Source organism: Acomys russatus, chromosome 4 (genome assembly GCF_903995435.1).
Source record: "Acomys russatus chromosome 4, mAcoRus1.1, whole genome shotgun sequence".
Lineage (NCBI taxonomy): Eukaryota > Metazoa > Chordata > Mammalia > Rodentia > Muridae > Acomys > Acomys russatus.
In genome coordinates, this window is record NC_067140.1 from 74,988,820 (window position 1) to 75,132,169 (window position 143,350).

Consider the following 143,350-nt stretch of genomic DNA (forward strand, 5'->3'; position numbering starts at 1 on the left):
GTAAGGTAACAGACCTAGAAAGACACACATGGTATATACTCACTTACAAGTGGACATTAGCCAGATAATACAGGATAACCACACTACAATACAGAGACTGATGCACCAACCAAGGACCATGAATGATGTAGACCTAGACCCTCCCTTCAGAATATAGTCGATAGGCAGCATAGTCTCCTTGTGGGTTCCACAATACGGGGAAGATGGACTACTTCTTACATGGACTCTGCCACCCTTCATTGATCACTTTCCCCTTCTGGGGTGGCCTTGCCTGGCCACAGAGGAAGAGGATACAGGTAGCACAGATGAGATTTGATAGGGTGAGATCAGATGTTATGGGAGGAGTGCTCCCCTTTCTGAGGACTAAAGGAGAGAGGGAAGTGGTATGATGGAGGAAGGGTATGAGGGTAGGGGCTATAATCAAGATGTAAATTGAACAAATTTTTTAAAAATAATTTTTTAAAAAGAAAAAAATTTCTAACCTACAGAAGGGCATGCCTATAAAGGTAAAAGAAGCATACAGGACACCAAATAAATTGGACCAGAAAGCAAAGTCCCTTGGCTACATAATAATCAAAACATTAAACATACAGAACAAAGATAGAATATTAAAATATTCAAGGTTAAAAATATAGAGAGACCAAGTAAAATATAAAAGCAGACCTATTAGAATTACACCGTCTTCTCAATGGAGATGATAAAAACCTGAAGTGTCTGGAGAGATAAGCAGCAGACTCTAAGGGAACACAGATATCAGCCCATACCCCTACACCCAGCAAAACTTTCAATAAATGTAGATGGAAAAAATAAGATATTATATGATAAAATTCAGATTTAAATAATATTTGTCTACTCATCCAGCCCTACAAAAGGAGCTAAAAGGAAAACTGCAGCATAAGGAGGTTAATGGTACCCACAAAAACACAAGAAATAATACTCTCACACCAGCAAAGTGAAAGGAAGAAAAGCACACACACACACTCACACACACACATACCATGACCACCACCACCACCACCACAAACGTCAACAATATAACAGAAATCAATAATCATAAGTCTTTGATATATCTCGGTATCAATGGTCTTAATAACCCAATAAAAAGACACAAACTAAGAGATTCAATGTGGAAGCAGACTCCATCCTTGTGCTACATCCAAGAAACATCAACATCAAGGATAAACATTACCTCAGGGTAAAAATGTTGGAAAAAGGAATTCCAAGCTAGTGAACTTAAGAAGCAAGCTGGTGTGGCAATTTTAATATCTAACAAATTAGATCTTCTTCTTCTCCTTCTTCCTTCTTCTTCTTCTTCTTCTTCTTGGTTTTTTGTTTTTTGAGAAAGCATCTCTCTGTGTTAGCCTTGACTGTCCTGGATTCGCTTTGTAGACCAGGCTAGACCTCAAACCAAAACCAATCAGAAAAGATGAGGAAGGAAACTATATACTCCTCAAAGGAAAAATCCCCCAAGATAACATTTCAATTCTTGACATCTATGCCCTAAACATATGATCACCCTAATTTGTAAAGGAAACACTACTACAATTTAAGTCACATATTGACCCTCACACACTGATAGTGAGAGACTTCAGTACCCAACTCTCATCAATGGACACATCATCCAGACAAAAAGTAAACAGAGAAATACTGGACTTAAATACCATATAAAGCAAGTAGACTTAACAGATATTTGCAAAATATTTCACCCAAACACAAAGGAATATATCTTCTTCTCTGTAGCTCATGGAACTTTCTCCAAAACTGACCACATTCTCAGATACAAAACACATCTCAACAGATAAAAGAAAACTGAAATAACTCCATGTTTTCTATCAGACCTTCATGGATTAAAGCTGGAAATCAACAACAACAGAAATAACAAGAAGCTTTAAAACTCATGGACATTGAATAATTCTCTACTAAATTATAACTGTCAAGACAAAAATAAAACAATGAAAGAATTTCTAGCCATAAAAATGAGTACACAGCATACCCAAACTTAATGGTCACAATGAAAATGATTGTAAGAGTAAAGTTCATGGCACTAAGTGCCTACTTTTTTTAAAATGGAGAAATCTCATATTAGCAACTTAATAGGACACCTTAAAGCTCAGGAACATAAAGAAGTAAATGCACCCAAGAAAAATAGAGGGCAAGAAATGATCAAACTGAGGGCTTAAATCAATAAAAAACAGAAACAAAAAGAACAATACAAAGAACCAATGAAACAAATAATTGATTTTTGAGAAAAATCAACAAGATATACAAACCCTTATCCAAACTAACTAAAAGACATAGAGTGACTATCCAAAGTAACAAAATCAGAAGAAAAAAGAAGAACATTAACAACAGACACTAAAGAAATACAGAATCATGAGAACATACTTTAAAAATCTGTACTGCACAAAATTGGAAAATCTAAAATAAATGGATAATTTTCTTGATAACTACTACTTACCACAGTTAAATCAAAATGAGATAAACAGTTTAAATAGAGCAATAACCCCTAGGGAAATAGAAGCCACATTAACATTTTCCCAACTGAGAAGGAAAAAAGGGGTGGGGGCAGATGGTTTTAGTACAGATTCTACCAGACTTTCAAAGAAGAGTTAATGCCAATACTCCTTAAATTATTCCACAAAATAGAAACAGAAAGAACATTGCCCAATTCATTTTATAAAACCATGCTTACCATGATATATAAACTATATAAAAGTTCAACAAAGAAAGAGAATTTCAGACAAATATTCCTTATGAACATAGATGAAAAAACTCAATAAAATAGTTGCAGACTGAATCCAAGAGTACAGCAAAAATAAAATTGACCATAATAAAGTAGCCTTCATGTAAGACATGCAGGGATGGCTCAATATAAGAAAAAACAATAAGATGATCTACCATATAAATAAACTAAAAGAAAAAGCACATGGTCATCTCATTAGATGCATAAAAGGTCTTTGGGCAAAATTTAACATCCCTTCCTATTAAAAAAAAAATCATGGAAATATTAGGGATACAAGGGAGATACCTAAACTTAATAAAACTAATTTGTAACAATCCTGAAGCCAACATCAAGTTAAATGGGAAAAAATTCCAAGCAATTCCACTAAAATCAGGAATGAGATAACATTGCCTACTCTCTCCATATCTGGTCAATGTAGTACTTGAAGTTTTATCTAGATGAATAAGACAAGCAAAAGAGGCCAAGGGCATACAAAATGGAAAGGAAGGCCAGGCGTGGTGGCACACATCTTTAATCCCAGCACTCGGGAGGCAGAGGAAGGAGAATCAATGTGAGTTTGAGGCCAGCCTGGTCTACAAAGTGTGACACAGAGAAAACCTGTCTCAAAAAGCAAACAAGAACATGGAAAGGAAGAAGTCAAAGAATTGCTATTTATAGATATATGATAGTATATGTAAGTGACACTAAAATTTCACTTGGGAATTCCTACAGCTGATAAACACTTTCCGTGATGTGGCAGATTACAAGATTAGCTCAGAAAAATTAATCACTCATTTAAGTAAGAATGGCAAATGGACTGAGGCGGGGAAAACAACACCTTTCATGCTATCGTCAAATAACAAAATATCTTGTGCTTAATTCTTTCCAACCAAGTGAAATACTTATATAATAAATCTTTATGTGTTTGAAGAAGATATAAGAAGATGGAAAGCTCTCCCATACTCACGGATTGCTGGGTAAACATAATAAGAATAGCTATCTTACCAAAAGCAATCTAAAGATTCAACACAATCCTCATCAAAATTTCAACACAATACTTTACAGCTTTGGAAAAGACAATACTCAGTTCCATATGAAAAACAAGCCAGGATAGCTGAAACAACCCTGAATAATAAAAGAAGTGCTAGAGGCCCCACTATTCCTAATTTCAAGTTGTACTCAGAGTGATAGTAAGCACAACAACTACAACAAGAAAACACAATATTAAATTGAAGACCCAGACATAAATTCACACACAGATGGACACCTGACTTTTTTTTAATAAAGAAGCCAGAGAAACACACCGGGGAAGAAAACAGAATCTTAAACAAATGGTGTTGGTCAAACTGGCTGTCTGCATATAGAAGAATGCACATAGACCAAAAGGTACTACACTACACAAAACTCAAGTCCAAGTAGATCAAAGATTTCAAATAAAACCGGATATACTAAACCTGTTAAAGGGAAATCAGGGAATAGCTTTGAACACACTGGCACAGGAGGCAACTTCCTGAATAGAATGCTGATATCACAGGCACTCAGATCAACAATTCAAGAAATAAGACCTCATGAAACTAAAAAGCTTTGGTAAGGCAAAGGGCACCATCAAGCAGATAAAGGAGGGGCCTACAGAATGGAAAAACATCTTTTTACCAACTCTAAATCTGATAGGATACTAATATCTAAAATATATAAATAATTAAATATTATAGATATCAAAAAAGCAAATAAACTAATTTAAAACTGAAGGAGAGAGTCTCGAGCTCATTAGCATAGGAGGAGACAACTTACTGAACAGAATGGTAAGAGCTTGCGCTCTAAGATCAACAATTAATAATGGGGCCTCATGAAATTGAAAAGCATTTGTACAGCAAAGGACACTATCGACAGTACAAAATGACAGACTACAGACTGGGAGAATATTTTCACTAACCCTATCACCAACAAAAGGCTAATATTCAAAATATATAAAGAATTCAAGAAATTAAACACCACCAAACCAAACAATCCAAATAAAAATGGAGGACAGAGTTAAACAGAGAATTCCCAACAAAGAAATATCGAATGGCTGAGAAACACGTAAAGAAATGCACATCGTACCTAGTCATCAGAGAAATGCAAATCAAAATGACTTTGAGATTCCATCATACACCTATCAGAATGGCTAAGATAAAAAATTCGAGTGACAACACATGCTGCCTAGGATGCGGAGAAAGGGGAACACTCCTCCATTGCTGGTGGGAGTGCAAATTTGTACAACCTCTTTGGAAATTTGGGACTTTCTCAGAAAATTTAGAAGAGTTCTACCTCAGGAACCAGCTATAGCACTTCTGGGCATATACCCAAAAGATCTTCGACCACACAACAAAGGCACTTGCTCAACTATGTTTATAACAGCTTTATTCATAATTTCCAGAATCTAGAAACAACCTAGATGTCCCTCAACTGAAGAATGGATAAATAAACTGAGGTACAATCGAATACTACTCAGCTTTTAAAAACAAGGAAATCTTGACATTTGCAGGCAAATGGATGGATCTTGAAAATGTCATCCTGACCCAGACCCAGAAAGACAAGCATGGCATATACTCGCTTATAAGCAGATACTAGCCACATAATACAGGATAACCACAGTACAATTCACAGACCCTAAAAAAAAAAAAAAAAAAAAAAAAAAAAAAAAAAAGATAAACAATAAGGAGGACCCTAGGGAGAATACTTAATTTTCATATGGAAGGGCAAATAGAATAGATACTGGAAGCAATTGAAGAGCAGGAACAAGATGGGAGCCTACCATAGAGATCCTCTGAAAGACTCCACCCATCGTGGATCAAAGCAGATGCTGAGATTCGCAGCCAAAATTCAGGGTGGAGTGCAGGAAGTTTGAAAGAAGAGTTGATAGATATAAAGACCTGGAAGAGTCAGGAGCTCCACAAGGAGACCAATGGTGCCAACAAATGTGGGTGGAGGGGTGGAGTGCTACAGAGACTGATGAACCAACCAAGGACCATGCATGGTGAGGACCTAGACCCTCTGCTCAGATGTACTAGATAAACAGTACAGTCCCCTTGTGGATCCCATAAAATGGGGAATAGGGACGATTTCTGATATGGACTCTGGTGCCCACTTTTTTATCACTTCTTCCTGGCACGGTGGCCTTCCCAGGGCACAGAAAAAGAGGATACAGGCAGTCCAGATGAGATTTGATAGGTTGGTGTCAGATGTTAAGGGAGGAGGGCACCCCTTTTTTGGGGCCAGGGGAGATGGAAGAGTGAGCAATGAGGGATTAAGGGTGGGACAGGGAAACGACGAGGGATAGAGCTACAATTAGGATGTAAAGTGAACAGTTTTTAAGTGCTATGATAAAACTAACTTTTAAAATAAAATAAAATGAGGGAGAGATATAAACAGAAAATTCTCAATACAGTAATCTCAAATGCCTGGGAAACAATTAAAGAAATATTCAATATCTTTTGCCATTAGGGAAATGTAAATCAAAACTGCTTTGAGATTCTATCTTAACCCTGTCAGAATGGCTAAGATCAATACCACAAGAGACGGCTCATACTGCAGAGGATTGGCACACTGGGAACACTCTTCCACTGCTGATGACAGTGAAAACATATACGGACACTATGGAAATCAATGTGGTAGAATATTGAGAATAAACCTACTTCAAGAATCAGCTATGCCACCCTTGAGCATATATATTCAAAGGATATTCCAGTCTGCCACAAGGATACTTGCTCAATCATGTTCATTGTGGTTTTACTCATAATAGCCAGAAGCTGGAAACACCCTAGATGTCACTCAGCAGAAGAATGGGTTATAGACATTTGGAACATTTACACAATTAAGCATTGCTTGGTGTTCAAAAATGGTATCATGAAATTTGCAGGCAAATGCTGGCACTAGAAAAATTTATCCTGAGTGAGGTAACCCAAACTCAGACAAATATGGGATGTATTCACTTATAAGTGGATATTAATCATTAAGAAAATGATAATCAAGATACAGTCCATAAACCTAGAGAGGTTAGGTAAAGACGAAGGGTGTGGGGGCAACACATGAACCTCCCTGGGAAGGGGAAATAAAATAGATTTTACATGTGGACTGCAGGCTGCTGGAGACAGGAGCGGGAAGGATCAGGTATGTGGTTATGTGTATGTGTGTGCTTGTGTGTGTGTGTGTGTGTGTGTGTGTGTGTGTGTGTGTGTGTGTGTGTGTGTGTGATGGAGAAAGAAAGTGCAAGGAAAGATGACTAAAATTGGGAGGGGAATTTGGGGTGATAGTTTAGGAACCTAGTGCAGTGCAAACTTCCTGGCTCTATGACAGTGGTCCCAATGCAGACAGCTAGCGAAGGGAGACATGGAGTATCAACTAGCCTACTCTCATAGCAGGTTGTGGCTTCTAGTAGAAGGACTGAGTTGCCCCACATATTAATAATGGGACTCTTCAACACCCCAGTCTCCACAATAGAGAGATCATCAAGACAGAAACCAAATGGAGAAATAGTGAAACTAATAGCCATCGTGAATCAAATAGACTTAACTGATATATACAGAATATTTCACCCAAATGCAAAAGAATACACCTTCTTCTCAGCATCTCACAGAACCTTCTCCAAAACTGGCCATATGCTTGGTCACAAAGCACACCCCAACAGATACAAGAAGATCAAAATAATCCCTTGCACCTTATCAGACCACCATGCATTAACACCAAGCACTTCTTGTTGTAATTCTGTCATAGATTCTTTGGTTTTGGTGGTGGAGAAATGCACAAAATATTTAATAATAATGAAGTGTAAAATTTAATGTGAAGCTTCAAATCTTCATTGAGTTGTATAGATTTTGGTCTACTTAATTTTGCTATATGTTTTTTATTTATTTGCAATATTTTTATAATAATGTATATTTTAAAATAAAATTAAATAAGTAAATATAAAAATATGCATTTTCAAACATCCCTAATAAAGATGATAGACTAAAGAGACCCTTTGTTACTCTTCGCATATCTAAAATTAATTGAAATAATAATGTGGTCAGCAGATTAGCTGTTCCCTTTATTTTCTATATCCCAAAAACTGGATCTTGTGAATATATTACCTTAACATGGCTTTTTAAAGTGTTGAACAAATGACACAAAAAAAGTAGTTAGATTTGGATGTTTGATAGATACAATCCAATGTGAAGCTATAGCTAGAAACAATGTACAGCATGCTTGCCAATCACTGAAAGACTAGCTCTTAAGTGTTGCCCCACACAGAAAGAAAGTAAGTGTGGTTAGACAACATATGTCAAATATCCTTCTAAGCCATTCCAGTGATGAGTATGTTACAAGACCCATCATGATGCACACTATAAATGGTGGTTAATTTTTATTTTATTTTATTTTAAGATTTATTTATTACAAATACATGCCAGAAGAGGGCATCAGATCTCATTATAGATGTGTATATTCCACATGTGGTTGCTGGGAATTGAACTCAGGACCTTTAGAAGAGCAGACAGTGCACTTACCTCTGAGCTAACTCTCCAGCCCCTACAGTTTATTTTTAAAGGGGGAACTAACTCTGTTGATAAAACTGTGACCATAATAGATTATTGACACAATTACACACTTCAGGCTTTTCCAAAGTATTCGACATTATCTTGTAGCATCAACCAGAGTTTGTCATTGAAGAAAAAAAAATTAAATGTGGCATTGCTCATTCGAAGGCTCGAGGAAGGCGCAGTAGCTAAGTGAGTTGAATGGCCCCTTAAAGGTGGAAAACCCAGGAAATCCGATTCTCCCTGGAGTCTCCAGAAGAAAGGAGAATCCTGTTGGGGTGTTGTTCCTAGGACAGTGAGCTTCATGGACATTCAGATCAGACACATCTGTCCCTGAAGAAAGGAGTAACCATTTCACTCCTGCCTACCATGCCTTGCTACTAGAACAGAAACCATTTCTTTCCTTGTTTTACTTACCCACTCTTCTTGAACAACTCCCAAGGAAATCCTTGTGCCCACATCTTTGTCTCAGACTATGTCTACAAACCGAAGTTAGAACAAATGTACTGCAGACAGTATATCAGAAGTGTTGATCCGAGGTCAAACTGATTTTTTAAGTGACCAATACTAGCTTATCCTGAAGATTAATAGAGAGGTATGAGTGGGAATTTTTATTAAAAAAACAAAATTTATAAAACTTATAAATTTATTATAAAAAGAAAAAACTATGAAAAAACAATTAATTTGTTTCATTTTTTTCTGTATACAAAACTTTCTCTAGAAGATGTTTCAGGACCTATGCCTCATTCCAATTGTAGGTTTCTATATGATGACTTTGTACATGTTCAGTTTACAGTTCTGCTTTATGGGAGATCAATAGAACTTTTTGTTTCCAAATTCTCAGAGAGTACATTCAAAGAATGCATAAAATTATCCACTCAACCCTCTCTGTTTAATCTTCAGGATAAGATAGTATTGATCATTCTCTGGTGCCTCATATTTGTCCACGTCCCCTGGATGGGGAGACCTGGTGGCACTCAGAGGAAGGATAGCAGGCTACCAAGAAGAGACTTGATACCCTATGAGCATATACAGGGGGAGGAAGTCCCCTTCAGTCACAGTCATAGGGATAGGGAGTAAGGGAAAAATGGGAGAGAGGGAGGAATGGGAGGATATAAGGGAGGGGATAACCACTGAGATGTAATATGAATAAATTAATAAAATAAAATTTTTTTTTAAAACTCAGTTCTATCTTGGATCACCACCTCTGATAGAATGTCTGGAGCACATTTGTTCTAATTCAGGTGCATGTGCATAGTCTGAGACAAAGATTTGGGCTCAAGGATTTTCTTGGGAGCTGTTCAAGAAAAATGGGTAAGTAAAACAAGAAAAGTGCACAAGCTGATAACAATTTCACAAAATTGCTATTGCTGAGGGCAACTGGCTGACTATTACAGGAACACACGTCAGAACAGAGAAAAGAAAAGGGGTACTTTGTTCATGAATCCTGTGCCTTTTTAGCACAAGTTGATGCCATGAATGTAAAATCCTCAGTACACATGGCCCACATGGCATAACAGAGGGCATTTGTGGTCACATAATCTGTTCCAGATACAGAGAGAAACAGAGAGCAAATGACACATAATTAACTGTCTCTCAAGGACCTCCAACTAAGCCAATGGGATCTGAGCAAGATGCTGGTGAAGCCTGCAGTTGCATGTACTTCGGGGCAAAGCTGTGAGATGGATATGTAGTGAGCATAATCTTCCTAATCTCAGTAGTCCACAGAACCTGAAGATATGAAAACTAAATCTATCTTGATCTTGATTAAGAGCTCTAAACCTAAGCTGATTAAACACTATAATTTCTGAGTGATAACAGATAGGTTGATAGGGTTACATTGTTTCCCCATCAGATAATTTAAGTGACTTCTTGAACAATGCAGATTTGATATTTGCTCACATATAGTTGGCATTTCTATGCCACTGTGTGTAAATCTTGGTGTTGAGGCTGTTCTTGCAATGAAATTATCTACACTAATGACAGTTTTTCCAGACTTGGTTTTTTCAGGAAAATTAAGTTCTATGTAGTTTTATTAGTCAACACTGAGGTGTCATTAATTATTCTAACTACTTAAGGGACTGCAAGACTTTGCTGTATCAGAAAGGCAAAATAAAGTATTTATTCATTGTTTTGTCACAAGTGAAATATTTAGGCTCTAACAGTCTTTATTATTTCTTTTCTTGCCGGCTAAGTCTATATCTGAAGGAGAGATATCATGGCACACACACTGGTATCTCTCACCTTGGACCCAGATATTTTTGAGTTCGTGAACTACTTTTATTGCATATTATTCCCATGACTTTGCAAAGTCATATAACTTGTTGAAACATTAATTTTCATATCAGCCTTACTCTATCAAGTAGATTAAAAATTTTTTAAATAGATAAAAGTTGAATGACAGATAAGCAATAGATTTCCATTGACTCAAGTCTATACAATTCTAACCATTTATTTTGCTCTCTTCCTGACTAGTCTCATATATCTAAGAGCTTCCTCAGAACATACTGAGAAGCCTCTGAGCATCTCTTTGTTGTCTGTTTGCATTCTGCTATCCTCCCTTCTGTCTGTCTCATTAACAGAGTTTCCTAGAAGCAGACATCTGGGCACAACAAAAAGCTACCAGAGAGAATAAGACTATCACTGACTGGCTTCGTTTTTACTGTGCACCACTCAATGCTATGTTTATTTTGATCTTCAACATGAGAATTATCTTAAATAGTGGATATAAAGACACTCCTAAGTCTTAGATCTTAAAGAGAAGGCAACTAAGGGAGTTTCATTGGTTGCTGTATCTGAAGACACAGAAAAAAAAAATGTACACTGGCTATTCAAACCATTATCAAGTGTACTGATTAAGTTGAAAAACATTTATTAAGTTAAAAACACTAAAGCCTTGCAAAATACTTACTCTACTTTTACTGTTAAGCCAGAAGCATCTGTTCACTTTAACAGAACTTTGCATTTACTTAGATAGATGATACAAAGCTATGACCCACTACTGACTGAACTCCTGGAAATAACACAGAGCAGTGGTGAGCTAAGCAGGTGGTGAGCATGCAGCAATGTGTATGCATTGCAATGTGACACTTACAAAAGTTCAAGTGTAAGGCTGGGCGGGCGGGGGGGGGGGAAGCTCAGTCAGCAAAGTGCTTGCTGTACTCAGATGCTGGTTACTTACATAAAAAGTCAACACTGGGGAGGTAAAGACAGGAGATTATTGAAACTCTATAAAAAAAAAAACAAAACAAGCAAAAACAAAACACCCAGAAACATCAACAACAGATATATCAAGGTAGATCAGGGAGAGCTCACAGGGACTTAACCCTGCACAAAGAACTGTGGCCAACTAAGGAATACAAAGAGCAGAAAAACTCAACGTCTAGGGAAGAGCACACCAATTGATATTCCAATACAAAGTGGGCAGCCCTGAAAACATATGAGCAACAATGTACAGGCTGAGCAGGTTACATTTAGAAATACATATGCATAAGCATATACATATGTGCATGTGGCAATTAGTGATTTGGAAAGGAGTAAGGAATTTACACTATGGAATACTACTCAGCTATTAAAAACAAGGAATTCACGAAATTTGCGGACAAATGGATTGAACTAAAAATGGTCATAATGAGTGAGTTCACCCAGAAGCAGACAGAGTCAAATTATATATACTCACCCAAGGGGCATGTCCCATGAAAGTCTTTACTTACCAGGAAAGTGAGACGGAGGGGAGGACATCCTACTGGGATTCTAGGTGAGAGAAGTAAGGGAGAATGGGGAAATAGAAGGATCCAGAGGGTCCTAGAAACCTACAAGAAGAACATTATGATGAGAAGATCTGGGCCCAGGGGTCCTGCTCAAACTATGGCACCAGCCAAGGACAATACACGCAGTAAACATTGAACTTCTACCCAGATCTAGCCAATGGACAGGACATTCTCCACAGTTGAGTGGAGAGTGGGGACTGACTTTCGCGTGAACTCTGGTGCCCCATATTTGACCACTTCCCCTGGATGGAGATGCCTTGTGGCACTCAGAGGAAGGATAGCAGGCTACCAAGAGACTTGATGCCTTATGAGCATATACAGGCGGAGAAGGTCCCCCTGAGTCACAGTCATAAGGGAGGGGAGTAGGGGGAAAGCAGGAGGGAGGGAGGAATGGGAGGATACAAAGGATGTGATAACAAATGAGATGTAATATGAATGAACTAATAAGATAAAAAAAAATTAAGAAAGAGTAAGGAAAGAGGTATGTGAGAATGCATGGAGGAGAGATTGCAAAGGAGAAATGACATAATTAGAATCTCAAAGAAAAAAACTCTAAGCTGGAAAGAGTGAAGACACCTGATACTCACCTGGCTGCTTCGCATGCACCTGCTCACACATTAAGACATATAAACATGTACATACATGCTCCACATGCAAACATGCAGGCTCAAGACTGAGGCCTTCTAGTACACCTCTTTTTAAATTTGATAGATGGGAATAGAAAGAAACTTAATGTGCATTTGAAATGTTTTTTTTTATATACAGCTTTTGTCTCCTTATAGAAAGAAAATGAAGACAAAAATATGAAGATGAAGGAAAGAAAAATATAAATAAAATAGAAAACATGTACAAGAGAATAGGAAAGAAGTGAGAACCTGCTCAGTGAGTTGTTAATTTTATCTTGATACACATTCAAAGTGTAGATTTAGAGGCTGTGGGCAGAGCCTCACGGTATTCACAGCATGAACACAGGCCAGCTCAAGGCTCAAGACTAAAATACTATTACCAATTCTGTACAGGAAAATGGAACTCAGTCAAAACAACACAAAGCCTCCACATCATCATCCTTCAACTGTGAGGCAGTCAGTCCGGCCAACAATAAGCAGTACTTTCCTCCTACTTCTTTATCTCTCTATTGTGCAACCCTTAGTAGGAAATAAGCCAGCAAAGATTTAATACCCAACACCCACTGTAACAGCCTCAGAAGAAAGAAACCAGTAAAAAGTTCATTCTGCTCTTAAGACAGAGGCTGGGGCAGATACGATAAAAACTCTGAGGTGGAAACAAACAAGACTGAACATACATTTAGAATTAATTCAGGATCATGATTTTGCTCCAGACTTTGTCTTACTCACCTGGGGATAAGAAAAATGGAGAACTCTTCCATGAGAACTATGGTCACAATATCATTACAATCACCATTTCCTGGAGTCCCTTTATTTCGGAAAGAAACAAACTATCTTATTCAGTGCTATAAGGCTTTGGCAAAAGATGCCATTTTCTGTTGTTTTTGTTTGATTTTTTGCTTGTTTCTTCATTCACTTGTACTATTGACCCATTTCTAGGTACCTAGTATCAAAATGCCTTGATTCTGTGTAAGGACAGGAAAAGGAACAATCTCCTCCGTGTTCATATAGATTCGTGACTCATATCTATATATCAAAAGACAGAGGCATGGTAAATTAACAAAAAAATATGACAAATGTATTAAATTATAGCTTTATAGGACATAGTGACAGTCAAATGGATAACTCAGAGACTCAAAGTGGATTGCCCAGGTTTTTGCTATCCATCTGATACTCAGTTAAACTCAGACCCTTCTTAGTCTCTCAATAGAGCCTCATTCCTCCCACATATGGGACAGGACACCTGAAAAAGAGGCACGTGCCTACTACCAGAGTATGCCAGAGAACTTTATGAGGAACTCCAAAGCATCAAACATAGAAAGGAGGGCTTAATTTCTATGGCTTTTCTCATGACCAGAAAGTTCACTTTTACACACATTCAGGAGAGGAATCAGATTGGGGTACTGAGATGGGATGAGGAGACACAAACATAAAAGAAGTTGAGAGAGGGCCTTGATATGTAGCTCAGTCTAGCCTGGAACTCAATGTGTTCTCCAAACTGCCACACTGGCTCCCAAGTAGCAATCAACATGCTCTTAGCTCCCCAGTAGTGAGATTGCAAGAGTGCACCACCATAACCTAGTAAGAACACTACTTCAAAGGCCTTTGATTTCAGATATGATTTTCTGATATTGAAAGAGGAAAACCACAATGATCGGCTCAGAAATATCAACAGGTTGTAATTTATTGGTATCACACAAGAGACCACAGTGTCCTTTAATGAAAAGTGGGAAGGAACAGACGTTTAATGGTTGTCAAATTGAAAAAATAAGAGGTAACAAGTAAACAAAGCTATTTGTGGACTAGGACCCTATGGTCACTATAATCCTCACAATAGAGTCAGTGGCAAAAAAGTTCAAATGTTATTTCTTACTGTCCTGCAGAGCATGTTTCATTTTATAGGCAGAAAACTGAAACATAGAAAAGGAAATGATTCCTTTAAAGTTATATGATTTAAAATGATGCATTCCTGGCAAGAAAGAAAGTGTTCTGATAGAGAATAGCTCCTATAAGGCTATATGATAAACTATGATGCATTCTGGGTAAGAAGTAGAATGTTCTGTTTCATAGATTTCTGTCTGTCCTAAATTTTTGATGTCCTGGGACCTTTCATCATTTCATTGTTTTGCATGTTGTATGGTATATATGTTTGTATATGGGCTATGAAAATGGCTGTTGTGGTTTTAACATTTACCATAGCAGATGATAAAATATTGACCATTGGAATCACATTACTTATACAACTCAATGGCCTTACTTATGTATATACTCATCCATGTTCAGTAACCCATGACTACAAGTTTCTCTCTCGTTCCAATTAAGATTCTGTACCATTAAACAACACTTACTAATTTGTTGACTCTTCAGTCCCTACCAGTCACTTGTAAATGTTATTTTCTGGTGCAAAGAAACCTTGACTGTTTTAAATCTTAGTTCACTATGAGAAAAGAGCTTTAATTAGTATATTAAAAGGGGAGAGGATACAAGAAAGAGAAAACTTTGTAGCTAGCCCTTCAGTACTTTGAACTCTGTGAGTGTGCCGTGTGTGCTGTGTGTGCCTTTAAAAGTCTCTCTGCCTCTCCATGTACCTCCTCGGTACTTGCCCCTGGAATTTTTTGTCCTCACGTTTCCTCAGCCTTAAAAAGCAGCTAGCAAGGCAGATTCCCTTTGTAGTTTCAGCAACAGCTTTGTTGCCATGGAACCCACAAAGCCAAGGGAGTATACTAGTAAAAGGTAACTGCTAAAGATCTGGTCAATAGATAAGTTGTCCTTCTGGAAAAGCCTGACTGGTAGGATTCCTTTCAGGGCTCTGCCCCAAAGTGATTTATGTCACTACTTAAAAACTGAAGCTTCAGGAGGCCTCTGTAAGAGAACTTGCCTTGGCCCCAGGACTTCTCACCAATGGCCAGTGCGACAGGTAGTAATACTATTAATGGGACTCTACAGAATTCCAAGACCCGAAATGGCAAATGGCAGAGCCCTGACCACGTGAAAAATGGAATCCCAAAAGAAGCCCAGGTAAGAAGGGATCTCTTACATCCTTAATCTGCACACCCAAAATAATTCTATATTTCTTTGCAATGCTGTTTAAGGCAGTCTTTACTCAAAAAAAAAAAAAAAAAAAAAAAAAAAAAAAAAAGTTTCTTTTGTGAGATAGTGTGCTGACTCTACACTTCAGCTAATCTTTTGTTAGGTGTGGCTGCCAGAAGCTTAGAATTGATGTAATGGACTTTCTTCTCTAGACTTCTCTAGAGAAGTCACAGTGTCCTCGATTGTCTAAAACACAGACTTTGCACACTTTTCATTCATTCTTGAGCATTTTGGGGTAAGAGATTGTGAAAGATCAAACTCTCTGTCTCACCAAACAAGCTGCTGCATTCAGGATGCTTCAGAAGAAAAGGAGGCGTGATGGTAAAACTTGCTGAGATTACATGGTAGATAACGCTTGTCCCTGGTTGCACATGAAATGCCTCTCTGGTTGGAAGGATCTTTTTGGTTTTTAACAGAGCATTGTCACAGCCCATAGCCTGATTACAGTCTGGTGTCTCTCTTTGAAATTTGACTCTGCCCTCTCCCACTCCTCCTGCCCACCCGCACCCCCACCTGAGGACTCTTTTCTAAGATCCACTTCAGGAAGTGGCTTAGCTGCTCTGAGCACTGAAAGCAGCACAGCATCTTTAAAACAGCCTTTCCAGTTATATCACACTTTTCCCTTTCATTTTTGGCCCCTGATGTTACAAAATATTTGAGGGGTTGGGCTAGTAACAAGAACTTAAGAAAATACTCAAAATAATGTTTCAAATCTGCGAGGCTCTTGAACAAAAGCAATTGTGTATGTCATATGTCATGCCAGGTCTGAGGCACAAGGTGAGCAAATCTGCCTTAAGGACAATCTTGAGTAGACAGGTAGGCAATCTCACTAAGGTGAATTGGGAAAGCTATGTGTAGAACTCCCTGTAACTCTTCTTTTGTTAAGTCATCCTAGGGAGCCAGCCTCTGCCAAGGGGAAAGGTCAGGTTATACCAAGCACCCAGATCAGAGGTGCAAGGGGCATGCACTCAAGAACCTGGCTAGTGTAGTAAATGGTATGGTCATCCAAATGGATTCCTCTCTTACAAAAAAGAAAGAAGAGAAATAAAAAAGAAAGAAAGAGAGAAATAAAAAAGAAAGGATGAATGAAAGAAAGACAGACAGAAAGAAAGAAAGAAAGAAAGAAAGAAAGAAAGAAAGAAAGAAAGAAAGAAAGACTGGGAAGCATCTACCAGAAATCCCTGGCTGGAGCAGGATGAAGGAAGGTGGCATAAGAGAACTTGTGGCACTGTGCGCCATCCACTCAGATCACTGCTAAGATGCCTCTTGTCCCTGAAGTACCTGTTTCTCTGGCCACTGTTTACCTTCTAGGTTAGTCTGATTCTTGGATACCTTATTTGAGCATAGATATCTTCAGAACAAGATTTTCTTTTCTTTACTTATCTTGGTTTCATAACTGTAGTGAATGGAAACATGTTTTCATTTTGATCCCAAGCGTGGGATGGAGAACAGGCTTATGAGAGAACAGGTGATGTTTATCCACTTAGAAGTCGAGCTGCTTCGTAGGGGGCTTGGTTTTTGTCAGATGAAAAACATCCTATTAGAGACTCTGAGAGGATGTGAGAAGAGATATAGATAGATAGATAGATAGATAGATAGATAGATAGATAGATACATACATACATACATACATACATACATACATACATACATACGTACGTACATACTTACATACATACATATGCCCAAAACAGGAGGCTGGGGCTTTTGGGGACTTGGTATTGTTGGGCTGTTCATCGATCCTAGAGAGAACTGCTCCAGCTCAGGGCTCCAACTGATGTGGCAGGTTCCAGCAGTAACCTTGGTGGAATTGCTAGTCTGTTGAAATCCTGCTGACTGCACAAAGGGAATCGCTCCCAGGAATGGAATTCGACAAGGTCTAGTCTCCTGATCCAGTTAACCTCCTTTATCTCCTATCTAGGGTAGCTGGGCTGGAAGGGAGGTAAAAGCTTTAAAGAACCCCAAATAAAGTTGGTTTGGAAAAGGTGAAGCCTACACATAACTATATTCTAGTGTTTGAAATTGAAAGAGTAAACAGACAGGACAGCAATTGGTATGTAAGGGAAGGACCACAGAGGTCCATAAGTGTAACTATTCAAGACTACAACACCCTCTGTCATGTAAGCTTCTTTAGAAATATCTGAGAGTGTCACTGCTATTGACTTTCTTGATAGCTCTTTCTGACAAGCCATCCAGATCTTGTTAGCTAAGATACATTTAGATGTTTCTAAGTTGAAATTGGCTTCTACCGAGAGCCTAAGTTATGTCTTAATAAATATTTACTGGAAAATAATCTCTAGTGAGATCATTACAGAATGAAGCAAACAAGAACTTATTTTCTCCACCCAAAGGATGAATACAGTTGTGTTTAATACTATGATCCTCATGCAGAAGTTTTACCCTATGTGCCCCTTAACAAGCTATGTCTTGACCAACCACCTGCCTATTGGCAAAAGCCATCTGTGAGAGCTTTTAAGTGCCTGAGATCACTGATCTTTCTAATGTTTGGCTGGGACTAAGGTTCTGCGGGACAGTCCCTCAAACTCTACCAGCTTCAATGATGATCTGTTTAACTTTTCTTTTCCTGCTTCCTTGCACTCACACAGAAATACAGTTACCTCTTGTGCGCACTGGTTACTCTGTAAGAATCTCTTGGCAAAAGATTTCCCAGCAGAGTAACAAAAAGTAACACTTTTGGGCAGTTTCTTGGGAATGTCCTTCATTTTCTCCCAGGGTAGCTTGATGTGAACTCTCTGGTCCCAACATGTGGGCTCAGTAGCCAAACCTCACTACCAACCAGGAGCCAGCACTTTTCCCTTTTGTCAGTTATCTAGTTTCCTTCTAGAGCTTTTCTAATCCTTAATCCAATTTCATTTCCTTTCTTTTAAAGCCCCATATGTCCTAGGGATGAACTGAAACAGGCTTTCACCCCTGATTAAGTCCATTCTTTGTTTAAAAGGTATTGAAGGAATCAGAGGAACTGCTACCACTATCTTAGGAAAAAGTACATATCCACTGTGATATGTAGACCATAGTTTACATAGTCATAGGCTAAACCACAGAAAACTAGATTATGCTATTAAGCAATGTAAAAACAACAACAGAAAAAAAAAAAAAAAAAAAAAAAAAAAAAAAAAAAAACCAAAGCAAAACAAAACCCAACCCACTGAATTTAGTAAAGAAGAGAACATATCAAATTCAAAATAATTTTCATGGATTTTTACCTTTGCACTCAAGCAGAAGAAATAGATAATATGAAAAGATCAAAATTTAAAACATAACACAGCAGCCTTTAATAATAAGGCACTGCGCTGTGGACAGAGACCTTCTCCAGCCTACTGGTTGAGTAAGGAGTATGGCATTTGCATAATAAAGAACTGGGGCAGGAAGTATGGGCAGGGCTTCGAGGTTGAGGGAGATACAGAGTCAGAGTCAGAAGGGAGCTGGGATCCTAGGCCAAAAGTGTAAGTGAGAACTGGTACTCAAGTTTCTTCACATGGTTCTCATTTCCTGCTTCAAGCAGGATGCCCATTGCAATAAATTTCCCTACAAAAAGTCACCTGTACAGAATTATAAAGCATCAATAATGTTTTAGACATTTTTCTAAAGCAAAGGTTCTCAATTTGTGGGTTGGGACCCCTTTGGGGGTTATATATCACATATCTTGCATATCAGCTATTTATATTATGGCTCATAACAGTAACTGTGGAATCCCAGCCACTGTAGCTCCATCTGATTGCTAGACTTCATCTTAGGCCTGTCCTCAGGGTCACCCCAGTTACTGTAAAAACCGCAAACTGTTGCAGGAAAAGGACCACCCTAGGCCTGCGTCAATCAGGGGACAGCAGGAAAGTACCTAAAGTCTCCAGATGTTTAGCATTTGGAGATCAGACTTGACCAATCCCTTAGCACCAACCCAACCTTGCTAAATGTCAACCAAACCTGTAACTGCCAAACTGGAAACTCCCACACTGTCATAACCATGATTTTAAAAAACCCTGCCTAATGGCAGTTCAGGGCCCTCTTACTAACCTGCTGCTTCAGTGAGGTTCTCGAGCCCTTGGGCTCAAGTTTAAATAAAGACCCCTTGCTTTTGTATATGGCTTTGGACTCCTGGTGGTCTTTGACGATCTAGCGCATCTTGCCTTACTTTTAGAGGCTGCTGAGGAAGTTAAATTTACATATCCTGCTAGCCAGGCATTTCCAGCTTCTGTAACAATTAAGAACACACTTTTTCATAGCCAGAAAACACAATATCTGTGGGTCATTCCAACATCAATTGACCAAATTTTATTGTGAAAGAACCTTGTTGTCTCTTTAAAACTAACCTTTTTCTTTAAAGGAAAAAAAAATGTTAATTGTTTTTATGTTAATTAAATTGTTTCAATGTGTACATGATGTTAAAATATTTATAAATTATTGTCAAGTGAAAATAAATGTCCTATATCATTGTTTCCTCAAAAAAATAAAATAAAACATAACACAGCATCATAAAGGATATTGAACAATTCAAACTAAATATAAATGAAGGGATGGTTATAGAGCATTTGTGGTTCTTTCAGAGGACCAGGGTTCAAGTCTCAGTACCAGTAAGGTAGTGCACAGTACCCCATAATAAATTTCCAGAGGTTTGGCACCTTCTTCTGGTCTCCACAGGCACCATGCTTATGTGCTGTACACTTAAGCACACATAAAAGCAAAACTTTCATACACGTAAAATAAAAATAAATAAATCTTTAAAATATGTCTAATTGAAGAGAAAAGGCCTTTTAAAACAGCACCAAAATAAAAAAGGGCATGTGAATAGATTTTTAATTTTAAAAAAAGAATAATTTAGAGGTGGTGATAAGATACTGTTGCAAGGCATGAAATAAATCTAGAATAAAAATAAATACATTAGCCAAATAATACAGGATAACCACACTACAATGCACAGACCTAAAGAAACTAAATAACAAGGAGGACCCTAGAAAGAAGGTTTAATTCTCATTGAGAACAACACATAGAATAGACACCAGAAGAAATTGAAGATAAGGAACAGAAAGGGAGCCTACCATAGAGGTACTTTGAAAGACTCCACACAGCAGCGGATCCAAGCAGATGCTGAGACTCAAAGTCAAACTCCACGTGGAGCACAAGAAGAGCTGAGGGACAAGAAAGACTTAGAGAAGTCAAAAGCTCCACAAGAAGACCAAGGGAGCCAACAAATCCAGGTGGAGCTGGGGATGCTGCAGAGACTGATGCACCAACCAAGGACCATGCATGGTATGGACCTAGACCCGCTGCTCAGTCTCCTTGTGGGTCCCATAATATGAGGAGTAGAGACTGCTTCTGTCATGGACTCTGGCCCCCCACGTTTATCACTTCCCCATGGCAGGGTGGCCTGAAGAGGATGCAGGCAGTCCAGATGAGACTTGATAGGCTGAGGTCAGATGTTAGGGGCGGAGGGCTCCCCTTTCTGAGGTCTAGGGGAAGGAGAGAGAGGGTATGAGGAAGGGAAGGTAGGATCTGGAGGGCGTGAGAGAAGGGGCTACAATGGACATGTAAAGTGAACAAAGTAAAAATTTAAAAATTAAAGAAATAAAAAATTAAAAAAGAATAAATGCATAAAATATTGACAGAAATAATAAGATGAAAATTTGCCAATTCTGTTCTATCATGGCTTATAGATTTCATGGGAGTAGCCCATCTCTTAAGATAGTCAAATAACTTTAAAAGTATATAGAAAATTAACAAGGGAAATTAAATAAGTTATTTGAAGAGACAATAATGAAGGACAATAAGCATTATGTTAACATGAAATAACTAGAGCCTTTTATATTAACAAATGAATATACAGTGGATATTAGAGGTGATTATAAATCTTTACATAAAAATAATGAAAAATATAGATTTAAAAAATAGATTTACATAAATTCATTATCATTATAGCATAAAAAAGATCAACAGAAGAAGAGGTTAAAAATTTATTCTCATAAAAATCAAATATTTCTTTCTGATTGACAAAACAAAAATTAAAAAAACAATCCCATAAAATGTCAAAAAGGCATATTATGGGCCAGGAAAATATTTTAAGTTCACAGCATAAAATAAAAATAATCAATCTATATAGACATTTTAGAACTCAACATTGAAAAAGTCTAAATCCAGAAATAAAAATGGGAAAATACATATAAATAAAGTAGGTGAGAGGGCACTCGAGGAGGAATTATCATAGAATCACAAAGAAATAAAGATCTACTTTCTCTCTTGTATCTACAACGTGCAAAATCAGGATGGAACATAGTTTGAAGAATCTAGTTATTCAGATCAATACAGCACCAATGGTAAAGCTCATAAATACAATTGTCAGTCAGTTCTTGATGTCAGTCATTTAAGATAATTTGCCTCACTTGATTCTTAGAACAATACTGCTAAATGATATTTATTTCCATTTTCTATAGATAAGGGAACTGAGGTGCTCAGAAAATGTCATTTTTCAAGGCCATAAGAGCTAGAAAGAAACTGTGCCATAAGGCCATTCACCTGAAAGGGTTTGGGCTCTCATTGTAAGCACAGACTCCAAGAACACCCTGCTGTCCTTCCTACTGCACACAATTCTGTAACTGAAAGTGTCGATGGTAACCAAAAAAATAATAGCTATTATTATTATAATTTTCTCTAACACGTATTGAGCTCTTTCAAAGTACTGGGCATTTTAAGTGTCTTACATCCACCATCTCACTACAGTGCTATTTGACTTGCTTCAGCAGTGAGGAAACAAAAAGTTTAAGCAAGGTCACCAGCTTATAGTAACCAAAACAAAGTTTTGGAAGTTAGGTTTGCCTAATCCCTGATCACAAGGCTTTGTTCCCTAATTCACATCTCTTCTCTAAACACACAAAACAGTGTTAGGAATGAGATGTACTGCTACCACTATGAAGGGGCCCATGGCACTTAACATTAAAGGACCGTATACGTATGGATTGCGGGTGTTATGGGTTGTTTTTTCCTTGTTATTTGGTTCTTAATAAAAATGTGAGGTCATTTTCACAAATAATTCTAAACTCACATATTAAAGCTTTGTATATACAGCACTGCCCAACCACAGACAACACCACTGCAGTAAACTATTTCCCTCCGTGCTTCATTCTAAACTATTTTGAGTTAAAGAACATGGATACCTTTGTGACCTTGAGTCATATGGACCCAGAGATAAGCACATAGGGAGCCCTAGAGGTTAAGTTGCCTGGTACTTTAGAATGCCTGCCCCTTTCAGAAGTTTGCTGCAGGCAGCATAGCTTCCCTGGATACACGGCTCAGTGTATGCAATATTTTCTGAAAAGATTGGTATCAGTAAACGATGGGTGACAAAATAAATGAACGGTGAGTATAAATTCTTTATGACATTTCTCATTCGCATTGAATTTAGACTTGACCTAATGGTTTACAGAGCTAATACGATATGACAAAGAGCATCCTGGGAATTCTGAGACTCAGCTCGAGAAGCCTTAAAGCATGAACCCAGTCTTTTTTTTTTTTTTTTTTTAATTTATTCTTGTTACATCTCAATGTTTATCCCATCCCTTGTATCCTCCCATTCCTCCCCCCCCCCCCCATTTTCCCATTATTCCCCTCCCCTATGACTGTTCCTGAGGGGGATTACCTCCCCCTGTATATTCTCATAGGGTATCAAGTCTCTTCTTGGCTACTTGCTGTCCTTCCTCTGAGTGCCACCAGGTCTCCCCCTCCAGGGGACATGGTCAAATGTGAGGCACCAGAGTACGTGAGAAAGTCGTATCACACTCTCCACTCAACTGTGGAGAATGTTCTGACCGTTGGCTAGATCTGGGTAGGGGTTTAAAGTTTACCTCCTGTATTGTCCTTGGCTGGTGCCTTAGTTTGAGTGGGACCCCTGGGCCCAAATCTGCCTATCATAATGTTCTACTTGTAGATTTCTAGGACACTCTGGATCCTTTTATTTTGCTGTTCTCCCATGCGTCTCTCATTTAGAGTCCCAATAGGAGGCCTTCCCCTCTGTCCCAGTTTCCTGGTAAGTGAAGGCTTTTGTGGGACATGCCCCTTGGGCTAGTATGCAGATATAAGTGAGTATATACCATTTGATTCTTTCTGCTTCTGGGTTAACTCACTCATTATGATCATTTCTAGCTCAATCCATTTATCCACAAATTTCGGGAATTCCTTGTTTTTAATAGCTGAGTAGTATTCCATAGTGTATATGTACCACAGTTTCTTTATCCACTCTTCTAGTGAGGGACACTTAGGCTGTTTCCATGTTCTGGCTATTATGAATAAGACTGCTATGAACATGGTTGAGCAAATTTTCTTGTTGTGTGCTGGAGCATCTTCTGGGTATATTCCAAGGAGTGGAATAGCTGGGTCTTGAGGAAGCCCTATTCCCATTTTTCTGAGATAGCACCAGATAGATTTCCAAAGTGGCTGTACTAGTTTGCATTCCCACCAGCAATGAAGGAGTGTTCCTCTCTCCCCACATCCTCTGAACCCAGTCTTAATAGAACAGTTACTCTTGGAACTTGGAGTTTTGGGGCAGGAACCCATGTAGATAAGGTGAAGCCCAAGTAGAAAGAAGAAAGTGTCTGCAGTGTGTTCTTAGCTGAGAAGTCTTACCAACTTGCCCACCATACAACTGAGCTACCTTCATGGTGGTCCCACTCTCCTTTGGGGCCTGTCTGTTCCAATTGATTCTTGTGTCCCATCTGAGCTCTGCCAAATGACATATTTCCAAATGATGCTTGCTTTAAGTGTGGTGGTGCTTTATGACTCAGCAATAGGAACTTACATATGGGTATTCTGTTGGTTTGAAATGCATAGAGAAGTCATTCTTTCATAACCATTTTCTGTACCTACACTTAAATTTTGAGGTGTTTGTTTTCATCATTCATTGCTCTCGAGTTTCGGCCATGATGCATTTCCCCAGGCTGTAAACAAACATGTATCTTATTTTGTTCTATTTTGCTTTGCTTGGTAGAAAGAATTGTGTGTTTAAACTAGATTCGTATCTGGCTGCAAGATCCAAATATATCAACTCAAATATCTTCCGCACAAAATCAAAACCATTTGCATAAATTATTAAACCTGGTAAGACGATAAATGATATGTCCATCTTCACCTTCTTGGGTTGTGGTACTAACATCTGGTGCTGGAACACAGAAGCTACAAGAACTATTGCAACTGTCTCCAGAGAGTGCATCTAGTGAGATGCACTAAGTAAATTCATTTCTTTTTACTATCTATGGAGACCTCAATAATATCTATTAAACTTAGCCACCAAACCTTTTCCCTCCATTGTAGGAGAGTACTCAACAATGTATATAGTAGGAGCTCAGTAATTCTAGACATAAGCTCTGAATTACTTTATCCAATGGAAACTTCCCAATCTTTACATTGTCCAGCTTACCAGCAGTATTAGTCACGAATATTCACTCTCCCTTTCTATTGTCTGAATAGTGACCGTTTCCTCCAAGAGTCCACAGGTTAAAACTTGGTACTGAGTATGGTAGCACTGAGGTAATAGGACTTTCAAGAGCTAAGCTTAAAGAAAGGTCATTAGGTGACTAGAGACTGCCATTGGAGATAACAAAAGTAATTCTTGTGGGGCCCTGAGTTAATTCTCATGAGATGGAGTACAAGTGTGAATCCACTCCCTGAGTCACTCTGCCTCTTTGTCTATATGTGATCTCTTGCCCTTTGTCACAAGGCAGTACAGTCAATGACATCCTTGCTAGGAACAACACTCTACTGTTTGGAGACTCAGTCTCCAAGCATGTCCGTTAAATAAACCTCTTTGTAAATTACTCAACTTCAGGTTTGCAATAAGCAATGAAAAGCAATGATATACTTAAGACATCCTTCTCTTGGTTTTTAGGGTGTGACAGTCTTGATTTTCCTCCTTTATCAATAAGTATTCCTTTCAGGCTTATGTTCATGTTCCTTGCTCATGTGTTTGGCCTACAAACAATGGCAACCTAAGGTTCAACTCTTGTATCTTTTCTTTTCCAATGGCATTGGCTCTCACAGTGCTATGTATCTTTCATGATGATCTGACCTTGTCTCCTCACTATACCTGCAGAAGGTATTTACAAACAGCTATTACGTGTACACACACACAAACACACACACACACACATACACACACACACACACTTGATTTCCTACTTAATCTCTGACCTTGGATATTCAAAAGGTTCTTAAACATAACATAAACAACTGAGTTTCTGCTACTCCTCTTTCCATTGCTCAAACATGCTCTGCATATGGCCCATCTCTTCTCAGGAAACAACAACTCTGTCCTTCTTGTGGCTCAGACCAAAAACCTAGGCATCATTCATGACTTTTCTTATTTCTTTTTACCCTTTTTACATTCGTGTTAGTTTGATTCTCCCTGCCTCTTAAAAGAAAAGAAAATATGCCTGAATAGAAAGAAGCTAACTAATCCCTCAGAAATCTGGGCTTGTCATCGGATGCTAATAAATTCTGCATTCCTCAGAATCTGATATCTAAGAAAAGGTAGTTCAATCCGTTTTCCTGTCAATTACCTCATACACAAAATAACTTTCTAAAAGTTTAACTAATAAGCTTTTACATTGCTCCATAGTTAAGAGCTTTACAAACACTAACGTGTTCAGTCCTCAAATAACCACATGTGGTTACATTTTTCTGCCCATTTTATAGATGAATAAATAGAGTCTTAACCTGGTTAAGTTACCTGTTTAAATATCTAGTTACTCATATAGGCTGGTCCCTTTGTCTAAATTTTTTGGCACTAGACAAAAAGCCTTTTAATATAACATTTTATTATAAATATTTGCGAACTTGCAAATTTATTTTACTTCTACAAGAAAAGCTCAGGTATCTGTCACTTACATCCCACGCTGATATTTCTATATTCTGTTGTATGTCTACTCATTTATGTCTACCTCTGCTCATGGAGCTGTAGAGCCATGACACTTTGTCCCTAAGTCACCCACCATGCATATCCCTAACGGGGCTTTAACATTTGCCCATACTTCTTTTTATTTGAGGTAAAATTTACAGTAAAATATACAAACATAACTTATTTCTTTCAGTGGATTTTGACCTACACTGTCTTCTAATTAATTTTACTGGATAGATTTTCCTCATCCCATTCGACTTTGAACACTTTTCTTTCTTTCTTTCTTTCTTTTTTTTTTTTTTTTTTTTTTTTTGCTATTTTTTTTATTAATTTATTCTTGTTACATCTCAATGTTTATCCCATCCCTTGTATCCTCCCATTCCTCCCCCCCCCCATTTTCCCATTATTCCCCTCCCCTATGACTGTTCCTGAGGGGATTACGTCCCCCTATATATTCTCATAGGGTATCAAGTCTCTTCTTGGCTACTTGCTGTCCTTCCTCTGAGTGCCACCAGGTCTCCCCCTCCAGGGGACATGGTCAAATGTGAGGTACCAGAGTACGTGAGAAAGTCGTATCACACTCTCCACTCAACTGTGGAGAATATTCTGACCATTGGCTAGATCTGGGAAGGGGTTTAAAGTTTACCTCCTGTATTGTCCTTGGCTGGTGCCTTAGTTTGAGCGGGACCCCTGGGCCCAAATCTGCCTATCATATTGTTCTACTTGTAGATTTCTAGGACACTCTGGATCCTTTTATTTTGCTGTTCTCCCATGCGTCTCTCATTTAGAGTCCCAATAGGATGCCTTCCCCTCTGTCCCAGTTTCCTGGTAAGTGAAGGCTTTTGTGGGACATGCCCCTTGGGCTAGTATGCAGATATAAGTGAGTATATACCATTTGATTCTTTCTGCTTCTGGGTTAACTCACTCATTATGATCATTTCTAGCTCAATCCATTTATCCACAAATTTCGGGAATTCCTTGTTTTTAATAGCTGAGTAGTATTCCATAGTGTATATGTACCACAGTTTCTTTATCCACTCTTCTAGTGAGGGACACGTAGGCTGTTTCCATGTTTTGGCTATTATTAATAAGGCTGCTATGAACATGGTTGAGCAAAGTTTCTTGTTGTGTGCTGGAGCATCTTCTGGGTATATTCCAAGGAGTGGAATAGCTGGGTCTTGAGGAAGCCCTATTCCCATTTTTTCTGAGATAGCACCAGATAGATTTCCAAAGTGGCTGTACTAGTTTGCATTCCCACCAGCAATGAAGGAGTGTTCCTCTCTCCCCACATCCTCGCCAGCATGTGGTGTCGCTTGAATTTTTGATCTTAGCCATTCTGATGGGTGTAAGATGGAATCTCAGAGTTGTTTTGATTTGCATTTCCCTGATGACTAAGGAGGTTGAGCATTTCTTTAAGTGTTTCTCAGCCATTTGATACTCCTCTGTTGAAAATTCTCTGTTTAGTTCCAAGCCCCATTTCTCAATTGGGTTATTCGGTTTGGTGGTGTTTAATTTCTTGAGTTCTTTATATATTTTGGATATTAGACCTTTGTCAGATGTAGGGTTGGTGAAGATTTTTTCCCAGTCTGTAGGCTGTCGCTTTGTTCTCTTGACAGTGTCTCCTGCCTTACAGAAGCTTCTCAGCCTCATGAGGTCCCATTTATTAATGGTTGACATTAAGGCCTGGGCCGTTGGTGTTCTGTTCAGGAAGTTGTCTCCTGTGCCAATATGTTCCAGGCTCTTTCCCACTTTTTCCTCTAAGTGGCTTAGTGTCTCTGGTTTTATGTTGAGGTCTTTAATCCACTTGGATTTGAGTTTTGTGCAAGGTGACAAATATGGGTCCAGTTTCATTTTTTTACACATAGACCTCCAGTTAGACCAGCACCATTTGTTGAAGATGCTATCCTTTTTCCATTGAATGGATTTGGCTTCTTTGTCAAAAATCAAGTGACCATATGTGTGTGTATTCATATCTGGGTCTTCGATTTGATTCCACTGATCAACCAGCCTGTTGCTGTGCCAGTACCATGCTGTTTTAAGTACTATTGCTTTATAGTACAGTTTGAGATCAGGTATGGAGATTCCTCCGGAGCATCTTTTATTGTACAAGATTGTTTTAGCTATTCTGGGTTTTTTGTTTTTCCATATGAAGTTCAGAATTGAACTTTCAATGTCTTTAAAAAATTGTGTAGTTATTTTGATAGGGATTGCATTGAATCTGTAGATTGCTTTTGGTAGGATGGCCATTTTTACTATGTTAATTCTCCCGATCCATGAGCAAGGAAGATCACGCCATCTTCTCAGGTCATCTTCAATCTCTTTCTTCAGAGTTTTGAAATTTTTTTCATACAAGTCCTTCACTTGCTTAGTTAGGGTAACTCCTAGATATTTTATATTGCTTGTGGCTAATGTGAAGGGTGTGGTTTTCCTAATTTCTTCCTCTGCAAGCTTGTCATTTGTGTATAGGAAGGCTACAGACTTTTTTGAGTTAATTTTGTATCCAGCCAATTTGCTGAAGGTGTTTATCAGCTTTAGGAGTTCTCTGGTGGAGTTTTGAGGGTCACTTATGTACACTATCATATCATCTGCAAAGAGGGATAATTTGACTTCCTCCTTTCCCATTTGGATACCCTTGATCTCCTTTTGTTGTCTTATTGCTCTGGCTAGAACTTCGAGTACTATATTGAAGAGATATGGAGAGAGTGGGCAGCCTTGCCTTGTTCCCGATTTGAGAGGAATTTCCTTGAGTATCTCATCATTTACTTTGATTTTGGCTATTGGCTTGCTGTATATAGCCTTTATTATGTTGAGGAAAGTGCCTTGTATCCCCGATCTCTCTAAAACTTTAAACATGAATGGGTGTTGAATTTTATCAAATGCTTTCTCTGCATCCAAGGAGATGATCATGTGGTTTTTTATTTTCAGTTTGTTTATATGGTGGATTACATTGATGGATTTCCGTATATTAAACCATCCCTGTTGCTATTTTTTTTTAATTAATTTATTCTTGTTACATCTCAATGGTTATCCCATCCCTTGTATCCTCCCATTCTTCCCTCCCTCCCATTTTCCCATTATTCCCCTCCCCTATGACTGTTCCTGAGGGGGATTTCCTCCCCCTGTATCTGCTCATAGGGTATCAAGTCTCTTCTTGGTAACCTGTTGTTCTTCCTCTGATTGCCACCTGGTCTCCCCCTCCAGGGGACATGGTCAAATGTGAGGCACCAGAGTGAGAAAATCATAATCCACTCTCCACTCAACTGTGGAGAATATTCTGACCATTGGCTAGATCTGGGTAGGGGTTTAAAGTTTACCTCCTGTATTGTCCTTGGCTGGTGCCTTAGTTTGAGCGGGACCCCTGGGCCCAAATCTGCCTATCATAATGTTCTACTTGTAGGTTTCTAGGACCCTCTGGATCTTTCTACTTTGCTATTCTCCCATGCTTCTCTCGTCTAGAGTCCCAATAGGATGTCCTCCCTTCTGTCCAAAGGGGCATGTCCCATGAAAGCCTTCACTTACCAGGAAACTGGGACAGAGGGGTGAACACTTTTCTTAACATAGAAATATTTAATCTCTAACATGAGAATCAAAATACAGATTAGCATCTGGTTAAGTACAGGAAGGGCTCACCTGTCAGCTTTCAACTAGAAAAACAACCCTGCTGAAGAGTCATAGTCCTAGTGGAACCAAGAGCTACTTTTAGTTTTGTCTTTAAAACAATCCACTTAATGATAGGCATTCTAAGGTTAGAAAACCTCACAATTCCATCCATTCTTTTTCTTGCTAAAAATGAGGAACAGCCATTTATCTAGGCTGCCACTTCTCTCTCTCTCTCTCTTTTTTTTTTTTAAGTTTATTTATTTATTCACTTTACATGTTGGTCATGTCCCCCTCCCTCCTCATCTCCCAGTCACACCTCTCCCATTTCCCTGTCCCCCTCCCCTATTCCTTAGAAAAGGGAAGCCGCCTTTCCCATCCACCCCAGCTCCTCAAGTCACATCAAGACTAAATGCTTCCTCTTTCACTGTGGCCTGGCAAGGAAGTACTGCCAGGGGGAAGGGACCAAAAAGCTGGCAAGAGTCCATGTCAGAGAAAGCCCCCACTGCCCTTACTAAAGAACACACATGAAGCCTGTGTTCCCCATGGGCTACATCTATGTGGAGGACCTAGGTCCAGATCATTCATGGTTCTTGGTTGGTGCTTCAGTCTCAGAAAGCCCCTCTGGGCCCTGGCTAGTTGGCTATGTTGGTCTTTTGTAGAACTGCTGTTACCTCCAGGTCCTTTCCTCCTTCCCCCCACTTTTCCACGAGACTCCCTAAATATCTCCCAATGTTTGCCTGTGAGTCTCAGCATCTGTTTCAAACTGCTGCTGGGTGGAGTCTCTCAGAGGACACCCGTACTGGGCTTCTGTCTGTAAGCATAGCAGAATATTGTTAATAATGTCAGAGATTGGCTCTCCCCCATGGGGTAGGTCTTGGGTTGGTCCAGGCATTGGTTGGACATTCCTTCAATCTCTGCTCTATCTGCTCTATCTTTATCCCTGTACCTCTTTCAAGCTGTCACAACCAAGAGTCCTGGCCTTTTGATATTCAGTGCAAGGTCTTTCCTGTGAAGCCCCGGAGAGATCCTTTTTTAAAACAAACAAACAAACAAACAAGCAAAAAAACTCAGTTTCACAACTGATATCATAAAACTAGAAGGAGGAGCATGAAACAGTGAAATGAGATCCTCAGATGGGGAAAATAATCATAATCACGTACATGAGATACTCCTGAGGAAGGGAAAGAAGAACGGAAGTGAAATGGCTTTCATTTACACTTGAATGCAAAGAAGATAACAAGGTAGAACAGGAGGAGAGCAAGGAGAGGAAATAATTGTGAAGTATATATGAAAATATGGCAAACAAGCCACTGGGCAAAATCTCGGTTCTACCACAGACAGAATTCTGCCTAAAAATGGGCAAGCTTGGATGCTGGCAGAGTCAATGGCCAAGACAGGGTAAGCAAGGCCTCAATAGTTCCTGCCTCACAAATGTATCTGTCAGATATGCTGGGCCAGAAGGCTGAAGAGATGCTCCAACATTATAGAGAGTGTTGAGTGACTATTCAGGCAGCAAACTGTCTCTGTTGGGAAACTGCTTACTTGCAATCCTTGTCTACGCAGGTAATTAATTTTATTCCTTCTCAAGTCTCTGATGGGGTTGAAGACCAGATAGTTTAGTTTTACAATTAAGCTTAGTGGTTTAGGGGTCAAGATGTTTTTAGGTCTAGAAAGATGTTTTAAGTTGAAATAATAAGATATGACAGATATTCATTTACATTCAGATTTTTAGACTCATCAAGATAGGAAAGATGTTTTCTTCAAGGCTGCCAAATACAAATAGTCAAAACACTATGAATGTAACATTTATACAATTCCTGATTGTTTCATGGTTCTTCTTGCTCTAAAAAGTTTATTGTATATATGTGTAATAATATAAATGTATATGTAAAAAATAAAAAATAATAAAAAAAGAAAATGCTATAATAAAACTCATTACCTTAAATGCTAATTTTAAAAAACCATTCAAAATCAGTACTGTAAAATTGCATCTGACAGAAGTAAATACATTTCCTTTTCCTTCTGAAAATAAAAATTACACAAAAGCACTTCGATTTCTGCTTTAGAAATTAATTACAATTGGAGTTAAGGATTCTTATAGACATACAGATCTTAATTAATAGGAACTAATTAATATCTATTTATTAATTAAATTAATTTATTTATAGTGATTTAAATTAATTATAACTGTATTTAAGGATTGTTATAGACATACAGATTTACTTTTAAAGTGAACTTAAAATTTACCTTTGCTTTAAGATTTACTTTTGCTCTTTTAAAAAATATCATTAATCCTCACAATAGACACTCAGGTTTCACATATAAGTAGCCAATGTTTGGAAAGGTTAGATAATAGTCTACACCTGGCAAACTGTAACAACAGGACCTTCTAACTATTAATGCCACATATGCATCACCATATTCTTCAGCCCTGATGCCCTAGAGCTGTCAATCAGAGGTAGAGCTTGGAGATTTCATTTACTCTTTTGTGCTTGAATCCAGTTCCACATTGGTAGGTCTATAACCTTAATCAAATAGCTTGATTCTCTTTGTCCTTCAGCTTCCTCGTTTGGACAGTGGGGATGCTAGCAGTGCCGGCAATGGGCTGCTCTAAGAAATAAATGCATTAACACGTGCAAGTTCCCAGGGTCGTACCAGGCCCCAAGAGGCAACTACTCAATAAATATGCTATCTTGTAAGTGTTTGCACGTGCAAAACACTCTCCAGTTTATAGTCCCATCCATTCTTTGAAATGTTAACATAATATGATAAGATGATACATATTGGAGATGCCTTAACACACAGTTGTAAACACTTGAATAAAATGCCAAGTCCTCTAATGAAATGGAATGGAATGTTAGCACACCCCTTTCATTGCCATGTTGAATTCTGCTCTAGTAACCATTGTTCGTAAAACACACATACATACATACATACATATGCACGTGCATGTACACAAACATACACGTACATACACACACATGCGCCCACACACTATAATTTGGGTTATTACACTTGCTCAAAAAATAGTTTTGAGTGTTAGTAAATTTTCAAAAGTCTATGTTTAAAAAGACAATGTTTGAATTCTACCTTAAATTTTCTCAGGATGGAATTAAGGATTTTATACTAAATATCAAAGAACAAGGCTTCTGTGGCTCTCTTAAAAAATCATTTACCTTTGCCTCACATTTTTACATTATTTAGGATATCAATTCCACATTATATTCTTCTGAATCTTAGACCAGGCTTCCTTCTATATGGAAAGTGAGTTAATTCATTCTCTGGCCCTTTCCCCAGCTTTCCCAAGCCATTGGCATCAGTGACTCAGTGGGGACTCTGATGCAACATGTGTGATGTTCAGCTGCCTACTTTAATATTTATTCCTAAAAACGCTTGACTCAACATCTTCTCAAACATTAGAACAACAACGCCAAAGGGGGGCCTATGACCTCATTAAACCATATTATTTGCTTTATTTTTATTGGTTATTTATTTACTTTACAAACCAATAGCAGCTTCCTCCCTCTCCTCTCTTCTCAGTCCTTCCCTGTCACCTCACCTCCCTGCCCCATCCACCCCTTCTCCCTTTCCCTGAAGAAAGAGAGAGGCCTCCCATGGATATCAACTAGCCTTGGCATATCAAGTTGGATATTAGGTGCATCTTCTTCTATCGAGGCTAGACAAGGCAGCCCAGTTAGGGGGAAGGGGTCCTTAGGCAGGCAATGTAGTCAGAGGCATCCCTTGTTCCCACTTTAGGAGCTCCACATGAAGACCAAACTGCACAACTGGTACATGTGTGCAGAGGGCCGAGGTCCATCCCATTCATGGCTCCTCCTTGGCAGTTCAGTCTCTATGAGCCCCTGTGGGCCCAGGTTAGTTGATTCTGTAGGGTTTCTTGTGATGTCCTTGACTCTTCTGGCTCCTTCAATCCTTCCTCTCCATCTTCTGCAGAATTCCCCAAGCTCCATTTAATGTTTGGCTGTGTGTCTCTCCATCAGTTTCCATCAGTTGCTCTGTGAAGCCTCTCTGATGGCATTTATGCTAGGCTTCTGTCTGCAAGTATAGCAGAATAGCATTAATAGGGTCAGGGTGTTGGGTGGCCCTTCCCTCAATTCAGCTCCATCTTTTACCTCTGCAAGAAAATTGTGGATATAGGTTTTGTAGCTGGGTTGGTACCCAATCCCTCCATTGGAAGTCTTGACCACTTACAAGAGATGGACAGTTCAGGCTCCATATCCCCTATTACTTGGAATCGTAGCTAGGGTCACCCTTATAAGTTCCTGGGAGTTTATGTCATCCTAAGTTTCTAGCTCGGTCCAGAAATGCCTCTTAACCCAGTTGTCTCTCCTAGTACTCTCTTCATCTTCCTCCATCTTTTCCCCACCTCATTCCTCTTGTTTCTGTTCTCACCCACATATATTAGTGTTAACTTTCTCAATGGATTCAAGTTTTCTGTCCATAGAGTATGAAAACGCAAAGGGCTGATGCCAATTGGTTCAGCCCAGAGAACCCAGACTTTAGGATCTCATAAATTTATAGGAATCCAATCTTTAAAATTTTTTTGTTTTTCGAGACATGGTTTCCCTGTGTAGCCTTGGTTTGCCTGGACTCACTTTGTAGAACAGCCTGGCCTCAAACTCACAGTGATCCATCTGCCTCTGCCTCCCTGGGAGCTGGAATTAAAGGTGTGCATCATCATACCTAGATTTAAAAGTTAAGTCCACTATAGAAACTTCTTTTTTGTCATGATCTAAAATGTTATAATAATTCATCCCTGCTATAAATATCACACATAAATCCAGAAAAGAAAAGGCATCAACATGAAGGGGTTATAACGTCTGAATAATGATAGTCACTAAGGCACACATGTGCCCTTAGATACATGCATGTTGTATGCATATAAACGTATGCACAAATATCACTTTCTAATTTTACCATTTATTATATCAGTAAAATATTTACCTGATGTCTTGCAAGCACTTAGGAAAAGTTAGAATCACTTTTTAAAGGCAGAACGTACCTTATGATCATATAATGGGGGAGGAGGTTCCCCTCAGTCACAGTCATAGGGGAGGGGAATAGGGTGAAAGTGGGAGGAAAGGAGGGAAGAATTGGAGGATACAAGGGATGGGATAACAATTGAGATGTAATATAAATGAATTAATAAATAATAAAAGAGAAAAATAAAATAAAATTCCAGTTGTGAAGGGAATAGGGTGAAAGCAGGAGGGAGGGAGGAATGGGAGGATACAAATGATGGGATAACAATTTAGTTGTATTCTGAATAAATTAATTAAATTATTAAAATAAAAAAATAAAATTCCGGTTTTGAAACAAAAAAAAAAAAAAGAAAAGACAGAACAATGTGAAAGAGTCGTTTATATATCTGTCAAACTCCCATACCACAGTTACTCACTCCTATGTCTTTTAAAACAGAACCTTTTGCTCCTTTCCAGAAAAACACCATCTTGGAACACTCCACTTTTTACTGTTGATGTGGCCTTTGCTTTCGTTTTTATATAGAATACAGTTGATAAACAACTACAGCCACTTGCCTAAGATCTCAAAATGACTTGTAGAAAGATCTACCTCTCCTACTAGCAATTTCAGGTACCTGTTCACATCACATGCCTTGACATCACCAAAAACCCCTAACCAAACCTTATAAAAAGCCTGGGATTTAACATTTTTTGTCAGTCAATGGGAATGACTTAGGGTAAATGGGAAAATACCACAAATGGCAGGACTTGGGCTTTGAGTTGATGGCTAGGACAGCTAACCATTTTTTTTTTCCATTGGATTTATGCTTGCTACTGGTATTCTTATTGGGCCCAGTGGACAAGGTATTCACAAACTCACTCCAAAATTCAGAAATAAAAATATAGTGTGGCAGTCTGAAAAAAAAAATATTTGATAGCTAAAATTAACAGTTTTCTTGCATCAGTTAGTTTGGGGCCCTTTTATTCTTGCCTTGCACCTTACAATAGTTTGGGATCAGAAACTATAATGACTAAAATTACCTGTGTTTCCTACCCTGGTTGATATGTAGATGCAAGAAAAAACTTGTCAAAATAAGACTTGTTCTGACTTTTTCCTATATTATGTGACACATAATAGAAAAAATGTAATTATAGTTTAGACGCAAAGAAACAAATTATTGTGAATTTGTTGCTTGAAGGCACTATACATACTTTCTATAGAAGCTGAAGTTTTTCACAGATGATAAGATAGTTTGTTGCTTAACACAAAGTGAAAATCTTTAAGGACATGATCAATGATAAAAGGGTGATCAAGGTTTTGTGGGGTGTCAGTAGTGAAAAGGAAAGTGCAAGGAAATCGATGTCTGAAACAAAGAACCAGTTCCTAATAAACACAGAACGAGAGAACAGCAGTCAAGTCCAATGAAAAATAGCAGGTTCTCGTTCAGGCTTCTGCCAAGGAAAACTCTTCATTTGGACTAGCCACAAGCCACAGGGGTATGCCCCAAGTTTAGTGTCTTAGCATCAAAGAAGAGAAGAAGTTGCATCAACTGATTTCAGAGCAAAATGTTACTTGAAAACCAAATGCAAAGATTCTCCAAGCCTCCAGGGCTTGCTTCAGTTTAAGAGAGTATCTTTGGGAACAGGGTGTCATCATGTCAGAATCAATTGAATAAATTGTCCCCCTTGAGTTTTTTTCCACAATAGGCACAGAAGAGACATAAAATTACTACCTATGAAACACTGAATCATTTAATGTATGAACAGTGTGACAATTCTTTCTCCATATGATGTTCCAAACGCACTTTTGAATGCGCGTATCTGGTTGGGCCATTAATTGCTTAAATTCCCCAGTAGCTTCCTGTGTAGGAATCTCAACAGCAAGCCTTATTTTTATTTCCACACCCTGAATAATCTGTTTAACCTTCTCTTTGATAATCCACCCATAAATAATTCCTGGATACCTAGTTTATGTCAGGAGCTGCTCTAGGCATTGGAACACTAACAGCATATAAGTGGAGGGGGTCTCTTCTCCAAGAAATGGCATCCCCCCATACCTTCCCGTCACTATTTTGCAAGCCAAGTCTCTCTCTCTCTCTCTCTCTCTCTCTCTCTCTCTCTCTCTCTCTCTCTCTCACACACACACACACACACACACACACACACACACACGCGCGCGCGCGCACGCTGTTAGTAGTTATCCAGCCCTTTCACTCATGAGGTAGACTTTGTTCCTGATAAATTACTACAGATCCTCCAATTCTCATTTTGAACACTGCTTTGTTGAATTTATCCTTTCTCTTCTTTTGGATCAGGTCAGAGGACAGCCATGTTTGTTCCACAGAATCATCATTTATGACCACTATACGTTGTATGTATGAATATCCATCTGAATTTCCACCTAGGCCAGAAGTTGGCAACCATTCTCTGTAAATGGACAGATAGTAAATATGTTCTGCTCTTTATTTGGTGTGTTACAATGCTTGACTTTGTCATTGTAGCACAAGAGCAACCATGAACAACACATGGGAACAAGTGTCCCAAGAATTGGCCCATAAGCCACAATTTGCCAACACCTAAACAATAAAGAGTGTAAAAGATTCATACATGACTCTTCCAGTATGCTCACCATAAACTACATGCTACTACTGTACACATGAAATTTGGCTATAACAATTAAGAATCCGAGCCTCTATAGTTTTAATTAGTTAAGCTTAAATGCAACCAGCCATATCTGGCTGCTAATTGTGGTACTGGATATGAGACCTTGCATTGTGTTCTTATAACTCATTTGTATGTACTGGGATCTAGAAAAAGAGTTGGCAGAGAGTAGACATTCACTATGTACCTGTAGACAAGTAAATAAATGGAAAATTCTCCATATACACATGTATGTGTGTGTGTATATAATCATATATACCTATATGTATATAGGTATATATGATTAATGGCCAAAGCTCTTTATTTCTGTTTTACTCTTGTTAATACAGTTGATTAACTAATACTCCTGAATACATCTTTCCCTCTACTCTTACAATAGGATTATTTTGGGTTCATGTTTCATCTCACTACTAAATATGAATCTCATGAGAATAGAAATTCTAAGATGATCTTCCTAAGTAATCTTTCCATGACTAACACTGACATTTAGTGAAGTCTTTTTAGCCACTAACAGTCACTGGAAGAGGAAGAGTGACATCCCAATGGCTACTTTAACTCTGAATTGTGTTCCGGTCTCTCATGTCTCAAGAGTCCATGTTTCATTTGGCTTCAATGCTGGTATGTGGAATTGAACATTTCAATTCAGATACGGATTTTCCAGCTTTATAGCCTGGGCCATGTGATTAATGCCCTGTTTGTCTCTTAGTAGACAAAATGAGTTTTAGATTTTGGTCATAGTGGGTACTATAGATATTTTTCTGGAGGGATATATTGAGTCTCAAACTTCTTATGAATCTTTCTCTCTTTTTTTTTTTTTTCGTTGTTGTTGTTTTGTTTTGTTTTTCAAGACAAGGTTTCTCTGTGTAGCCTTTGCTGTCTCAGAACTTACTCTGTAGACCAGGCTGACCTCAAACTCACAGAGTTCCAACTGCCTCTGCCTCCTGAGTATGCCCCCAGTGCCCAGGTTCTGAGCCATTCTAATCATAAATACAAATGTGATTTTGTTAATTAATAAATTTAGTTTTATGGGTATATAGGAGAGAAAAGCACAGAGAATTAATGAAATATAGTTGGCATAATTTTACTATTTTAAACTTTTATGTTTATTTTTAAAAAGCAAAATGAAGTTCTAAAGGTTATGAGGCTTTGAACTTAGAACCTCTTGTGAGCTAGCCATGCCCTGCATCTAAGCTATAGCCTTAGCCATGAAAAAAGAAGGAGGAGGAAGAGGAGGAGAAGGAGGAGGAAGATATTTGTCTTATTTGTACATGTTACAAAAACATTGAATTTCTTAGTATATAAGCCACCAAACTTCAACGCTGCAATCCAATCAAAATTTATTTCTCACTCATAAAAGACTCTACTACTCCACCCATTTTTTTTTTTTTTAGGAATTGCAAATGCTCTTCAATCTTTAGTACATCTCTTCTGAGGTTACTTTAGCTAACAATATTAAAATGAGAAGATAAAAGAGAATAGTGTATATACTAGGTATAGAAATGGTACTTTTTTTTTACCTACTTCATATTAATTAAAATCCAGTCATACTTGTCAGCAAAGGATGTGAAAATTGTAAAATCACTGTGATCATTGAAAAAGAAATTAGGTTTCATAAATAGTCTTTACCATACTGACAATAGTAGTAAAATATTTCTAAACTGTTCATGAGAGACAACAAAAGTTATTTTTATTTTAAATAAATGTAGGTTTTTAAGTAAACTTTATTTTAAAAATATAATTTGAATATAATAAAAATCACACACCACAATTAACCAGACCCAAAGTCTATATATCTCAATAAACTTTTACCTAGTTAAAATACCCACCCCTAAGCTGTGAAGCCTCAGAGAATCTAACCAATAATATATTTATATATGTAGACAAATGTTCATATGGCTATAATATAACCTGTAGAAAAAAAGAAGAAATGTTAAATATTAGGCGATGTGGGAGGACAGAATGCAGGTATAGACATGAATTAAGAAAGCGGATATAAAGCAATTTGTTTTTCTAATTATAATGCTGCCATGGTTTTTAAAGTAGATAAGTGGATAAAATATATTTGATAGTGAAAGTACAAAATCCAATTTAAGGTTTATAGTTTCAAAAGAAGGTATTATCTTTGCAAGCAACGTTTTTGAAGTATGTTTATTAATAAATACAACTTTATTAAATGGCTTGTGGTCAATATTTTTGCTTTTTGTGTGTGTGGTGTTTGGGAATCAAGCCCATGTCCCAGTGTCCTAGGCATTTTGGAGTGTTTGTGAGACAGTACTGTAGTGCACTATGATGAGATTAGGAAAGTTCTGTGTAGCAAGAATGTTTCTGAACAGGAAGCCAGAACTAGTCATACGATGTCAAGGGGCACCTGTGTGTAGATGAGGCTGTGTATGTGGAAATGAGGGAGAGGTAGCAAGAATAACAAGCAAGGTGGGCGGGGGAAGTAACAACTGTCACAGCATGAAAAATGCTTGAGAACAGGTAGAATGTCCAATGGGACATGAACATAGTTTCATGTTGCATAATGGTTAGAACGTGGAAAAGTAGGATCTGGCAGGGCATTAGCCTCTTGCTAAACAATTCAACTTAATGGTGAAAAGTAATTCTGCAAGACAGCTTCAGGCATGGCATGGGTAAGGTAGATTTCTACTAGATGTTAAATTGTTTTAGCTTTAATATGAGTATACTGCTTAAAAAGCCGATCTAATCAGTGAACAATGATAAAGATAAAGATGCCTCCCCCTGGCTCTCATTTCGTGGCTGTGACACCCTGCAAAGTCCCCAGGAGTCGGAAAAAAGGAGAGAACTCTTTCAAGCACCATATTGGTTCGCTTTTATTTCTACAGGAGCACTTTGGAAATTATGGAATGAACACTGCATCAGTGTTAGCACTAAGACGTTATCTTTTGCAGGATAAACATTTAAGGACTCATGCTGTAACAAAGGGCCCACCAAGATGGTGAGAGCAGTAGTCTAGGGCAAAAGGGATGCCCATCTCCCCTAAAGCGCTCATTTCATTCTCGGGCTCTTTCTCTCTGCCCATTTCTACATGCCCTTACCTTCTTGGTTTATCATTCAAACTCTTCATTCATTGTTCCCTGGTTGATGAAACATTCCCTCTCTCTTCTGAACAATGTTAGGACATCTTTCTCCAAATTCCCACAGCAACCTCAACATTTCTCTGATATTTCTGACTCTTTCCACCTGGGTTCTGATGGAACATTAAATAACAAACACCTGTTGAAGCTTGGTTGAGTTCAAAATAAAATTAAAATAATAATAACAAAACATGACAGAGATAACTGATGCTATTTTTGTACGGTATAAAATTTAAGTTGTATTCTACATTATCTTGCATAATAAAATATCCTCCTGGCCTAACCTCCGGATTGTTGTCCACTCTTTCCTCTACTCTAACCATTCTATTGAAATCTATTAAATGAAAGGCTTTGCTTGGATTTTTATCAAGTGATATATCTCTGGGATTTCTAGGCTGAAGAACTTTATTTGGGTTATTTTCCTAAGAGCTTTCTTCTATTAACTGAAACCACAGATTTAAAAGTGGCAGATTTTTCTCTAACCTCTCTTGCTCCCAAATAATTGAGACAGAGAATATTTGATTTTTTTTTCAACAAGCTTCAATGCACAATAACAGAGCAGCTATTAATCTATTCTAATTATCTAAAATAATCAGACTATTTCCCTGCCAAAATCCCTAAGATACTTTCAGTTAGTACTGGTCTGCCTCTGTAATGATAGTCCCTGAACCCTCACCTCATGGACAAAATTCTCTCGTCTCCTCTCGCTCTCCCTCATCCCCTCTCTCCGCTCTCCTCTCTCCTCTCGTCTCTCACTCCGCTCTCCACCTCTCTCTCTCTCTCTCTCTCTCTCTCTCTCTCTTTTCCTGGAATCAGAAGTCCAACCCTATTCCCCCTCTGATCAGCTTTTATTGACAAATCATAAAATACATGAGGAGCAATGTTCAGGCAAATTGATGAGAGAGAATCTTAGAAGAAGCGTTACAATGCCGCATCCAGACTGCAACCAAATATAGGGGGCAGAGAAATGAGCACTTGAATAATTCAAGGATAATCCTTACACAGTACACAATAAAACTATGCCAACAACTCATACATTCTCCCAGTTATTATTTCTCTTGTAATACTCACACTTTGCATTCACTTGCTTTGATTTATAAGTTCTACCAGTCATTATTTATCTTGTAATTTCACTAATTTACACTCACTTCTCAATCTTGATGTTTCTAATCCACAACTCCTAATCTCACTATATTTTGAGTGTGCTGTTTTCTGGGTGCCATCAAGTCCGCTGAAGGCACTGTCCGCCTCGCCATGCTGGCTAGGATGTGATGAGTTGGTTCTTTTGCTCCTCATCTTTATCACCAACAGTTTTACTGTCACATTTCTGCTAGTAGATTTGTTTGCTTTACAACTTATTTAGATAGAAATAAGCATCTAAATACATAACCAAATACATCATCAAAATCAGGGGAGTTTTGAGACAATATTCTTATAATGTGTTATTTCTGTTTTTCTGTCTCCTTTCTATTCTCTCAGATTTAACCAAATGTGTCTGTTTTAAGTGACATCTCACATTTTCTCCCCAGAAGCCCTGGTCATTTTCCTTTATTTTTCTTTAGGTCTGTGAGTTTGGGGGCTTTGGTTTTTATAAATCCTATCTTAACATTTCCTGACTGTTTTGACTTCCTATTTAATTATACTACTGAGTCTCCCTGCCAATTTTCTATCTTGATTATCACACATCTTTCTGAAATAGTCTCCCTTTGTTGCCAACAGTAGCCTTGAATTCACAGTCCTTCTGCCTCCATCTCCCAGTTGCCAGGTTGCAGGGATGTGTCAGCATGCCCACCTGTCCCTCTGTTTTATTCTCACTTCTCTATTGAGTGTTTGATTTGGTGAAACACTACTATCATGCTTTTTTAATTTTTTTTCAGCATGTCTTCTTTTGGTATTTTGAACATAATTGTACCATGTATGTCTATCCATAATTTTATTGTGACATTTACCTTTGCTTTCTGTTTTTTTGGTTTTGTTTGTTTGTTTATTTTTCTTTTTGTTTGTTTTGTTGGGTTTTTTTCTTAAGTTGGTTTTCAACTACTCGCTGAAGTCACTTGCTTTTATCCCAAAGAGCTTTATTTTCTTTCTAAGATGCATAAATCTTTCCTTAGTCCAATGCCTGGGTCATTCCCTTGGGCAGTTTCTCTTGTCAACTCTTCCTTACACTTTGTATAGGTTTGTTTTACCTAGCTCATTTTTTTATTAACTGAACATTTAAAATAATAATACATTGTTGCACTTCTGCATAAAGATTATACCCTGACCCAGAGTTTGTGTATGTTTATCTGTGTGTGTGTGTCTTTGTGTGTACATTTGTGGGTCTGTGTGTGTATTCTTATGTGTATGTCTGTGTGTCTGTGTGTGTGTATGTTTGTGTGTGTGTGTGTGTATGTGTGTGTGTGTTGTATTTCTGTGTGCTTGTTTGCTTTAGTGGCTTCCCTGAACTACTTCCATAAGACTTCTGGTCTCAGAACACAAAGCTCTAGCACTGCTCATATCTGCCTTTATATGTGCATTGGAATGAAAGTAGCTACAGAAACACTCCCCTATTTGTTATCTTTCCTGGCCATTCCGGCGAGCTACTGGTGCATCACTCTAAGCCACTCGTCTCCACACTTACCAGGCAGCTCTTTTATTGACCAATATCCCCACAAGGCACAAACTGCCGCATAACGTGATTCAATCAAAATCATGACTTTTTCATGGGTATATTTTTAAATCCAGCCTTTGAGATTTACCCCAAAAGGGCTCTTTACAGCTGTGTACTTCCCTGGTTCTCTCTGGAAAACTGACACCTGCCTACAGTTTAGCTTGCAACTTGTGGAGCCACTGTTGTCTTCTACATTGCTTATCACTGAAGCTTCCATTTTAAAGATTTTATGGTCAAACTTTCCCCCTCAGTAAAGTCAATAAGCCCTTGTTTTATAGCCAACTGCAGAACAGTTCCTGTGTCTAGGGTTTTATGAGCAGTACTCTAAAATACAGTAACCTCTGAAGGTCTTGGCTTTCCTCTTCTAGTGTGGAAGTCATATCTGTCTAGTGAGGTAGGGTAAGGAGAATTGGGCTGCAACACTCACTGCAAAGCCCAGTGCAGTTCCCATCCTGAGAATGGGTAGTCAGTGGAGAAGGGCAAACTCCCTATCTCTTAGCCACATTTGCATGAAATTTAACCTCCATGAAGCAGCACTGGAGCATGGTAAGAAGGCTGAAAGACTGGCATCTCCTCCTGCCAGCTTGGAACTCAACTAGGGAAGGAGAATCCCCATTTTTATAGCCATGCTCACTCAGAGGGAAACTTTCTCCTGTTGAGAGGTGAAGTGAAAAGTTGAAGGAGGGGTAGGCTATGGCTTACTACCAGAGACTTTCGCTAGTCTTTGCGGGATATTCCATAGATTATCTTGAATAAGTACTACATCATTTTAATGTCCTTACAATTTCCAAAAACTTTGCAAATTTGTATTCTTTTGTTTATTTTCACCAGTTATTTTAATTATTCAAAGAATTTATGAAGTTCCCATGATACTATTAGAAAAATGGATTTACACACACACGTGCGCACGCACACACACACACACACACACACACACACCACACACACACACACACACCCCTTCTATACTGAATACAGAATAATATTTTAGCAAAGTTTATATTCTGTGTCATTCACAGTGGTTTGTTTTTCCACTCAAAACTCACTTGACTGATGCAACATAAAGAGATAATTCCTGTGTTATCCCTAAAGAAAAGGTTCAGTGACAGACAGCTCTCTGTTATAGTGTGTGAAACTCTGCCTGCATTCCACTGCATGGAGGACAGTGAGCCTCACCCTCTGGATTCCGTTGGCATTTTACCATCCCAGAGCGGATGTCATAGCATCCTGTTCCAGTAGAAAACAGAAAGCCTGATGCTGTCCCTTGATCTTCATTGTCAATCGCATTCTCTTGCTTAAACCCTGATGTAGCAGCGTAATGGAGTGTGTGCCATGTTCCATGAGCTTCCTCGCCTGGAAAGCAATTTACTTGTAGATGGTAGGAGAATCTACAGAATTCATTGATTTTAGATACCTCTCTCTCTCTCTCTCTCTCTCTCTCTCAACTCTCCTCTCTCCTCTCTCTCCTCTCGTCCTCTCATCTCTCCTCTCTCTCTCTCTCTCTCTCTCTCTCTCTCTCTCTCTGCTTCTCTCTTCTCTCTCTCCTGTGTTTGTGTTTGTGTGTATGTGTGGATACATTGTGTGTTTACAAATATATGTGTGTTTGTGTGTAGGTGTGTATGAGTGTATCTATCAATGTGTGTGTGTATATGTTTGTGTATGCATATACGTCAGTGTGTGTATATATATGTGTGTGTGTGTATCTGTGTGTGTGTATGTGTGTTTTGTATATGTTTGTATGTATGTCAGTGTGTGTGTGGTGTGTGTGTGTGTGTGTGTACACATGTGAGCACTGAGGGTCAATCCCAGGGCATGCTAAACACAATAGAGCTATGCTCCCTCACTTCTCATCTTAAAAGAGAAAAGAAAAGTCCTTTCTAAAAGCTTTGACTTGCTTCCGTTTAATAAATGAATATAATAAAGAAATATAATAATGAAACTATCTGAACTATTTTACCCATTAACCCACCGAGCAAATATTGGTGAAGTGAGTATGAGAAAGTCAATGTAACAAGAACTGGAACAGTTTGATGCTAAAAGTCTCTCCACTAAGACATTAATTCCTAAAAGATAAAGATGCTTGTTTGTTTGCTTCATAGACACAGTTAAACTTAGCTTTATCTATAAACCATACCATGAACAGAGATAAAACACTAGCGGGTTTTTTTCCTTTTCAACCTGAAATAGCACTACAGAGTGGTGATTGTTCCTGCCTTGTACTTGGCTGACTTAGGTAAGGGCCATGAGCCCGAGTTCATAACTAAGAAGTAATTCATGGAGCTCCACGTTGGAATCTTAAGAGCATCCATTCCTCACTAACGTCTCACCAAATGGTCCGTCTGATCAAAAATTTTGTATCAATTATTTCATTATAGGCTATTAAGTAAATTTATGTTTGTACTTCTGAATAATCAAGTTCCAGTATCATTCAAAAAGCTTTAATATTTTCAAATGTGTTCTTCAAATTTTAAAGGTCAAACGTTTAAAAATATAAATATCATAGTCTATTTTAACAAGAAATTTCTAATCTTTTATTTTCTTTGTGTTTTCAGCAAAAGAGGAAGCCACATTATTGGGATAAGTCCATCTCTCAGGCCCACCCAGAGCCACCACTTTATACCATCATTTTAACTCACATGGGATATGCAATTGGAACCCTATTTGGCTATCTCAGAGACTTTATGAGAAAAAAGGGAATAGAAAAATGCAACGCAGCTGTAGAGAGAAAAGAACAAAAAGTACGTACCTCTCTGGATCTGTGTCAGGATATACCCTTCTTAAAAATAATTAATCAGATAATTTGGTTTGTTTGTTTTTGATTTCTTGAGTTCTTTATATATTTTGGATATTAGCCCTTTGTCGGATGTTGGGTTGGTGAAGATCTTTCCCCAGTCTGTAGGCTGTCTCTTTGTTCTCTTGACAGTGTCCTTTGCCTTACAGAAGCTTTTCAGTTTCATGAGGTCCCATTTATTAATTGTTGATCTTAGAGCCTGAGCTATTGGTGTTCTGTTCGGAAAGCTGTCTCCTGTGTTAATGAGTTCAAGGCTTTTCTCCACTTTTTTCTAACAGATTTAGTGTGTCTGGTTTTATGTTAAGGTCTTAAATCCACTTGGACTTTAGTTTTGTGCAGGGTGATATGTATGAATCTACTTGCATTTTTCTACATGTAGACATCCAGTTAGACCAGCACCATTTGTTGAAGATGCTATCTTTTTTCCATTAAATGGATTTGGTTTCTTTGTCAAAAATCAAATGTCCATAGGTGGATTTACTTCTGGGTGTTCAATCTGATTCCATTGGTCAACTGGCCTATTTCTATGCCAGTACCATGCCATTTTTACTACTGTTGCTCTACAGTACATCTTGGGATCCATGATGGAGTTTCCTCCAGAAGACCTTTTGTTGTACAGGATTGTTCTAGCTATACTGGGTTTTTCCATATGAAGTTGAGAGTTGATCTTTCTAGGTTTGTAAAGAATTTCGTGGGTGTTTTGATAGAGATTGCATTGAATCTGTAGTTTGCTGTTGGAAAGATGGCCATTTTTACTATGTTGATCCAAATAATAATAACAATAATAATAATAATAATAATAATAATAATAATAGTAATAATAATAATAATAATAGAAAGAAGAAGAACAACAACAAGAACAACGAATCAGGCCCAGAGCCTAGAAAGAAGGATGTCCAGGAACTTCTCAGAATAAAGTCCATTTATCTCCACTCACTAAGCTCTATGTGTCTCTGACGTATTTGTGGCCTGTTTTTTCACAAACATTTACTGGAATACTATTAACTGCCACATACAGAAATTAACACTCCCTATTCATTGCCATGTTAAATTTAGGCAATATTTCTATAACTTATATGATAAAACACCATTGTAATGATGAATGAGCCAATGTGAAATAACCAATGAAAGCAAGGATACCTAGGAGGTACGATTCTAGACTATTCTAGACTCAGTATCATATTTGCTCTATTCTAAAATAAGAATATGTATCTGAGTAAATGTGACATTTTAATTTCAATTAGGTCAGGGTTTCTCAACATTTGCCCTACTGGTATATCTTACTAAATGATTCCTCTGTTTGGAGAGACCCGTGAATTGAAGAAATTCAAACAGCGTGCCTGATCTCCAGACACCAGAATTGCCATTATCACTGATTGACACACATAGTAATGATTAAGTCTCTCCATTTAGAAGAATTTACTTAGCTATTTTTTAAAATCTATTTTGCCTTGTTTCTCTATTGAGCTATAGAAGAGATGGAAAGATATTCAGAGATCTATCGTGTATGTATATATATATATATTTAGTTCTTTGAGAAGGTCATAAACATGTTTATATTCTCTCCCTTTACCAGCTCATTTCTACCTCCCTCCATACATACTCAACTTTGTGCCCCCCGCCGTTTTTATTTGCTTTAACCCATTAAGTATAATTTGCGATGTCCAAATATTTTTGGATGTGTGTTCTTTTACTGGCGCATGGTCAACTTACCAGAAGCTACACTCTTAAAGAAAACTGTCTAATTTCCAATGACTATTCTTTTTTGTGAGAATGAGCAATGTTGTATTCTAAACACCATACTGGTGGTCAATAGCACACAGACCCCTTATAAGAAAGCAGCTACAGGAAAAAAGTTCAGAAAGAGAGCACATTCATGAGTTGGCAATGGAGAAATTTGAATGTTTTCCTCAAAAAACATAAATGGATGCTTTTATTACTCTCCTTTCCCCTTTTCATAACCAGATATAAGAACTCATTAACTCAACTTTTGTTTTCTTACACTAATGCCCTCAAATTGATTCCAAAACATAAAGCTGTTTTATTTGCCTAAATAAAAATACTTGCCTGCCATAAGTTCAGATTTGACCACTTGGTGCTGAGTTGGTGGCATTGTTTCTGAAGGTTTACAAGGTAAAGGCTTACTTAAGGAAGTATGTTACTTTGGGGCAGGCTTTGGGAGCTTAAAGCCTCATCCTACTTCCTGTTTGCTCTCCCCACTCTCTTTTTGTGGGTCAAGATGTGAGTGTGCAGCTTCCTGGTTTTGCTGTGGTATCTGCCACTTGCTGCTAGGTCTCTCTGCCATAATGGAAGTTTAGCCCTCTGCACCCATAAGCAGATTAAACTCTCCATTTCTTAAATTGCCCTAGCTGTGGTGTTTTATTACTATAACAGAAGAGTAACAAATTCAGCTTGAATAATCCCTTTTCCCTATACTGACAAGGAAAATAAATACAGAGTTCCAAACCACACTCCATGATTCCAAAACAGGCTTAGAGCTCTTGGTAAAATTGTCAGAAGACTCTAGAAAGGAAAAGGACAACACAGACAGCCACAGATTCTAAAATTTTTGCCTGACTTCTCCATTTTCCTCTTTATTTTTGTGTGCTTTCAACAAGTTTCTCTGGTTGCCTGTCTTCTTAATTCAAAACAACTTAGAATTGAAATGTAAAGACCTTGGAAATGACTATCACAATAAAATATCTAACAAGCCAACTTAGTAAAATATGGGATTTTTCAGCAGGTGTAATTATTGAAAACTTTCAAAACATCAAGCACAAATTCCACCACTGTACATCTCTCAAGTACCAATGATCCTGATATCCAAGCACCTCTGTGAGATCTGGCATATAACATGATACAAGCTTGGTGTAAAACTCTGTAGTTGAACAACTGTCTCTACAGTACATCTAAATAGTGTTGATTCCTGATCAAGTATATCACAGACATCTCTGGCTGCACTCACCTGAAGCAGAAAAGATTCTACAAATGGCAACTGTATAAAAATGTAAATGGATATTCATTTTTATATAAATTATAATTTGTCCTGAGTCATCTATGTTATGGATCCTGAAACAATTGCAAGACAGTCTCAAAGAGGCTTTCCCCTAAGCAATATGAATGATAGGGTCCATTAGAGTATGGCAGATGGCTCAGGCACTGATCTTTCTGTGTGGGCCTAGGAGGGTCTAGAGAGATTCTTGGGGTACCCCTAGGAAATGAAATTAGCCTTCAGTTTTTCAGATAGTAATACTAGACTAGTGCTTTATAACCTTGGTTATTCATTGAAATCAATGGAGTTTAATAGAAAAATGATGACAGGGCCCAACGCAAGCACCCCCCTAATTTAACTACTTGAGGCAAAGCCTAGATAAAGAAGTATATACAAATGTGCTGGATATGGAAGCATACTCTGTGTCCAAAGCTGTGAGCCATACTTCAGAACACTGCTTCTCAAGTTTGTGATGGATACAAATTAAAGGATGGTATTCATAATCTAATGAAGATTGCATAGGGCAAAGATCCCTTATTTCTAGAAATGATCACAGGAGAAGCCAATGTCTGTTATTCCAGAAGCTCTCCCTTGGAAGTTCAGCCACTACCTGTACTCAGATGGTGGCAGTACTATCTTTTATTGTCCCTGGCTGCCCCTCTCCTTTCACATATCCATCTAGGGACCATCTGTTCCTTGAATGGTGGTCCATAGATGCTTTATTGAGGTGGTAGTCTTTTGAAGTCCACTATCAATGACTAGCAACCAATGATAGGGATGAGTCAGATTGAAGCACACATCCTAGTCAATTGATCTGGCCAAAGGGTCTGTCTACCAGCTTTCTCCCTCTAGTCCTTCTTCCCACCCCTAACCCTATGATCTCTTCTCAACAGAAACCCAACATGACTCTTTGAAAACCCAAGTCAATCCACATCCCATCTTTGTCCAGAACTCTCTAATTTCTGTCCAAGTCGCTAACTAAAAAAGAGACTTAGGGGAGGTTCCACAAAATGGACTCCCTTCTTTTGTCTCTAGTTTATCTATCTTGCCACTCTCCACCAGCTCACTCTACTTCAAACACTAAGATCTTCTGGTTCTTCCTCAAACTTCTCCTGCTCCTCTCACCTATCTCTGGGATTTTTAATTTCCATTTCCCTCTTCTTAGAATAATCTTCCCTTGTGTATCTATAAAGCTCACTCCTGCCTCAACTGTCACTGTAAAACCAATAGCCAGTCAGCAAGATGGCCCAGCAGGTAAAGGTCTACAATACTCATTGACCAATGTGTCTGTTTTTATTTCAGTGACATGCAGTTATTACTATAACTCTGTAATATAACTTGAGATCATGAACACGCCAGCACTGTTCTCACTGTTCAGAATTCTTTTGGTTATTCTGGGATTTTTGTGTTTCCATGTGGAATGTAAGCCTTTTTCCTATTTATGGAGAGAACTGCATTGGAATCTTGGTGAGAATTGTATTCAATATCTAAATTGCTTTTGGTATAAGGGCCATTTTTACAATTATAACCCAATTCTAGTCTTTCACTTACTTAGTTAGATTTATTCTAAGATTTCTTCTAGATTATTATCAGTGGGATTTTTCCCTGATTCCATTCTCATCAGTATGTGAAAGCTACTGACATTTTATATTAATTATATATCCTGTTATTTTTCTGCATGTACTTAGCAGTTGTATAAATTATCCAGTAGAGTCTCTAGGGTCTCTTATGCCTAGAACCATATCATCTGTAAACAAATTTAGTTCCCCTCTGTCTTTTCTATTATATGCATTTCATCTCTTTCTTCTTTTCTAGAGAGAGCATTAAAGATCTTTTTCCTAGGACGGCATATTCTCTGTATTTTCTCTAGAGTCAACTCAAGGAATGAGTAGTCAGATCGATAGCACAAAGATCTTCCACAATGGTGTTTCCATGACCATTTCTCAGGAAACTAACTCCATACTTTGAAGAAGAGCAGAGATAATGATGATGACAATGGAAAAACTCATTTCCAATTATCCAGTACATCCTCCATTGACTGGAGGATAAAGTTTAATTTCAGCCAGCTGTATAAGTCTTCTTTGTCTATACCTAGGCAGCACAGTGTATCCACACTGTAGGAGAAGCCAGAAGGTGGTCAGAGGCCACATGAGTCATAACATTGGCTTTGACTTTGAATGACATGGATTCTGAACAAAGGACAATATGATATATCAGATAACTTATTCTTAGTCATTCTTCTCAAATGCTTTCTGTATTTCTATCTAGAAAACAAACCAGTCACATTTTTAGCCTTCAGAATTACTGAGAATTATTATTCATGACCTCATTCTACCTGAATGCTACCTACAAGGTTCTTTTTCCATAAAGTCTCCCCAGTTCCTGCATCAAGTTGTGATTCTCTTTCCTATTCCAATTCTGTGAATGCACAAGAGCACTTGGCTCAGGTCGTAGTTACAGGTTTTGTGTTTTCTGCCTAACATCAACTATTAGGAGCCAAATGACAAAAGTCATAGATGTTCTGCTGTGAACCTCAGCTCATCTGAAGATCGTCACGTTCATGGGTGACATTTTGTAAAGGACCATAGGCTGCTATCTCTGTCACAAGAGAAGGCTGGTCTTTTCACAACCTTGTCAGCTCAGTTCCTGGCCCTCAGCATGTCGTGGCTAACTACCTGCCAATAGTAGTGTTCCAATGGGTCTTCCTTCAAATCATTTTCTCAAATCAATATCAAGTTTCTCATGACAAGTGAGGAGGCCGGACATAGTCCACATCCACCCATCCTTCTAACAGCACAATTCATGAGTATATTTAGATTTTTTTAAAGCAATACTAATATCTCAACTATTTTTTCCAACTGAATTGCTTGAACATCAGTACATTCCAATCCTATTGCTGGAATAACATTTATGGAATAGGAAAAAATCCTTTTTGTCTTTGCCACTTTTTCAGGAATTGAGATAGCATCTTTGTTATCCTTTATTACTTGCCTGCACTGGGGACTAAATATAGGACCTTATATATAAATTCTTCCACAGAGATACTTTGCTAGCCATTTAATTTTACTTTTGTTTTTCTAGTAGAGTCACATTAAATTGCCAAGGCTAGACTTGAAATTATTTTGTAGCCTAGGCAGGCTTTGAGTTTGCAATCTTTCTTTTTTTAATGTTTTTATTTTTATTTTTTATTAATTAAACATTTTTATTTTTTACATATACATTTATATTATTACACATATATACATTGAACTACTGATAGCAAGAAGAATCGTGACACAATCAGGAATTATATAAATGTTACATTCATAGTGTTTTGACTATTTGTATTTGACAGCCTTGATGAAAACATCTTTCCTATCTTGGTGCATCTAAAATTCTGATTATAAGTCAATCTCCCATCACATCCTGATAAAACATCTATCTAGACCTAAAAACATCTTAACCCCTAAACAACTAAGCTTCACTGTAAAACTAAGCTACCTGGTCTTCAACCCCATTAGAGACTTGAGAAGGAATAAACTTGATTACCCGAGTATGCCAGGAGTACAGGTTAGCAGCTTTCTAAATGAGACAATGACAGAGACAATTTGCTAACTGAATAGCCACCCAAAACTATCTATAATGTCGGAGCATCTTCTTCAGCCTTTTGGCCCAATATATCTAACAGACATATTTGTGAGACAGGAACTTACCCTGTCTTGGTAGAGTTTTGCCATCGACTCTGCCTGCATCCAAGCTTGCCCTTTTTTTAGGCAGAATTCTGTCAATTAGCCACATAATACAGGATAACTACACCACAACACAGAGACTGAAACATCAAATAAGAGCCATGTGTGATGAGGACCTGGACCCTCTGCTCAGTGTAGCAGCACAGTCTTCCTGTGGATCCCAAAATGTGGAGAGTAGGGACTACTTCAGACACCCAGTCTAGCTTATGAGCTTAGTTCACTTCCCCATGGCAGGATGGCCTTACCAGCCTGCAAACGAAGAGGTTACAGGTAGTATAGGTGAGACTGGATAGGCTGAAGTCAGATGTTAGGGGAGGAGGGCTCCCCTTTTGGAGGACTAAGGGGGGGAAGAAGAGGAGATGAAGACGGGAGGGGGGATCAGGAGGGAATGAGGATACAATCGGGATGTGAAAAACTTAAACTGCAGAACAAATAGGCAACTTATATTACTAATCCCACTATATGGGAATAGCTCTGAGACTGGCTGAGACATGAATGTCTAGGCATAGACAATGTTTCTTGTTGGCTACAGAATTAGATGTCATTCTTCATATGGCATGAATGAAAATTTATGGATGTCTTTTTTTTTTCTGTTCATACAAAAAGCAGAAAGCCAGCCTTAATAATTCTAGGACTGTATAATGCTTGTGAGAAATTATATGCTTTCAGAACAAAAGAACTGGACACTGACATTGAATCAGACCTGACAGGATGCATTCCTCTCAGCATGCTGGACACTGACATCCTGTATCCTGAATTTGCAAGTTTTCTAACTTGGCCTCCTATGTAGCTAAGATTACGGACACATGTGCCACAGAGCCCACATTTTTCCTTTGATATGTAAAGGCATGGAGACCCCATGGTTTTGTGAGTTTCATTTGCTCCCCCATTCATCTACCCTTGCTCAAAAAAAAAAAAAAAAAAAAGACCTCTTTGTTTATAAGACCTCTTTGTTTATTAACCAGGCTCTTCCATTTCTCTCAAATTTCAATTGCAAATAAAATCTTTTTTAAAAAGAAAAACAAGAAAGACCAAAGCTAACCTTCTACCTCTACTTCTATCATAACAGGATTTTGTGCCACTGTATCAGGACTTCGAGAACTTTTATAAGAGGAATCTGTACATGAGAATCAGAGACAACTGGAGTCACACCGTCTGCAGTTCCCCGGAGCCCTACTTTGATATGATGGAGAAAGTCTCTGATGACTATAACTGGACATTCAGGTGAAGCAGCCAGCTGGAATGGCTTGATGAGTAAAGTCTCTTTCATGGGCATTTTAGCATAGATACAAGGTTACAGATCTGAGAATCTCAAGGTGTAGATGAGGCTGATCTTCCACTACTCAGCCCTTTGCAATTTCTCATGATGTGATGGAAGAAAGATAATGAAGTTTTCAAAGTGGTTTCCTTACACTTTAACATTATAATTAAGGCAGAGCCTGTGTAATCAGCAGATACACAGCACACAGAGCCAACCTTGAAAAGTGTTTGTCAAATCTCTTGTTAAATACTTCCTTCCTGTTTGTTCAATGATAGAATCAGTGGTGGCTTTTTTCTTTAGAAGGTTTTATAGCACTTTCAACCATAACTTGGGTGTCATAAAATCAGTCATTCAGTGAAACCCAGTGCCTACCATTACAGTGGGGACAAGGACCTTTCACTAATGCTGTGCCTCACTATCAGGTTATATTTTTCTAATTAAAAAAAAAAGAACACTTTATATCAAGAACAGTACAAATAAAATGGAAAAGAATATGAGGCAGTAAAATATTGAATGAGATACTCCCATGTCTTCACTTCCTCATCTTCCTACAGGCATACTGGAAGAGTTATCAAAAATGTCATCAACATGGCTTCCTACAACTACCTTGGACTTGCAGTCAAATATGATGAGTCGATGAAGACAGTTAAGGATAGTTTAGAAACATATGGTGTGGGTGTGGCCAGCACCAGATGTGAAATGGGTAAGTGCATGGATTAATTAGGAATTTTGTCCTTTTGAGTCTCAGATTCATGGTAATACACATTAAATCAGGATTGTGTTGAGGTCACGTACCTCAAATAAATGTAACAAAATTGAAGAAGAGGGAGAGGAAAAGGAGTAGGAGAGAAGAAGAAGAAGAAGAAGAAGAAGAAGAAGAAGAAGAAGAAGAAGAAGAAGAAGAAGAAAGAGTTATATAACCATTTTTATATGTCACCCATCTACTTTTGCCATGGAGTTTTTTAAGTATCTGCTTAATTATTCTGAACAGGTCGAAACGGATTGTTCATAACCAGACTTCTATAATATCAACTATCATGCCTCCTTCAGGACATCCTTTTTCTTTTCTTTCCCTCATTTTTTTTTCTAATGACATTCATCACTGATTAAAATAATCTTGCTGTTGTGTGTACATATGCATGTCTCTACTGCACAAATGTAGATATCCTGAACAGAGAGATTGGCTTTGTGGATTGCTGTGGTGAATGGATGGATGAATGAATGAATGAATGAATGAATGAATGAATGAATGAATGGTGAGTACAAAAACATAATGCATACTTGCTCTTGCAAAATGTTTTACAACTCTTCATCATGTTGGGTTTTGTTTTTTGCTTCTTTTTTATTCTTTATTTTTAAATGTATTTATTTATTCACTTTACATCCTAATCATAGCCACCCTCCCTCCTTCTTCCCCCAATCCCGCTGCCTTCCCTATCCCTTAGAAAAGGGGCCCTCCCACACACCTACCCACCCCAGCACACCAAGGCATATGCATCAGGACTGAACACATCCTCTTCCCCTGTGTGGAAATGAAACAAAAAGCATGTAAAACAGACTCATCCTCAGGGACAACAAGAACTCATCTCAACTTGATGATTTGTCCACCCTTAAAAAAGAGAGAAAAAATGTTAGACATGGTGGTGGCACGTGTCTTTTATACCAGCATGTGGGAGGCAGAGGTAAGTGGATCTCTGTGAGTTTAAAGGCCAGCCTGGTCTACAAAATGAGTTCCAGGACAGCCAGAGCTACACAGAGAAACTTTGTCTCAAAATACCAAAAAATAAATAAATAAAAGTAAAACATAAAAAATAAAATAAAGAAGAGAAAGAAAGAAAGGGGGATTGAAAACCTGCTTAGTTTAAGCAAGTGCCACTTAGGAACATTTCTTCAACTATAATTGCAGCTTTGAGGTGTAGCCATCAATGTTTTCATTTCTCAAATAATCAAAATGAGCACATTGCATTACTTAAGACTCAACAAAAAATAAATAAATAAATAAATAAAAGGATGACCTAGATGTGTATTTCCATCTAAAATTTCATTTGTGATGCTCACATCATTAGTAATAGGCAACTTTGCTGGAGCCTCTTTGTGTTCAGTGTAAGAACACCGCCCTTTGCCGCTAGTCTGTGGATGGTCATCCTTCCCTGTACCATGGCTTCCTGGCTGGTCCTGCACTATCATTCACTTCAGTTATCACGACATTTTTTATGTTTTTTACCAAGTGACTTGAAGCTAAATAGGAAAGATATAGTTTCACTAATTCAGGCTTCTGAAGAAATGGCTGGGTTGGAACAGCAAAAGGTAGAAGCCAAAGCATACTTTAAATAAATATTAACTTAAGATGTTCAAGTTCCTCAGGTAATGAGTAGTTTCTAAGGAATTGTCAGCAAGAAGCTATCTTTTTGTTTTTGGAGTGACTTCTAGGGGGGGAGGCTAGGGGTGTAGTTCAGTGGCCGTGGTACTTTCCTAGAGTACATAAGACCTACTAAAGATTTTTTAGTGAACACAATTTTATATAAACCAATGCTGAAAACATGTTTTAAAGCAATTGGCTTCATTATATAAGTTACAAAGATTTTCCATTCTAATTATTTTACTTATATAGCAAACCCCTTCTTCTTCTTCTTATAAATTCTGATTAATAACATGTCACTGCCTTACTGTCAGCTCTCTTTGTTGTTCCTTAAGTGTCCTTATAAAGAGAAGGATACTCTCAGAGTAATTGTTTGGGAATAAAAAAGTAAAAATATATCTTGGTATCTGAAAGCCTTTTGCCAATTTCCTGAGACATAATAGATTTCTGACATGTAACTGGCCTTCCTTTGGCAGCACTAGGAATTATTCCCAAGGCACCTTCAACTTGCACAGATATCTCCAAAAGTGTAAAGACTGGCCCTATAGATTCAACAGAGCCAAGCAAGTACAATACATCAATGCAACATACCAATAATTTTTTTCATCAGCACAGTCTGTGCCCCAAAAGTGATACCTGGAATGACTAAGTCGAGATTCACAGAAATTGATAATTTACAGATAAATTTCTTCCTCTTGACTTGAAAGGATAAAACACACAGTCCAGGCATGTTGTTAATGACTTGCCATTTAAAATTTCTAGAGTGCATGTGCTGAAAAATCAAAATTAAGACTAATTCTCCTAGGTATCACTGAAGAGAGTATTGCATTATACTATATTTCCCGTAGCTAAAACCAGAGGCCTACGTACCTGAGCATCACTAAGTAACTCTCTGGTCTGTACTCGTGGAAGTTAAGAGTAATGTTTCCAGCTTTACTAATTTCACAAAAAGAATAAGAATTTGTGATACGGGAAGAGCGTATGAAATTATAATTCTGGTATCCATAAATAAAATTTCACCCACCACTACCTCTCTTCAACTCCTAGTGCCCTCACCTGGACTCACTCATGGCTTATGTCTACTTGAGTCAGGAGGAGAGTCATCAGGGATACAAGTGACAGCAAATATTGGCCTGGGTGTGGTGAAGAAGGAACATTGATGTGCTGTTGGTGAGGGTGTAAACTAGTGCAGTCACTTTGATATCAGTCTGGAGGTTTCTCTGAGAGCTAGGACTCAAACTACCCTAAAACCTTGCCACTCCTGGGCATATGCCAAAGAACATTGTATCTTACTACAGAGTTACTTGTAGATCTATGTTCAGTGTTGCTCTATTTATAATTGTAGAACCAATTTATATCCATTGATAGATAGATAGATAGATAGATAGATAGATAGATAGATAGATAGATAATGAAGTGTAGGATGTATAGATAATAGAATTTCACTTGAATGTAAAGACAAACAAAATCATAAAATGTTCAGGGAAAAATTATACTGAGTGGAGTAACCTAGTCTTAAAAAGATAAGCATCACATGTTATTTCTCATGTGGAACCCAGATTTAAATATCTGGTTTTGTATATGTAATTTGGTGTACATAGAAACCTATGGGACCTTGGGGGGATAGTGGTTAAGAAAATGGACAGATTAAAATACAGGTAAAATGAAGATAGAATCACAGAGGTAGAAATATCCAATCATGAAAAGGCAGGTGAGAAAATGAGGGAGTAGGGAAGACTTAACAACAACGAAGGTATATAAAAAAGCTACACAGAAAATTACATCTTAATTATAGAACACAGGTGAAATGAAAGAACAGTGGGAAATACTCCAGGGTTAGAGGGTTAAGTGCATATGGGGGTTGGAAGGTAGGATAGAAAGAGGGATGGAGGTGAGTTGCCCAAAACTAAGAAGAAGCTTAAGGGAAGCCATTAGTTAATAAGCCACATTTTTTTTGCCAATCTATTTTTTATTTATTTAATTAATTTATTCAGATTACATCTCAATTGTTATTCCATCCCTTGTATCCACCCATTCTTCTCTCTCTCTCTCTCTCTCTCTCTCTCTCTCTCTCTCTCTCTCTCTCTCTCTCTCTCTCTCTTTCACCCAATTCCCCTCCCCTATGTCAGTGACCGAGAGGGACCTCCTCCCCCACTATATGGTCATAGGCTATCAAGTCTCATCTTGGTAGCCTGTCTATTCTTTCTCTGAATGCCACCAGGCCTCCCCACCAAGGGAAGGTGGTCAAATATGGGGCACCAGAGTTTGTGTCAGAGTCAGTTCCCACTCTCCACTCAAGTGTGGAGAATGTCCAGTCCATAGGCTAGATGCAAGTAGGGGTTCGCTGTTTACTGCATGTATTGTCCATGGTTGGTGCAGTAGTTTGAGCAGAACCCCAGGGCCCAGTTCTGCCCATCCTGATGTTCTTCTTATAGGTTTCTAGGACTCCCTGGATCCTTGTATTTCTCCATTCTCCCATACTTCTCTCATCTAGAGTCCTAATAGGATGTACTCACATCTATATCAATCTCCTGGTAGGTGAAGGCTTTCATGGGACATGCCTCTTGGGCTAGTGTCCAATTAAAAGTGAGTATATATCCTGTGATTCTTTCTGCTTCTGGGTTAACTCATTCAGTATGATTGTTTCTAGTTCCATCCAATTGTCCAGAAATTTCGGGATTTCCTTGTTTTTATAACAGAGTAGTATTCCATAGTGTAAATGTACCACAGTTTCTTTATCCATTCTTCTACTCAGGGACACTTAGGCTGTCTCCAGGTTCTGGCTATTATGAATAAGGCTGCTATGAACATGGTTGAGCATATGTCCTTGCTGTGTGCTGGAGCGTCTTCTGAGTATAATCCAAGGAATGGAATAGCTAGGTCTTGAGGAAGCTCTATTCCCAGTTTTCTGAGATAGCACCAGATCGATTTCCAAAGTGGTTGTACAAGTTTGCACTCCCACCAGCAATGAAGGAGTGTTCCCCTTTCTCCACATCCTTGCCAGCATGTGGTGTCACTTGAGTTTTTTATCTTAGCCATTTTGATGGGTGTAAATGGAATGTCAGAGTCGTTTGATTTGTATTTCTCTGATGACCAAGCCATTGAGCATTTCTTTAAGTGTTTTTCAGCCATTCAATATTCCTCTGTTGAGAATTTTCTGTTTAGTCCTAAGCCTCATTTCTCAACTGGGTTATTTCGTTTGGTGTGTTTAATTTCTTGAGATCTTTATATATTTTGGATATTAGACCTATGTCAGCTGTTGCTTTGTTCTATTGACAGTGTTTCTTGCCTTACAGAAGCTTCTCATCCTCATGAGGTCCCATTTATTAATTATTGACCTTAAGGCCTGGGCTGTTGGTGTTCTGTTCAGGAAGATGTCTCCTGAGCCTATGTGTTCCAGGTTCTTCCCCACTTTTTCTTCTGACCGATTTAGCGTCTCTGGTTTTATGTTGAGGTCTTTAATCCACTTGGACTTCAGTTTTGTGCATGGTGACAAATATGGGTCTAATTGCATTTTTCTACATGTAGACATCCAGTTAGACCAGCACCATTTGTTAAAGATGCTATCTTTTTTTCCATTGAATAGATTTGGCTTCTTTGTCAAAAATCAAGTGACCATATGTGTGTGGATTCATTTCTGGATCTTAAATTTGATTCCATTTATCAAGCAGCCTATTGCTGTGCCAGTACCATGCTGTTTTAATTACTGTTGCTCTATAGTACAGCTTAAGATCAGATATGGAGATTCCTCCAGAGGACCTTTTATTGTATAGGGTTGTTTTAGCTATTCTGGATTTTTTGTTTTTCCATATGAAGTTGAGAATTGATCTTTCAATGGGTTGAAGTTCTAGTCAGAACAATAAGACAACAAAAGGAGATCGAGGGAATCCAAATGGGAAAGGAGGAAGTCAAACTATCCCTATTTGCAGATGATATGATAGTGTAATTAAGTGACCCCCAAAATTCCACCAGAGAACTCCTAAAGCTGATAAACACTTTCAGCAAATTGGCTGGATACAAAATTAACTCAAAAAGTCACTAGCCTTCCTTTATACAAATGACAATCATGCAGAGGAAGAAATTAGGAAAATTACACCCTTCACGATAACCAAAAGCAATATAAAATATCTAGGAATAACTCTAATCAAGCAAGTGAATGACTTGTTTGAAAAGAATTTTAAATCTCTGAAGAAAGAGATGGCAGGATCTCCCTTGTTCATGGATCGGGAGAATTAACATAGTGAAAATGGCCATCTCACCAAAAGCAATTTACAGATTCAATGCCATCCCTATCAAAGTGAGCCACATTTTAATATATAGTTATTTTAAAGGGAATTATAATAGATCTATCCTGCAGGGGTGGACTGTGCTATTCCCAGGAGACATGGATTATTAAATGAAAATCTCAGTGCCAAGCAAGGGATTGTCCCTATGAGTTATTAGTCAGGAAGGCCTCAAAGGCACTCAAAACTACACAGAATATTGTCATTGCTTGTGGTTGACCATCACAATTAAATGGCAAGATTCTATTGCAGAAAGTTTCACTTAGTTTGGGATTCAGGACATAGGGAAATCAATTTTGACTGTTAAGGAAATTCTCTTCCTGCTTGCCAGCTTTCATAGTGCTGGGACAGTCTGAGCACACTACCGGGAGAGAAAGACATCAATGGTCTCACCAAGCACTAGGCCAGCACTAAGGACTGAATCCACAGTCCTCTGTATGCAGCACAAGTATTTTCCCAACTGAGCTATATACATAGCCCCATAATTAGAATTTGTTGTTTAATAAATGTATTCTAGAGGTCTTACACAGAAACACACACCCTCTGTTTAATATTTTCAATGTATAAATGTGTAGCAAAATACCATGTTTACATATAAATTCACAAAAAGTAATCTTATGCAAGATAGTGTCTTCTATATATGACAGGCAACTGGAACCATGAGATATCAACAATATGGTAGCCTAAGTAAAACCTGAGAAAATAGACATCAATTGACATGCCAACATGGATGAGGAAATCACTGTGTGTAACAGTAATAATTAAGTAATAAGTTGAGAAGAAGCAGGAATCTTGAAGGAGTTGGAGGGGAAAAAAGAGAAGAATTAAAATTGTGTCAGTTCAGTACTCATGTATGCAGTTCTTAAAAATGAAAAGTAAAAAAGAAAAAAAAACAGAAATAAAAGAATGAGAACATGAAATAAAGGACAAGTCATTTTGTCAGCCTGTTGGTTCTTGTATCATTAGTATCATTTACCATGAAAATATGTCACAGTTGTACAACCGTGCCTCCCTTAGACACTTGACTCACATCTAATTATAATTACTGTTTATCAAGAGGTGGTGAGTTTTGTTTAAATGAAGTTCTAAGTAGGTGTGCAGACGTAAATGCCCTCTGCTGTTTTTCTCTGAACATAGCAGCCAGACAAGACATCTATTTCACATTTTTCTCTGAATGCTTAACAAAAAGCAAATTCAATCAAAAGGCAATACAATCCTTCAAACAATAAGTAATAGAACCAGGTACCCAACAACTTCTGTGTGATGCCTGGAGCTTTATTCCTTTAGGCACAAGGAATGATGCTTGTTTGAGTGCAGGAATCCTCAATGCACACAAAGTGGCACAGATGTGAACTGATAGCACAGCACCACTGGAACCAACAGATGGGGAGAGCTGGCAGGTTTTCATGTTAACTGACAATCTGTGCTGAGGCCAAGTCTAGAAACAGTCTGCAAACAGGCTATTATGAACCAAATATGACTACTCACAGTTAGTGAAACAGCTTCATACACAATGACCCGGAGGAATGATTGGTAATGGGAAAGGGGCTCCCCACTTTTACTCTTACTTGATTGTTATCAGTGAGTATGTCTGTATGAAAGCCAGAGATCTGTGCATTTTGACTAAGGGTGAGCCAGTCAGTGTCACTAAAATTCCAACAGAAGCATGTCGCCCATGCCTGGAATACTGGTAATTTACTCTGAATCTACTTTTTATTCACTTGACTTATGGCAGTGAACTCAGTGTTTGGCATCTGAAAATATTGCTTAGTGAGCTGGCAAGAGGATAGATCCAGTTCCTATTTATTCTTTAATTCACAGAGCAGATTTTAGTAGCTTGCTGAATAAAGAAAACATGGAAGTAATACATGAGTCAATATATACATAACCCAGCAATTTGTAAAGCTACTGACACTAACCAAATAAAAACTATGGTGCATTCATTTGTTCCTTCAACTAGGACTGTAATTATGCTTTATTAAGATTTACAAAAGGCAATATTTCTATACCAAAGACAAACTATTGAATCTTATTTCTAAAAGTACTCAACTATTTGGACAACTATCTGCAACTTACCATCTTTACTGCATCGAGACACAGTCTAGTATCGATAGACAGGAAGATCATCAACTTTTGAGTAACTATTTTGTTCTCTTGAATCATCCTTCATTTTAAGTGTAGAGTAATAAGCACCTAATTAATTTGCATTTTACCCATAAAGAATTCCTTATATTGGGAAATCTCCCAAGAGAGTCTTTGTCACATGCACATCCCATGGTTGCTTGGCTGTCTGCCTAACAACAAATCTCGTATCATTCTAAGGACTTTCAGTGATCCAATTGCTGCGACTAAACATGTGGGACAGCAGGTTTAGAAAGAGAAAGATGGAGTTTATCTGAAGTATCAGTACACATACATCTGGGCGATATGGTTCTGATTGTTATCATTTGATCCTCTGGCCAGGAAAGATTATGAGGAAAATGACTGAGCTGACTAATTTGGCCACTTTCTATCTTTAAGCAAATCTCCAAATATTGCTATTTATTGCCTATTTCTTTTGTTGCTTTGGCCCTGCCTGAGCCTTTGATCTTCCTAAGTTCATCCTCTACTTTTAGCTCATGCTTTTCCTCATTCTCCACAAAAAAAATCCATATAACTCTCTAGGTGCACAATGGATGGTGGCATTAGGCAAGGCATTGTGTTCATCATGACAAAATATCTACTGTAGTATCACCGTCTTTGGTCACATGAACATTCTGATGCTGTTAGTATCTGTGGAGGTCATGGGTCTCTTGTGCCTGTTCTGAACCCTGTAGGCTTCTTCTGTAGTGGAGATTTCTCCAACTTGCTGTATCAACTTAGTAATAATGATCATTGTAGGATAATGAGGATGTAATTGCCTGACTAGTTTTGGCTTGAAGAGCTGAGGAGGGCTCACATGTTGGATGGATATGAGAAAGAAAGTAGGAGGTGCCACTATGTCAGAAGAGCATTCTGTAAAGAAGAAAGACCATGTGCAATGTCAGGAGAGCCTAAACCACAGCTTCCAATCTCTTTACTAACTCTAAGGGACAATAGCCAGAGACTACTCAGCTGTTAGTGACAGACCTCCTGGGGCCAGAACCCAGTCTCCTGCCTTTGGGTTGCCTTCTCCTGTGACCACGTCCTCTGGAAGGCACTGTCTTGTAAATAAAACTGAGGCCAACAAATGGTCATATGTTGACATTTTCATCTTCAAAGTTCAGTCACTCTTTCTGTTGTATAAGACATTTGATGATACAAATTTTTATATCAAAATTTCAACCTTTTTAAAATTTTATTATTGGTGTGTGTGTGTGTGTGTGTGTGTGTGTGTGTGTTATGTGTGTGTGTTATGCGTAGAAGTCAGGTAATAACTCTGTGGAGTAGGTTCTCTCCCTCTGCTGAGTTCTGGGATATAAACTCAGATCATTAGGTTTGTACAACAAATTCTTTTTATCATCCAAGCCATGTCTCCAGTGTGACAATTTAACTTTTAGCTTCTCCACTGAACATTAAGTAAGAATGGCTGTACTGTATGTTGTTTCTGACAACTCTTGGATAAATGAATTCAGGTCTTGAAGGATGTATGTGCAGTGGAATTTAAGCTTTCAAACTTGGGCTTGTTCAAAAGCAAGAGTTATGCCTCATGTATGTTCTGTTTAGGTACCTTGGATATACACAAGGAGCTGGAAGACCTCATGGCTAAGTTCTTGAATGTAGAAGCAGTGATGGTCTTTGGCATGGGATTCGCAACCAATGCAATGAATATACCTGTATTTGCTGGAAAAGTAAGAATTTGTTTCCATGTGTCTTCTGCCATATTATTCCTATACTATCCCTATGAATTACACCTTCAGACAAGTCCTTTGTCAGAAGTGCTGCCAAAAAGCTTCTTTTCTCACCATCAAAATCTTTGGGAAAAATGCGTCAGCACAATTTAGCAAATCTCTTCATTGTGACGTTCCTGATTATTGAATTGCCCAACTAAATATGGATCAAATGCCATCTTCAATAATAGAGTAGACCAAAATATTTCTTATCTCATCAATTTGTTAATTTAGCTGACTAATTATTGAGATTCTCCATATTATGGTATGGAGCCACACACAGTGTATAAAAGCATGAGCAAGAACTGTGCCTTGTAAACCTGAAGTGTTTGAAGTCCAGTGGAGGAACAATATACTAAGTAAAATTAGATGATTACTACAGGACAAAAACGTGCATACATGAGGAATGATAAGAGCTGCCAGCTCTTCTTGAGATAGCTTGCAATGCTGTACTAGACATGAGAAAACAACATTGATAGGTGGGCACATTGTTTCTTGGAACGATGGCAAAGGGACTGCCTGTGCAAAGCAGGAAGTGGGAAGGAACTAGAACATAGACTCTTGATCCAAGAATAGATCCACAGTGAAGGCCCCTAAAACATAATATGTGAAGGCACCAAAACATAAGGGGTAACTTAATTCCTGGTGACCTCAGAAAGCATAAAAGAGCCATCAGGTCTCTGAATTTTGGGTTTTCTTGAACACCTTTCTAATGTATGCCATTTACAAGAAAAATAAATTTACAAGCATAATGTATGAGCATCAATATTTTCAACCCACCTCACATTGACTTCCCATGGACACATTTCCAAAAAGTTTTAAACTGTAAAACACAGATCTTTCTGTCTCCATGGGGTGTTAATGCAGAAAGAAGTCCTAAGGTAAGTGTTGAAAACTATTTGTAAATGTATCAGTAAAATTGCAATCTCTTACAAACTGCTGCCATCTCCATGAGCTGGCTGAAAAATTAGATTCTGTCCATATAAATACCAGCTGAAATATAACCTTTTCAAATTAGTAGAGTTCTAATTTAGCATAGATTTTGGTGTCTTCTGGTTCCCATAGGTTGTCTTTCCTTTCATTATCTTGTGGTTTGTGTTTGTTTCCTGCACAGGGATGCCTCATTTTAAGTGATGAGATGAACCACACATCTATCGTCCTGGGGGCTCGACTCACAGGTGCAACCATAAGACCCTTCAAACACAACAGTGAGTATCTTTGCATTTACCCAAAATACACTGCCTTGGTCCTAGACTCAGGTCAAGATTATTCATGAGACTTTGCCCTGGTTTTTCAAACTGGCAACTTAGCCTAATGAAAAACAATTATGCTTATATTCACTGCTGCCTTGTTAACCTCTGCTGACCTGGAACAAATGGCTGAAGTGTATTAAACATCCAGATTGCTAAGTGTTACCAAAACACATTAATGTCATTGTTAGTGCTCTTGTGATATGGCCTCAAAGATGTGATTGGTGTCTTACGATGCTAATTAATTATCAGATGTGTTATAATTCTCTTCCTCTTGTAACCTTGTCTTGGGAAAGTTCAAAGACTTTAAATTTTGAGCAAAATTTAAGTAAAAAGTTAGCTTTTTTTCTTGGTATAATTCCTATTTCTCCTATCCCTGAATACAAGACACTAATATCTCTATCCTCCAAGTATTCTTTGCACCACATTAAAATATCCTTTCAGAGGTTAGAGAGATGGCCTAACAGTTTAGAGCATTTGTTTCTCTTGTATGTATGTACGTAGAGGTAAAACATTCATAGACATAAATAAATCTATAAGATTTTAAATGTCCTTCCAGGCTCTGTGCTAAGTGGTTGAGTGGTGAGAATGATCCAGAAGACTACACTTTCACTCTTTATAGTTCAAATAAGACACCATCACAAGTCCTGGGAAACATCTTTAAAAAAGCAAGTGGTGGTTGGTGACACCCATATCCTCTGATTCATCTGTGTCCCCAGTTTCTGCCACTCTCTGTAAACCCTTTAATCTTTCTTGCATTCAATGTCCTCATCTGCAATGCTAAGGAAGGCATTAACATATATTATCTGTTAAAGTTCTGCTTCTGCCACATTGTTATCACACACACACACAAACACATACACACAGGTACACATGAACACACACAACAATGTACACACATGTACATACATATACATAAAGACACATAAATGTACATATGCACACATATACATACTTTTTCAAATTCTTTACTACCTTTCTCTCTTTCTTTGTTTCTATTCCTTAGTACACCCCTTCCTTCCAGAAGTTCACAAAGAACAAATAAAAAGTAAACGGATAGCAGGGAGGAAGTATTATCTTGGTTTTTTTATACGTACCTCAGAGCAATCTCAAGCCATAAAACAGTTGCCTCATGGAAGAAGAAAAATGCACATGAGTGTTTGTAGTGAGAATTTTGGAATTTTTGTTTCTTTTATAAACATGGAAATATTATAAGAATAGGCTTTTGTTTTAATCCCAGATATGGAATATGAGGCTGCTTCAGATTGCCCATAGTAGCTGACTATGATTTGCCTCATCCTCTAGCAGAGGTGTGGTTTCACCAGCTGCAGATAGTTTCTGAGAATATGTAAAACTTGGAATTATTGGAACTTTTCAGAGGATGTATAAATGCAAGGGCCCCAAGAGAAAAGATTGGTCATCACTGGTTGTTTGAGAGGGTTGGTTGCTGTTTGATAGCAGTATGGTCAAAGAAAAAGTAAAAGGAAAGAAATTAAATTCAGGAATTTATTTCTCTCTCCCCTCTATCCTTCTTTCTTTCAAATCTAGTGTTACGGGGTTGAAAGGGTGTAGTAAGGATGGAGAAAGTGGAAGAAGGAATAACCTATAAAATAGCAAAAAGAACTGCTACAAGTGTTCCCAAGTAAACCCAATGAACTCCCTTCCTAACTAGTGGAGTGCTCAGTGCACACCTGCTCTCACTGAAGAAGGGCATGGGAATGAAGGATTGGGGAATTGCCATGCATTGGAGAACTATTTTCAGCATCTGTGAATAGAAGGATATGATGGAGCATAGATCAGATTCAGGCACTCCAAAAGAATAAAATCGCAAACATGTAGCTCAGCTCTAATATATACTTCAGGGTAATTTGTTTTAAATATGCTGGCCTTATTTCTTTTATTTGCAACAAATATTAAACTTTTCAATTCGTTGTTTGATTCTTCAGTTATGTTGATTTGCCATCTATTATCACATCCGGTTTCAAATTACTTTGGTAGTGCCAAGAATTCATGTTTGAAGTGCACATAATTTAGGGATTTAAGACATATTTTTGTGGCGTGTATAATGATGCCTTCCAGTAATCCTAGCACTCAAGAGGCTCAGTTAGGAGGATCATGAGTTCAAAGTCAGGCTGGTATTCACAGTGAAGCTCTGCCAAGACAAGAATGAAGTCAAAGAAGAAACAGCAATGTTTTGATTAAGTGGGAAGAGTAAGTGCCATTGGTATTAGCACAAATGTGCCAAATGCCTTTGAATCTGTAGCATGACAGATAACTGGTGATAAAAGTTTCATATCTGGAAATGAATACCCATGTATATGGTTAGCACAATAACCTCGCTTTCAGAGTAGACAGGCTGGGTCGTGGTTTATTTAGAACAAATCAGCTGAGTCATTGTCAATACTAGTTTCTTATTTCTTCATGTCATTCTAGTAAACAGTAGTTTGTGACCCTAACTGTACAGTACAGGCGTCTAGGGAACATTTGCAGCAGATTAATGATGTTCCCACCCCCAGATAAACTTATATTCAAACCTTGGAGTTAAGACTAATATATATCTATAATGCACAATGAAAGATAGAAGACCTAAATCTTATTTTATTTTTTATATTAATTGCTTTTTTTACAATTTCATATCTCTATAACGTGCTCTCATTACACTCAGCCCCAATCCCTTTACCTCTCTCTGATGCCTGTCACCTCCCTGCTCCTTAAGAGCCTTCATGTCTTTGTTTTGTTTTGCAACCCAGGTAGTGAAGGAAAATTCTAAGAAAATGATATAAAATAAACTTATGTTAAATACTGAAATAGACTGGGCTTTATTCATTTTTGTATTCAAATGGGATGTCTGAGCATTCTCCCCTATTTACATAGGATGCAGAGGAGAAAACCCAAAATTACATGTTTGATAATAGCCAAGGATTTGTCTTAGAAATATTATAAAGAACAAAGACAAGAAGAGAAAATAATTTACTATAAAGAATATTGAAGATCATGACAACTACACCTGGTCTTAGATTCTGAATGACATGAGATAATATTATTCTTGGGACAATTTACAAATGCAGTAGATCGATGAATAGCCTTAATAGTACTAAGTGAGAGTAACATGTCAAGGTGGGTGGGTATACTGTCTATCAGCTGTGAGCTTACATTTGTGAAGGCTTGTATAGAAAACAAAGAGGAGTGTTAATAAAGAGCATGCATAGTTCATAAATCCTAAGCTACTCTATCTGGATCCTTATAGGGTAAGTCAAATGACCCTTCTATGGTCACACAAAAGTATGCCTCTGGTCTGTTCTTAGGGAAGATGTTGTGAGCTATACAGAGGCACAGGACATGGTATATATAGCTTAGTCTCATTTAAGAAGGAAGAGATATATAGATGGTGGATAGATGATAGATAGATAGATAGATAGATAGTACATAGACTATAGATAGATAGATAGATAGATAGATAGATGATAGATACATAGATAGATACATAGATAATAGATGATAGATAAATAGATGTATAAATACATAGAGCAAATGAAATAGTGCATTTTAAAATGAATCTACATTGGTGAAAGAGTATTTTGGAATTTCTATTTTCCAAAGTTTAAGACTATATCAAATACATTTCTGTTTCTAAGTCTTCAAACTCTGCTGAGATTATAGTTGGTATTAATTTTTAATCATTTAATTTTTTTTACAAAGCTTCTCAAATACTCAACCTACTCAACAACTTGCTCTTCACACTGCCTTCTTGTTCCAGAATACAGATGACACTATTTATATTTATACTAAATGCCAGCTGTAGTGATTTTGTACCAGAACTAGCACTTATTAAGAATTTACTGTATGCCAGATGTCTAGCTATTGACGTTCTCTTTGTATCTATTTGCTCTTTTAATTAGTCCTGCAGATAACATAATGAGATGGAAACTAATTAATAGATGAAGAGATTAAAGTTTGGCAGTATTTAGGAAACTCTCCAAAATAAGCTGGGGAAGGGAATCAACTCAAAGGAAGTATGTGTGAAAAAAATCACAGGGAGACCTATTGCTTTGTATGCTAATTTAATTATTTAATGATCTTTCAAATACAGCAGTGCAACCTGGGAATCCCTGGAAAAATGCTGCCCTTCCCAATTCATTAAATCTATGAAGTTGGGTCATCACTTACCACCTGTTAATCCACAGACGTGCATTATGAATAAGCTGCTATTGTTTAGTTTTCTGTGGAAGGTTTTTTTAAAGTTCCCTGAAACAAGCCAATGCCCTGATCCCCAGAACCTGTGGATGCCTTGTTATCTGGAAATGGAGTTAAAGTTACAGAGAGAATTCTGTGTGCCAATCAATTAACTTTCAAATAAAGCCCCTACATGGGTCTGGTGAAATAATTTGGTCCCTCCACATGGGAAATGAAGCCAAATGAAGGTTGTCAGAGAAATGTAATATGAGAAAGATGGCAAGTGTCAGTTTTAGTTTTGAAAGTGGAAGAGGACCACATTCTAAGGAACATGGGGACCTAGAAGCAGAAAATGTGAGGAGGTAGGGTCCAATTTAAGCCTTTCAAGAAGGCACTAGCACTGTTAAAGCTGTGAATTAGCCCAGGCAGACCCATGGCAGACTTCTCTATATTTGTAAGACCTCGAGTTTGTGTTGTTTTAGTCAATGGTTCTTGCAGCATCAGTAAGAAACAAATACAAGGCCTTTATTTCTCTCCCCAGCATGCATTGTGAAGCTTTATGTGATACTCACATGGTGTAAGCAGCACCTTAGGTAGGAAAGCTCTATCCATGGTCCCCTGATTACTTTCCTCTTTCAGCAACATACTCAGGGCCTTTTAGCATCATGAAAATAGGAATGAAGTTTCCGGGCAACAGCCAACTTATTCTCTTCATGATTGATACTCAAGTTGGTAGTGCCTCCGACAATAGTTTCCTACCATCAAGTTCTGAAAGAGAATCAGAGACGAAGGTTGCCTGTAGTATTTGGGGTTCTATGGGACCTCACTTGCCAACAACTAGAACTCATCAATTAGTGACACTGAGGTGTTAATCTGTAGTATCTAGGAAAGGCACTGTTTCCTCCTTATGGTTAATTTCATTTAAACTCTCTGTATACATGTATGTGTTTATATTTGAGGAAGGTTATGATCGCAGGTCTTTGTGACTTTTTCAGAAGGCCATTAGTCTTAATTATCCCTCCACATATTTACCTCTTCACACTGCTCTACCTCTCCCCACCCCATTTAATGTTTTCTGTCCCATTATTCTCCTTTATACAGAAACAAGTTTTAAAACAAGTATTATTTTATGTGTCACTGCATTAAAGTAACTTCTGGCTTATTTCAATCGACTTACTTTTATTAGGATAGCATTCGAGACACCCTCATTATGTCTCATTTATGTACAAAAAATTATAAAATGCAATTATTTAAATATAAATTCTTGTTCATCATCTCTTTGTTCATTCCTAGGCTAACAGCCCACAGTATATTATGGAACAGAGAGGTTATCTCCTTTGCTCCTAGGGGTTCCTTCAATGGCTTAGACATTCAACCTAAAGACAAAGTAAAATCAAGCTAGCAATGTAGATGAGGATTTATGAGCCCTGAGAATTTGATACAGGAAAGTTTCTTTTTTTTGTCTCCTTGGCTGCCATTTTGTGCTGAGTGATATAGCACTAGCTAGAAATATTCACAAGAGGCAAGACTCTTTGAAACCAAAAGAAAAAGTACAGTTTGCTAAGAAAACATTAGCTCCAGACAAAATGAAACTGTCCTCTCTGGTGGCTCTTGTCTAGATAAATTCTTCCTCATTGTCCATGTTCTTTACCCATAAAAATAAATATGAGTCAATCATCTAAAATTGATGCAATACTAATGCTGATACTGTGTACTTGGACTACGACCCTGCTGTCTATGGTGCGGAGACATGGACACTAATAACAACTTACATGTTAAGTATTGCAAAGAAGAAAAGTGTATCTATGACATGAGAAGGAGGTAGAAAGACTCTTGCTCAGGTATGTGTCATTGACCAGTGTAAAGGAGGCTTGGGTGATGACTGGATGCCCTTCAGACAGACAAGAGGCAAAAACTATATAGGCGAATAGGAGGTTGTGTGTTGGCAGCCACAGAGAAGTTGTCTCAAGGGACTGTTCAGAGACTAGTTCAGGAAAGGTTTATTATTATAACAAAACGTTTAAATGCTCAATAGCATAGATCAATCAGCACTTAATTGTCATTCAGCATTGTGGCTGAATTCAAATAACTTCCCTATCTGTCCCTCATCTTCCCCTGGGCCCATTCAAGGGCCAGTGGATTTTCTTGAGCAAAAATATATAGTACAAATATGTAAATCTAAATAAACATGCACATTAACCTCTATAATCTTTCACTCACTCTGTCTTAAATAACCCATAAAAACACCTGATAGCTGAATTGATTCCTAAATTCTTCCAAATGGCCTCAAGCCTACCCATCTTCCTCCTAGTTTCCCCTTCTGTCAGAGGTCTAGAGGAAGGGAATAGGATGACAGAGGGAAGGAGGGTGGGAATAGGAAGATACAAATGAGGTGATAGCAATCAAGATGTAATCTGAATAAATTATATTTTTTTAAAAAGTTAAATTAAGGAAAAGAAATGATATCTCTACTTCCACTATTTTTCACTTTGCATTAAAAGTGAACAAGCATGTTATACAAGACTTTTTTTCAGTATATACATTTTTTATTATTTAATTAATTTATTCAGATTACAACCCAATTGTTATCCCATCACTTGTATCTTCCCGTTCCTCCCTCCTTCTCACTTTCACCCTATTCCCCTCCCCTAGGTCTATGACCGAGGGGTACCTCCTCCCCCACTGTATGTTCATAGGCTATCAAGTCTCATCTTGGTAGCCTGATTATTCTTTCTTTGAGTGCCATCAGGCCTCCCCACCAAGGGGAGGAGGTCATATATGAGAGCAGAAAGTTCTCCAAGATTTTAATCGTTCTTCTTGATCCATCATTTTGGAGTTTGAGAAAGTGGCACAAGGACTCTTACCAAAAAAAAGGCAGTAAAAGGTTGTGGTTACAAATCCCTGACGTACTTTTTCACAAGAGTTGCATATCTGATATTTACATCACCATTCATAACAGTAGCAAAACTACAGTTATGAAATACCAACAAAAATAATGTTATCGATGAGGAAGATCACAACGTGAGGAACTGTGTTAATGGATCACAGATTGGAAAAGTTGAGAATGAACCACTGCCTTACCAAATCCTCTGCACCTCAGTTGCCTGGCCTACTAAGTGAAAAACCATGTAGTACCTTCTCCATGGGCATCTCCTGAGAATTAAATGACCTACAACAAAGAATAGGGTTATCAGCCACAAAAAATGGGGCTCAGTAATTGTCAACTACTAATAATATGTCTAGAGCTCTCAAATATTTCACACAGGACTGTCAAATATCTCACAACCTGAACAGTGCTTAAACACAAGACAACTCAAAATTCAAGGCCGCAAGGATAATGAGATCTCTAGTACCATGCAGGTATATCAAGCAAACCCTAACATACTCAGGTCTAAACAACTGGTGAGTGGCTGTCAATTGCATCTCTCAGAGGTTTTTTGGTTTTGTTTGTTTGTTTTATTTTTTGTTTTTGTTTGTTTGTTTGTTTTTTGCCTAGCAACAGACCTTCAGCTTCACTAAGTACTTTATAGTACAGACTTCCATGTTCTCTCAGGTAGGCAGAGAGAAGCTTGCTAGAGCTTTAAATTGATTCAGTCTGCTTGTAAAGCCATAGCTATTCATCCTACCAGAGTTAAATTTCAATAGAAAATGAACCCCTATATCTTATAGGTGTTCTCTGTTCCAACTTTACCTTCTCAAAGTCTGGGTCTGAGTATTAGCCTAAAAAAATGAATGAGCAAGTAACTCTAACACCCTCTCAAGAAACAAAAGTAGGAAAGCAAACGAAAGCCCTCTTGTAACCCAGTTTCTCTTTTCCACATTATTTAAAGATGCACAGAGCCTAGAAAAGCTCCTGAGAGAAGCTATCATCCGTGGCCAGCCACGCACAGGCAGAGCTTGGAAAAAAATTCTCATCTTGGTAGAGGGCATCTACAGGTATGTAAATAAATGAAGGTATTTGCCACTCCAAAGCTCACAACCAGCTGCCCAATGGAGAAGAGATGACCTGTCTGGCTAAAGAAAGGAATTGCTTATAGATGCCATGGAGAAACATCAGATACAGCTACCGATAATAGTGGCCAGGTCTAGGGTCCTCTGTTTTTTCTACACCTCTGTGTTTGGTGGAACACTTTGGGGGCTGACATGCCGTCGAAGCAGTTCTTGGAAATGTCTTCATTGTTGATCTGTGTGGTTTCTTTCCAGTGCCCAGCATTTCAACATCAGGATATCCCAAGACATGTCTGTCATAGATGTTTCAGTTGGCAGCCCCAACCCTACGTGTGGACAGTGAACCCAAGCACCTACTTCAGTCATTAACCAATTAGGCTACTTACTGGCATTAGAATACTGGGGACTAACCTCAGGGGCAGTCCTTCCTCCAGAGCAGGGACAGAGATTCGTTGATTTTAGCATGTGGTAATATTCTCAGGGTTGTTTCTCTGCCCTCTTCAAGCTGAGCAGCAAAATACCCACTGAGTCGTTCAGAGCAGCACTTTCATATCGATGGCTGTGATTGAATTTGCTTCGTTCTCTGTCTAAATCGATTACCGTGGCTCAAATGGGAATTGCATCCAAGCACTTTGTCTGTTTACACCCTATTCTGTAAGCTGAGGAAACATTATCTCAGAGAGCCCTTCGTAAATCAATTCCCAAATGATCCTTACAGCAGAGGACCCTGGAGCTGTAATCCCTGGGAGCTGCTTATAGTGAAGTGAAATATAAGGGGAGGAAGTGAGGGATGAGTAACCCCCAACAGAGACTATGGATGCAAGGGAGACGTTAGAGCAGCAATGTCATTGTGGGTACTCCCTCTGAAACTCACCCCCTTCCATCTGAAAAGCAAACAACGTTGCTACATAAACAGTTTATTGTTCTCCAGCTTGAAACCTCTTCAACTAAAAAACAAATAGGATTATGAAGATAACATCTATACTGTCTATGATGAGTAACAAAAAAACACATGCCCATCCCTCTTAGGAGAATTCATTCTCCTAAGTCGAAGGTAATATTAAAAACTGGAGTTTTTTTTTAACTTTAAATGATTAGAATTCTGTACATTCTGAGTACTACTCTGGGGTTGCGAAGATAACAGTTCATAGTAAGTCACTTTCCACACCCACATAAGTATCTCCTGAGGTCAGCGTTGGAGTGTGACATGCTTTCAAAGTCTCTTTATAAAGTGGTCTTTATAAAGCCAGGACGATTTTTGCCCACATCCTCAACCAGGGAGCATTTGGCAGGTTTCAGTGGTCACATATGAAACAGAATGCTATTGACATCTAGTGGGGAGAGGCTGGGAATGCTCCTGAACGTCCTGCATAGCATAAGGTGTTCATGAGAATTCTGTAGTTCAAAGCAGCCACAGTGGCATGGCTGAGAAAGCCTTGTTCTAGGATTCTAGCTCCACACTGACCCTACACTTGATACTTATAGGGAGTAGTTTTATGCTAAGCCTGTGCTATCACTCTCCCTGTGTGGTTTGTAGCAGCTGCCAGCCTTGGGAGCATTCAAGCAGCCCTTATCTAAACACCTGGCCTTCAGGTTTGGATCCAGATTAGATTGAATTGGCTGAGGGAAGGTAACCTGGGCATCTCCTTTAACCAGAATCAAGAGAACACAACTTCAAACAGAACTTATCTGCACTGAAGGAAAGTTATGTTTTTAAGTGTTTAGGTTACGGATGAAATTAGAAGGTCATCAGTGTTTTCCTGACAAATATTCCCACCAGAAACCACTCCAGCAACAGGATTTAGTAGGAGCTAGAATAGGCTTTGTCCTATCCTATCAGAGGGAGAAGGTGTGCAGGTGTGCAGTTCTAGCCCCAAGCCACTAAACTACAGTTTAGCAATGGTGATCCCTCATTTTACTATTGCTGCAGAAGAAACCACTCCAAACTATAAAGATTTATGGGGATCATTTTGGTGCCCGCCTCACCCCGGGTCCTTGAGTCAGGTCTGCTGTATTCACTAAGTCATCACTGAACTCATTCAAAAGACTGCAGTAAGTCAAGAATTCAAGCAGGCATGGAGTATCCAAAACCACCTCATTCACACATTTAGCACTGCCTTTTGGTAGATGACTGCGGTGTCCTTTTCTCGTTCACATGAATCTTTTATTCAGTCATCTATATTCAGAGCTTCTTTTACAACCTAGCCCCTGGCTTCCTCGACAGAAATCCCTGAAGTTGCCATTGTTTTAAGAGAATGGCCCAGAACTGATGCTGTGCCCTATTGGTCAAACACAGGACAGACCCGGGAAAGGTGAATTAATTACACTTGATGGAAAGATGCGACTGCATGTACAGCAATGGGAAGCTTGCAGGCATCTATCTTTGTATTAGTCTGTTGCAGATCAATGGATCTAGGATGTACAGAAAGCAAAGATTTCATCATGTCCATGAACTTTATGCCACAGAAAATGCCATCTCACCTTACCTTACCTTATCTTAACTTAACTTATCTTATCTTATCTTATCTTATCTTATGTTCTTCCTTTATAAACTAGGACTAGCCTAACATGAATTCTAAAGCAAAATTTCCGTTGGAAAGCATACTAATTTAGAACTATCACTAGAAAATGAAATTTCCTTCCATAAAATTTTCCAGAGTCAGGGTTAAGAATATGAGATTAATAGTTCTCACATGCACTTCCATTTTGAGACATGAGACACATACCTGGTTGGTAGCTACCCAAGGCCTCTTTTAAATTTTAGCTCCTGAAATTGTTTTTGCTGTTGTTGTTGTCGGTGGTGGTGGTGGTGGTATTTTGTTTTTTATTTGTCTGCCTCACAGGCAAAATATCTCACCACACATTGCTAACCCACATTTTTTTGTACAATCAAGTCAGAAAATCTCAAGTGGACTTCAAAATAGAAAAGTATAGGTGTCTAGACTAAGAATCCAGAACACATCACAGAATTAATAACAATCAATAATATTTTCATTGTCATATCTATGGGTGTTAAGAAAATAGAGGAATCGGGATCTGAAGCCATACCTAAGACCTGGATTCAAATCCTGGAATTTGTGCCCATATCTATGTGCCCTCCATAGAACTTATATGCAAGTATTAAGAAAAAGTATATAACCCAGTCTCTGACAGAGGCAGAGCCCATAGAAAGCCCACAATGAAGAGTAGCTATCTTTACAGTCTCGTTTGTTTTCAATTGAAGAGGTTTCAAGTTGGAAAGACAATAAACTGCCTATGTATCAAAAAAATTTCCCTCTTCAGACAGAAGAAGATGGGCTGTAGAGGCAGGATTCATATTGCACACAAGACTACTCCTTGCTAAACATTTTGTGTGTACAATATTGCACAAGCCTGCTGAGCTCATCATAAAGATGAAGAAACAGGTTCTGAGGCCTACGTAAATTGCCCTGGGGCGGACTAATAAAATGAAACAGAGTTGGGATTACAACCCAGATGGCCCTAGTGGAACAAAGGCTCAATGTCAACAGAGCAGGCCACCTGTCAATATCCAGTTCAGAAACGCTGCAAGTGCAAGGTCACTCAGACTTATAGAAATCCCACCTAGGCTTCAAGTCTAAAGTTCCATGAATCCTCTATTTGGGGTCTAAGAGTCAAATGTCATTTTAGTGTTCTGATCTGATTTCCTAATACTGTGTTAAATACGTATTGCCATGGGTTGGAGAATAGCCCTCCAATCTAACAGAGGAAGCCATCTTGGATCTTCCCAAAGGAGACGCCTTCACACCAGGACACAGATTGTGCAAGCAAATAATCAAAGTTTATTTCAGCCAGTGAGAAAGCAAAGGGAAGGTGCACCCTCTTGGCTCAAGGCAGAGCTAAGTAAGGCTGCCTCTTGTATCTGCATTCATAACACTTGGTGTAGCATCCAAAAGGCAGTCAGGGATGATCTCCTCTCAAGAATAGTGAAGACTTTCTTAGAAGCCATCTTACCCATAATTTAGTCTATTGCAATTAGATGCAAGAGTATGCTTAGAAGCCTCAGTTGAGCCACACAGTTGAAATTATTAGGAGAAAGCAGGAACTTCCTGTTGTTGGAGCTGACTGGCCAGAGCCTGCCAAGACTGGCCTGGATGTTTTTCTCTGAGCCGTGTTCTTTCTCTTCTCTGGTCAAAGTGTCTGTCTCATACCCAGCTAAAAGTCCTCTAACCCACTCCCCCCCTCCCCTCGACTTGGTTTTTTAGCCCTAAAAGTCATTTCAACCCTAACATTTGGTCTGGACTATACAATTTTTGTAGTCTCTAAGGAGAATAGATTCCTTTCAATTCATAATGGGTAAAAAAATAAATCTCAAAATGATTCTAAAATCTGATGCTGGCAAAGGTGCCCTAGATAACTTGGCACACAAAGTGGCAGAGTTGGAACCCAAACTTTTAAAGTGAAAAGAGTCACCTAGCACTTCCAAAATCACACATACAAGCATATGATGAATTACCAGACTGTCCTGAGTCTAAGAATAGACTAAGATCCCTTCTTCTACAAACTGAAAATTTAGGAATAACACCATTGATAAACTTTCACCAATTCTCTATGGCTTTAATATGTAAAGACAAATAAGGTGACTTTATCATAACCCCTTTCCTCATTCTTTCTGCCTGTTATCTTCTATCTCAGTCTGGTTTTTTTTCTCCCTTTCCCTTTCCTCTCTTCTGCACTACCCTCTCGCTCTCCACTTTCTTCTTAACCACTCTGTCCATCTCCCTTCCTTCCTTTCTTCTTTCTCTTGGCTTTAAATCTTGGACCAGACATGGAGAGTTTTCCATCATACAAGTTGTCTGAGCTGTGGTTTAATTTTTGGGGACAGTGATGAGAGGAAGATTTCAGACCTATAAAGAAGCAATTCACTGACTTGTGGGGTAAAGAATAAGTCAGATCCCTAGACAGAGCCTCAAATTAAAGATGACATTATCTTCATTTATAGCTGTATTTTATTTCTTTTTCTTGTATTAAAGTCAAAAGAAAAGCAAAACCTTCCATCCAGGAAAAATAACAATGTGCTATGTGTTTTTCTTCATTGCTTTTGGTCTTGATTGTTTTGACAGGAACTAGTAGTGATAACACAAATACCCATGTTCTACTTGTACCCAGACTCATTATCCCACTATAGTGAAAGGTTTAATGTACATTCAATAATACTGGAAAAAAAAAGAGAAAATTTAGTGTGGATAAATATATAGAAGCTGAGTTCTCTTTAGGACCCTGTATGTGTCTGACATGTACTCTGAAGATGGCAGTATTGTCAAGCCATTAATCTTGGAGGAAGAAATACAAACCAGGTGGGAAATTTCCTTCCATCAGCTAGAGCAGCCCATGGAAAGCAGGCTAATTAGCTGTGGAGACTGTCTATAAACACTGTTCAGTGTTAACTTTTCCTTCTGCCAAATTCAACTCCAGGGGGGCAAAAAAAAAAGAATGGCTGTTTGTGTCATGTCAGGTTTATAGCATATTTGTGTTACCAACTTAGAGCATTTTAAAGACAATAAGAAAGTCTAAGGATTGTGAGGGTAAGTTGAAGTCGTTTATCATGTTTGACCCCTGCAAGGACACCCACATGCCTCATTTTAGAAGACTCAACATGAAACAGTGTTAAAGGCTCCCATATTCTCAGGCCAGGCTTCAGGGAAACCCTCTCCTTCCAAGCTCACTGAGTGCCTGGGATGGTCTGGCAGCTGACAAGCAGGATGAGCGATATCCACTATAAAGTTTCTGTGAGGAAGCCTCCGGCATCGTGCACATACCACGTAAGACTGAAGCCTGGGATAACGGAAGACCTCACAGAGGCTGCCCAAGTCCCCATTTAGAAAGTGCTGTGGCCACAGTCTAAATCCAAGGTTAACATCCTGCCGCCTTCTCAGTAGAAACAACTTTGACTTAGTCAACCTAACATGTAAGCCTATGTTTTAATGTGTTGTATACATAACAGGGAGCAGGGGAGACATTCAACATTCTTCAAATGATTGGTCTTTAGCTAAGCTGAAGGTTTGCTTGAATTGATTGATAAACTGCATTGTGGTTTCGTAGAACCAGTCTGTCTGTACAGTGCAAACTGAGCAGTGCAGACAGCTTACAATGTTCTGAGGGCTGAGGAGAGCCAATGTTCTTTAAAACCCATTGAGATCCAGAGGTGCCATGTAAATGCAAATTTTAATTTTACTTTCTGGTTGGCTTTATATTTACCCTTCTCTTACTTAGTACTTGAAACATTTTACAATTTGTAATGCCATGAAAAACAAAACACTTAGACACTCTGTTGATCAGTACACACTAAAATTAGGATGACAGAGAGTAACATGACCCTGGGCAAGCAGGACATGCTGATCTGTGAAGCCACTCATGTCCTTTTGGAAAACACATGGAATGTACAACACAAAGGGAAAACTTTATATTGTGGGTTTTAGTTATTGTATCAATATTAGCTCACCAAATTGTAAGAACTGCCTCACCCTAGTGAGTGACGTTAGTGTCAGGAGAAACGCGGTAAGACTAGGGATGCCAGAACCCTCTGTCCCTTTTGCTCGGTTTATTCTAAACAGCTATTATTACAAGAAGTTCTGTCAGTTCAAAAGTTTCTTTTAAAAACTAAAATCTAAAACTTGGAAAACTAAGATAAATAATAAAATAGGTCTGAAGCAAAAGGATAGGAGGTTAGTAGCTTAAATGTTGTTCCCAGACACTGGTGTGAGCTCATCCAGGAAGTTTCAGATATCTCCCTCTTCCACCCCTACCCCAGGCACCACTGTGGGAGGAACCCAGAAACCTGTGCCTTAATCCTCTGTGGGAAGAACTCAGAAACCTACAGCTTAAGCCTATCTGGTGATTTTAAGGCTAGGTCAAATTCCACTCCATCACTCTGAAGAAAAAGGAAGAGAGGTTGCCACCAGGAGCCTCACAGAAGCCTGACTTGTGCCACGCAGGGTTACTCAATAATATTCTATTGTGCCGTAATTAATACTATGATGTCTGAAGTTCTGTATGTTTTTAATTCTCCAATTTAATCTTCAGCAGTTCAAAGGCTAAATTTAGATCTGGCAGACCTGGTCAAACAAACAACAGCAGAGAGATCAAAGTGGCTCATAGTGGATCACTGTTATTAAACCTATCCCAAAAAAGCATTGATTTGGTGCAATAATCAGCTCTACAAGCAAATTGGACCAGCAATATGCTAAGTTCGCTTTTGAGTTGAGGGTTAAGGTTAACAACCCAATCCACTCAATCCATCAAATATAAAGTATTTTATTCAGGAAGCAGGGACTTGCAGAGAAGCAGTACGAGACTGAAATGCTGTCTGTCCTGAATGAAATACGCGTTAGAAGTGGAGAGTAACAGATCCTTGTCAGCAGCCTGACCCTGGCAGGGCAAACCTTCTAGGAAGCGCTGGAAGCAGACTATCAGAGTTTACCAGAAGGATAGCCTCTATTTACCAAACATTTTTCTTTCTGAGCTAGCATGGAAGGTTCCATCGTGATCCTGCCCCAAATAGTGGCTCTAAAGAAGAAATACAAGGCATACCTCTACATCGATGAAGCTCACAGTATTGGCGCTGTAGGCTCCAACGGCCAAGGTGTCAGAGACTTCTATGGACTGGACCCTGATGATATCGATGTATACATGGGAACATTCACCAAAAGCTTTGCAGCCACAGGAGGCTATATAGGTGGGAAAAAGGTAAGAAAGTAACTCTGTGTGTTAGCGTAGCTCCTGTACACCTCAGATCTAAAGGACAAGGGATCCTATGTCCTGTCCCTTTGTATATACCTTTTCCAAATCACGCAAGTTATCTCTACAAGCCTATGTTTATCCCAAAAAGACTGTAATATAGCTCCAACTACTAGGACATTGTAGGTCCCAAATTAGTGCATGGAGATACTATTAAAATGGTACGTAAAGTTTCAGTTTGTTACTCACTGACCAGCAGAAACTTTTCTCCAGCTTACTGCTCAACCAGTTAGACCTGCTGGAGTATATTAGCCCAAAGCAATCCTATCGCTAAAAGTCAGTGGTTTAAAACAGTAGATTGCATCTTATCCACCTACCATGAGACATACAGGTGTCTACAATTCTGTTTTAAGGGGTCTTTGCCCTGCTGGAACTGCTACTTGCTTCCACACTCAAAGCACTGTACTTCCACCTCGCTCTGCTTTCCTATGGGGATGAGCTAGGTCATGCTACAAACACAGAGCACCCCGGGCCCTCAAAGACTTCAGCAAACTCTAGTGAAAGGTTAAATATTTCCTTCCTAGATGTCACATCAGCAGGATCAGAGGGTCTCAAATTTAGGAGCTGTCTGATCCCGGTTACCTTGCTTTGTGAGGCTATGGGCTTTGATTACTTTAGCAGCAGTTCAGAGCCACAAAACTTCTAGCCAAGCGGAACTCTGTTTCCTGAAACAAAGGCACCTGAATAAACTGAAGCAAGCAGACCCCTGAAATGTTGTCAAATTTGTTGGATGTCACATTTTTCTCCTTAGAGTGCCTTCATTTGATACCAACTTTAAACAAAGGCCCAGGACTAACTGGCAAGCAACAGAAAAGAGTTGCCTCGGATCCCATCACGTGTTCTCTGATCTGAAGGCAGGTGCAGACTTTCAAAAGAGAACTACTCTTGTCTACGTGACTTCTAATCCTTTGGGCTAGAGATTGAGCAATTGTGGAAATTATTTCATTAGTCAGGATGCCCCTGCCTTAACGCTCTTCCTCCTCCTAAGCCGTGTTATACTGCAGTATCTCAATTAACCACCAGGTGGCATCATGAATTAGAGAGTGACAGGGACTCGGAGCCATTCTAAGATATACCACTCTAAAACACCAACACACAGGACCTTAAAGACACAGATAAAATTCAACACATGGAAGCTGAACAAGAAAATGACAGCCACAAATCTTGAAAACAATAAAACGGGTTCAAAACCTTAGAAAAAGAATTTTTTTTAACATCTGGCTCTGAAATCTTTTGATAATCTTTATATCCAGAGGCAATATGCCTAACTAATAACTGCAACTAGAATGTTCTAGGAACCCTTGTGGAGCAGAGTTTTACAAGTTACCAACAAGATTAATCATGCAAGTGAAAACTACTTGCAAACAAGTGAAGGGAGAAAAAATAGCTTGATGCTAAAGTCTCACCAAGAGTAGAGGATTTATTGGGGTCTCAGCCCCACCCCATTTCTTTAAGTGTTCTACAAATTCATCCTGGCTGATCAGGGATTAATTACAAGCTGAAGCAGTTTCTCAAAATCCTATGAGGCTTTTCTCTTTTGTTCTTTGAGTTGGGAGCTCTCTTGACAGACAGTGAACAATCACTAAGGAGGCTATCCTCCTGTAACGTGATGTTCCAGGTGGAAATTCAGATAAACACTTCATTCTTCATGTCAGGACTGTAAGGGTCTATGAGGAAAGCTGGGAGGATATGCTCAACACTACCCACCCTCTGAGCATGGATCCTGAATCCTCTTGCCTGTCTGCTGTCTCCGAATGGCTTCTCCCAGCTTCCATGGGATGATTGGCACAGAAGTGAAGCACAGATTGTGTTTGGGACTGATAGGCTTGTAATTCTAGAGGAGGGAAGTGGGAAACAGGAGCGAGGTTTGGAAGGTGATAGTTATCTCCAACAGCCTGAAAAGCAAGCAAAGGAAGGGGCCCCTTACAGAAGCAGTTCTGTTCTGTTGTTCTCACCCCTGCCTGCACTTAGCCGCCCTTTGAAGTAGGTAGGGGTCATGGAATGAGTACCAAGATACTTATTCTAAAAGCCTCCAGTCTAAGTCCCTCCCCAAAACCCATCCATGCTCTTGAACTCCAGGCCTAAGGGTACAGAAAATAATCAAGGTTTTGGACTTGGGGGGTGGGGGTGGGGAGGGAAAGGACTTGGAAACCTGTCCCTGAGAGGACCTCTAACTCATTCCTAAAGAAAGACACAGTGCAGACTCCCCTTGCAAAGGATCAGAGCCCCCCTCTCTCTGTCTCTCTCTGTCTCTCTCTGTCTCTCTGTCTCTCTGTCTCTCTTCTCTTCTCTTCTCTTCTCTTCTCTTCTCTCTCTCTCTCTCTCCACTTTACATCCTGGTGGTAACCCCATCCCTCCGTGCTTCCCAGCCCCATCTTCCCTCCCTCTCCCTCGCCCCCTCCCTATTCCTCAGAAAAGGGGAGCCTCTCTACCCACCCACCCCAGCTCATCAAGTAGCGTCAGGACTGAGCGCACTCTCTTCCCTAGTGTCCTGGCAAGGCAGTCCTGCCAGGTGGAGGTAATTGAAAAGCTGGCAAGAGAGTCCATGCCAGAGAGAGCCCCTACCCCCACCCCTCCTAGCTCCCATCAATAGAGAACCCACAAGAAACCTGAGCTACCCATCAGCTACACCTTTTAAGGGGCTTAGGTCCAGTCCATACAAGGTCCTTAGTTGGTGCCTCAGTCTCAGCAGGCCCCTCTGGGCCCTAGTCAGTTTCAAAGCCAACTCTTTTTTTTTTTTAATTAATTTATTCTTGTTACATCTCAATGGTTATCCCATCCCTTGTATCCTCTCATTCTTCCCTCCCTCCCATTTTTCCCTTATTCCCCTCCCCTATGACTGCTCCTGAGGGGGATTTCCTCCCCCTGTATATGCTCATAGGGTATCAAGTCTCTTCTTGGTAACCTGCTATCCTTCCTCTGAGTGCCACCAGGTCTCCCCCTCCAGGGGACATGGTCAAATATAAGGCACCAGAGTATGTGTGAAAGTCATATCCCACTCTCCCCTCAACTGTGGAGAATGTTCTGCCCATTGGCTAGCTCTATTGGGACTCTAGATGAGAGAAGCATGGAAGAATAGCAAAGTAGAAGGATCCAGAGGGTCCTAGAAACCTACAAGTAGAACATTATGATAGGCAGATTTGGGCCCAGGGGTCCCACTCAAACTAAGGCACCAGCCAAGGACAATACAGGCGGTAAACTTTAAACCCCTACCCAGATCTAGCCAATGGTCAGATCAAAGCCAACTCTTAACTCATGGCTTGTGGTATCCAGTCAGGAGATGAATGGAAGGAATCGGAGGGCTTTCCTTAACACTTTCTGGAAGTTACTACAGAACCCGGTTTCCTCAAGCAAAATAGCCTTTACCCAGACGGGGGCAAAATGGACTCGGTCCAAAGTAATTATACTGTAGGGGTCTTCATGTTCAAGTGAGCGACTTTTCTCTGATGCACTATTATGCAAACTAAGGATGCTTATGACTGACTGCATGAAATTCCTCAATTTATGAAAGGAAAATTGGAGTTGGGGAAACTTTGGTGAAAGGAGGCTTTGCTTTGTTTCCTTGTCTGTACTTTGTGGTGAATACTTCCCAACTGAGATGCTGCTACACTTGTTTCTAAGAATGCAGTTTACTTGTCCTTAATGCATCAGGGGACTGGCCATCCTCCCTCAGCCTTTCCATTAGATTGTCATTATATTCCAGGTCTCTGTCAAGTCCCAACTATGGCGGACTTTAAGAACAGCACACCCTTCGTTGCTTTCTTCTTGAGAACACACTCCCTTTGAACAAATAAAAATGTTAAACAGAAAATCCTTTAAATCCCAAAACAGCAATGTATGTGCATCAGGGAAAGCACCACAGGGTAAGCAAAAGGAGCATTTGCCTCTGTGCCCTCCAAGACTCACTTCTCATGGTGAGACCACCCTTTACTGCTCTGGAAGACCAGACAACCACAGTGTTAAAGGTGGAGATGCCTGAACCAGAGTCACTGGGTCCAAATCCTTCATTTTCCATCTCTTGTGGAGAATTGTCAGGATGTCTATGGCTCAATTATCTTAGCTATACAGTTGGGATTAACGAGCATTACTTACCTCCAAGTTACTCTAAGTGAATTAGCACATACCAAGTTCTTAATACGGGCTCGAAAGCATCTTCTGAATGTTGGCTATGGCGTCGGCTTCTGGTTCCAATTTCTCCTCTGAGTCATCAAGTTATGTTCTTCTTTTATGTCTGTGTTACTGTTGTGGTTGGTAGTGGTTAGATTAGGTTTGGCTCCATGACTACTGCCAGTATCACTCTTGGGATGGGAGACAAAACAAGCTAAGTGTCATTGGTTTGGTGCATTGCAGTACCCATATACAGGTCACTTAACCTTAGACCATTCCCTTTGCAAATGTGTGCATGCATGTTGACATTGAATATGTATATACCTATATTAATTATCATAATGGCTCTCAGATAGGTGTCACTGTTATTTGTACATGGTCATGTAGGAGACAGTAACAAAGTGAGGATTTGGACTGAGCAACTGAGTTCCAGAACCTATGCTTCAACTCGGGGACATACTACCTCTCAAGGGAACAACTCATGATTACCTTGACCCTAAGCCACTAGCGTCTCTCTCTATTCTTAATTAACTTCTCTATTCTTTGTTCATGCATTCTACCCTTAACCCGCCTCCAGGAAGCCCATATGTGTGCTTCTTACCTCCACCCATCCATTATGGCCAGATAACCCCTGAAACACTCCTCCATAAATATAGGAACCTAGAAGCCTCCATTGTCCAAGGCATATGACTCATTGACAGTCCCCTCCTTGGCTCCCTAGCAGCCCATGGGAAAGTATTTAATCTCAACAAAGGATGGAAATCTCTATTATCATTCACTATAGGGCAGAACACAAATGTTGAAGAACATTGTATCTTTAATTCTTGGGAATTCACCAAAAATCTCTCTTTGAGGGGCTCCAGGTCCTCCAGAATAAACTTCCTTAACTACAACATAGCTGAATTGTCAAGGCCTTCCATGGTCTTCAAAAATAGGGAAATCATTCCCAATGCTTTTATATGATTCAGAAATAAAAAACAAACAAACAAAAATAACAGTCAAAGATGTCGGACTAGAATATGACCTCAATCCTCTTGTCCCTGAAACTCACACATGAATCTAGGACATAGCCCAACACAGGTCTTTAATATATTTGCTGGAAGGAAAAAACAGAAGAGAGAGAGAGAGAAAAAAAAAGAGAGAAGGATAAAAAATAGGGAGAGAAGGCAAGAGGTAAATACTTATTATTAAACAGAAAAATAGTTAAAATGAATAATTTGAAATCTTTTTTTAGAGGAGATTGAAATGAAAGGGTAAGAAAAAAATCTAGAAGAGAAGAAAGAAAGGAAACAAACTATTTCAAGTGCTGAACAAGCAAGCCCTTCAAGGGAAGCTAAGAGCCATCACAGCATTACTGTTCTGAAAGCAGGGCACAAGGCCAGGCCAGGTTCATTGACTGCTTGAAGGAAAGATCAGAAAAGTGTGAGTGCACGGCTGGTGGGGACCCATATAGAAGAAAAGTAGTCATTTCCTGGTATCTTGGCTCTGTGCCTTTGCATACCTTCTCTCCTTCCAATTTTTTTTTTTTTTCCTCCTCAGTTTCTATGTTTCGGTTTCCTGTCTCCTCATTGGAGCGTCCCCTGACTACTCCTAGAAGGACCCTCTCTTTCCACTACATCTTGTAGTGAAATGCAGGCATTCTTTTGTAGGTACTGTTAGTTTTCATGGCACAATTGCTAATATTCTCAAGGCACAAAAGAGCCGGAGCTTGTATCATCGGCCATTCCTGAGCCTTTGCTCTAGATATTACAAATACCACCTTTCTTTCCCATGCTTGGCTTTTGACTTATGGACCGACTCTAAATGTGTAGCTCCCTCCTATTTTTGCATGGTCTCCAGGTTTTAGTGGGAAAGACGAAGAGAAAGGGGGAAGCAAACTAAGCAGTTGACTGTCACCCAGTGAGAACCAGGCAAACCACTGTTGTATTTAGAAGGCCGCAGGAAACATTTTGTTATAGTCTATAGAGGACAAGTTCTGAAAATTATTTGCTTCGATTTTTTTGTTTGTTTCTGCATTTCTTTAAGGAAATCGTGGATTATGTACGGACTCAGTCACATAGTGGTGCTTATGCTACGTCCATGAGTCCTGTCATAGCAGCGCAAACCATCAGATCATTGAAGATCCTTATGCGGGAAATTGAGACCGGTAAAGGTAAGGAATCTACAGAGAGGCTTCTGCCTGGCAATCTCCCACATACTCAGATATATGCTTTTGTCTCACCATGCTCAATTTTTTTTTCAATTAAGTCAAATGATGAGCATGTTGGGACTACTATCATCACACACACATACACACAAACAGACACACACACCCCACAAACCCTTCGGTAAAACAAATACAATCTTTAGCAACATGTTAATATGATCATCACTTGGATTATTTTTTTTATCATCTGTGGTTAAAAATGAAATAAACAATGTCTCTGTGTGTATGGTTATGTTTGTGTGCACGTGTGTACACGTGTATGCACGTGTGTGCATGTGTGTGCATGTGTGTGCACGCATGTGCACGTGTGTGCATGTGTGTGCATGTGTGTGCACGTGTGTGCATGTGTGTGTATGTGTGTGTATATGTCTCCCCTGTGCTTTTCTGAGATGATCATCATCAGTTTCATATGTTGTATGTTTTATTGCCAGAGGTTGGGCAAGGGAGAACCACCGCTGGTCACCTGACGACATAGAAACTCTCAATAGCAGCTCAGTCGCTCATTTGTCACTGTGTCACTTTAGCTAAAATGTACTACTTCACTTAACCCAGATGAAGTCAATCTGCTCTTTGGAGAATTGTTTCATTGAAGCCTCATAGAATTATTGTCCAATTTTTCTCAGATCTAGTGTCTAAAAATTCTACTAAATATTACGCTAAATCCAGCAGTTCTTGTGGCCAGGGATCTAGCTAGTGAGGACGAGGGAGAAACAGCAAAGTGCACTGACTTACAACTGGCTCCAGGGCTCCAAACCTTTGTGTTTCATCCCACCATCCATCTGGCACCAAGCCCTGCACTGTTTCCTGCAACCTTCTAGACCCACTTTCTAGGCTGTACGGGCGTATCTATCATTAACAGTATTAAACAAGACTGCTTACACATATGTTTTGCAAAAAAAAAAAAAAAAGTCAAGCTGAGACATTTTAAGCACTGACAGGTGTCTCCAAGTGGAACTTACCACACTTGCCCTCATCTGCTAGGACAATCAAAATGCTGGTGCACCAAGGCACAACAACACCATCCCTGTAACCTCAGCAGGCAGGTGGCAGAACGATTGTGGATTCGAGGCCAACGTGGGCTACAGAATGATACCCTATGCCGAAAGAAAAAAGTTTCTACAGGCCATTGGTATATGAAATATCAACAAATTATGTGGTTCAACTTGGGGCCTATTCTCAAGATATCTTTGGATATATGTGCAAATAGTCTAAAACAAACAAACAAACAAAATCCAAAGCCCTTCTGGCCCTAAGCATTTTTCATCTGGAACAACCTATATCCCTTGTATAAATCAGATAAGGTGACCTACAGTCACCTCCACACTGACAGCCACCATCGACCTTCCACTGGCCAGAATATTTTTTTTTAAATATAAAATGGAGGGGTTGGGGATTTAGCTCAGTGGTAGAGCGCTTGCCTAGCAAGCGCAAGGCCCTGGGTTTGGTCCTCAGCTCTGGGGGGGGGTGGGGGGAATATATATATATATATGCAATGGAATTTGCACTAAAGCTGGAAAATGACCCGCAAGAGGGCTCCTTTTTTTTACCCCCATATAAAATAAAGTGGCTGGTGAGTTGTTGAGATCTTTTTAGGATTTTTTTTCTTTATTTTTGTGGTTTTTGACTGGAATGTATCGAAAGGCCTAGGTAGTCCGAGTGATGTGAACAGATGGTAGCCACTGGGACTTGATTCCTGTGGTGTTACTAATCATCCTGTACCGTTCTGCAAGTGAGTGAATATGGCTCATCTAGCTCTGGGCAGGTGAATTAGCTTTTCTTTGACTCAGTTCTCCCAGCTGTGAAATGAGAGTAATAACATCTATGCATTAATATTTTTATGATGGTTAGATAAGTTAACCCACGTCAATACTCAGAAATGTCTGGAAACAATGGTGAGTTCTATATAATTGCTTGCTGTTGTTTGCTATTGTTCATTCCTGAGGCATTCTGAAAACTCACTGATTCTGTAGAGAACATCTTAGGAAAGAAATGAGGTAGGACTTACTGTCCTACCAGGTCTTGGATTAGTCAGGATGAGTAACATTTAGCTACCATAACAAACCCTGAAAATCTTGTTACCTTCATAGAGGCTTATTTCTTTCATTCTAGTGGTGATACTGTTTTGCATGCTTGTTTTTTAATGTGCTCTCTGACAATCAATAAGGAGTCTAATCCCTGTGAGAGGCTAATTTTGTGCTCCCAACAGTAATCACTAGTCTGTCGTTCTTTATCTAGGCATGGGACATCCTGAGTGATCCCTCCTTCCACATTAGCAGGTCCTTATATTCTTAACATCACAATAAAAAAACACTTTACTTCATGTGCCTTGCCATCTTAAGAGTTAAAAGAAAGCAGGATGCTGTGTGTCAAAATAGACATTGAAGGAAACATAAGGCAGGGTTTTTTTTTGTTTGGTTGGTTGGTTGTTGGTTTTATGTTTTGTTTTTTTGTTGTTGTTGTTGTTGTAGTTGTTGTTTGTTTGTTTGTTTTTTTAAAAAATGAATAAGGAAAAGTGGTTCCCTTTGAAAGAATCACCAACCAAGTTTCACAGCTTTGGAAGGATTCAAAGGCGTTCTGGGAATGATTGCATTGACCTCATTTGTAACCACGCCTGCTCAAATGAATAAGATAGGTGTGAATACCTCATTTGTAACCATGCCTGCTCAAATGAATAAGATAGGTGTGAATACTGCGTGGAGTTGCCCTTCTCTACAAAGATGGATTCAATATAAAGTTGCCCAAAGATCCAAGAGATAAATCATGTTAGATCTGTCACACAGGATCTGGAAAAGAGGAGCCTGGCTTCAAGCCTTCTTCAGCCTACTGCAACTGTGACTGGAGCCTTTCAAGGCTTTGTTACGGACAAGTCTGAGGAGTGGTTGGCCAGATCCATCCTTTGATAAAAGCCTTCACTTTATTCGGCAATGCAAAGCCATACGCTTCAAAGAGAGGCAAGCTACAGCAGTAGGGTCAGTGTTCCTTTGATGCCAAGGTTCAAAGATGAAATAGCAGTCCCAGTGAAACGACAATGTTTATGCACAAACAGCCACCTTCACTCTGCAACCAGGCTGCCGGTGGAGTTAATGCACACAGGCTGAGGGTCTGCAGGCCGGGTGTGCATTCCATATGCACCAAGGCCCGTTTAATCTCCTAGCCTGTCACTCTGTGCAGTACACTCCCAATGTGGAGATTTGATTTCTCCATCCTAATGGTTGTTGGGTGGTCTCCCAACTAAACCAATGTTGTAAGCCCCTTAAGGGCAAGAAATGTGTCTTGAATTAATTTTGTGTTCCTCTGAGTGTCAAACTCAGTGCTTGGCTTAATAAATACATCATGACTCAACCTCCATCTCACCAGCCTTCTGGATTTCAGCTCAGTGTTTATGCTAAATAAGACTGTGGCTATGTTTATCTCAGAAGACTGAAAGGCAGAATCCAGTCCACACCAGTGTGACACCTGAAGGGATCTTTCAGTGAAGGAGAGGGAGCACTTGGAAAGGTCTAGAAAGATGACAGTTCTGTCACTGGCGTAGTCTAGATGTGTCAAGCAAGTAGCCACAAGGGATAGAGCCCCAAGCTGCGCTAACAGCTTCCCTACAGAAAACAATGTCATCTCTTGTCTTGTCTTATTTAAATCTTTAAGTGCACAGTTTTTTCCAGTTTCCAATTCCCAATCTTGAATATTCATCCCTAGAACCCTCTTCCCCAACTGTGGACAATCTTCTACTTCTCTGAGAAAGAAAGTGGAGGTTGGATTGTATAGATAATTAAGAGACATCCTCTGCAGCCAGATCCCAGGTGGTCCAGTTTCTGCCATGCTCCAACTCTTATCTCAGTTCCTGCAATAAAAGGCAAGGTAGTGGAGGGGCTAAGCGATATGATACAGATAGTGGATATTGCATGGCACCAATACACAATATGAACTTAACAGAGGTACTATGATATTTAACTTACCTGCGTTCTTCCCTTCCTTCTCCATATATTTTCAGTAGTATTTGCCTGCCTTGGAATCCTCCCTTGTTCTAAAACTTGATGACTACTCTTCCACAAATCCAGCAACACTTGCTTAAAAATATTCTTATAATCTGACAACTTCTTAGGACACCACCTCGTAAGACAGCTGATATACCTGCTGAATATTCTGCCCGCTTCCATCTTGGCTTTTATACATATATATGTCTTTTATATATAACATTTTATATATTTCTTCGGCACAAATAACCCACCTTAGCATTTATTTTGACAGAACAAGTTCTCAGGGTACCGTGTAATGATTTAACATAGGCATACTGTGTGTGAGTGATGGTCAAATTGGGGTTGTTGGTATTTCCATGTCTTTGTACATTTTAAAAACCTTGAATAGCAGTATACTAATCACATATGTATGGGATACAGAGTAACATTTCAACGCATGGATACATTATACTGAGAAAGTTGGGGTAAGTAGCGTTTCTATCTCTTCAACATCTTTTGCATTTAGAGCCTTTGAACTCCTGTTTTCTGGTTACTCATAAATAGTGGGGCAGTGTGGGTTGCAATTCCTCTGTTCTTTAGAACACTAAAATTTATTTTATCTATGACTGGGTATCCACTATTCATCCTCTCTCCATCTCTTCTTCTTCAACCCTTCCCAGCCTGTAATACATCTATTAGATGTTCTTAGTGGCATTATAAAATAACATCTATATGACAGAAAAATTAACTAGGCAAAAAGGAGAAAATACAACGCATGCCAGGCCACTCTCTAACTCCATTAGCTTTGCACTCACTTGATATGAGGTCTACTGGCCCAGAGGTTTTCCAGTCTGCTCCCTCACATTCCTCAGGCTCCTCTCCTTAATCAGTACAGCTGTGGGATTCAGAAGCACTCAAGCTAACTTCCACAGAAAGGCCTTGCACTTCTGTGGTACCTCTAGAACAGCTTTTCTTTGCCTCCACTGTTTGCCACCCATCTCTGCTCAGAATTGGTCTTCTGAAGGAGCTGTCCCACCCTGCGTAGCTCTCTCTGCCTTCATCTCTCCCATTCCCTTCACTTTAATCTTCACAGCATTCGGGAATATCTTTCTTCTATCTCTCTGGAGTACAAGTTCCAAGAGAAGTGACTCTTCCTTTCATCTTGCTGATAACAGCACCCCGCCAGCATGGTTCTTGGTTTCTTAACAAAGATTTGTTGAATGACAGCAAGGTTCCCCCCTTAGCCTTTTGTCTCAGAAAATAAATGCCTCTGATCTTCCTTGCATTTCTGTGCTCCATTCCTCTCTTTGAAAAGTGCTGATCCCTTTCCCTCAGCATGGTCTTACTGGTAGCCTTCCAAAACAAACTTCACTTCTCTCTTCTTCCTTTCCTACTCCTGTTTTCCTCAGCAGCAAACCTCTGAGGAATGCCCTACCCAGTGTGCTAGCTCCTAGGTCCTCAGCCCTGTCGGTCTTGCCTTGCTTTCCTGCAGCTCTCCTGATCTTCCTCCTGCCCAGTTGGCCTTGACCTCTTGACATCCTCTCCATCCTTCTGCTCTGACTTTCCTTGCTTTTTTTTTTCACATCCCCTTTTCCTCAAGGCTTCTTCTTCTGTCTTCTTTTGTCAGAAACTCCGCCTCCATTTCCTGTACAATTCCCTAGTACAAGTGTCCTCTCGTGAGTCCTGCCTTCTATGTAACAATGTGATCCCACATCACACTCACCTGGGAGAGTGACTAAAACAGCTTGCTGATGCCAAAACAATTCTGTCTGTTGACTTCTAAAAAGCCTTATACTATTGGTGCTGATACTATTGGGGTACGAGGGAGTGACACACTTTTGAGAATCACCACTGTACAGTGACCTCATCACAGTCTTTCTCCCCTTCCCATCAGACACAAATGAGTTCTCACAGATAAAAAAAAAAAAAAAAAAAAAAAAAAAAAAAAAAATGACTGAGCTTGCTCACCAAGGTGACCCTTTGCCCTTGGAATTTTTGTCTATGTTCATGTCTACTTTAGCTTATAGCATTTATATGTTTAGTATAATGCCTTTGGTGTGGGAAGTTGGTGCCCATCTGTCTTCCATCATCCTTTCATATTCCATGAAGACAGGAGCGGGAAGAGGACTACATAGTACACTATGGTGTTCTCAAAGGGTGGTCCCTTGACAAGCGAGTCAACATCACCCAGGGCTTGTTCAAACTCTAGTGGGCATTTTTATTTGGAGTCAGTAACTCTAGGGGCTGGGTCAACAAGCTGTCTAAGCATCCCTTCAGGGGCTTGGGAAGTAGCCTCATTTGAAAAATCACATTACCATATAAAAGAAGGGAACCAGGTAAGGGTCTTTTGCAGATGAAAAAAGAACAGGAGACAGCTTTCCGGCAAACATAGACAGAGCTAGGCAACCTTGCAGAGAGGAGGCCTGAGGACCAGAAACTGTGGGAGAGCCAGAAACAGCACAAAATACATTTTGAATTGCTTTCTTAAACCACCATTTAAATCCCAGCATCAATTCTGTTCACGCAGTTACAAAAGTCCTTGTCTATCATCCTGGCATGGGTGACCACTTGGTAAGAGAGAAACAGCAAGGTGCTTTGTGCACAGAACTATGTGTTCTTCTTAACAGGGCCTCCTCCGGTAAACCTGTGCTTTCATTTAAAACCCCTGGGATCTATAAAGTCATAAGAGCTAATGGCTACAACACTAGTAACACCCTCCCTTTTGATCGTCAGTGTCTGGCAGAGACGGCAGTTCTTTAGTACTTAGTACATAAGAACCACTTTAACTTTTCTCTGTGTAGGGCCGGGGTGCGGGTGGCAAAGAGGTGACATCAGTTTAATCCCCAGAGCACCATTTTAAAAGACAGCAGCTGTGGTAGTGAAGCCTTATGATTCCATGCTGGGGAAGCAGAGACAGGTGGATTTCTCCAGGCTCGCTTGGGCCCAAGGCCAATGAGAGACCCTATCTGGACAAAAACAAAGGTGAATGGCACTGGAGAAGTAACGCCCAAGGCTGCCCTCTGGCCTACACATGAACGTGTGCACATGTACAGAGAAACACGCCTTTACTACGCATGCGTGATGATGCACATGTACAATCACCTTCACTGTGAGGATAGCCTGGGCTATAATAGTAAGTTTGATGCCAGCCTGGGCAACTAAGTGAGACCTTATCTCACCAAGCCAAAATAGGGCCAAAGAGAGGGCTCAATGATTAAGAGCAATTGCTGCTCCTGCAGAAGTCCTGGCTTAGGATCCCAGTACTCACTCAGGTGGCTCACACCCACCTGTAATTTCAGTTCCAGGAAATCGAATGCCCTCTTCTGGACTCCGTAGGCACCTGCACACAAATGACGCTTATATATATATCCAGGCACATGCATATACCCATAAAACTAATAATCTTTTTAAAATCAATGATAATAATAGCAACCGTTGACTAATTATTACTGTTATCACATAAATTATTTCATCGGTGTGTCTTCAGTAGGACCAGTTATTTTTGTTAGAAAGGAGATCCTCAATGGCAATTCTGATGTTGATCACTGATGGCAGTCAGTAACTTATGCTCATATGTTTCAAGGTCACCACTTGAAAGAAAGGATTTTGCTGCCTTATGTAGGAGGAATTGCTTGAGTTTGCCCTATAATTGTCATAATCCTTTCACTACTTGTCTTCCTGAAGTGACTGTCACATTTTTGATGGCACAGATGTGATATGGGCACCGTTTTAAGAAAAGATGACGTACTCAATCTAATGTGACAACTAAATGTAGGATTCTAATATATTTGTAATTGTTACAGATTTACGTCACAATGAAAGAACAACTGTATATCCCATCAGGTACTTAATTAGTCTCTTTGACAGTGTGCAGTCTCTAGAGCTGCAGACCCACTTATTTGAAGGTTCATTGTATGATTTCCCTTGGGCTCTTAGTATTCCATGTGTAATAATTTAGGTTCCTAACTCTAGCCCTATGATTATTCCCAGTGAAGTGCATTTGAAACGCTCACTTGAGGCTTAGAACTGATGAGTACAGGGGTGGGCACTGACACATACACTTCTCATTCTCCAGTTCATCATTTGAAGACTTAAATAAATAACAAAAGCAATGCTGCTGTAATTTACTTTCTCTATCTAGAATGCTAAGAGGTACCATAAGTTTTCTTTTTGTTTTCTAGGTGTAGTCATGGCAAATGAGAATAGACTTTTTTTCAAATCTGAGTTCTAAGGCCAGACATAGGGAGCTGGATATTCTATACCAAGACTGGGTGTGTATGAAAACACCCTGATCAGCGCCATTCTGAGTCCTTCACCTTTGAAAAGCACTAAGAGACATTTGTTACTATTGTTACAGTTAAGAGGGCAAGCTCCTGCCAAATAGCTCATTGTGAGATTTTTGTAAAATTTCTAAAGCTTAAATGTCTGGGCCTTCATTCAATTACTGAGAGAAGTGTGAAATAAAATGCCAAAGTCCTTCAAGTAAAACCTCATTATTTTTGAATCTCTCTCTCTCTCTCTCTCTCTCTCTCTCTCTCTCTTATTTTTTTAATGTACCTTTTACAGAGGAAACAAAGAAAAGAGAAAGAATGAGTGAGTGATACTTAGAATGTATTTGCCCTGAAAAAAAAAATCGGGTTTTGTTTCAGAATCTTTTTGTCTGGATTAGTTCACTCCTTCTGATCCTTTGTGAAAGTTTACCGTGAGGCTGGCAAGTGTGGCACTGACCCTGCTCCTAACCAAAGGTGGACGTGGAGAAAGTGGCAGCAGCCCTTTCCAGCTGTGACCTCCAACCTTTGCTCTGATCTCAGGAACAGGACACACATATTTTTACACTTGAGTTTGGTAGGCTTAAAAACAACAGTGTCTAAGTGGGAAGATTTAGGGCATGGAGACAGAGAAAGGGCACTACGTTGAGTGACAGCCATTAGCTGTCAAAAAGAATTTGGTTTCTTCCCCACTGCTAGTGGGGAAGTCATGAGATACAGTACAAACTCCTTCCATCAGATGTTGCTTTCCTCCAATGCCAGCTGTTTGCTAGCTGCAAGGCATGCTTATTCCGTTGGTATCACCAAGGTTATCTTACATGTGTTATTCTAGAAATTTATTCTCTACTCTGTCCCTTCTGTTAGGAAGAGAAGCAAAAGGAAACTGTGGCCCATGGCTATAAACCACCCAGCTCTAAACACACAGTTTAAACAGGTCTTCTCACGAGTCTCAAAGAACTCAGTGAATAGAAAGCTGGCCTCCTACCAGTTTTTTTTTTTTCTTCCAGTCAAACTCAGCAACATGTTTGTTCTGTCCCTCGGAGATCCCTTGATGAATTTAAGAGGCATTGACAGAATTCCATCCAAAGTGCACCGTCTGAGGGTCCTGGCATTGAAGGTCCTTGGCATTGTTGAGGGAGGAATTAGCTGCTGCTTCCTAAATATATTTGCCACTTGGTTACCAGCTGGAGACACAGAAAGAAGCCGAGAAGGAAACAGAGGGCACGGAGAGCTGCGTTTTCTAAATGGTTTCAGGCCACTGGCATTTCAGCAACAGCTAATACAAACCAGATGGCAGGCGCTACGCTCCACTGGCTTTCAACTGTGGGCCTGCCTCAGTCCGTGATTAATCACCTGTGCTTGGTGGGTAGAGCGGTCTACCTGGTCTTTCTGTGCGAGCAGACCTAAGGTCGGGGTCAGCAATCAAGGTAGCAGGCGTTTACCTCCCTGCCTTATTGATGCTCGTATACACACACAGGGCAACTTGAGTTTGTCCAGTGAACACAAAATTAGCCAACACACTGAAAGGGGATGTTTGCCTGATTACATAGAAATGCCTGGCAAACTTTTCCAGGACCTTGTGCCTCTTCCGGGTTAGCTAACGATAGGACTCTACGTCAGCCTAGAGAACGCAGTGTGTACTCTGTACTCGTGAGGCCTTACGACACTTTCCTAGCAAAAGCAAAAGGGAAACTGTTTGGTTTTTAGATGATGCAGGGGATAAGATCCTGTGGCCCCTTCCTTTCAGCCATCAGCAACCCAGCTGAAGCTGCTTCCTCCTCTTAGGCTCTCGCTGAAAAAAAGACTCTGAGGCAGGGGGATTGCGGTGCGACACACGTAAACTCCCGCACTGAACAACTACAGAAGGAAAGAAGATAATTCCATTTTAGTCTCGTCTTCTAGAGTGAAAAGGAGCTGGTCTTCCACACCGGCCTTTGTTTCTCGCCTTGTGAGCTCATTTTCAAGTGTGCAGTGAAACTTAACTCACCCTCACTGTCGTTGGAAGAATTTTGTAGAGAAAACCAGGCACCTCACCGGGCACAGCTGGGGAGTATTAAGCAGGTGCATTCATGCTTAAGGAAACCCAGCATGTGTGAGTTTGAGCTACAAGGAATGTATTAGCTTTCTGTTTCTGCGTAACAAATTGTCTTAAGTGGCTGCTTAAAACAATGCCGGGTTACCTTGTGGAGAATCTGAGCAGAGGCTCCCAGGAAGCTGAAGTAAGGTGCCACCATCTATCCTCATCAACTCAGCCTCCTCTCCTGAATTAGCATGGACATGACAGAGTTCAACCCTTTGGGGCCCTACAACTGAGGTACCCGTTTTCTTGTTGGCTGGCTGCCAGAGTCATTCTCAGCATGTGGAAGTCACTCATTCCTGAGGAGGCAGCGCCTTGATCCTCAGAGACCTTAAAGGGGTCTCCTTCCTAACCAGGCCCCTTTCCTCAAATCTCTTTCTTCCAGAAGGCCCTAGTCTAAGGGATCAAGGTGTCATTGCTTTTTCATATCTCTAGAGCTTTCAGATGTTTTATTTTATATATATATATATATATATATATATATATATATATATATATATATATACACATATATACATATATGCATATATCAAATATATTTGTTATATATAACAAACTTTATATATAAAACAAATTTGTGATATGGCTAGATAGATAGATGGGTAGATAGATAGATAGATAGATAGACAGACAGACGGAATGCAAGTGTTACATTCCCAGCAATGATCTGCTTCAATCCCTGGCACCAAGAAGATCTAGAAGGACTAAGGGACAGCCTGATAGACTGTAGTGACATTGGCCGTGAGGGCAGCCTTTGGGAGCAAATCCAAGTCAAGCAGCTGGGTTTTAGCTCAAACTAATTGCTTTTTACTGTTTTGAACTATGGATTTTTTTTCAAATGAAATACAAACTGAAGCCCATTGTATAAGACATATAATTTTGTTTAATTTTACCACATTGAATTTCTTCTGTACCTGTCACTCCACTAAGTGATTAATATTTTATCCTCATACTTGAAAATATGCATTATCATGGTCATTATTCCCACTTTTACAGGTGAAGAACACAAACTCCAGAGTGAGGAAATACAAACCCATGGTGGTGGAGTCAATTTCGAACCCTAGAAATTGGGTTCATAGTCATCTGGCACTGGATCTGGTGCTGGTGTCATGTGGGGAAAGATCATGCGTTTTATTTATATTCATTCCCATTACCTTCTCTGTCCCCTTCCTGTTGCGGTCCATCTTCCCTCAAAAGAATGCCTTCTTTACACTGACACATGAGCACACACTTACATATATATATACATATATACATACTTACACACATGCATATATGCATCTGTTTATATATTCACACATGTATATACACACATATATGTATATAAATATATATATGTGTGTGTATATATATATATATATATAGAGAGAGAGAGAGAGAGAGAGAGAAAGAATTGATTCTGCATGTAAGAGGAAATTTGTCTTCTTTTTCTGTTACCCTCAATTTTTAAAAATTACAGAAACCTTTGGTGTGACCTTTTTTTAAAGTCACTAATTCATAAAGGCCCTGGCAAATCCATCCCTTCTTTGATGTATAAAATCCTACTATTAGAGAATTGCTAAGATACTACTCTCCATTTAAATGCAAAATAACCCATTCAATTACTAATATTCATGAGACAATATTATGGTGATACATACACACATCAAATGGCATGTGCTTCCCTCTGCATAGTATTTTCTATCTGCCCCTTAATCACATCTTTTTCTTCAAAGAGCTCCAGAATTCCTGCTGCCACAGTCAGCCAAGCTTCTGTACGTAGCAAAAGCTTTCTGTGTGTCAAATGTGTGCATCCTTGCATCGCGGGACTCACACATCACCAATGAGCTAACTCTTCAAAGAGTAGACTTTGATAATCTTATAAGCAGAGCCATCTTCCACGTTATCTTGGCAATGCTTTCACAATCCTCAAGCCTCAGTTTCCACATCTGTAAAGGATTCCAGAACATCACTCTCTGGCTCCTCGTTAATGCGCAGATGACCTTTCTCATCTTGCTTGGCAAGTTAAATCCCTGACTGTGTTTGAGTAGCTTTGTAGTAGTAGCTCCTCAGAGCCCTTGAAAACAAGCCACGAAGATAGCTAGCTGCCCAGCCTGACGTCCGATCTGCCCCTCTGTGTACGCTCCCCAGGGCCATGACTGAGCAGACGAAAGAGCCCCTGGCACATGTGTGCGTAGCTATAAAACATGCCGTAACCTTGGAATCCTGACATCAAAAGGGAGAGAGCCACTGCCTTATAAAAACGCGTGCCTCTCTAAGCAAGCCATTCCAAATGCTGCCGCCCCACTGAGAAGCCTGTCAGCTGCTAACTCGGAGCTTACGACTCTTTTGCCACTCACAGCCTCTTGATCTTCACTGAAATCTCTCTGCCCCTGAGTGTCTTGGAAACAAAATGTCCTGTGTGGTGTCCAGTACTTAAAAATAACAGACATTGGGTTCCTGCTGCCACATGGAAACTTTATTGCCAGGTCCGCTCAGCACCCCACACTCTGGGTCACGCCAGGGAAGTGATCAGGGGAAACACCAGGGCCAAGGGAGGCTTCCTACTGTAGGCATTCTGTAATGTCAATTTGATTTGCCATGGGCTAATTTTTCTGAAATACCAACTGCTTAAAAGTGTCTTACAGAAAGATACTTTCCATCTATGGAGACAAGGACCTCATTTTTCAAGCCACACTGACCAAGCTGGAAATGTTACATTGCCCAGTCAGTTTTCTGACAGCAGTGGTCTGCTAAATAATTCAAGCAGGGGTAAGAAGTATGTACTCCCAGATGCTCATTCTGAAACATGAGAAATGCTAGAATAAGTCACTTGGTGTGTGTGTGTGTGTGTGTGTGTGTGTGTGTGTGTGTGTGTGATTGTGTGTTCCTCTGCTAGAAACTAAGAGTGACACTGTGTTGGCCCAGAAGATCACCAAACCATCTCTTTTTATCTCCATCCTTAAAAGGAAAATGCCTGCCCACGCACCCCAGTCCACCCCCACCCCCCATTCATGCTGATGGTTTGGTGTGGAAGAAATTTTCCCTCTTTAAGACAGGTCACTCTGGCAGTTTCCGTTATTCACAGTTGCTTCTGGTCCTCCAGGAGACTGTGCTGTCCTAACCATATTTCTGGAAACCCCACAAACCATTGTTTTTATTAGGGGACTGCAAAGCTTTGTAGTGAGAGGCTTTGCGTTTTATTTGTTTTCCTTCCTCTGCTCCAGCTGTTTTTGTTTTAATAGCATTGGAGGGAAGGTTAAAGTATCCGTGGCCTCCGTTAACCTAGCTCATCTCTCAAACGGGGAAGAAGATGGCAGCACATAAGCGCATTTATTTGCAGGTCTGGGATTATCCCTAGCACTGCCTGCCCTCTGAAAGGGGCGGGGGCAGGGGGGAAGGCAGCAAAGGGGGCTGATCTCAAGTTGTGAGAGGACCTTGGAGCAGGCAAATCCCAGGAAATCAAGTCACCCCCACAAAAGGAACTGAGGATTCAGTAGCCACCTAGATATAATATCGAGTGAGAGGCTGCTGTCCAGCCAGCCTCCGTTCTTATCATCAAATATAAACAGAGGATAGCTCAGTCAAGTATGGCCAGGCACCTACAACAAACATACACAGCCTTATGAGTGAACTGGCAACAGTGCCAGTTTCTGAGATATCCAAATCTCCTTACGAAAATCAAAATTCATGCTACCTCCAGAGTTCACGGTTCAATGGGTCCTGGGTGCAGCCCTGGCATGTGATTCTATAGCATTTCTAGGTGATAGTAACGTGACACTGAACCTGCCAAAGACTATGGAAAATGAGACTTAACTCTCAAGTATGTCCTGCATGCCTGGTCTCCTGTTTTACAGTCATTATTTTCTCCTCATCTTCCTGTGATAATCTTGTATTTACCTTGCAATAACAGTGAGGCCTTTTTTTTTTTAAGGGACTAGAGTTGTGCAGGTCCAGCTTGACGGTGGTTCACTTGACTGCAAAGCCTGTTTCTTCCTCTCACAGCACTCAGCCTAGAGCTTAGCAAAACAAATGCATAAATTCTCTAGAAGCCCATGTGAGAATCATCTCATTCATTTCTTTAGCCGACTGTTACCTTCTCTGTCTTCTATGGAATATGAGGCAGAAGAGGCTGAACCTCTGTAATTAGCAGCTTTGTGCCTTTCAAACAGGATCTGGCTGCAGTGACCAGTCTCCAGTATGCCTGGGTGCTGTCTCAACAGCACCCATTCCTGTGCGCAAGAACCCTGCCAAATATTTCTTCTGCTCTTACCAAGCTCTCTTCAAGCACGGATCTCAAAGCACACCATAATTAGTACAATCACCCACATCCTGTCTAGATGAGCCGCGTTTTATATGTACAAATTCCCCTCTGCCCCCGGGCCTTTCAAGAGGATGCAAATGTTTCCAACTTTAAAGAGTGGGGAATAGAATAATTGAAAGGAGCTGTATCTTGGCCAACACCAAAGACCTCAGAGGCCTTTATAGTTGACCTGTATGAGAAAACATGGTGACTACAAAGTGTGCCATGTTGGCTTATCAGCCATACTGTGCTAATGCTGGTTCACAGATAGGGAAGACGGGACAAGAATGAAGCTTCCAGTTCTTACACAACAGATATTCTCAGAACCAAAATTCAGATCTGTTTTATTAAGTTTTGAAGGTTCTAGAAGTAGTGAAGTGGAAGCACTAGCTTATGGTCCAGTTACTCGAGCTAATAGAGGGGGGGAAGACAGACGGGGCCAATTAAGTAGCTGAGCTGCCCAATGATACATGAGTCATTATAGGTAAGTGCAAAGATAATGCCACTGGGAAAAGCAATTTAAATCATTTGTGCACTTCCAGAGCAGGAAATCCTCCCAGTCTTTGAGGGGGAACATTTAGGAATCATCAGGCCCAGCCTGATGAAGTCATCTGTTCGTCCTGTAGCTAACAATCAACAGAAGAGCTGAACACACAAGGGAACAGGGCATATGGAATGGATTTGGGTGGCTGGGATGTGTATCTCTGCCTTCTTTCCCGTCACCTTCATAGCATTGCTCTTCTAGTCGTGTGGCCCATTCTCCCCACTCTGTGCGCTTAGCTCCCTAAATATGGAGTTTCAAAGTATAAGTGGATTTTTAAGGCAAATATCATCCATCCTAACTTCTAGTTTAATACTTCAAATAGGCTACTCCACGTACACATACAAGTCCCCAAGAGACATTTCAGCATAGTATAAAACAATCCTTTTTAAATAACTTACGAAGCTATGTCTACAAAGTATAATTTATACAAAATGGCCCTGCATATTTTCAGATCCCCATATACAAATGACACATCTGGAATTGGAAAGCAGAGAAATGATGTTTTATTGTTGTCCCTTTTGACTTTTGAAGGATGAGTGAGTGTGGGGAGAGAAAGGATATATACATGAAAGTAAACCATTCTTGCAACACCTTGTTTCTCTCAACCCAATGGCCTTCCAAGAACCCCAGAGTAAAGGTTGCTATTAGCAATTGCCAGGTTGAAAAATCCCAGGAATACTATAATACTATTTCATCTCATCTCCTGCATGTGTTCCCCCACCCTCCTCTCTCTCTCTCTCTCTCTCTCTCTCTCTCTCTCTCTCTCTCTCTCTCTCTCTCTCTCTCTGTGTCTCTCTCTCCTCTCTCGCTCTCTCTCTGTCTCTCCTCCTCCTCTGTGTGTCTCTCTCCTGTGTCGCTCTTCCTCTGTCTCGCTCTCCTCTCTGTCTCTGTCTCCTCTCCCCCTCTCCATCTCTCTCTCTCTCTCCTCTCTCCTCGCTCTCTCTCTCTCGCTCTCTCTCTCGCTCTCCCCCCCCCCCCCGTGTGTATGTGTGTGTGTGTGTCTGTCTCTGTGTGTGTGTGTCTCTCTCTCTGTGTCTCTCTCTGTGTGTCTCTCTCTCTGTGTGTCTCTCTGTCTCTGTCTCTCTCTCTCTCTCTCTGTCTCTCTGTCTATCTCCCCCCCGTGTGTGTGTATGTGTGTATGTGTGTGTGTGTTGTGTGTTATGTGTGTGTGTGTATGTGTGTATGTGTGTGTATGTGTGTGTGTATGTGTGTGTGTGTGTGTACATGCACACATATGCTGTTGCACATTCATCCATGTCCACATGTGTGTAGATCAGAGGACAACTCTGCAGAGTTATTTTTTTCCTGCTACCTTGTAAGATCCAGGGATCAGACTAAGGTCATCAGACTTGTGCCTATAGCCACTGAGCCATCTCACCAACACTCTACTCATATTATTTATTGAGATTGTTATACCTTGCCTAGTCAAAGTTGTCGCCACCTGTCACTCAGGAAACATTTGCTCCTAGGTGGGAGAAAAGATCATTTACTGGGTCACATAACAGAAAGTCTAAATGATAGCCTAGCTTAACCATGGCTAGATGCAAGAGTTTCACTTTAAAGCCCTCATTATCTTGTGCCTTGGGTTTTCTTGGAGTCAATAGAATTCTTGATGGTTTCCTCCATGTGTTGACAAAGATCTAGCTTCCCAAACTTTCACTTCTTCAGTGGCTCTGAGACAAAGTCTAATATTCCCAAATTTTATTCCATCGTTGAACCAGCAATCAGAAGGAGAGAGTATTCCAATTGGTCAAGTCATTGCTACAAAGGGGAAATGTGCCAAGTTCACTCAAACACCAACATCCCCTGGAGGAAAGAGTCTGTACAGAGGATGCCACAGCCTAACCGTTTCTCATTTTCCAAAGACCAAGGCAATCACAGTTAACATGTTTCCTGAAGTTTTCACTTTTGTTCTTTAGAGAGTTACAAACACACACGAGTGATATATTCAAAATTTGGATAGCTTCTAGTACATGGCTTCAGTTTACCTGAAACGAACACCTAAACAATAAGAAGTCAGCTAGAGACAGCCACAGCTACAATACTGCATTCCTGTTGAACAGCCTTTGCCAAAAGCCAACACGGACTTGACTTCTAAAGTACGTAAATATTGAATCCTATTCATTCTCATTGAGTAAACACCTGCTAACTCTGCCTTCCACTAAAGTGAAGGACTGATGCCAGCAGATTTCTTCAGAACTTTTTCTTCTCTTTATGTGACTGACATGCTACCTACTGCACTAATGAGGTACCTTTTTTCTTTGCTTTAATTCCCTTTGTCACCTTATGTGTGTTACCACAGGACTAAGGCAAACGCTTTGGACAGACGGTTTTGGACTGAACTGAAACCATCAGTATCTTTGACATGGACACACGTGTTTTGCCTGCCCTGGTTTGGATTAATGTTGTCTTTCCTTTCTGTGAGAAAAGCAGTTCTCCTTTCCTTCCTCTCCCTGCCACTAACCAAATGCTTGTGAAACAGCATTTGCATAATTTGCATAAGCCAGTCTCAGCTGCCCCCATCAATAGCATGCTACTTCCTTAAATTGAGTTTAAAGTCAGGCAGTGGTGGCACATGCCTTTAATCCCAGCATTTCAGGGACAGAGGCAGGCAGATCTTCGTGAGTTTAAGGCCAGCCTGATCTACAGAGTGAGTTCCAGGACAGCCAAGGCTATACAGATAATACTGACTCAAAACAAACAAACAAGAATATTAATAATTTTTAATTGAGCTTAAAGGAATTTAATGAGCTGGTTCAATTTGGATAAAGAACATTACCAACAACTGCATGACCGTGTGTGTGTGTGTGTGTGTGTGTGTGTGTGTGTGTGTGTGTGTGTGTGTGTGCTGTACATACCTTTCTTATTACACTGCGGTCTTCTGATTTAGTAATTAAAGCACTTGGCATAGAATCTCTACACAAGAGGTACCTGCTCCCACTGGTCCTGTAGCTGGCTTGCATCACTTTGTATACCCTTCTCCCATCTTGTCTCCCAGGCACAACACAGTGCTTGTGTCTGATTACCGTATTTCCAACTCTTCCCGGCTGATAAGCCTACAGAAGGAAATGTTTCCCAGCTTGATCTAAGCTTTACTTCCCTCTTTTTTTTTTTTTAATGGGGGTTGAAGGATGTCATGCCTGTCTCCTTTCAGGTTTGCAGAGAGTAAAGCAACTTGAAACTAACATAAAATACTTCCGCAAGCGGCTGATAGAAATGGGATTCATCCTCTATGGCAATGACAACTCTCCCATCGTCCCCGTTCTCCTTTACATGCCTGCCAAAGTAGCGTGAGTATCCAGCGACCCTCAGCATCGTGCAGTGCCCAGCGTGTCCTGCCTGAGACGACATGTTTCATACCATGCGGTTTTTCTGTGCACAAGTTAAATTAGGTGCTTGGAGAGGTACTTGAGTTCTGCCCTCAGACATACAGCTTCTCAGAAGCCACCTCCAGCAGCGTCTTTAGGACTTATCCCAAGTACCTTCAGGAAAAGGTGATGGGTGCTAAGGCCGCCTTCTCTTCAAGCTCTGGAGATCTGGGGAAATGATTTCTCTCAACTGTAAGAGAGACGGTCTTGAGCCTCCTTCTGACCGAGGACTGTCTCTCCAATACGTAACGCCAGTATTGGAGTCTTCTGTTTGACCCATCTATCTGAACAGACAGATAATTTATAATACAAAAATAAGAAACATAAAAAGAATTTGGAGCCTAGACTGTTGAGAACCCACGCAGCATAGAAGTGAGTCATAAGTTCTTAAAAGTCTGATTCTTCTAAACATATCCTTGTGTTATTTTGCCGCAGGAAAATATCAAGTGGTTAATAGGGGTGTAGTTTTGAACATTTTACAACAGTACAATAATTTATGCTGCAACAGTACAATGTAATTTCAGCGATAAAATATGCAAAGCAGGCTGGCAAGATGGCTCCACAGGTAAAGAAGCTTGCTGCCGAGCCTGATAACCTGAGTTCGATTCCTGGAAACCACATGGCAGAAGGAGAAAAAAAACTAAAAACTAGAGAAAAAGACTCTAAAAAGATGTCCTCTGACCTACACATGTGTACCATGGCACACATGCCTGTACACATACACACAAAAAATAGGTGTAAAAAAATTCAAACATACATATAAAGAAAGAATATATTCCATTCAGCTTGAGGTGCTTTGTCATGCACTTGGGAGATTTTGGTATACACGGTGTTATAGGGCTGCATCCAGCGCAGTGATCATGCTTAGCATCATTATTATTATTGCTTCACACACTTAGTTACCTCTGGCCTATGGCAGCTCTAATTTGCCTTGGGGGTTTACATACCCAGAGGCTCGTTATATAAAATGCAATTGCCTATATTCTCTGCAGTAGCCTTAAGTTTCAAATTCAGAAATGCTCCATGAAGACCCCAGATTATGCTAAGGAACCAAAAGTTATATAGTTTGTTCAACATTCTTTGGCAAAACTCACTTCCTTTGGTACGAAGGGAACCATACAGACAGAGAAATGGTCTTCCGGGAGCCCCCAAAAAACTAGCCCGAGATCATGGGTCAGGTGGTTTGTATCTTGCAATAAAGCACTTGACTTGTTTCTCAGACAATTCTGTGCTCTCATCCTGTGCAATGCCGTGGGCAGCCTTCCATAGGGTGATCAAGAAGGCAGAAAAAAACAGCCCCTGTTTTCAAACTTTCTCAGCTAGAAAGTTTTGCCGCCTTGCCTCATTCTCAGTGGAAATCAAAGGGGGAAAGCTCGCCTTGGCCAAGCCAGGTGGCGGGGGGGGGGGGTGGGGATGTAGAAGGATAGTGTGTTAAGTAGGTTTTGTAGTCTCCACTGCTTTATTTAATAACATGAATTCTGCACGAGACAACCAAAACGCAGACAGCTAAGCAGCAAGATGAATGAATGGGTGAGCAGTCTGGTTTCGGTCATTTTTTTAATGAAATATGGCTAAAAGGTTTCTGTGCTGCCGTAAGCTTCCTGCCTGCCATAATATACCTGCAGGTCCACACTGTCAAAAACAGACCTGAGGCCTTGAGATCTCTTGTGGGTAGACCCACAACTAAGATTTCCTGCAGAGAGCAAAAGAACTTATCTGGGGGCATGTGCCTTTTTAATCTGACTTTGGCTCTTAGGCTGGGCAATTTATAGACTGTGAGTTTAGTATTCTGAGATCACTACTGAGATTAACTTTGAAATTAAAAAACGAAAGCAGTAGGATGCATGGAAGGAAGAACTTACAAAGGCTTCTCTGCCTCAACGAGCTCTGTAGCTAGTCCTTTGACTCATGCCCTATAGGCAATAAGTGCCTATGAGGTTCTCTGACCTCCCTTCTTGCATCTTATCTGGTTCCCCTGGAGGCCAGACAATAGGTTATCCCTCTTGTATATACCTCCATATGCTCACTCACGAATACAAAATAAAAAATAAAATAAAAAGGAGACCCTTGCCCTTACTTCTCATTTGATGTAGCATGTAGTCCTCACTCTTGAAGTAGGAATAATTTGATTTGAGATTGGATTCTACAAAACTCTCAAATCCTGGTCTTGAGATTATAGTCACCAAGTATTCCTTCTTGAAATGTCCACAGTTAACCCAGCAGTTCATTTTTTAAATATATAAATTAACATGTAATGGATATTATTTCTCATGCCATTCTACCACATTAGCAGTTTGCCTTCTAGTCCAGGCCCTCTGCGGGTCAAGGAGTTCATATCAGTGCAGCGTTGTTAAATCAGCATTGCTGCTCAGTATCAGAGGTCGCAAACTAACAGCTATCCAACCCATGGGTCAGGTTCCATGAAAGCACACACTCAGCTGGGAGGGACAGCAAGCAGCTGTCCAGTTCTTGGTCTGTTGGGTGGGAGAAAGTGTACTCCTCCTCAGGCACAGTCATAGGGGAGGGGAATAAGGGGAAAATGGGAGGGAGGGAAGAATGGGAGGATCCAAGGGATGGGATAACCATTGAGATGTAACAAGAATAAATTTATAAAAAATTTAAAAAATAAAAAGAACGTGTACTCCTCTTTTCTTAATAAGGGCAAGACAAGTAATCATTGTCTTTGTTGTTGTTGTTGTTGTTTTAAGCAGGAATAATCTATTTTCTCTCCATTAACCCTTTTCTCCCTTTTCTCTCCCTAAGTGCTTTTGCAAGGTATTTGCTTAAGAAAAAAATCGGGGTGGTAGTTGTTGGATTTCCTGCTACTGCCCTCGCAGAAAGTCGAGCCAGGTTCAGCATTTCATCAGCACATACTCGGGAAATGTTAGACACGGTGAGTATCCGTCTACCAACAGAATCACTATTTCTGATAGCCTGGATTCTGAGCAGGTACTTCTTTTCCCTTTTTTTTATAAAATATTTTCACATATGCATTTCTATTATTAAATATCTATACAATAAACTACCTACAGCAAGAAGAAGCATGAAACAATCAGGAATTGCATATATGTTACATTCATAGTGTTTGGGTATTTATATATGGCAGCCTTAGAGAAAAAAAAAATCTTTCCTATCTCGGTGCATCTAAAATTCTGAATATAAACAATATCTATCATATTACGTCATTATCAACTTAAAACATCTATCTACACCTAAAAAAAAACTTAACCCCTAAACAAATAAGCTTAATTGCAAAACTAAACTATCTGGTCTTCTACCCCATCAGAGACTTGAGAAGGAATAAAATTGATTACTGAGTAAAGAGGAAGTGCAGGTTAGCAGCTTCCAAAATGAGAAGATGACAGAGACAGTTTACTGCCTAAACAGTTACCCAAATTTCTCTACAATGCTGGAGCATCATCTTCAGCCTTCTGGCCCAAGATATTTGATAGGCATATTTGTGAGGCAAGAACATCTGACCTCTACCTATCAAGTTTCCTATGTCCTATCTGTATCCTCTTCCTCTGAGGCCTAGCAAGGCCACCCTGCCAGGCAGAAGTGATCAAAGTTGGGGGGCCAGAGTCCATGTCAAAACTAGTCCCCCGTACTCCTCATGGGTGGGACCAACAGGAGACTGTGCTGCCTATCTGCTACATCTGAGCAGAGGGCCACATCATATATGGCCTTTGATTGATGCATCAGCCTCTGTGCTGTAGCGTAGTTATCCTGTAATATGTGACTAATATCCACTTATGAGTGAGTATATACTGTGCCTATCTTTCTGGATCTGGGTTAGCTCACTCAGGATGATCTTTTCTAGTGCTATCCATTTGCCTGCAAACTTCAAGATTTTCTTATTTTTAATAGCTAAGTAGTATTCATTGTGTAAACGCACAACAGTGTCTTTATCCATTCTTCAGTTGAGTAACATCTAGGTTGTTTCTAGATTCTGGCTATTATGAATAAAGCTGCTATGAACATAGTTGAATAAATGTCCTGTTGTATGGTGGAGCTTCTTTCAGGTATATTTCCAGGAGTGATATGGCTGGGTCTTGAGGTAGAATTATTCCCAATTTCCTGAGAAAGTGCCAGATTGGTTTCCAAAATGGTTGTACAAGTTTACACTTCCACCAGCAATGGAGACGTGTTCTCCTTTCTCTACATCCTCACCAGCATGTGCTGTCACTTGAGTTTTTGATCTTAGCCTTTCAGATAGGATAGGTATATGATGGAATCTCAGTGTCATTTTGAGTTGCATTTCTCTGGTGGCTAAGGATATGGAGCATTTCTTTAAGTGTTTCTCAGCCATTTGATATTGCTGTGTTGAGAATTCTCTGTTTAGTTCTATACACTATTTTTTATTGGGTTATTTCATAGTATATAATTTCTTGAGTTCTTTATATATTTTGGATATTAGCCCTTTGTCAGATGTAGGGTTCGTGAAGATCTTATCCCAGTCTGTAGGCTGTCGCTTTGTCCTGTTGACAGTATCATTTGCCTTACAGAAGCTTCTCAGCTTCATAAGGTCCCATTTATTAACCCTTGATCTTAGAGCCTGAGCTGTTGGTGTTCTGTTCAGGAGGTTGTCTCCTGTGCCAATGAGTTCAAGGCCCTTCCCCACTTCTTCTAAAAGATCTAGTGTGTCTGGTTTTATGTTGAGATCTTTAATCCATTTGGGCTTCAGTTTTGTGCAGAATGATAGATATGAAGCGATTTGCATTTTTCAACATGTAGCCATCCAGTTCGACCAGCAACCTTTGTTGAAAATGCTTTTTTCCATTGTATGGATTTGGCTTCTTTGTCGAAAATCAAGTGTCCATAAGTGTGTGGGTTTATTTTTGAGTCCTCAATTTGATTCTATTGATCAACCAGCCTATTTCTATAACAGTACCATGCTGTTTTTATTATCATTGCTCTATACTACAGCATGAGATCTGGGGTGAAGATTCCATCAGAAGATCTTTTATTGTACAGGATTATTTTTTAGCTATTCTTAGCTTTCTGTTTTTCTATATAAAGTTGAGAATTTATCTTTCAAGGTCAGTAAAGAATTGTGTGGATATTTTGATAGGGATTGCATTGAATCCGTAGATTGTGTTTGGTAAGATGGTCATTTTTACTATATTGATTCTCCTGACCCATGGGAGCATGGGAGATCTTTCGATCTTTTGAAATCCTCTTCAAATACTTTCCTGAGAGATTTGAAGTTTTTTCATTCAAGTCTTTCACTTCCTTGTTTAGAGTTATTCCTAAATATTTTATATTATGTGTGGCTATTGTGAAGAGTGTGGTTTCCCTAACTTCTTTATCAGCCTGTTTGTCATTTGTGTACAGGAGAGCTACTGAATTTTTTTAGTTGATTTTGTATCCAGCCACTTTGCTGAAGATTTTTTTCAGCTGTAGGAGCTCCTTGATAGAATTTTTAGGGTAACTTATGTACATTATCAGGTCATCTGCAATAGTAATAGTTTGACTTCTTCCTTTCCCCTCGTTTCCTTTGGTTGCCTTATTGCTCTAGCTAGGATTTCAACTACTATATTGAAGAGATACAAAGAAAGTGGACAGCCTTCTCGCCTCTGATTTCAGTGCAATTGATTTAAGTTTCTCTCCATTTAGTTTGACTTTGGCTATAGGCTGGTTATATATAGCTTTTTATTATGTTTAGGTATGTATCTTGTATCCTTGCTCTCTCCAGGACTTTTAACATGAAAGTGTGTTGGATTTAGTCCAATGCTTTTTCACCATCTAAGGAGATGATCATGTGGTTTGTTTTCTTTCAGTTGGTTTATATGATAAATTACATTGATGAATTTCTGTATATTAAACCACCACTGTATGCCTGAAATAAAGCCTACTTAGTCATGGTGAATGATATTTTTGATGTGTTCTTGGATTCAGTTTGTGAGTATTTTATTGAGTATTTTTGCATCAATATTCATAAAAGAAATTGGTCTGAAATTATCTTTCTTTGTTGAGTCTTCCTGTGGCTTAGGTATCAAGGTGATTCTGGCCTCATAGAATGAGTTTGATAATATTCCTTCTAATTCTATTTTGTGAATAGTTTGAAGATAATTGGTGTTAGCTTTCTCTGAAGGTCTGGTAGAATTCTATACTGCATCCACCTGGTCCTGGCTTCTTTTTTGGTTGGGAGACTTTTTATGACTGCCTCTATCTTCTTAGGTGGTATAGGACTATTCAATTTGTTTACATGATCTTGATTCAATTTTGGTAATTGGTAGATATCAAGAAATTGTCCATTTCATTTAGGTTTTCAAATTTTGTGGCATATAGGCTTTTGAAGAAAGACCTGATGATTCTTTGGATTTCCTGGGTATCTGTTGTTATGTCTCCCTTTTCATTTCTGATTTTGTTAATTTGGATATTCTCCCTCTGCCTTTTAGTTAGTTTGGCTAAGGGTTTATCTATCTTGTTGATTTTTCTCAAAGAACCAGACCTTGATTTTGTTGGTTTTGAAAACTGTTTTCTCTGTTTCTAATTTGTTGATTTCAGCCCTCAGTTTGATGATTTCCAGCCATCTACTCTTCTTGTGGAGTGTCTGCTTCTTTTTGTTCTAGAGCTTTCAGATGTGCTTTTAAGTTGCTAGTATGGGATCTCTCCAGTTTCTTAACAAAGGCACTTAGTGCTATGAAGTTTTCTCTTAGCACTGCTTTCATTGTGTCCCATAAGTTTGGGTATGGTGTCCTTTCACTTTCATTGAATTCTAGAAAGTTTTAATTTCTCTTTTTATTTCATCCCTTACCCTGGGGTCATTGAGTAGGGAGTTGTTCAGTTTCCATGAGTTTATAGGCTTTCTGTTGTTTCTGTTGTTGTTGTTGAGTTCAGCTTTAATCCATGGTAGTCTGATAAGACACAAGGGATTATTTCAATTTTCTTGTATCTGTTGAAGTTTGCTTTGTGACAAAGCACATGGTCAATTTTGGAGAAGGTTCCATGAGGTGCTGAAAAGGTGTATTCTTTTGTTTTTGGTTGAAATGTTCTGTAGATATCAGTTAAGTGCATTTGATTCATGATGTCCATTAGTTTCATTGTTTCTCCATTTAGTTTCTGTCTTGATGATCTGTCTATTGGGCACAGTGGGGTGTTAAAGTCTCCCACAATTAATGTGTGGGGTCCAATGTGTGGTTTAATCTTTAGTAACATGTATTTTATGATTGTGGGTACTCCTAAATTTCAGGCATAAATGTTCTGAATTGAGACATTGTTTGGGCATATTTTTCCTTTGATGAGGATAAGTGTACTTCCCCATCTCTTTCAATTAGTTTTGGTTGGAAGTATATTTTATTAGATACTAGAATGGCTACTCCAGATTGCTTCTTAGGTCTGTTTGCTTGGAATACAGTTTCCAACCCTTTACTCTGAGGAAATGTCTGTCCTTATTGCTGGAGTGTGTTCCTTATATACAGCAGAATGATGGGTCCTTTTATCACATACATTCTGTCAGCCTTTGTCTTTTTACTATGGAGCTGAGGCCTTTGATGTTGAGAGATATTAATGACCAGTGGTTATTAGTTCCTTTTATTTTGATGTTGGTGGTGGTAAGTGTGTGTGTGTTTTTCTTTTCTTTTGGACTTGTGAATGTGAAGTTGTTTATTTCCTGTCTTTTCCTGGGTTTAGTTAGCTTCCTTGAGTTGAAGTTTTCCTTCTAGTGCCTTCTGTAGGGCTGGATTTATGGTTAGGTACTGATTAAATTTGTTTTTGTCATGGAATATCTTCTTTTCTTCATCTATGGTGATTGCAAGCTTTTCTATGTATAGTAGTAGTCTGGGTTGGCATCTGTCATCTCTTAATGTTTGCATGACGTCTGCGCAGGCCCTTCTAGCTTTCATAGTCTCTGTTGAGAAGTCAGGTGTAATTCTGATGGGTTTGCCTTTATATGTGACTTGACCTTTTTCTTGCAGCTTTTAATATTCTTTCTTTGTTTTGTATATTTAATGTTTTGATTATTATGTGGCAGGTGGATTTTCTTTTCTGATTGAATCTATTTGGAGTTCTCTAGGCTTCTTGTATGTTTATGGGCATTTTTTACTTTAGGTTGTGGAAGTTTTCTTCTATGATTTTGTTGAAAATCTTTTCTGGGCCTTGGAGCTTGGGGTCTTCTTCTATTCCTATTATTCTTAGATTTGGTCTTTTCATAGTGTCCCAGATTTCTCGGGTGTTTTGTGTCAGGAACTTTTTAGTTTTAACATTTTTGATTGATGTATCAATAACTTCAATTGTGTCTTCCACACTCGAAATCCTTTCTTCCGTCTCTTGTATTTGATTGGTGTTGCTTGTGTCCACAGTTCCTGCTCTCTTCCCTATATTTTCCAACTCTAAGATTGCCTCATCTTGTTGTTTCTTTGTTGCTTCTAATTCCCTCTTTAGGTCTTGAATAGTTTTATTCGTTACTTTCTCCTATTTGATTGAACTTTTCCTGTAATTCTTTATAGGATTTATTCAATTCCTTCATCTGTTTGAATGTATTTTCCTGAATTTCTTTGAGTGATTTATTTTCCTCTTTCAAGGTTTCTATCATTTTTATCACCTCAATTTTAAAGTCTTCTTCTTGTACTTTGTGGGTGTTCATATTTCCAAGGCTTGCTTTGGAAGGATCACTGTTTTCCAGTGGTGTTATATAGCTCTGAGTTTTGTTGCTAGTTTTCTTGAACTGGTCTCTAGGCATCTTGTTGTCTCCGGTGTTAACAGGCCTAGAGGTTCCTCCAATGGGGTCACTCTCTGTATCCCACGTGGGCCAGGCAGGTTGGGAGGAAACAATAAGAGCTCCAAGCTGAATGTTGTTTGCTAGGGCTCCCCAGAGTCCTCCTCAGGATGGTGGACAGTGGGTGTTGGAGATTGCACCCAGCTCAGCTTAGTTGGGTTCCCTGTCTATATCCCAGTTGGGTCAGGCAGGAGAGGAGTAGGCTGATAGAGTCCCAAACCCAAAGCTGCTCAGGTGCTCTACAGTACTTTCGGAGATGGCAGGGCTCTGCCTATCTGCTCTGTGTTCCAGAATGGCTAGGCCAGTAAACAGCTGGAGGGCTGCAAGAGATCCAAGCCCAAAGTGCTTGGGTGCCCCACAGACCTTCTTGAAATGGCAGCAAATGTGAGTTGCAGCCCATGTCAGATTCAGATTTGCCTATCTGCTCTGTGTCCCTGATGGTAGGCAGCTGGGGGGCTGAGGGAGATCTGAGCCCAAAGCTGCTGGGGTGCTCCACATGCCTTTTCAAGATAGCAGGCCTCTGCCTATCTGCTTTGTGTCCCAGATGTGCTAGGCCAGTTAGCAGCTGACAGGCAGAGAGAGATTCAAGCCTAAGGCTGCTCAGGGAATGGCAACTAATGTCAAGTGTGGCCCACGCAACTTTTTGCTCTGCCTGTCTGCTCTGTGATCTAGACAGGCCAGACCAATAAGCTGCAGGTGGGCTGAGAGATCAGAGCCCAAAGCTGCTCATGGGGTGGCAGCTAAGTGGAGTTTGGCCTGAGTAGGTCTCTGCCCAGCCTGTCTGCTCTGTGTCTTAGCTGCATTAGACCAGTAGGCTCCAGGCAAGCAGAGAGAGATCTGAGCCTGAAGCTGCTGGCAGGATGGCAGCTAATGTGGATTGTGGCCAGCACCTGGACTCAGCTCTGCCTGTATGCTCTGTGTCACAGATGGGCTAGGCTGGTAAGCGGCTGAGGGGGCTGAGAAAGATTGGAGGCCAAAGGTGCTCTGGTGCTCTACTGGCCTTTTTGAGATGGTAGGACTCTGTCTATCTGCTCTGTGACCCAGTTGGCTAGGATGGTAAGCAGCTGGTGGGCAGAGAGCAATGCGAGCCTGAAGTTGCTCACAGGATGGCAGCTAATGTGGATTGTGGAGGTGCCTGGATTCAGCTCTGCCTGTATGCTCTATGTCCCAGATCAGGTAAGCAGCAGACGGATGGAGAGAGCCCAAAGCTGCAAGGATGTCTCACAGTCTTTCTCAAGATGGTAGCTAGTGGAGGTTGACCTCCCAAACTTTTCTGTGGGTTACCTGGTGGCCAGGAATTGGGCTAACCCATGCTTCACACAATGTGGATCCCTCTCACCTTGGAATCAGCAGCACCGGTGTTTTGTAGCTCTCAGTTTGATCTTTAAATCACTGTGTTGTCCTGGCTGTTCTGCTGCTCAGAAACAATATGTGATTGGTGCTGCCATCTTGGATCTTGAATCCTCCAATATTCTTAATCCTGAGCAAGTACTTTTATTAAGCCATCTTAGGGTTCCCTAGAGTGACTTAGGTAGAAAACTAATGTCAAATGAAACTCACAGACAAAATCTTTAAAAAAAAAAAAAACCCACTATGGTGTGTCAACAATATCAAACAACATGCCCAAATCAACTGGAAGAAAAGAAAATCCATTTACTGAAGGCTTGATTCAAGTTAGAATTTTGGTTTCATAGAAAAGACTAGGTACTTGAATTTTCTATTTGCATGCTCTGAAAAGAAAATGCTGGTTACACACACTTTAAGCATTACTATCTGATATTTTTTGCTGGTACAAAAGCTTCTATAATAAATATGACCTAAATTAAACAATGTTTATAGGAAAATAATAAAGACTATTTCTATATAATATTAATCATATTTGAGTCAGGAATAAGTGATTTTAAAAACGTATTTTATTGTCACTCATTTTAAGTTTTGTGTGAATAATATCAGGAAACTAAGCCATCCAGCCATTCTGAAGTTAACCATCTCATTTCAATTCACTTTTATAAACATTAATGTGTATGTATCATATACAAAACCTGGAATAGAAAGATTATTGACAAACTAGATTAATAAAAAAACTAATGATGATTCCAGACAAAATAAATTAACCTTGAGAAGAAGATAGGGAAGACTGTGGGAGCATGAAAGTGAGGTTGATTATTATAGCAGTGAATACTCACAAGGAAAGTGAGTTTTCAGATGGGACTTTTGCGAGGGTTGCTTTTGTTTTTTTGGTGTGGGTTTTTGTTTTTGTTTTTTGAGACAGGGTTTTTCTGTGTAACCTCAGCTGTTGTGAAATCAGTTTGTAAACCAGGAAGGCCTTGAACTCACAGAGATTGCCTGTCTCTCCCTCCCTGTGTGCTGGGATTACAGGTGTGTACCACCAGTCCTGGCTGCAGATAGGCCTTATTAAAGTTATTTAATATTAATTATGAAACATCATTTAGTCTGACCACAAGAGAAGCATTATCAGTCACTGTGAAGTAAGTGTGACAAGTGGATTTGAGAGGAAAGAGCTCAGAGAAAAGGACATGAAACGGACCCATTTGAATAAAATAAGAGTTGGCAAGGCCAGTCATGATGGAAGCAACAATTTTTTAAAAATGAGTCTATGAGCACATACTATGAATACATGAATTTCCAAAATGTGACAAATAACTAAATGGAGGAGATACCTGAACAGAGGCCAAAGTTTCTTCTCTAGATCTCTAGGCTCAGTCAGCAGAGGGATGTCAAAGCAGTCCGTTAGAGGAAGGAAACAGCGAGGGTCAGACCATCTTTAATAAGAGTGGAGGAGGAATGGGATGACCTCAGTCTGCTACATTAAGAGAATGTGCCCCGGAACCATTGACGAAAATAAAAATTGATTCTAGAGCTCAGACAAGATTGAAAGCCTAGATCTACTGTATTTTATGGAACTATAGGGATGTTAAAGCCAAAGATAAAAGATCCAGTTGTTGAGAAACAAACAGCAGTGTTCAGAACAAAGGCAGACTGCAGTAGACCACCTATGTTCCGAGACATGGAATTGCAGGAGGGAAATGGGTAGGATGTGGATAGAACTAAAGCTGTCAGTACGTATGTGTACTACCATAGTGTTAAGTACACTAAACACCAAACAATTTCCAGGGGGCCTGGGGGTGGGGAGGAAGTTACCTAAATATAAGAAAGTTCAAATAGGGTAAGAGATGAGAAGAAAATTTTGGACTACCAATTACTGGCAGCTCAGGGTTCCTTAGAGAGTGTGTGTGTGTGGGGGGGGTGTTTTATGAGAATGTGAGGAACAAAACCAAGAACACAATGATAAAAGGGTGAAGAGTATTAGTTGAGTTTGCATTACACACATCCACACTACAGAGAAGGATAGATTTGGGGAGGAGGGGAGAAAGAGAAAGAGAAAGGGGAACGGGAAAACCGAGAGAGAAGTACAGAGACAGAGAGACAGAGCGGGGAAGAGAGGTGAGAGAGAAACAGATGGAGAGGAGGGGAAAGACAGAGAGTCAGAGGGGACAGAAGAGATGAGAGATAGAGGCAGAGAGAGAAAGAGACAAATAGAGACAGAGACACAAAGGGGTAAGGAAGTAGAGAAAAAGATATGGGGGAGGAAGCAAGAGTCAGAGAGAGGACAAGGAGGAAATGAGGAGACAGAAAGACAGAAGAGTGGTTGAGAAGAAAGAGAAAGGAGAAGGAGAAGAGAGGGAGAGACAGAAAGAGATAGAGAGACACAAAAGGAAAATGGAGTGAGAGAAATGGAGGGGAAATTGAAGGAAGGAAGAAAGAAAGAAGAGAGGAGAGAGAGAAGAAAGGGAAAAAGGAAGGATGAATGGAAGGAAGGAAGGAAGGTAGGAAGGAAGGAAGGGAGCTAAAGGAAGGCTTGTGCCTCTTTACACAAGAAAGTAAGAAGACAGCAAGGAGAAACCCCATTCTAAAAGTGGAAAAGAAGACATGAACGGCAAGCAAGCTCCAAAAGGTGGGAGGAATGAGTTGTATAGCAGAGATGTCATTTTATCCCTTGTGATCCAAACAGCATTAGGACCTCAAATACAGCCAACTCTGTAATAACCAGACCTTGGGCTCCCCTTTACAATTTCTTCATTGCTATGAAATAAATACCTGGCATGTGAGGAGCACTGATACATCAACTAACAGTTACTTCTGAGGTCACACCTCCATTTCAATGTAAAGTTGTGAGCAGTCATTTAATACAACATAGAGTGAGGTTTGAACCTTCTGGACAGTAAGGGGACTGAGGCAGCAACTGAGCACGAACACTCATAGAATACAAGCAATGTTAGACAAAAGCAGTCAGAGGCTTGGGGAGATGGTGGCGTTGGTAAAGTTCTTGCTGTCTGTTTGCAAAGCACGAGGACCTCAGTATGAATTCAAAGCACCCGCATAAAAAGCTGCGTGTGGTAGCGTAGGTGCCTGGAGAGGCGGAGCTTGGCAGAGCCCTGGAACTTGTGCAATTAGTGAATTTTAGCATCAGTGAGAGACCCTGTCTCAAAAATCAAAGTGGAGAGCAATGCAGAAAGTATTGGCCTGACTGATGCCTGGCCTATGGGCCTATGCACACGTGTGCACACACATGATCACACACACATACATATACAAACCATCCATATAGAAAAAGAAAAGGGGAGGCATCACTCGGAGATCAGGTTAGGAATAGAAAAGACACAAGCTCCTGTAACATCTTCCTTTTCTGGCTCCTTTGTGACAGTTCTAGCTTTCCTTAATCTTTTTACTTCTGAGGTGAAGATGCTAAATACACAGCCAGCCTGTGGCTTCCTGGTAGCACCCAAGGAGAAACTGTGTCAGCTTCCTTAAAATCACCTCCAGTATAAGCTCAATGCAGTAAGAATGCCCTGCCTTCTAACCGCTGTCCCAGACGTGCTCATGGCTCTGCAGTCCTCTTCCACCTTTCAGCAAGAACTTTAATAGAAAACTGAAATATGTGTGCTGTTGATTCTTTGTGAGTCTAAGTTGTGCTGTGGAATGTAGAAATGAGTATTTCAAAATGAGTGTTGGGAGTAAGCTTTGGGAGGATTTAAGGAGGCAACTTTTAGCTCCCAAAATGTTCTGTTTTGTTGATTTACCCTATTTGAAGACATGATCACAAATGTATTCTGCAATCTTATCATTTTCTTATGTGAGGTTATATACAAGCCTTAAGATAAAAAGAAAGTTTGCATGGGTCAAATGTCTAATCTCCTTTCCTCACACTTCTAAGATAGACCATCCACAGTGTTCAGTTAGAGCATTAAAAAAAAAAAAGAATTACTGCCCAATATTTTTCCAGCATACTTAGGGAGATTAGCTCAATTGCTGAAGTGCTTGCATGGAAGCATAAAGACCTGAATTCAGTTCACATAACCTGCTTTCACAAAGTTTAGAATGACATGTGCTTGCAATACCAACACTGGGGAGGCAGAAAAGGAGGAATTCCTAAAACTAACTGGCCCACAAGCTCCAGGACAGCAAGAGATCCTGCCTGAAAAAACAAGAGATGACACTTGAATACTGATACTCATGGTTGTCCTCTGGCCATCACACACATGTGCACACACATGCATGGACACCTGTACACATACATGTACCCACACAGACAAGTTAATGAGAGTTCTTCTAGGACTTACAAACCACAACATAATAGCATGGGTCTTTGCTGGCCAGCCATTACTGGGGGTCTTTGGGAAGCATGCCATTAACCTGGGCTCTGCAAAGCAGGCCACTTGGGAGTTGAAAGATAACTTACAGAAAGGGCATCTCATTGCAGGTTTTGGAAGTCCTGGATAAACTCGGTGACCTCGTAAATGTGAAATATTTCCCATACAAAAAGTCAGGACGTGCTGTGCCCTATGCTGAGAAGAGTTCTGACAATGAAGCAAGCTTTGATGAGATGAGCCCCGAACCTGAAGCGTAAGTTTCCTGGCTCCAAATGGAACATAAAGACTGCCAGAAAGGCCTCCCTCCCTCTTTGTCCCGAAAATGATATAATTGTATTGTACCCCTTCCTAAGGACAATTTTATTTTCCAAATCAGCTTAATTGAATGAGCGAAATAGCCATTTTATTTAATATCTCTAATCTGCTGCTACTGTACATACACTCACACACACTCACACTCACATACCCACAGTATATATACATATATATATACATATATATTTCTAGATTTAAATTTTTCCTCTCCTTTGCTGAAAACACACACACGCACACACACACACACACACACACACACACACACACACACACACACACACACACTTTTTAAATGGCAACAAGCCTGTGTTCTAGCTGCTACTCTCCAGCTTTTGGGTCAGATCCTTGATCATCTTACTGTGTGTTCAAGTGTGCCAACCATACACACAAGGAAGAGTGTCACGGGGAAGCTGAGTCCCTTGTTCCACCCATAACAGTTCACATCTATCATGGGAAGTTCCAGGAAAGGCAGAAGGCAGCATTGCTTTTGTTTGCCACATTGGGACATTATCCAAGGACAGGTGTGAGAAGACACAGTTAATGCTTGGGAGAGCGTAAGGAACTGGCCAGTGGTGAAGGAGGATGTCTTTGAAGCAAACCTGCTTTTTCCTCTTGGTGTTCTCCTACAATTTTATTGTTAAGTTTAAGGGCTGGAAAGTCCATGGCTTTTGTTTTCTAAAGAGCAAGAAGAAAAGCAATCATGAGCCAGTTTTGGACTTAGACTAAAACTGTTAAATTAAAACAAGCCAAATGATGCTGGTGCCGTGCAGAGAGAGCTTAGCATGCTTGGCCTCTGTTACTTTAAGGGATAGCTTCTTCTCATTTCTCTACTGAACTCTGAGTATATAAGGAAACGCAATTTCCTTTAAAACACTTTCCCAAATTACATTTGGAAAATGGACTGGTTCACTATTTGAAGTATTTAAAAGTGACTTCTCTCTGTCTCTTTCAAGGCTATGCAGGCCCAGGTCCAGTAAATCATATCCCCTCTGGCACCTCTACTCAGATTTAGTGAGAAGTGGCATCACACACTTTTGTGCAACTATGATTTGCCCTGCCTCATACATGTAAAATGACACAAGCATCTCTGAAAAATTAGTCCCCTGCTAATTGGTTCTAGTTGGTATGGAAAAAGCCAGTGGAAAACCTTATCTTTAACAAGCTCCCAGATGGTGCCCAGACTTGGAAACTCCAAAGAGCAGTGGTGACCTTTTAGCCAAGCTTCTGTAACAGTTCGAATGAGTTACAGAACATTCCACTCCATCAAATGACACTGTAAACAAATCACTTCAAAAGAGATTTGGCTCTGTGTGACACAGATGGGCCCAAGCTTTCATGCTGTGCACGGAGACAGAAATTCAACCTGCAACATCAGTGCTGGGCTGGGCAACACTGATGCTCAAAGCTCGTTTGAGAAGAAAGCTATCACTGTGGGAACTGTTTTAAGCATGCTGATGGATTATAATATTTTTAGCGAATCCCTCGGGAGCTGGAGAGATGACTCCGGGGGCTGGAGAGATGACTCCGGGGGCTGGAGAGATGACTCCGGGGGCTGGAGAGATGACTTGGGAGTTGAGAGCATTTCTTACTCTTTCAGAGAGCATCTGTTCAGTTCCCTGCGCCCAGCTTGGTTTGTTAACAACCACCTGGAATTCCACCTCTCGGGTATCTGATGCCTATGGCCTCTGTGGGCATTAGAACTCACGTAAACATACCAACACTCAGGCACACATCCTCACACACAAACACACATACACGTAGCTAAAATGTAATAAAATACATCTTTTAAAAAGTAGTTTCGAGTTATAAAGTGCCTCACAAGTGATGAGAAGCTAAAGGAATGCTGGGGTGAAGGAGGAAAAGGAAAGAGTAGCACACGCACAGCTGCCTCTCTGATGATTAGATCCCTTCTGAGTGAGCTGGTGGAGCATTGCTTCTGCAGAGGAAATAGGGGTCATGTGACACTCAAAGAGAAGAAGATACGCAGTTCTTTTTTTTTTTTTTTTTTTTTTTTTCTTTTTTGAATATGTGCATTCAATGAAGTTTTCCTTAGTAAATCATCTTAGCAAAATTTAGAATGCCTGGAGATCAAAATGGGAAATGGGAGGTCGAGAGGGCAGAGAGGTCTGCAGTGGCCTCCGAGGCCAAGTAAGCAGCAACCATCCTCCTCCTTGTCTAGTCCTGTCTGTGACTTGTCACCTACAATGCCACACCTGCCCTGAGATCTGAAACCAGCAGAAGGACAGGTATTGTCCGCAGCAAGGTTGCCATGCTTATTACTTGCACAGAGGAACTTAGTTCAGTTTATCATGGAGACGTTAATTTCCTGCCTAGCATACAGAGCAACGAGGAGGTTCTTATGTTTTCACTAAGCTCTGAGGGTCCTGGAGCAACTTGTTACCTTCTCGTATACAAATGCACACACTTACTTTTGGCAGTGTCTACGATGAATATACACTTAGGAGAAAATTCCAGTGCAATGCTTCCTGAGTGAGGAGGGACCCTGACTTTATCAGGTAGCAATGTGAGTATACATCATATAGGAAGTTGTAAGTTATAAGAAATACTGATTTTTATAAGAAAAATCCTCTACCATTAAGGTTAATTAAGAGTGATTTCAGTTCAATAGTAACTACTCAGTTTTATTGATCAGAGTTGGGGTCTGTTGAGATTAAGGATTCTGTGAATTATATCCCAAGTGTTTCCTATGCCAGGCATCTTATATGCATGTGCTCATGGATGCACATACCTGTGCATGGATACTTTTATTATAGTTTTTAGAAAGGAAGCAAGGGAGATTAGTATTTGACTGAATGATTGAGAGATAGATGTTTTAGAAATCAGCCTTTGGGGAAACAGAAGCTGAAGGTTTCAGATTGACATTTATAAGGAAAAAAAATTGTATAATGAAGAAGTAACAAAGGCTCCTTTCCAATCTTATGGTATGACAGTGTCATGGATCCTTATAGCCTTACTGCCTTTCAACACGTTTCAGTTTGACAGAGAGCACAGGTTTCAGAATTTATTAGAAAGCTTGTTAAAATGACAAACCATGTGGCTTACACCAGACCACCACTGAATCCGATTGCCCAAGTGCCCAGGGGATTACATTTTAGCTTCTGAGGAACAGCACTCAGGGTTAACTTCTGACCTAGACACACACACACACACACACACACACACACACACACACACATACACATATATGCACACATACATACATACACACATAGACACAAACACACACACAGGCAGAGACAGACAGACAGACAGACAGATAGAAAGAGAAGGCTATTTCTGGGCAAATACTGTAATGTATCATCCTGTGAGATTGTGGAATGGAGTATATACAGTGTGAATATAATGCTTATGTTTCACTGAAACATTTGAGAGACAACCAATTTCACTTTATTCTGCCTGTAAAATGTTAACAAATAAATCATTAAAATTGACAGTACAAAAATCGTAAGTGGTTTTGTGTTGATGTCATTTAAGTCAAACTTGGTGGGGGGAGACTGGAGTAGAAATTTGCATCTAGGAATTTTACTTGAGGCAATTGGTAGAGGTAGCTACAGCTAAAGAGACATATTCTTTCCAAGAACCAGCTGTACACAGCTCCCTCCAGGTCTTTCAGGGACATCACAACAGGAGCTTTGAATCGGCCACAGTGGGAGAACTGACACCACAGAAATTAGCAAGCACTACAAATCATGGATCTGGAGGTCTAGTTTTTAAAATCTTAGCAGCAGACCACTAAAACCACACAGTATGGAACAATAGTATGACCATTCCATATTCATCATAGCACAGACCTCAGCCAAGTCCATGGGGAGCTGTACAGTTGGATTGTCCTTTAGCACAAGTTCAAACTGATGGGACAAAACTAATCTTCCATCGACCAAACAAAGCTCCCAGGAAGAGGTGTAGAGCAGGACATTAGCATAAGTGAAGCAATTCTGTTCATCTGAAGATGATTCCTGTGAGCTATCTGTCATTTAAAATTCATTTCTGAGATAGCCACTTAAGATTTATAATGGAAAAAATACGATAGCTTGATGAGCCCAGTGCACTAGCATCGTGCTGTAAGCATTGTCACTTCGTGACTAGGCTTTTCATCCTCCCTTCTCTCTCCCTCCCATTAGATTACTTTAATGTGAACCCAGGAAATCATTTCACTTCATGACTAAGTATTTCCTGGAGTCTTTTGAAAAGGCAGTGATGTCTTAATTTGTTCCTCCTTTCAACCTCATTAAAATACAAGTCTTTGGAATAGCATCAGGGTCAAAATGAATCAAATGTGCAAATGTGAACGCTTGCTGTCTCAATCTCCTCAATAAGTTGTGAGTTCCATGGTTCAAAACTAAGAATACCTTCTAAAATAGGTTTATGACATCCTGAGAGCTAATCAGCCAATCCTCTTTAAACACTGTGCTAAGCATTTCTATACACAGTTTTCCTGGGCATTGTTGTCTGAGTTCACAAAGATGTCTTGGAAGGCAGCAGAATTGAGCATTGATTTGCAGAGCGTAGAGAGGAATTTCTGCTGGTGTGTTGCTTTCCTAGGCACGTGCCCTCTTTCCTACAAAGGCAACTTTCTTTAAGGGCTATTTCAGTTAATCTTTGCATATTAGCAAAGGTAACTCAATCAAAAATGAAAGAACAAATCAAACCAGTCTACTTGTTGGAAAACATTGATGCCTATGCCAGTTTGGGATTAAGGCAGGAGCTGTGATTCTAATTCTCCTTGCAGCCTTTGGTCCAAATGGGGAGCTGAAAGCCAAAATTTGCAAGTCAACTGCACCAAAACCTTATCACAAAAATAAATCAGTAAAATACCTAACAGAAGGTCAGAATAGACGGAAAAGAGAATTTTTTTTCCTGCAGCATGAAACAGTACTGCCTTTTATTCAGGCCAGATGCTAATTTTTATATCAAAAATATTGATTGAAGGGACTAGTGATTTTGGCTCTCACCCAAGTTTATTCAGGATCTTTCTTAATTAGGTTTGGGTCGGCTGCAATGCCCATGGCCAAGGGTAAGTCTGGCTCCAATCACCACGTTGTGCTCTCTACTTCATCATGGGCCAAGGACTAAGGCAAGGAAATTGCAGCTTCTTTGTTTCTCCAGCCCCAGAGTTTGTTTTTTTCCAGATCTGAAACATGCATGGAGAAAATCTGTAAGGAAGACCAAAAGGAGCAGAGTGGTAGTAGCTTAACTGTGCTGAGACCAGTCTACCCTGCACCTTGCCTCTGAGCATGAGCAGAAACAAAGGTCCATGTGTGAAAACAAATGGATGGCCCATGTGAGGTCACAGAAAAAGATTTTGGCGTCCTGTAAACAAAAGTTTCTCAATCAGCTTAAAGTAGTCACTCAGTCATTCAGGCTTAATTTTTAAGGATAAAATAATTGCTTGTGCAACAATACATGATTTCCCTATAACAGGTCTATTTTATGAACATTGCCGTTGTCATGTCACTGTTTTTACAGTGTCAATGCCGACTTCACATCACTTATACAAGTCTTTTTTTAAACGTCACATAGATAAAACATCAGTCAATCATAGACACAAATTATAGGCACCTCAAACAAAAATGAATTTTCTACTATATATAAAGTAGCATGTTGAGGTGTGTGTGCATATGTGTATATAATATAATTCTGCTTTTAAAATCTGACAAAATAGTGAAAAAGGCTTTTTAACTCTAAAAAAAAAGTTCTCAAATAAATCTTCAAAATGAAAACTTGTAAAATGTTTTATTAATAAGAAACCCTAAGTAGTACTCAGTTACATATTAAATATTTCCTATATAAATTATTCTATAACTCCTACAAATGCCAGTTACCCATACATTGCACAGAAAAATTAAAATATTTTATTGAAGTATATCTATATGTAGTAAGATTAAGCATTTTTAAATTGTATTTATATTATTATTATTATTTTATTTTCAAGTGCCAAGCAGAAAGGAAATATGACTGATTAATTTGCATTAATCATTACAGCCCTTCATTATAAGGGTAGAAGTGAGATTTATCAGATACTTGAGAAAAACTATCAACAGCCAAATGAGTAGCCAAAGTTAAAAACAAAAAACAAAAAACATTCACAAGCAGGCACAGGCAATTTGCAGAAAGGAGAACTTTCAGGATGTTCTGGATGTGAAGGACACAGGTTAATCTCGCCAAGATACATCCACAAGGATAGGCTGACTGAAAAGGAAACAGAGCTCACAAAAACTCAAAATTACCTAGCATCGAAATGTTTGATGAAGGCTGGAGAGATAGCTCAGCAGTGACTGCTCTTCCAGAAGACCCAGGTTCAATTCCCCGTGCCCACAGGGCAGCTCACAACCATCTGTAGCTCCAGTACCACGGGATTCATGCTCTCCTGGGGAAATGTGAGCTTTTGTGGCTCTGCACATATGTGCTGCACAGACGCATAATGTGAGCAAAGCATCCATACAGATAAGTTAAATAAAAAGTAAATGTTTGATGGACATAAAGCAATAGAAAACAAAGATACATGTTTAAATATCCCTTGGACTATGAAGCAAAGGACAAACAAATAAAAACACGAAAGAAGATGTAAAAGGTGCAGGCTGTTGATAAGGAAGGCCAACATCCATCCATAAGCTGGAATGGCTAAATAGGAACCATGGAACACAGAAAACAAAATCAGGTAATAAAAGAACCAGGTGCTAGAACAAAACAGAAAGAAACAAGCTGGGTTTCTTTTGCTCACATAATGAGCAGAGAACTAGCTTAAATTCTTCTGTCCATCACACACACACCCCATACATTTATACATATTTTAGGACTGTTATAATGCTTGTGAGAAATTATATGTTTTAAGAACAAAAGAACCGGACACTGACACTGGGTCAGACCTGACAGGATGCGTTCCTCTCAGCATTCTAGACGCTGACATCCTGCATCCTTCATGTTCCAGCTCCAAGTGCTTCAGCTGCTGTGCCTCATCTGAGCGGGACAGCTTCAAAGAAAACGTCTGATCCCAATTGGTCCAGCATTTTAGACTGTCCCACACAGGACTTCTATTAAGCCTGGAATTTCTCAACATTTAGAAACTGGACCACAGATGCTATTTCTGGCTTCTTTAACCATTTTCTCCTATTTTATTTGGGCCCCTACAAAGGTATTATTTGTCCCAAATCAGCAGGAAGGAAGAAACCTTAAGAGAACAAAGCCCCATTTCTCTTAAGGGGTGTTGGGTAGGTTTTTGGTTGCTTTCTTGGGAGATAGATGTTTATTTTCATTTGGGAGTTGGTTATAAGTTATCATTGGTCTTATTCAGAGAGAACACTGGGTTGGACTCAGGAATGTCTCTTTTTTCCTTTACCTTTCTTTCTTAGGTTTGGAGATAGGGGTTGAAAAACAAGAAGGGGAATATAGAAATACATAGGGATGATGATAGGACAAAAGGTAGGTTATTGAATCTACTCCTCAACTTAAGGCCTTAACTGTTACTGACAAATAAGGTTATTTTTAATGCATTAGTATAGAATTTTGTGTATTGATGCAAAATAAGTTTAATTTTGATACATTGGGTAGAATTCAAATTTAATATTATTCTTCATATGTATTATATATATGTATATATATTTCTACTCTAACATGAATTATTGTATGCATCCAACTCAATTATAATACAAGGTTTAATTCCAATACTTTGAAAGTGCTATTGCAGGCTGTTTAGGATAAGTAAGTTATACAAATTAATTGTTAGTTGATCAAATCATGGTCATATCAATTACTAGTCTATTTTTATCACAAGAATATATATCTTAAGTGCAATAGACAGATATGATTCTACAGAAAGACAAGGTAAAATAGTCAGATAAGGTCGTCAAAAACAGAGCTCTACAGAATATGGAATTTAAAGGTGTTTTTTTTATTATTTCAAAGACAAATTTACAATGAGACAGGTTAACTCCTGGCAACACCCAGCCTTCCTCAAAGAAGATGATGAGCCTCAAAGAACCTCCATATAGAGATGGCTTCAAATGTGGCAAACAAGCCACTGGGCAAAATGGCCTCATTTCAACTACTGACAGAATTCTGCCTAAAAAAGGGCAAGCTTGGATACAGGCAGAGTCAATGGCCAAACTCTGCCAAGACATGGTAAGCAAGTCCTCAATAGTTCCTGCCTCACAAATATGTCTGTCAGATACATTGGGCCAGAAGGCTGAAGATGATGCTCCAGTGTTACAGAGAGTTTTGGGTGACCGTTCAGGCATCAAACTGTCTCTGTCATCTTCTCATTTAGTAAGCTGCTAACCTGCACTCCCTGTCTACTCAGGTAATTAATTTTATTTCTTCTCAAGTCTCTGATGGAGTTGAAGACCAGATAGTTTAGTTTTACAATTAAGCTTAGTTATTTAGGGGTTAACATGTTTTTAGGTCTAGATACATGTTTTAAGTTGATAAAGATGAGATATGATAGATAATGATTTACATTCAGGATTTTAGATGTACCAAGATAGGAAAGATGTTTTCTTCAAGGTTGTCTAATACAAATAGCCAAAACACTATGAATGTAACATTTATATAATTCCTCATTGTTTCATGGTTCTTCCTGCTGTAGGTAGTTTATTGTATAAATGTGTAATAATATAAATGTTTGTGGAAAAAAATGAAACAAGCTACTAAGTGCTAAGATGAAGTCTAAAAGGTTTTCACATAAGTATATCTTCAGGAATTATGTCCCCAAGAGTAAACAGAAGGATTTCAATGTTTACAGCTAGAGAAACAACAAAACAACCACACATTTAAAAAGGTAGAAGTAACTTGTTTTACTGTTGACTGTTACAAACATGTCCTTCAGACAGTTCCTATCCATGTTCTCACTCCCTCTACATACATTATGTAAAATAGCTATTCCTTCCACATGGACCAATGCTACAAGAATTTTATAGCTACTGCCCAGCTGTTATAGAAAAAGTGCCTCTCATTAATGCCTGGTGGTCATTTAGTAGGTGGCCATATGGACGCTTCCTGCTTGTCTTTCGGACTTTTCTTGTTTGTAGACAGTGACATCGTTTGTATTACAAAATATGATGCAAGAAGATAGGGAAGCAATGTCTGCAGAATTCAGATGGAAACAGGTTTCAACCTAAAATTCTTCATGTGGAAATATCTACCTAATAAAAGGAAAGCAAAACAGGAGCATGAATGTACACGTGTATAATTGTGTGTGTGTGTGTGTGTGTGTGTGTGTGTGTGTGTGTGAAGAAAATTCTCTATAACTAGACCACAACTACAGCCATGTTTTCACTTATTTTTGTGTGTAAACTAAGTGGCCCAAGCTAGCCTAAAGTTGACTGTGGAAAGCTAGGATAGCCCTGAACTTGTGTTATTCCTGCCTCAACATTCTTTTTTATTTTTATTTTTATTTTATTTTGGTTTTTCTAGATAGGGTTTCTCTGTGTAGCCTTGGTTGTCCTGGACTCACTTTGTAGACTGTGCTGGCCCTGAACTCACAGAAATACACCTGCCCCTGCCTCCCTGAGTGCTGGGATTACAGGCATACACCACACTACCCAGCCTGCCTGAACATTCTAAATAGCTGAAATTACTGGCTTATGGCATCATGCTTAGATGAAACAGGAACTTTTTAACATGTATCTTTTATAATTTTTTATTATCATTTATTCACATTACATCCCGATTGTAATCCTGTCGCTCTTATCTTCCCGTTCCCACCTTCCCTCCTTCTTCTGCCCTATTCCCCTCCAGACCATGACAGATGGGATCCTCTTCCCCCACCTTCTGACCACAGTCTATCAGGTCTCCTCTGGACAATCTGTACACCCTTCCTCTGTGTTCCCACAGAGTCTCTCCACGAAGGGGCAGTGATCACATGGAGGGCACCAGAGCTGTTGTCAGAGGCAGTCCCTGCTCTCCTCCCACCTTTCCCACTTGGAGAATGAGCTGTCCCTTGGCTATATCTAAATGGGGGGGTCTAAGCTCTCTGCTTACAATATCCTTGGTTGGTGCATCACACTCCACCTTTGCTGGTGGGAGTTCAAACTTGTACAACCACTTTGGAAATCAATCTGGTGTTTTCTCAGAAAACTGGGAATAGAGCCACCTCAAGACCCAGCTTTATCACTCCTCGGCATATATCTGAAAGATGCTCCACCACACAATAAAGACATTTGCTCAACTATGTTTATAGCAGCCTGGAAACAACCTAGATGTTCTTCAAATGAAGAACAGATAAAGAAACTGTGGTACATTAATACAATGTTTTGATAGCTATTCAGCTATCAAAAACAAGGAAAACTTGAAATTTGCAGGTGAATGGGTGGAACTAGAAAAGATCATCCTGAGTGAGTTTACCCAGACCAAGAAAGGCACACATGCTATATACTAGCTTATAAGTGGATATTAACCCAACATAGATGTCCACTGAGAGACTCTATCCAGAGGCTAAACAGGACAGATACTGGGACTCACAGCCTGACTCTGGGCGAAGAGCTGTATGGAAGAGTTTGGAGGTGGAAGGACAGAGTTGGAGAGGTGCAGTGGGGTTGTCAGGAGCTCCACAAGAAAACTTTCAAAGCTGGTTGATCTAGACCGGGGGGAAGGGGGCTGCACAAACTGATGTATTAGCATGACATTTTTAAAGTTTATGTCTTTCTTTTTAAAAATCAAGTATAAATATTCCAAAAAATTCCTGCAAGACAAAGAAGACACAGTAGCCAATACAGAGTGGAATTCACTAATAGACAATGAAAAAGATCCCTCAGAATGATCATATATAGTAAAATTGATCAAACTATAATGACAGAAAAAAAAAGGATGGGCTGTATTTGCTCCAAATGGAATTCTAATTTGGTATGCCTGGTTGTCAATCTTCGTGATGTTGCAAGTCCATGCTATTTCTAGCCTGTGGCCCCTCCAATCCTGATGACTTTGTCCTAGTGCTCATAACTGAAGCTCCCATTTCAGTTTATGGAAAAGGAAATATGAACACGGAAGAGAGAGATGATTAGCCCTGCCTGATGAATGACTTAACTCTAACACTGGACACATTCAGAAAAGGTAGACCAACCCTGATTCTGTGATCCAGAGATCTGAAATTTAAAAAAAAAAAATCATAAAAAAAACCTCTCTAATATCTCAGTACCTAGCAATACAGCCATCTTTTCCAGGATTCTTCCTATACCCATGTCATTTACTTATATGAGACATGAAAGCCTGTAGGCAACCTTCATCCTCTGTTCATAGAGGCCACAGGCAGGCTAGTACCCACTGCTTTCCACCCAGCAGTTCATCCCATTTTTCCTTCTTGTTACCCTTGTTACCGTGGAGTTGCTCAGAATGTTATACTTAGTTCTGGTCAGTGGCCAGGGTAGTTGTCATATGCACATGCTCATAACGAAGACACCTTTTAAAGACTTGCCTGGAGAGGAGGAGGAGGAAGTGGTGCTGCATCAGTGGTGTCTACCCGACACCCTACCAAGGAGAACCATCAGCATGCTAAGCCTGGCCCATATATGCTCCATGGGATGTGAAAAGAGAGGTGATAGGCTTCTCGCCTCTCTGCTCTTCCATCTGCCTCTCAGATTGTCACACCTCATCTCAGGACACTGCTGGGTTTCATTAGTTATGGGGAAAGCAAGCCAGAGGTTTGTTTAGGATTGCCCCTTTTCAATGTCACTTTCACAGGGTAATAGCCTGGAGTCAGCTTCCCAGTGAAATGCTAGAAAAGAGAAACCACAGTCTACTTTATGGCTTGTTTAACCATCTGCATCTTCCAGGCCACACGTTCTGAGAGTACTCTGCTCCTAGGTTATGACCTTTCGGAGTTTTGCAGCTGGTTCAAAGCTACTCTTCAGTGACAGTTTAAGAGCTGGGAGACATAGACACTAAAAAATAATAGCACACACAAAAATGTGTTCCTGCCCCCATCCCCATGAAGCATCTTCCTGTTTTAACCATCCTTCAGCATGAATATATGTGGTTAATGTGACAATAGAATTTATGTATGTTAGGCCCTCACCTCATAGAAGTAAGAATATATAGTTGGATGCTTTCATGATGCTTCTGCTCATCATAATCCTTTGGGCATGTTCAGGTATTTTGGATTCACACGTGCAAAGTGTATGATGAAACGGATGTTCTATAAAGGGTTAAAGCTTCAAATGAGAGAAAGAAGTTAAATCAAGTTAAGAAATTATTGAAAAGTTATCTCATGTTCATTATTATGTTCCTGACTTACAAGGCACTGCAAGGAACACAAACCTCTCAGAATTCTATATTATTTACCATTTTAATGTATAAGATACATTAAGAATGTACCTCTCAAATGTACAATCCAACTTCTGAACCTATGTTTTGAATAGGAGGAGAGGTATACGTGTATATTTGAATCAAAGGGGCCATTGTGGGGAAAGGAGTGGAAAGATTGTAAAAGCCAGGCAAACAGGAAGATTGTGGTGAAGTTGTCTCTCCTAGGAATGTTAGAAACTCTACCCCAAAACCAACATGGCTGCCGAAACATGACCTTAACAAGAAGGACACCAATAGACATATTACTATAAATGACAGGAAGCTAGGAGACCTCAACCTTAGACAAAGAACTACAGGCTCCAAAGAAATGCTGAGCATGGGAGAAACAATCTTCCCCAGAGATGAGCACACCAATTGGCTATCCAATACTGAAGGATCAGCCCAAAAATTGTACACACAAGTAATATTATATGTCCAGTTTTCTAAAAGATGTCATGGATGTGTGAAGAAGAAAGAGGAGGGATATGTGGGAGGGCTTGAAGGGAGGAAAGGAAGTGGGGATGGTGTCAAGACATAATTTCAAAAACTTGAGGAGCAAAGGGTCACGAGAGACACAGTTCAAGGCGAGGAAGGCAAGATGGCGGCAGTCCGGGCCCACGGAGCCAGGGCCACAGGACCTGAGCCAGGTCGAGGGAGCATCACTTGGGTCCAAGGCTCTAAGACCAGGCTTGGCAATAGCCAAATACCACTACAGAATAAAAACCTAACACAGTGTCCTTCAGATACCCCGAGATCCTCAAAAGGAAGCTGATTACAAAGGAAAGGCATGGCGACTCAATCTAATTCCCAAACAAGCTACAAAAGCCGGTGGCTTCAACAAAGATAGAGGCAGGTGGTCAGTATTTTATTGTCTTGTACTGTTATAATTCTTGGCATCGTGTTATTGGTGTTATTTTCCATACAGTTTAAACTAGCTTTCATTATGTTGAGTTTTCATGTGATAACTAAACTTACCTTAAACTGTAATAAAAAAAAAAAAAACTTGAAAAAAATATTTTTAAAAGTACATTATGCTTATATGTAGTAATGAAAGCCACAATTTTGAACAATTAATATAAGCTATTAAAAAAGAAATATTTAAGAGCCTTAGCTACTTAAAGCCTACTTTCTGTTAGTAGTATGGTTTAAATAATCAGAAACACTCCCATTACAAAAGAGAAGTACTAGATCAATGTGGCCTTATTTTAAATGTGGGGCCTGTAGACACTTAGAAAGTCAGCGGTAATGAGAAATGAAGAAAGTAAAAACTCTATCTGTAATAGAGGACCTGAACCTCCACCCTCCGCTCTCCAGAACATGGAGTTTTGCTTTTGTTAAAAACAATGTTTATAATTTTATATGTAATTATAGAAAAAAAATGTTTAAAGAATTACAAGGGGACAGAAAAAATAAAACAAATAAAAAGCAAGCAAACAAATGTTTCATCATGCGTTTGTAACCCTGGTTAACAAATCCACTACATTTCTTTTGCTCTCTTACCTCCATCTCTTATAAATCTTTAGCTCCTCGTCTTCTCGTCATTTTTCTACACCAGTGCTTTAGCCAGCTCAACGCAGAGCCAGATACTGTTAACCATATTAGCTATATGCTACTCTTTCTTTTTACAAATTTTTGGTATTGCAAGAACGTGGGTTTCCAAGAAACTTCTTTTTTTATTGAATTTTTTATTTTTACATATACATTTATATTATTACATGTATATACAATAAACTACCTATAGCAAGAAGAACCATGGCACAATCAGGAATTATATGAATGTTACATTTTTAGGGTTTTGGCTATTTGTATTTGGCAACCTTGAAGAAAACATCTTTCCTATCTTGAAGCATCTAAAATTCTGAATGTAAATCATTCTCCATCATATCCCGTCATTATCAACTTAAAACATCTATCTAGACCTAAAAACATCTTAACCCCTAAACAACCAAGCTTAACTGTAAAACTAGCTACCTGGTCTTCAACCCCATCAGAGACTTGAGAAGGAATAAACTTGATAACTTCCCAAATGAGATGACAGAGACAGTTGGCTACCTGAATAGTCACCTAAAACTCTCTATAATGTTGGAGCATCATCTTCAGCCTTCTGTCCAATATATCTGACAGACATATTTGTGAGGCAGGAACTATTGAGGACTTGCTTATCCTGTCTTGGCAGACAGAACATGGAATTTTAATGCCTATATAATGAAAACCAATAAGGGCTTGAGCCAATAAAAAGGGAAAAGTGAAACTCCAATAATTAACTAATTAAGCATACTATAGCAGTAAAATGAAGTTTTTTTTCTGCCTAGATTTTAGATGGAGAAAGACTAATGCTTCAGAAACCAGATATTTATCAGAATTTTGGTGAAAATAAGTTAAGATATAATGTGTCCTATGCTGAAATGCCATTGGAAGAGGCCAAAACTCAGTGGGGAAATAACCCATAATGAGCAAGAGGTGCAGAAACATATTTGACAGATGTAAAGAGAGGCTTGAAGGCATAATCTTTTCTATTTATTTTTTATTTTTTAATTAATTTATTCAGATTACATCTCAGTTGTTATCCCCTTGCTTGTCTCCTCCCCTTCCTCCCTCCCTCCCTCTTACACCCTGTACCCCTCCCCTAGGTCAGTGACAGAAGGGGACCTCCTCCCCCACCATATGGTCACAGCCTCTCAAGTCTCACCTTGGTAGACTTCCTATTCTTTATCTGAATGCTACCAGGCCTCCCCACCAAGGGGAAGTGGTCAAATATGGGGCACCAGAGTTCATGTCCCGACATGAAGGCATAATCTTCATAGGTGGCTGAAACAGAAGGTTAGGCATAGATTAGTAAAGACTGAGTGCTAGTGGATGTGTGCAGCAGCCCACATCTGTAATCCCAGTACTCGGGGAGGGAAGGGCAGGTGGAGTACTCTGAGTTCGAGGCTAGCCTGGTCTACAATCCAAGCCAAGGACAGCCAAGGCTACACAGAGTAAGAAAAAAAATTAGTGCAAGGAACAAATCCATTCAGATTTTAACTCAGAGGGCTAGATAAATAAATAAATTTTTGTTTCTCATTTTCCCTGCATAAGTAGAAAGTGTGTGTGTGTGTGTGTGTGTGTGTGTGTGTGTGTGTGTGTGTGTGTGATTGCATGCACACACATGTATGTGTACAAGTGTGTATGCAATTACCTACAATTAGAAAGTAAAATAAGTTCATCTTTCTGGAAAACAACTCAAAACACTTTTCAGATTTGCAGTTCTTTCTTGATCCAATGGCTGGGTGCTGAGCGCTGAGGAGTGTAGGTTTGTGCTGCTTACAGTTTATGGCTTTGCATTCAGCAACAAAAGTGCAGAAACCCTAGGAAGGCTTTGGAGCCATGCACAGTGAAACATGGATCTCAGGAATAGAGTCTCACCAAGACCTATCGTCTGGTTTCTATGGGGCCCCTAGCTAGTTTGTCCCTCCTCCTTAGAACCATATAGTCTGGAGGGGTTCCTGTAAGTTTTACATGATGCCTAGCTTCTGTGGGGACAGTCAAGGTACCCCATGGTATTTTATAGACCGAGTTTGATTTTCCCAGTGCACTAACTTCTCCCCCATCCTAGAATGTATGTCGTAGGGGGTCACTGGTGGCCATTTTCAGTGTTCAATATAGGAAGCCCTCCTGGTAGTCACCACTCATCTTTGTTTTGGCCAGGTTCTCACACTCGTTCTGAATTTTTTTTTAAGATTTATTTATTTGTATATATAAACATTCTATTCCATGTATGCTTGCATGACAGAAGAGGGCATCATATTCCAGTATAGATGGTTGTGAGCCACCATGTGGTTGCTGGGAATTGAACTCTGGACCTTTGGATGAGCAGCCACTGCTCTTAACTGCTGAGCCATCTCTCCAGGCCCCTGAATTCTTATTTCAGAGGATGAGAGTCACGCATGAGCAGCCAGATATTGCAAGAAAAAAGCTTACTGGGGTAAATGGGTTTTAGTCATAAATTCTGCCTGGAATAAGAAGCTCCAAACTCTGCCCTAGGTACCTAAGTGCCATATCTGCAGTACCAATGGTTGACATGGGAGTTTCTTTGCTGTGCCCACTAGCCCTTCTCCAGCCTTAACTTTTAAAAATCTTCAACCAAGTAAAGAACCAATCCCTGTTTTTTTCTTCAAGCTAAACTGATGTCATCTTTAAACTTTCCCAATATTTAAATTTTTAAGCTGGCAGTGACCGTTTGTTAACTCATTTGTTTCCCTGTAGTTTTATGGAGTTTGTACTGTTTTCTTTATCCATCTGTCTTCTATGCCCACTATGATATTGATGTCACCCTGAGGTCACGTTGCTTCATGCTCACATGCAGGCACCCAAAAAACTATACAGCTAAATATTTTCTCATGGATATGTAAAACTTAAAATAGAAAAAATAAGACACCTTGCTTGCTGTCATCTGTTTTACTTTGATGCTTCTCTGGCCATGTGCTTATTAGAACACAAAGATTTTACTGGTGTCAACCAACCAAAGCCCATCCCTGAAAACAAGAGCCATTCCACACAGAGAGCAAACCGCACAGCTGTGCAGTGGAGAGCGCTGGGCTGGGCTGTGGGGAAGGCAGCCAGGGTTTCCTCTACAACCAGTTCCTCATTGCCTCACCACCTGTGAGCACAGTAGGATTCCTCCTTTATAACATACCAGCAATCCCTACTCAGCCACGCCCCCAAGGGCCTCATAAGGATGAACCAAGACAAATTAGACAGCAGTACCTGACAAACTGTAAGGTACTCAGCAGTAAAGCGAGCTCCTGGGTGAATTTGCAGGGTGAGCACTACACAGCTACTGGGAGTGACCTGTGCAGATGCACCAGGTCTTTCTCACTGCTGTATGCAACAGACAGCTGCCAAGTGCAAGCCCCCACACCCCTGTGCCTGCAGATTACCTCTGGATATTAGCTGATTGGGACCCTGCTCATGCACATTAAATGATGGCAGTCATTTCTCCCTAACCCAGGAGCAGAAAGGCTGTGACAAGGATAACGTGGCAGTGGGCATCTCTTCAGAGCTGAGATACTCCTGAGACATGAAATGTGCCTTTGCGGACCTGCAGTGGCACAGCATGATGAGGTTCCCATGATCCTTTGTATGCCTTTTTTGTTTTGTTTTGTTTTAATCATTCCCTCCTGATATGGCTCCTACCTCTGCTTCCAGCAATCACTTCCCAAATCAACTTCTACTCTAATATTCTCATCCTGGAGTTGATTTCTGAAGAATCAAAATAAAGACACATATAAAATTAGTCTTATGTAGACGACAGAATGCCGATTGTGCATGAAAGTTGTGTACTGGACAATTACTTCAGAATATATCCAATGCTTCTTTTTAAGTTATTTCTGAGTGAGTTTTTATTGTCTATGTATAGAGTACCTTTGTTTCTAATTAATTCATTATGTTGCTGGGCTGAGGGTCAGACTTGGCCTGCCTCCAGAGAAAGATAAAACACAAGCAATGGTACCCAGATGTATTTTTCTCAAAGCCTGTCCTGAAGATAGATAATGCTATTAGAAAGTAGAACCTACAATTAGTATATTTATCAGTAAAATATCCACTAGACTGTGATAAATTTGTGCGTTTGAAGGAAAAAGAGAAAATATGTTCAAGATGCATTTACTTAGCTGCCATTTAAAAAATGCTCTATTTTTTACTGAGCTCATTTCTTTTTTTTTTTTTTTTGCTCATTTCTATTGTAACAAGATATTAAACCATGCTGAACTAGCCTTTTAGTTGAGGTTCATAAGAAACAATGACTTCTCAGGTTTTGTGAATGTTTTAAATGTGCAGTTTAATTTCCAGTAAAAATGAATATAAAAAAATGAATATAAATATTATAAAGTGGATATCTAGCTGCATTTATTGTTGTGTTTTACAATTGAATACAATTTTGTTTAAGCCTTTACCCATCCTCATCCTCAAGACCTTCCTTCCTGCTACTCCCTCTACCTGGAGTATGTATATCTGGCTAGCTCATTTTCGTTAATAATAGAAAGATCTTCCATTGCCTAAAATTGTGACTTCCACGATAGTAGCCACTTGGCATATGTGGATGGTGAGCATGGCTGAAATGCAATATATGCCTGTGTCTACATGTACAGAATATAATGTAGATTGGATTTTGAAGACAATGTGGCAAAAAACTACTAAGCTGCGGTTAGGGGTGTGTGTGTGTGTGTGTGTGTGTGTGTGTGTGTGTGTGTGTGTGTATGCATGTTTATACATGGAGGACACAAATATATGGGTATGGCTGTATACAGAACCAAAAAGTTGACGCCTTCTTCTATGGCTCTCCACCCTATCTCTTGAAGCAAACTTTTCTACTGAGCCCAGAGCTCACAGTTTCAGGCTAGCCCAGATAGCCAGCTTGCTCACAGCAAAGCAGAAAACACAGTTCACAAAGTAAATAGTAGACAGAATAAAGGTTTGAGTTGCCAAGGGCTTGTGTGACTCTATCTCTTTGGTGTGCTCAATGGGTTAAAGAGCTACCTTATGTTCTCCTAGAAAGACAGGGGACAGTCACACAAAAGAAGTTCAACTTGTTTCCTGACCACTGGTGATTTATGATTCATTATTGTCTTTATAATATCACATTAAAAATGTAAGACTCTTGGTTTTACCTGGTAAGGAGGCACCCACCCACCCAACACATTTGCAGCTTGGCAGATTGTTCTGAGGAAGCTAATGGCTCAAAATCAAATCCAAAGGTGATCAAGCGGGATCAAAACCTCTCTCTAACTGACCTACCAAACCAGCAATGGTTACAACCATAAAGAAAGGAACGCTACTGCTTCGGGAAAGAAGAAGTCATCACTACCTGCTGTCTTCTGTGTCCTATAACAGTGCTGAATAGTCAGCTTTGTCTTATGTAAGTGACATAATTTAGCTTCAAAGTTGACAACCCTCTTGAGTCGAATGGGAAAGTTCACACCCTGTTCCCTACTATTACTATTAGATTTTCCAGTCTGAAGACAAAGACTTTGTCCAGACTAGCTCAAATTCTGCTTACGCTTTGCTCTGGATTAGCTCTGCAGAGTGAGAACATTGTGGGCTGGCCACGGGCAGGGCTCTGTATGCTGTGTGATGAATCCTACTTTCCCTGCTTGCTCTCTGCAAATCAAGATTTCTATCTTCAAAGAAGAGGAAAGCCATGTAGTTTCCAGTTTGTTTCTAAATATCTGAGGATCAAATTCTACCCTGGCCAATGACTTATCAAAAGGCTTTTAAATAATCTTAACCCCTTTGTGCACTTAATTCCTGACTCAGCTAGTATTACTAAAAAATACCTTGATTACAATGAGGAAAACAAAACATGGTTTTATTTGTATGTATCTGCTATTGTAATTTTGGTTTCCCTAAGATGGAAAGTACTTCAAAAGAAAATTTGTAAGCTTACCACGTATCATGGCTATAAAGAACAAGTCCTCTTTCGAGTGTTGATCAATTGATATTATACACCTGTAAATTATCATCCTGTCATTTTACTATTAGTGTCTGCATAATAAACATTCAGCTGCTTGGGAATGTCTACATGTTTTAGGTGTGAGAAGAGCGTCATCAGTCAAAGCTGCTGTAAGCACGTACCACAGGCTAGGAGGTTTACAAATGCAGGATTTTATTTCTCCAGCTCTGAAAGCTGGAAACTCAAGAGCAGAGCAACACTGCCGCCTAGGTTCTCATAAAGACCCCCCTTCCAGAGTGTAGACTGCCAACTTCTCGTTATATTTTAAAGTGGTAAATGAAAGAAAGACAAAAATAAGGGATAATAAGGAAGAGGGAGAAGAGTAGGTAAAATAATAAGTTCTCTGTGCACCTCCTGTTCCCCATTTTTCAATGCTGGAAATGAACCCAGGGCACTGCAAGTGCCAGGTAAGCAAACTAAATCCTTATTCCTAGGTATCCCTTCTCCAAAGACATGAATCTTCAGACATCTTCTCTCATGAGCTAATTGACATCAAAGTCCCCAGTTACCAATGGATCACATGGAACCGGACACATAGAATGTCATATGAATGGAGAAGAGGGTACATGCATATAGCTCACTCCTACATTGCAAACATTTGACAGGATAGATGCCTGCTTGACCAATTTTAAATAAATACTTATTTACAATTCCCACATTATCCCACAAGTCTTTATTGTTTTCCTATTTTTTTATAGATGATTACTATCTGAGTAACAGCAAGACATACTGTGCTTCAAACCTCCTTCCTTGGACCCTAATGAATCCATAACCACAAACCTAAACCCATTCTAATTTTAACCGCAATGCTACCCTAACACAAACATTCATCCAGCCCCAGCCCTAACCCTAATGCTAACCCTAACCATAACAGTACACAATGTTTTGCACTTTCATGAATCCAGCCCTACCAGTGAGTATAAAAGCCCTGGACCCCGCACTCACAAAACTGCTCTAGCGAGAGAGAAAAACAAACCTGTTTGTTTTGTCTCTTTACTTAACTCAAATTCCCCATAGTGGGAAGGATCACTTTCCATCCTATACAACAAGATGTCTCAGAAATGCCTCAGAAGGGGTGAATAGACAGCTCAGTGGTTACAAGTACTCGGTCCTAGCTAGCAGAGCCCCTTGGTAGTTCACTAGTCTGTAATTCCAGGTCTAGGGGATCCAATATTCTCATCTGGTCTCTGAGGGCACCAGGAATGCATATGCTACACATATTTACACGTGGGCAAAAACACTTATACATAAAAATAAAATAAAGCAAAATAAATCTTTAAAAATAATTTTAAAGTAGTGCCTCTGAAAATGACCAATGACTAATAAATGGATTTTACAACTATATTCAAAACTGACAATGCATATATACCTCTAGGACTCCAAACAGATTCTCAGGGAAGATGCTGTCTATTGGCGCTGGAGTCACCATGATCTCTGCATTGTGTTCAGTTGTGGTTTTCTGTGACAATCTTCATTTGTTGTAATGAAAAGTTTCTTTGATGGTGGATGATAGCTACACTTATCTGTAGATATAAGGATAAGGTTTAGAGTGTAGCTAAGAATTACACTGGCCTAGCAAAGTGGTGCTAGTAGATTCTAAAATCCACAAACTCACTACCACTGGGGAGTTGGCTAGATTTCCAGTACAATGTATGATTTTCCTTCTGTTGAGTGGACTTTAAGCCCAAGAGGCAGCTGTTGGTTACCCCTCCCCACTGCCTCTTACTGCGCCTTATGGGTATCTTGGCATGCTGGTTAGAGTTGTGGGTCATAAGTGTCCCAGATGTGTAGGACCGCTTCCCTCCCTTGGCAGGTTGCTAGTGCTCTGTGATACTGTGGAAGCTAGGCTGAAGAAGGAGGCTTTCAGATTAGATCCAGCTCAAATCATCTGAGTCCCTTGTCTCTCTGTCACAGTATCCATTGTCTTTAACAATAGGGACTTACCTTCAACTTCTGAGAGGAAACCAAGGACAACAGCAATATCTTATTTGGAGCAATATTATTTGGAGCACTTGGACTGCCCTGA

At 39.6% G+C, this 143,350-nt stretch overlaps 1 protein-coding gene across 1 annotated transcript; it reads left to right on the forward strand.

The window, feature by feature from the left end:
- The first annotated feature begins 15,571 nt into the window (after positions 1-15,571).
- Sptlc3 (serine palmitoyltransferase long chain base subunit 3) lies at positions 15,572-121,490 on the forward strand. Its single transcript, XM_051144928.1, has 13 exons — positions 15,572-15,688; positions 46,195-46,380; positions 54,223-54,377; positions 54,969-55,117; positions 64,741-64,865; positions 66,019-66,112; positions 74,158-74,263; positions 81,760-81,979; positions 88,163-88,266; positions 103,589-103,619; positions 106,630-106,757; positions 109,599-109,728; positions 121,337-121,490. Exons 1-13 carry the CDS (start codon positions 15,572-15,574, stop codon positions 121,481-121,483), a joined length of 1,692 nt encoding a protein of 563 aa, XP_051000885.1. The 3' UTR covers positions 121,484-121,490.
- The last annotated feature ends 21,860 nt before the right edge of the window (positions 121,491-143,350 follow it).

Coding starts and splice junctions, on each gene's coding strand:
- Sptlc3 (XM_051144928.1), top strand. CDS start 15,572: ATGGCCAGTGCGACAGGTAGTAATACTATTAATGGGACTCTACAGAAT. Junction 15,689..46,194: donor GAATCCCAAAAGAAGCCCAG/GTAAGAAGGGAT, acceptor TTGTGTTTTCAG/CAAAAGAGGAAGCCACATTA. Junction 106,758..109,598: donor TACATGCCTGCCAAAGTAGC/GTGAGTATCCAG, acceptor TCTCTCCCTAAG/TGCTTTTGCAAGGTATTTGC.